The 106,190-nt window shown below is 32.4% G+C and overlaps 4 protein-coding genes across 4 annotated transcripts; all 4 read left to right on the forward strand.

Moving 5' to 3' along the window:
• The first annotated feature begins 13,834 nt into the window (after nucleotides 1-13,834).
• Nucleotides 13,835-29,054, forward strand: LOC113514156 (O-acyltransferase like protein-like). The gene is made up of 13 exons (XM_052900133.1): nucleotides 13,835-14,100; nucleotides 17,034-17,379; nucleotides 18,714-18,896; nucleotides 19,681-19,760; nucleotides 20,382-20,584; nucleotides 21,352-21,466; nucleotides 22,435-22,649; nucleotides 23,287-23,480; nucleotides 24,414-24,552; nucleotides 25,807-25,993; nucleotides 26,648-26,790; nucleotides 27,625-27,739; nucleotides 28,934-29,054. The coding sequence occupies exons 1-13, from the start codon at nucleotides 13,914-13,916 to the stop codon at nucleotides 29,047-29,049; spliced, it is 2,223 nt and encodes a 740-aa protein (XP_052756093.1). The 5' UTR covers nucleotides 13,835-13,913; the 3' UTR covers nucleotides 29,050-29,054.
• Nucleotides 29,055-33,076: 4,022 nt separating this feature from the next.
• LOC113518613 (O-acyltransferase like protein-like) lies at nucleotides 33,077-47,679 on the forward strand. The gene is made up of 13 exons (XM_052900134.1): nucleotides 33,077-33,338; nucleotides 35,005-35,326; nucleotides 36,400-36,585; nucleotides 37,035-37,114; nucleotides 37,672-37,874; nucleotides 39,153-39,267; nucleotides 39,995-40,209; nucleotides 41,520-41,713; nucleotides 42,572-42,710; nucleotides 44,273-44,459; nucleotides 45,415-45,557; nucleotides 46,411-46,525; nucleotides 47,549-47,679. Exons 1-13 carry the CDS (start codon nucleotides 33,158-33,160, stop codon nucleotides 47,665-47,667), a joined length of 2,199 nt encoding a protein of 732 aa, XP_052756094.1. The 5' UTR covers nucleotides 33,077-33,157; the 3' UTR covers nucleotides 47,668-47,679.
• A 12,921-nt stretch (nucleotides 47,680-60,600) lies between these two features.
• Nucleotides 60,601-79,710, forward strand: LOC113522368 (O-acyltransferase like protein-like). Its single transcript, XM_052900217.1, has 14 exons — nucleotides 60,601-60,759; nucleotides 61,300-61,438; nucleotides 64,580-64,907; nucleotides 66,315-66,500; nucleotides 68,849-68,928; nucleotides 70,199-70,401; nucleotides 70,854-70,968; nucleotides 72,335-72,549; nucleotides 74,287-74,480; nucleotides 75,400-75,538; nucleotides 77,044-77,230; nucleotides 77,802-77,944; nucleotides 79,040-79,160; nucleotides 79,580-79,710. Exons 1-14 carry the CDS (start codon nucleotides 60,712-60,714, stop codon nucleotides 79,699-79,701), a joined length of 2,220 nt encoding a protein of 739 aa, XP_052756177.1. The 5' UTR covers nucleotides 60,601-60,711; the 3' UTR covers nucleotides 79,702-79,710.
• A 4,052-nt stretch (nucleotides 79,711-83,762) lies between these two features.
• Nucleotides 83,763-101,699, forward strand: LOC113512765 (O-acyltransferase like protein-like). Its single transcript, XM_052900191.1, has 13 exons — nucleotides 83,763-84,029; nucleotides 86,486-86,819; nucleotides 87,277-87,462; nucleotides 87,875-87,954; nucleotides 94,086-94,288; nucleotides 95,039-95,153; nucleotides 96,283-96,497; nucleotides 97,480-97,673; nucleotides 97,755-97,890; nucleotides 98,481-98,667; nucleotides 100,203-100,345; nucleotides 100,793-100,898; nucleotides 101,396-101,699. The coding sequence occupies exons 1-13, from the start codon at nucleotides 83,843-83,845 to the stop codon at nucleotides 101,491-101,493; spliced, it is 2,184 nt and encodes a 727-aa protein (XP_052756151.1). The 5' UTR covers nucleotides 83,763-83,842; the 3' UTR covers nucleotides 101,494-101,699.
• Nucleotides 101,700-106,190: the final 4,491 nt, after the last annotated feature.

A 106,190-nucleotide genomic window follows, 5' to 3' on the forward strand; every position in this document is an offset into this window, starting at 1 on the left:
ATAAATTCAGTACAAAAAAAAAAGAAACATTCATAATTAGAGAGTTAAATTAAACAATTTAAAATTAAAATAGAGAAACCCAATTAGAGAATTTATAAAAGAAAAAAAATTAAAAAAAAAATTGTAACGTCAAACTAAGCTGTAGGTGCATATTAGTTCCCTTTGCCTAACGATAGGCGATTTCTATTAAAACAAAAAATGTAAAGATTTAAAAATAAATATTGAAAAACTCGAAGAAAGGATAGATCGGATTAAAAGTAGTACTATCTCGTATTTAGGACCTACGTTCTGTTTTTTTTGAAACATTGATTAGACTCGTATTAGACAGAACTTCAACGAGCATGCAACAGTGGTGCCTCCTAACATAGGATTTAATTTTACCAATGTAAATATTTTTTTATTTATATTTTTGTTCCTCGCTCAAATTGAATTATTCCTTTAATAGCCTGTTTCGCATTTGATATTAGATAATATCTCATATCAAATATGTATGACGAAACAATTTTTCAGTAACGGTCATTAGGTTTTTTATACATTTCTTATACTTTTTTCTTATGTATTACTTATATGCTACATAAATGAAATAACTTTTTTTTGGTTATAATACTGTATATGATTGTTTCGGCTACCATTTTTGTTTGTTGTATTTTTTTATGATACTTATAGAATGACAAATAAGCTGACGAGCCATCTGATAAAAGTGGTGACCATTGCCTATAAAGATAATTAGTACCATGGATTTTTTTTTCTTAATCATCCTTTTATGCAAATTTTTTTTTATACAACTAAGAATGGCAAACAAGCTAACGGCCCACCTGATGGAATGTGGTAATCGTCGCCTATAAACATGAACAGTACCATGGATATAACAGAATATACTGTTTCGCCCATGATATCCCCCATGCGTTGCCATTCTTAAGGCCTCAGGTATTAGTCCTCTGTACCCTGTAAATTCATTGCCATATCCCGCCCTTCTAATTGAAACACAGCCATGCAAATACAAGTGCTTCACGGTAGAACACGAATGGGACAGAGGTACCCAAGCAATTAAATTTTGTACAAAGTCTTCATCTGGTAAATTTAATACAACTGCATGTATATATAGTCAGAATTTATATTGCGTTGATTATTAACACCTGCTTATTTAATTAAGCTGTTATTTTTTCCAGTATACACATGATTCATACGGGCTAAGCTGCGGGAATAGATAATTTTGAAACAAAGAATGAAAATTTGTGATTCCGTACAAGTCTTAATGGAATTAGTGTTATTTTCAATACATCTAAGTATCTGATAATAATGTCCTTTATTGTACAACAAATTCTTATAATTATGTATTAATTTCTGTTAAATATTTTCCTTTTACAATATATAATCATATCATCATATCACCCTTTATCTGTCTACTACTTAACATAAGCCTCCCCCATAAACTGTCAAAAGGAACGGTTATAGTCACCTGCATCGACTGACTCCATAACTCTCTGTCTTTATCTCTGTCACTCCATCTAGTGAGACGGGTTATCCTATACTGCGTTTGCCCGAACGGGATATCCCCATCGGTTGTCGGTCCTTCGAGTTGTGTGACCAATCCATTGACACTTCAACTAGCTTATCCTTCGGGCTATGTCGCTTTAGTTTTTCTGCACATATCCTCGTTTAACTTTTACTTCAAGCGTTTCCTATGTGTCAAACAACACAGTCTCTGTTCTAAAACTATAAGTAGGTCCCGATTTGTAAACGTGACTTACTATGGGAGAGTTTAGCCGAAAACATGCTATGTTGAAAAAATATTACTTTTTGAATTCAGTCAGTTCATTTCAGTTCCATTCAGTATTTAGTAATACATACAGTAACTATAATACATATAATACATATAGTAAACATATATAACTGTATGTAGGCGTGTTACTATATATTTCATATTTATATCCAAATATAGTATATTTATGTAAAAACAATACTTGTTTGGTTGGAACGTTAAAATTGTAAGGGAAAGATTATTAATTTCATTAATTAATTAACAGTCATTATAATTAAATCATTTATTTTATCTCCTTTTCAAACAGATATGATAATAATATCTAATATTATTATCTAAATTAACAATCTTGGTGAAAAACAATTATGTACGTAATTTGTTTTTCGTTACTCGCCACGCCTACGTGATAACTTACTTTCTTAACTACCCATAACCATAACAATTAACGTCCCACTGTTAGGCATAGGTCTCCCCCATGGAAAGAGAATGGAGCCTCATAAACCTATGCTTTTATTCTGATTTCCCCATTAAGAATTACGAATTTACTGCTTTCCACAAAGACTAACAAAACATGTTTTATATCATAAGTTCGCTTTTTATTTTCAAGTATTCTCGTCGATGTCACAAATTTTTTGAGAAGCAATTAGGTTGTGTACAACAAAGTTTTAAGAAATACTCGTAAATGAAAAATGACAAAAACAATATTCGCTCTAGGAAAGGTTTAGGTCGAATTCTTGCGTGTTGCAGCCCAAAATTAATTTAGGATGCAATTTTCGAAAGTATCCCCTAGGGTGAGGCAATGGCAGCAGGTATTTAAGCAATACCATGATGACTACTGTTACCAAACGAACTTGAAGGCCACTGAGCGGAGCTATATAGAGCTGGCATTTAAAATCATAAATAATGAAGATTATCTTAAAAAAAAAATGGATTTCAATTTTAGTAAAATCAGTTATTTTTATTCAAAAACTAAACTACTGAACTGATTTAGATAAACTTTCTATGAAACTAATCTGTAAGTAAAAATATATAAGGTAAAAAATATAACTTAACTGAGAACGTAGACGTGCGAGGCGAGACGCTGTGACGCAAAGCGCTAAACGCCCCCTGATAAAAAACTTCCGGATGAAGTCGAATCATTTGATGGAAATGACAAAAACAGAGTGAGCTCATTAATTTTCCGTATGTATATAGATATAGAATAAACATAAGTTTTAAAAATAATATCGAGTTGAGAACTTCCTCCTTTTTAAAGTTGGTTGAATAAATAATAAAAAATAGAATAAAATAATAAAATACACAAACAAATGCATATTCATATTTATATTATTAGTAATGATATAGGTTACTGTTACTATAATTAAATAGTCATGTAACAATACTATCATCATTATGAATACCTTAAAAGATAATAATTATAAAGTAGCTAATGATAAAATTTTTATGTACAACAAAATATCAAAATTTAAGAATTCATCAGAAAAACGTTACAAAATGTTAATCGAATGAAAAAAAAAGATGTTATGAATATAACATACTTTCATATTTTAGCAATAATTTGAAACTGAATTAGAATACTTATTATCACGAATTACTAGTGAAAGAAAACGCTGATTTGTATTGAAAAGTATACTGACAATTTAATATAAAAGGAAAATAAACTATGAAAAATTACGAAGATAAATATAAAAATACAAACTATAAAACAATTTTGAATACTTACGTTTATCTTAAAATGGTTTTGAATATATAAATATATAATATTTTCTTCGATATATTCTGTAGTGATGGACCATAATAACTACTACTCTATACAAACAATCTCTGTGGCAAATGCAATCAGAATGAAAACGAAGAATTTCATATGCAAATTACGCTGAATTGTGAATTAACAGTGTTTACGAAATCCAATTGTGAAAAAGGTAGTGATTTGGCTGTTTGTTAATGTGTTTCGATCGGCTAAACTGTTTTATAGTCTGATTCTAAGAAATTGTTTAGATATTTGATGTTTATTGTATCCAGATGGAGACTTTGTACAAAAGTCGTTTGTTTGGGCACCTCTGTCCCATTTGTGTTTCAACCGTAAAACAGTTGTGTTTTTATGACTGTGTTTCGGTTTGAAGGTTGGGATATGGCGTGAATTTACAGGGTACAGAGTAATAACAGCTGAGTCCTCAATAATGGCAACGTATGGGGGTATCATGGGCGAAACAGCATACTCTGTTATGCACATGGTGCCCATACTGCTTATGTTTATAGGCGACGGTTACCACTTTCCATCAGGTGGATCATTAGCTTGTTTGTCATTTTAAGTTGTATAAAAAAAAAGATGTATGTCTCAAAGTTCTCTGATTATCTAACATAAAAAACTCTATCAGTTTTATCAGATTCGTATGACTCATATTGTATAATGGAATTGTATGAACTGCATTCATATTGAGGAAATATTCCGTAAAAACTTCGACCACTTGTAAGTACGTGATCTATGCACAAAAACAATTATAATTACGAAATACAAGATATAAATGTAAATTCCGTTATTTTTTTGATAACATTTACATTTATCGTGATCGTTATCTTAACACGTTATGTACATATATCAATTGAATGATTGTCACAGAAATTGTCATAGAATATGCAAATATAATCATAATTTTATAAAAGAATGCTGGCTTTCACCAGCGCCTTCGTCTCGTGTAACTGGAATATGATCATTGATTGGCATAAAAAGTAGCCTATATCCTTCTCCATGTAGTATGTATCAGACATTTTTTTTTGTAATGTGGTCAATAAAGCATAAATAAATAAAATAAAGAAATAAATATGTGTATTCCAAATTTCATAGTTATTGGTTAAATCGTTAAGGCGGTACCAGCTAACGAACAAACTCACTTTCACATTTTTATATTAGTAAGGCTTCATTAAGTAGCAACGTTTTTAATATTATTTTAAGTATTATAATAGTGAAGAAAGAAAGAAATATTTTTTTATTTATTTAAGTAAACTTGATTTAAAGCATTTTTGATTAGTAATTTTTTCATTACAGCTCATTCGAAACACAATTTCAGGGCAAGAAACATAGCTTTTTTTTTAAGTTAAACTATGTAAATAATGAATTTGTGTGAATATTTGTGTAACTACTAAGCAGCATCAGATTATAAAATTTAAAATATATGGTATATAATTAAAACAAACCAAAGCTGACCAGTCCTTACAAGCAGCACCCGTTCACGAGTATGACGTGTGAACCAGCCATCATTGCGCTCAACCGTAATTTAGAGAACTATGATTAATTAATAATAATATTGCCACATAATCTTACTTAAAAACTTACTTACTTACTTTACTACAACTTTACGGGTACTTTTCGTCCTGGTCAATGAACATATCTCGGTCATGCAGATGAACGGAGTGAAAATTAGTAATTCTTTAAAATGTAAATGGACAGCAATGAAAATTATCAGTGGAGCAATATATGTTAAAAATAAAATAGCATGTGGCGAAGTAAAATTGAAACTTAATTATTGGTATATTTTGCCATGTGGTTCAGCATAGAATAAATGATCTTTTCTTTTCCCATGGATGTCGATTAATGAAATTTAATGGTCGAGGGACGGGCAGCATTATCCTTTTTAAAACATCACCAAAAACCAAACTGCGGTACCCAATCTGCCTGCCAAGCATGGCAACTACTGGTAAAATTCTGCCAATTGTAAATGTCTATAAGGAATGGCCCCCTTCCTTTTGACAGTCTATGGGGGAGGCTTATGTTCAATAATGGATAAATAACAACTGATATGATGATGATTGGTATATATCAATATATAAATTCCTCTGTCACGATGTTCATTCACGCTAATCTTCAATCCGCTCAACTTATTATAATAATGCATATTGTTGCCTACGATTAGAGAGATAAGATTGTTTATATCCCGATAAAAAAAAATTCATTCGGTAACTGGTTGCTGTGGCCGTAGTTTAAGAGCTCATGTGACAAAATTCATTTTGCTTCTCTACGCATACAAAATGAGAAAATATTAAAATGTTGAATTTTTTTTATAATTACAAAAGTTATCATCAAAATTGGTTCAGAATTTTGGCCAAAATATTGAATTACGTACGCAAATAAAAAAATTGAGACGAATCTATACTATCCTTGTTTGGAAAGTCGCTTAAAAAAATCAGTGTCAACATTCTTGATCTCGTACTGGAATGAGGATCATTCCATACCGTATAACGACATATAAATAAAGGTTGTTACCATAGGAAATAGTCGTGAAATAACCAATGATATGTATGTCTCTGGGCTTTATACTTTCGCGATCTTATTTCTAACGAAGCCCAATCACCTGCCTTCCAAATAGAGACATCATTAATCAGCCTAGTTGTTAACTAACGAATGTATAATAATAATTACATTTAGAAAGCATCTATAGATTTTTTTATTTATTTTTCATTTTCAAGTAACAAAGACTCAGTTAGTAAGATAATTAACTATATGACTGTGTTAATATCACTAATTAAGATATGTATGTATGATATGTTTCAGCAATGATTCACGTAGATATGTATTGATTCAAAGATTACAAATAAGCCTTTTGTAAATACACATGGGAGGTATCATGGGCGAAATAGTGTACTCTGTTATGTCTATACTGTTCATGTCTATAGGCGACGGTTACTAATTTCCATCAGGTGGGCCGTCAGCTTGTTTGCCATTTTAAGTTGCATAAAAATATTAAAAGGTATATAAAAACATAAATCGCTTTTTATCCCTAGGACACATTACTAAACTAGTAAGAGGTGACTAGTAAGAACGAAATGCAATACTTTACTTTAGAACAGATAGAAAAAAAAAAACTAAAATAAAACATTATGCCAATCCGGTCGGCCAGAATGCTAATAGTAATCCTATTATCCTTTTGTTATGAGAAGAAATAGTTGTTTATAAAAAGAAATAACGTTAACGAGTAGTTATGATGATTATGTGGTGTATATTAATTGATCGATTATCGATCGATCACATCAGCTGTCTACTGTCCACTGCTGAACATAGGCCTCCCCAAAAGGGGTACTTTGCCAATAGTTACTACACTTAGCAGGAGGATTGGCAACCGCAGTTGTTTTAAGAGGGACGCTGCTGCCCATCCATCGATTATTAAATTCCCTTAGTGGCCTCTTACGATAACCGAGGGAAAGATCATGTGGCCCATTCTATTACACCAGGACCACACGGCATCTATATCTTTGTCAAATCTGAACCGTCATTGATTCATTTTACTCGCTCACATTAATTTTGTAACGATAGGAAATTTACTTTATTTTTTTTTTGTAAAACTAAACCTTAGACTATAAGTTTTTTAATACATGGTTTCTACGTTATTTAATTATACAGACAAATTATCTTAATATGTTAGTGCATTGACAATAATAAATCATGATTATTGTCCAATGAACTCTGCATCGGCATTAACAACATTACTTGCAACAAAATTGATATTTTTATTTTGATAACAATGTGTGATAATAAAAAAGAAATTACTTTATCTTGACCTGACCACATTTGAGATTACGGTCATATCTTTTTTAATATAAAATAAACTAATAATTACAATATTAGTATTAAAATAATCCAAAACGGGCATTTAATTAAGATGGACACTAAGTGTATAAGAAGCGATTTAACTGCCAAATTTAAATTAAATTAAGTTTTAAATTTATAATTTAAAAAACTCGGACAAAGTCATGGGTAAAGAATAGTCTTTTTTATTGTTAGAGAGGTAAACGAGCAGACGGTCTGCCTAATGGAAAGTGGCTACCATCGTTCATGAACACCTAAAACACGATAGAAATTTTACGTTGCCGACCTTTTAAATCTTTATATAGTATTTATTCAGATTCAGATATTGTATTATAACTTACTCCAACTATTCGTTGCTAGAAAACAAAACAATTTGTGAAATATTCATTTAAATTACTTGACGAATATATGTTTCCAAAGCTAGAGCAAGCAATTACCTGATTATTCAATGAGCAATTACAGAAATTTATCTGCAACGTTCAAACACGATACACGGTACCTTATTAGTATCTGATGTCGCATCCATGCTCGGTCAGGCAAATTAGTGGCCAGATGGAAATGATGTCTTGTTATTGTTTCAACCTATTTATTTGTATTTATTTAACCCTGATCTAAACGGTGAATGAATAAAGATGTGCAGTAACAAGCTATTTAGAGCCTTTGTTATTCTGAATAAATTCTTTATAATTCTATATCTTAGATGAATGATCTAATTTTAAGCTATTTTTCGGTTAAGTATCTAATATTTATGAATTTTGTTTTGATCATTTTCAAACTAGATTGTATGTAAAAATAAGTAACAGCACTTGTGGCTATTTTTGACAGAGCTTAGATTTTAAGCGACTTCTATAATTTAATACTTCAAGTTAAACTAGAATTGAAGGGGTGGCCTATTCTATGCCGGAACCACACGCCAAGCCTAAGCAAGTATTTAATTTTAATATATTTCATTATTCAATGGTTTTGAGTATGTACATAAATAAAGTCACTTTTTCCCAAAGCAAAATATATTTATTATATATTATTATATGTACTTATTTACATTTTACCGGCATCTAGAAAGCGAATTACAGGCTTAAATGTTGACCACGTATAGATAAACGACAGAGAACATACCATAGAGTATCTGAGTATCATATTGGCTCTATAGATACGATATTTACTAGAAATTCACAACAGCAGTTAGTAATTGCGAATAAAATCTTCATAAGTACATCTATTCACATACCGACCAGAGGGAGACTTTGTACAAAAGTCGATTGCTTGGGTACCTCTGTCCCATTCGTGTTTCTACCGTAAAGCAGTTGTGTTTGCATGACTGTGTTTCGGTTTGAAGAGTGGGATATGGCGTGAATTTACAGGGTACAGAGGAATAACACCTAAGTCCTCAGGAATGGCAACGCATGGGTGGTATCAAGGGCGAAACAGTATACTCTGTTATGTTCATGGTACTGCTCAGGTCTATAGGCGACGGTTGCCACTTTCCATCAGGTGGGCCGACAGCTAGTTTGCCATTCTAAGTTGTATAAAAAAAACGACCTTATTTTTATTGGTAGCGTGGAAACTAAATGCAACATTATCCATGAAATGATAAAGATGAAAATCAACTGAAATTTCTTGTAATACTAAAATTTAAACTTAGTAATATAATAGATTTATAATTATTATAATAAAAATATATGCTTATCATAAATTACTAAAAGTATAAAAACTATATCAAAATAAACAATTTTAATAATTTGTTTCACAATTGGAAGGTAAAAAATAAAATATTTCTGTATTAGTCTCATAATGTATTTTTTTATACAACTTAGAATGGCAAACAAGCTGACAGCCCACCTGATGGAAAGTGGTAAGCGTCGCCTATAAAATACCATGGACATCAGAGTATACTGTTTTGCCCATTCTGCGTTGCCATTCCTGAGGACTCAGATGTTATTCCTCTGTACCCTGTAAATTCACGCCATATACCCTTCAAACCGAAGCACAGCCATGCAAACATAACGAATAGACAGAGCAATAACTTCCGAATTCCTATGTAATAAATCCGGATAGAGTAATCCATCTAAATTCGGGATATACCAAAAGCATTAGACTATTCGTATATCGTTAAGATTAAAGTAGATTTGAAAAAAGATCTCACAATGTTTATGTAGTTATTTAATTGTTACTAGCAACCCACCCCGGCTTCGTACGGATTCTTTACAAAAAATATAAAATAGCCTATGGTACTTCGAGGAGATACATTATTATTATTGTAGTACATTATTTTATCTATCTTGTAGCATTCAGCCAGCGTTTGCAATGTAATCGCAAAAATATGCGTTAATTTACGACATCACATTAGAAACCTCCAAAATTATCAGTGTTTCTCTACTACATTATGCATGTATTATACATATAAACCGTCCTCTTGGATCACTCTATCTATTGAAAACACCGCATCAAAATCAGTTGCCTGATTTTAAAGATATAAGCAAACATAAGGTCTGACAGCAGGAAGCGAGTTTGTTTTATAATATGTAGTGATGATAACACGATAACTACTTATCATGGGCAATTATAAAAAAAACGGATATACGAAAATAAAATTTATTTATATCCCCATTTAATAAACAGAGTACTTGTGCCCCAAATTATTAAAATTACATAGTCATGATTATTGCTATTAGAATCTAAATCAGATACAATGTATTTGGCCATACAATTATTTTATTGAGTAATCCAATTTCAATTCTTATATCTAGATATTAAATTGAATATGGCTTCCTTTGCTATTTATTTTACTAGTAATAATATGTATATAAAAATAAAATTAAACGCTAAAGGTGTTGCTAAGTGCAAAACTCGAGTATGGCTGAAACAATAGAATTATTTTTTTATTTATAATATTCGTTGAAATCTGAAAAAGGTTTTTATATAGATAAAAATCTGTTTAGCCCCCGTAGTCGGTAGTAGGGATCAAAACGACTTTTACTGGGTCAGATACTCATAAATAAAAATATATTGCTATTTTTTATTTTTTAAATAGTATTAACTGAGTATTAGTGTACATATATAATTATTTATAATTTATGTAAATATTTATTTAAATTTCTGTCTTGCACTACTGCCCACTCAATTTGCGTTAGGTTGACTGGAAGAAATCTCTTTTAGAGATAAGTTCGCCTTTGCTTACTGTATGTTTTAGTGTAAAGAATATATAATAATAATAATAATATATAATAATATATAATAATTGATTTGCAGTATGACGAGAAAGTTTTTTTTAAAAAAAACAGGTATAAAAATGGAATAAAAATATTGAAGGTAATTTTGCCTGCATATCTACATAATTTTACCATTAAGGTCAGTGATATATGAACTGTTTCTAATATTAGGATTATGAAAATATGATTACAATATTTAAACAATATTATTTATAATATTTTTTGATTCAACAGTTGACATGATTATGAATCATAAAGTATTATATTATTTTATGATAAAATACTTAACCTTAATAACCCCAAAACATTATGATGGGTAAACAAAAATATTTACAAAAAAGTCGCACGATTAAAAATTATCCACCGAATAGTGGCCCTTATAACTCCGGAGCTCGCTACCTCTCTCAAAGATAAGGCAGACAGTCCCAAAGAGATCCGCCTCAGATATATCTTGGCTAACAATTAACAATGAGACATTATACTGAGGAGTAATGCTGCCGATAATTACCTACAAAGTCGATTTGTTTGGTGAGCTTAAATTATAGCGTCTCGCTGTATTACATGTTTTAATTGTGTATCCGTTCGAACATTGTTCTGTATTATTATTAAATGAATTTTGCAAGCCAGTAAAGGTAAAGTTTGGTATCTTTTGTCCTTTTGTATGAGTTTATCGTTCTACATGAAAGAGCATCTCGAGACAACTGCAGTGCTTATGGAAATTATTTTAGTATGAATATAATTAGGTGATCTATTGATCACGATGTATCATTAACAGACTTCGTTTTGACTCTTACACAAACTAGAAATAGAAACTATCTAGAAAGAATTGTTACTTTAAAAGAGTATTTAAAATTCATTAAATTCGGCAAATAATAGGAAAAGTAATTAAATTCTAAAATCATGTACATCGAATGTCTTGTAACTTATGATAAATGTATTCTATTATTAACCCATGGTGTTCCACTGCTGGGCATAGGTCTTCGTCATCTCCTTTTAAAAGTTCCTGTTCTGCGCCACTTCAAACCAGTCCCTTTTGAATGTTTCTAGGTCATCATAGGACACCATCGCTTCCTGAGTTGACCTCTGCGACGCTGTCTATCAGTAGGTACCCACTGGGTGTAGATCTTTGCCCCTGTAGGGGAGCAAAGCTGAGCATATTATACAAGAAAAAATACTATGTGTAAACTTAAAATTTTGCATAAAATTTCCATTATTATGAAATAAAAAAAATGTTGTTTTAAAATAAAATTGTGAAACCATTTTTAAAATATATAATAAAGAACTATATAGCGTAGCTAATATAAACATATGAATTGATTGTATGGAAAATTTCGAATGTCTCTGGATTGTTTATATTTAAAATAAATTACGGATAATGATCTTGGAATGAGCTATCATTTACATGTGTTTCCTATTTGTTATCAATATATCCTATTTAGATAACGAAAGAACAATTTAATACACATTGAGTAATAATAAAATTGCTATAATCAAAGAACAAAGATTCCCCAATAAGTTTTTATTTAGCCCCCCGTAACAGATTATTCCCGGATATTAATTTCTAGGTTTTTTTAGCTAATTTAATTCCCTTCTAAGTTCTACCATGTTCCCTTCATTACCCATTTTTCATTCCACTTTTTCCCATTTGTCGTAACGATCTTATTGGTTTATTTCAAATTTCCGTAAATTTTTGTCCTCAGTTTAAATCAGTTTTGGTTTGTCGAAGAACCACAGTCCCTCTGCATAGTGTTATTTTTATTGTACAGTACCGTCCACATCCTCGCATATGAATCAGTTTTATGTTCTATTATTCTCAGGTACAATATCGTTCTGTTCTTTTATTTATTTTTGTGTATTGTCTTAATTTTCCAGTTCTTAATTATATATTATTACATACTATTACAATGTTCTATATTATATTTTATATACTTATTTATAATATTTTCAATAAGTTTTTGAAAAATTCTTTTTTTTTTTTAATTTTTTACATGTATCAGATGAAAAATGATGAATTGATTTTAAATTTAAATTGACAAGGGTTAAAACTAGTTGCTTTAAATAACTATTGTGGTAGTTTTAATGTAACTCATATGAATGGATCATTATTAAGACTCTATAGATTTAAAAATATAAAAAAGAGATTTGGAAGTAAAAACATATGTTTGCGAGAAAAATAAGGAGCATAATAATAATAAAAGTGGCACATCTTAATAAGCTAATACGCTTTGGATTATACATTACCCAAAGCTAAAGTTCATATTTTCAATTTTTTATGTCTATATATATATATTATAACAGGAAATTGATAAACTTACTGTGTTTTTGTCGTTTGTAACAATTATTTCGATTTCATGTGAAAGTTAAATTTTTTTCATATTTTTAATAATTATTTTAACGATGTTGATGGTGAGCCGCATGTTTGTTTACCCCCAGTTACAAAATGTTATTAAAAATATACGATTTTTTTTACTTAATAATAGGTGACTCTTTATATTTAACAAAAAAAAATTAGTTCAAGTATTGGTTATTTAATACAAATTTATCTTAGTTTTTTCAAGAGAATTAATATAACTATGTCTAATATATGATGTTGTAAGTAAAGAAATATTGGTCTAAATTAGAAATAAAATGAAAAATATAAAAATAATATAAAATATACAAAAACAAAATCTAGAATAAACGTATTTATTTAACAAAAAAAAAATAATCTATGATGTTACTGTCAAATAATATTAAAAATAAGTAAGTAGGTAGGTTTTATTAATAAATCTAAGTACTGGGTAGTGTTCGTACACGTAGTCAGAAAAATAGTTAATGGTTCAAAAAAGAGGGTTAACGTAGTCAGAAAAATTGTTTATGGTTCATTGGGATAAAATGAGTTCAGTAAAAGCACCAAAAATAAACTTTTATTTTTATAAAATCCATACGTGTACCACACTCATGTTGATAAAACTTAAGATTTATTAATATGTAGGTTTTTACACAAATAAATTTATTCTTTTAAAGCTGAAGTCTTTGTTTTTCCATGGAGGCTTACCTGTTATCATTAACAGTCTAGAATTAAATCCATGTCTTTGTTTTTATTACTTTTTCATTAATCTCAGGTCATTAAAGTTTGTAAAAATGAGACTACCTGATACTAATTACATATTATTATCAATAAATCAACTAATTTAAATGGCAACGTCATTTATAAATCAATTAATGATTAGATTAAAAAAGAATTCTATACCTATCAAAATATATTAAGATTGTGATTGCAATACTTGGATTTTGTTTATATTAGTAATTAATAAGTGAACGTTAGTACGTATTTTGGTGTTCAGTTTTAGCGTCAAATGTTTTACATTTATGTTTCAATATGAAATTTAAATTAGTTTTCATATTTATCTCAGTTTTTATTATTAATGTTAACGGTTATATTGATTTAGTATACAATCGTACAAATGTTTTTGATCCTAAAATATACGAGGACATATTAGATCGTGAAGAATGTTTTAAACAAATAAGATATATTGCTACAAGGAATGCCTTCCTAGGGGTCCAATGTAAGTATGAAATTATAATTGCCATTTTTCATTAATTCAAATCTGTCCAAATACTGTTTGTGTTTGTTTGAGGTATTTAATAATAATAATAATCTTTATTAGAAAAACTTTTTGTTATAATAATAATGTAGGGTAAGATTCCAGCCGCATTACTTAAAACGTATAATGTATGTATATTTTTTTACGTATACGGCCTTCTCCCGTGTTGGCCTAATTTTATTTTATTCTCGACACTATTTTATTTTCTTGGGAAATTCAGATTATAATAAGAGTAAATGTATTTGTAGATATAGAAATATAAATTTTGAATGGAAATGTTTTTAATTTAATATTCCTATGAAAAGTTTCATTGCATTAATCAATATTTCTTATTTATTTTAAAATAAGTATGGTTAATCGAGGGCGAGGGATGGGCAGCATCGTCCCTCTTAAAACATCTCTAAAGCCTAACAGCGGTTGCCAATCCGCCTGCCAAGCGTGACAACTACTGGCAAACCCCCCTAGGGAGAGGCTTATGTTTAGCAGTGGACAGTTAAAAGCTGATATGATGATAATCCTTTACGGACTAGATAACACTGATTTCTGACTTGTTTACATTTATTACAGTCTCTCTTTTTCCTTTCTCAGAAAATAGTTAATTTAATCTATAATTATGCAGATTGTCCTAAAAATAATCCATATTATTGAAAACATATATAAAATTCATTCGTTTTGTCCAAAAATGGTAGAACTGAATATAAACAAATATGTAAAGATATTGTTCCTTAAAAAAAAACGAAATTTTAATTATAATATATGTTAATTTTGGTACTCAAAAAAGCTAGTTTATTTGTGAATACACACATAGGTCCAAGTCAGTCGTTAACTGTCCACAGCTGAATATAGGCCTCCCCATAAGGGAGGTATTGAACGTACATAGATATCGACGATTTTAAGAAATAATTTACTACAAACATTAAGTACTCGTACTTAATTATCATAGAAATTTATTACAGAAAATTTATCTTATTTAGAATTTTGAAAAAAAAAATCTTTAAAAGCAGAGCTATATGTATAAAGTATGTATATAGATTATTATCGCCATTTTTTTCTCCTAGCGAAAAAACTGTAGCTTCAATGAATAATGAACAATAATTATAAGACCTACATGGGAATAAATTGTAAATGATTTTTAAAAGAATTATAAAATTTACGAATTAATTATGCTTAAAAATGTGTGAACCACATGAAAGTAAACCCTATTCAATTATAAAGCTAATCATATAGTTTGTATATGTAAATAATACAGATGAATTGAGGATCTTTGTCTTTTTAAAAGAAAATGAATTGAAAACTATTTGGAAGTAAGTATTAGCAGCTGGTATCAGATAGCATTTTATCTAAAAAATGCTATTATCTTATAAAGTATCATATCTGAAACATATAAAGCTGAGATTGATTAAGTTAGATAAACAATGATAAAACTTTCAAATAGTCTTCCACGTTCTTCACTATTCTAATAAATACCAGTAGAATCAAAATTAAAAACGAACATAAAATTTCTAAAAATTTTGGCAAAAGATTCTATTAAATCTTAAAATTTATTCTTTTCTATTGATCATACAAAGACCCCTCATATTAATTTTTCTTCAATATCTTCCATGTACAAACATCGTCTTGTTACAATTTTATTATATTAATGAGATTTTCCTTCGAAATTGTTCATTATTCTCCTAAGTATAAGTTCCTGAAGCGAAAAATTTGAAATAATTGTAGTTTATTAAAGTACATGTAAATATTACAAAGTTTTTTTTTTTTTTATACAACTTATAATGGCATACAAGCTGATGGCCCACCTGATGGAAAGTGGTAACCGTCACCTATAGACATGAGCAGTACTATGGACATAACAGAGTGTACTGTTTTGCCCATGCGTTGCCATTCCTAAGGACTCAGATGTTATTCCTCTGTACCCAGTAAATTCATGCCATATCCCACCCTTCAAACCGAAACACAGCTATGCAAACACAACTGCTTCACGGTTGAAACACGAATGCGACAGAGGTACCCAAGCTATAGACTTTTATACAAAGTCTCCCTCTGAAGATGAAAGTACCCGTAACTGGTAAACGTATATGAAAAGATTGATGAATGTAGAAGAAGCGAAAGAGGTTTGTTTAAATCGAAGCATTTGGCGTTCCATTGTTTCTGCCTACCTTAATGGGAGACAGGCGTGACAGATATTTATGTATGTATGTAAATATTACAAAAATAAAATAAGATAATGTTTCTAAATAGCATTCTTTGAGAAATTACCAAAAAACTTCTAAAAACAAACTTATGACTAAGTTTGTATTTGCAGATTTTGAGAGTATCATGGGTGAAACAGTATACTCTATTATATCCATGGTACTGCTCATGTCTATAGGCGACGGTTACCATTTTCCATCAGGTGACCCGTCAGCTTGTTTGGCATTCTAAGTTGCATAAAAAAACAATAATGTACTTTAACTTGTTATAGTTTTTAATTTACATAAATAATTATTTAACTTAACATAAACTTTTACAATTAAATTAACTGCAATGCTTTCCTATAGAAACCCCCTCCTATACCAAAGTAAACAATAATAAACCTATTCACTCGTATTTTGTATAAGAAATGCAATAAATGTATATTTTATCTTCTACTAGTGATCCGCCCTAGGTTTGCACAGTTAGATATAGCAGATAGATTAATATATATATATATATAGCCTTTATTGCTTGCTGACGGTGCAGCTTTCTATAGAAGAAATAATTTTTAGAATCTCTTAAGTGGTTTTTAAATTAATTCCCTCTTTATAATATTTGTGTACATTTGTGTACGGAACCCTTAATCATCATGTGAGTTCAATTCGCACCTGATCGGTTTTATTTTCATTTTGAATTAATACAGAGCTTGTATTTCTTTCCAGTTTTAGATGCAGGCTTTAGAATTCCACGAAGCATACAAAAAGGGAACTTATTCGATTTAGGAAGTTATTATGAATGTTTAGGCATACACAACGATGTTCAAAATACAAGCATGAGTATAGAAGGAAAATTTTGTATGACAAAAATACCATTACAGCAAGATACTGATGTAAATGCAACCAGTCTCCGAGTACGGCCGGAATTTTCAGAATTATCATGGCTGGTATCATGGTTCAATTCACAATTATTAAACGTAGACAGTACTACTTACGAAGATCTGATATCGCATATAAGAGTAAAGAGCCAAATTCAAAAATTAGTGGGAATAACACCAGATAATATGCAAAGGTAAGTGTCAATTATTAGAATAAATTATTAGACAAAATGTTTCAGTTACTAATAATTATTTTATCTCAAGAAAGATTTAAGAAGAAGAATACATAAAAAATTATTCAATTTTTAAAATGACTAGTATGAAATCTAATATACGAATACTTTTATAATTAAAAGGTAACGATAACGATAAACAATCAAAAGTCGTTTGCATGGGTGCCTCTGTTCCCTTTGTGTTTTTACTGTGAATCAGTTGTGTTGCATGGCTGTGTTTCGGTTTGAAGGGTGGGATATGGCAGTGAATTTACAAGGTACAGAGAAATAACACCTGATTCCTCAGAAATGGCAACGCATCATCATGGTATTATGGGCGAAACAGTACTGTGTTATATTCATGTCTATAGGCGACGGTTACCACTTTCCATCAGGTGGGCCGTGAGCTTGTTTGCTATTCTAAGTTGAAAAAAAAAGATGTTATAAATTTTAAAATAAATAAATTAACATAGAAATATGTGTTTAGTAATATATAATATGAGATGGCTAATCTTTCAAGTAATAAATAAATGATCAGATATTGTATAGTTAATTTTAATCGATAATTAAAATAATTGATGGGCTGCATCATCTCACTTAAAATATCACCAAAGTCTAACTGCGGTTGCGAACCCGCCAGGCGCAGCAACTAGTTTCTCTGATATGGGGCAGCAGCCATATCAGTAGAAGGCCGAAGAATATACTTTTGGAAGGGCTTTTAGTTAGAGATCAGAAGGAGACACATCTGTCTTTATACAGTGGTGCAGAAAGCAAGATGGGGAACTACTTCAATATAATTTCATAAATAGCAAATAGCATATTATTAGGATTGAAAGACAAGATTTTTCAGGCAGAAGAATCTGTGACACTGCGACCTTTCGATGAACTCTTATGCTCGCTCTTTTTTTAAGTTCGTTGCTAATTTCTATCAATGAAAGGAATTTTAAAATGTTTTTTGTAGCGTCAGTTTTTTATCTCTTTAGGATATAAAGTGTGTTTTCCAAAGGAGATATATCTTTTATGTATAAATGGGCTACAGCCGTACATGAAGTGCTGCGGTGTTTCTTCCCCACTGTGACAAAATCTGCCAACACTTAGGTATAAGCCTAGTTAGGACATATGCTTGTTTAGTTTGCACTGTCTAATGAGAGCCCTTGTTAATACACATATTGTATATAATTTTTACTCAAAAGAATTAATTTCTTAGAGTAATTTTCGGAAAATCCCTTAATCAGGGCTTTTGAATCGTTTAGTCTTGGCAACAGAAGCACAAATAGCATAACAATGAGTAAATTTATGTTAATATTATATTTCAGAAATGATCAGACTGCAATCACTGAACTAAGTATTCAGATGGCAGTGTGCATTCCAAAGCCGTGCTCTTTACAGAATGCACTAGACGCTATACTGGATCTCCGACCAACTGATTTGCAAATTGAGGAAGCGTATTGTAGGATTCCTAACGACAGACCGTGGATTGCTGCAGATTATGTTGCTTTGTAAGTAAATAAGTTATTATTATTAAATTTTACATTTTAATTTTAACAAAATTTAAATTCAAAGTATACTTGTAATTATAATACCAAGTAAATATAATATTATTATATTGCTAGTTTTTACCCACGACTTCTTGTATATAACCGGGATAAAAAGTAGGGTATGAACTTCTCCTTCAAACGTATACGTGTGTGTATACCAAATTTTATAGTAAATTATTTGTTTTTTTGTGACGGGTGAAATTGGAATGGTAACCCCGCCTGCGCTAACGGGATACGCTGGCGGAGCACCAGTGAATGAATGAAATGAGGCCAGTTAGCCCATCATGATAAATTCATCAGGAATTAACTATGATAGTTTCCAGGGAGAACCGCGAGGGGATCGACCTGATTAGTTATATTGCTAGCAATGGGATTCTTAGTCTCCATTATTAACAATCCTTTTCCCCCCTATAGTGATTGGTTAAGCCGTTAAAGCGCTGTGTAAGGTAACAAACAAACTTACTTTTGCATTTATAATATTAGTGAGAATTAAGAATATTAATAAAAACATTTCTTCGGCTCGTAAATATATATTTAAGGATTTACCACATGATAATTAATATTTACAATAAATTTTATAGATAAACTAGTTGTTACCCGTGGCTTTACACACGTAGTGACGCCTTTAAGTTGAAAGTTACAAATGTCATCTCTTAGTTATAAAATAAACCTGTGCTCCAAACAGCTTTCTTTACTTAGTAGTTTTAGTTGTGACCGATTTTATAACTATAGTTACTTGTTTCAGAGGCATATTCACATTCCTTGGTATACTTATGGTACTGAGTACTGCTTACGATATACGACATCAAATATTTTTAAAAAAAGGTAAGAAATTAATCTTTGCTTCCTTAAATGATCTTGTTAAATATATTTTAATGAAAATTATGAATGAAATATATTACGTAAGAAATAGAGATGATGAAACTTGTATATTAAATATTTCACCGGTTTGTTTGAAGTACACTCCAATATCATATTATTATATTACTAAGGAAACATGTCCTTATTATGCTTTATCTATAAATTCCAATTTATGACATAACTAGCCTTTACTCGCGATTTTGTCCGCATAACTGTTTACTGATCGGGTTAAAAGTAGCCTATATCCTTGTCCACCATATATAGTACGTATACGTGTATACCAAATTTCATAGTGAATGGTTAAGCCATTAAGGCACTATAAGATTACAAACTAACAAACTCACTTTCACATTTATAATGTTAAAAAGAATTGTTATAGATACGTAAGTAAGTAAAGAAGGGTACATCATAAAATCTTTATAAATTCAACACTTGTATCAGGTAAAAAATAAGCAAAATAGTTAGTGATTAATTTCATATATTTATTTTCTGTTAATAAATTATCAATCAAATATTTAAAATAGTTTATTTTGTTAAAGTTGTGTAGAAGTCTCGAACTAACAGTGAAACCTATTTTGTTTTCAGACCCAAAAACCGCGAATAAGATATATCAATCCTTCTCCGTTTACACCAACACTCTACGATTGGTGACCTACAAACCAGTCGCTGGAGCCTTGGAATGCTTAGACGGTATCAGGGCATTTGCCATGATATGGGTCATAATTGGGCATACATATGTGAACCAATTAACAGCAGCTACGTTGCACAATCCTCTAGATATTAAAACAGTAAGTAAATTAGCAGATATTTTTAAAGGGGAATTATGGAAATTTCAGTTTCACTTCATTTTCTGTAAGAGTATTAAACTTGTAAATTACGAGTAAAATTTTAAATTGTGTACTGCAAAAAATAGACTTCAATTATGACAAAACCATTTCAATTTAAAAACTTAACTATATAATCAATTTTGATAAAATTTCTATGAGACTGCTCTCTATGTATACTCTTTTATACAAAAAAAGAATTTTCCAAATTGGTTTTTAATTGACGGAGTTATGAGGTAACAAACATAAAAAATACAACTAAACTGAAACCCTTTTCTTTTTTATTGTGCCCTCAATTTTATTTGTGTGATTAAAAATAACACATGTCCTTCTCCATGCAAAAAAAATTGTGTAAACTGAATTTAATATCAATTAGTTAAGCAAATAAAGTTGAAGGAGACATTGAAAATTATTTTGTTTATACAATCATTGTTTCTTTATATTTCTTTAACCTCCTATTTAAACATATATTTACGGAAAATTATATATTTTTCCAAATGAACTTATTAATATCTATTAATAATAATAATATGTATTTAATAACAATTAAGTGAGAAAATTATATCAAAATTGTTGGAAACATTGAAAATATTTTTTTTTGTATTCTTTAATTGTTTCTGTACATTTCATTAACTTAAACCTTGACGATTTCTACACAAAAAAAAATCATAATGAACTTATATATATCTAGAAAAAATATAAAAAAATGGTTTATTTTCTTTTATTTACAGTTCATAGAATCGTTTTGGTCATTATGGATAACGGCTGGCCCTATTACGGTGGACACGTTCTTCGCTCTTAGCGGTCTTCTGCTAATTTATAGTACAGCAGGCAAAATGACTGGGTGTAAGTTGATTTTACCAACAATTATATCTTATATCCGTCTGATCCCGACATAGAATAGGCCACCCCTTCTATTCCCGTGGGTATCCTAAGAGGCAACTAAAGGAGGGCGAGGAATGGGTAGCAGTGTCCTTCTTAAAACATCTCCAAAGCCCAACTGCGGTTGCCAATCCACCTACCAAGCGTGGTAACTACTCTCAAAACTCTCCAAGGGGAAGACTTATGTTTAGCAGTGGATAGTTAAAGGCTGGCATGATAATGATGATATCTTATGTACTAAATTCTTTTTAATTATATACTAGATAGATATTTCACGTTTGATTTGTGTGAGAGCCAGCGTATACTTTTTAACAGAGTGAGACTGTACAAAAGTCATCTATTTGGATACCTTTGTTTCATTCGTGTTTCTGCTGTGAAACAGTTGTGTTTGTACGGCTGTGTTTCGGTTTGAAGGGTGAAAAATGGCGTGAATTTACAGGGTACAGAGGAATAACACCTGAATTCTCAGGAATGGCAACCCATGGGGGGTATCATGGGCAAAACAGTATACTCTGTTATGTCCATGGTACTGCTCATGTCTATAGGCGATGGTTACCACTTTACATCAGGTGGGCCGTCAGCTTGTTTGCCATTCTAAGTTGTATATAAAAAAAGCCTTTATAATGAAAAGACTATGTACTATCGAATCCATATAAATGGCAAAAATTATAATTAGATATCCCATATGTCTTTATATTGACGTATTGGTTTATTATATATTACCGATATACTATTGTAACTTTCAAGAAAAGTACATTTCTTTTTTAAAAAGCCAGCGACACACCTGCAATTCTTTCGAAGCTGCGGATACTTATGGGCGGCGGTAGTCACTTACTATCAGATGAGCCGCATGCTCGTTTGCCCTCTGTGTTATAAAAAACAAATTGTCCTAAAAGTTTAAATGAACGTGAAAAAAAAAAAATTTTTTTCAGTGAAACTCGTGAAGAACTTGCACCTGTTCTACTTGAATCGATATCTACGTCTATTCCCCGTGCTAGCGGCTTGTGTACTCCTTCAAGCATCGCTGTTCCATCGAGCATCAGACGGACCCGTCTGGGACGAAGTTGGGCGACAAACGCACCATTGTAGAAAGTATTGGTGGTCTACGTTATTGTTCATGCAGAATTATTATAACCCCGGCTATATGGTAAGTGGTAAATAGTAGTATATATTTTCGACCGACTTAAAAAATACGAAGATTTGCAATTCGGTGGTACATTTTTATGTTTGTAACCTTACAACTCTGTCAGATTTAAACCAATTTGAAAAATTCATCTTCTATCTAAAAGATATCATTTTACTTACATATTAGACTTATAGAAATTTTATCGAAATTGTTTCAGTAATTCAGTTTTTAAATCAATAGAACTGGTTTTGTTACAACTGAAGTCGGTTTTCTTATTGGTCACAATCTTAAATTGTTTTATAATGCTTCAATGGCAAATAAACTAACAATAACTAATAGAAAGTAGTAATTGTTGCCAATAGATTATGGATATCAAATAATATACTATAATGCCCACGATATTCCCCATGCGTAGCTATTCCTGAGAATTGTGAAATAATATGCCTCCGTACTTATAATTTCACTACTGTATCCCTGCAAACCGAAACACAGTCACGTACAGCTGTTTCATAGTAGAAATACAGGATAAAGGGGGCATCATACAGACAAGTTTTGCAACAATTTTCCTCTGGTAATAAATAATTTATTTTATCTATGGTATACTAACTAACTAACTAATATAACTAACAATTAAAATAATATATTTTTATTATTCCAGTGTCTTCCACATTCCTGGTATCTGGCAATAGATTTCCAACTCTTCTTGATATCTCCTCTTATTCTCTTCTGGGTGGTTAGCGGCAAAAAGAAAACAGCTTGGATTACAATAATTTCTGCTTTATTAGCTTCTCTAGTGGGAACTACCATCTATAACTTTATAATGGGATTCAAAGGCGGGCCTGTCACTCTTAGGTAATTATTTAAAAAATTACTTTATTGATATTATTACAAAAACCATTTCCAATATAGCCGTGTATGCCCCAGCATAGAATGAGCCACCCCTACCTTTCTCGTGGGTTTCTTAAGACGCGACTAAGGGAGGACGAGGGATGGGCAGCAGCGTCCCTCATATAATGTAAATAAAACAACAATAAAGAGTTTACATTCATTTATTCATAAAAATTTAATTAATTCAGAGATCCACCAAATAACAACAATGCTGAAGTTACTTTATACTAATAAGAGAAACGAATATGATCAAAAGAAAGTACGTATTAATGTTGAGATTAGGACAAATACATTACTGATTAGAAGTTTGTCGTCATTGTTTTGGCATGTATTTAATATGTATGTATATATATAATTATATAAATACGTATACATATATACATATATGCCGCCTATTTACTCGCTATACTGCTGTGCTAAGTTGACTGGAAGAGATCTATTTTAGAGATAAGTTCACCTTTTACTCACATTGATTCTAATTGTTTTTATTACTGTAAATGTTTTAGTACAATAAATATTATTATAATTGTTATAAATTTGTATAATATTAGAGTTGAATCATGCGTTTCCGTTTGGTGGAATTTCTAATTTTATGTTCATTATAAAATCTCACTACTGTACTAGTATTATTCCATAAATATTTTTTTAAATAATACCTGATTAGTATTCTCTGTATAACATTCGCATAATAAACGTTCTCGTCTATAAATAAATGTATTGATTTACAATAATTTTGTTTCTCAAAATTTCTTCGGCCTTTATTATAGAAATGCATTTTTTATAATAGGAGTCAAAGAAATTTTTCAATTGTAGCTATTGTGGTAAACGTGTTAACATGAGGACATTTCGTCTATTTTTTTTACACTATTTAACAATAGATGGCGTTTTCTGTTTCAGTCCTGTAAAAGAAGGCCAGCCAGATTATTTCAGTTATTATTATGTGAACACGCTGCCAAGATCACCACCCTTCTTCGTGGGAATGATATTTGGATATATTCTTCACCTTTGCCGTGGAAAGAAAGTTGTTATGTCAAAAGTAAGAAATATACATATTTTTTTTATTTTCAATACTTTTATAGTTATTGCTAGTATTTCACTATATAATCGCTACGAAATTGCGATTAATGTGTCGTAACCTAATGGCGGCCATATAGGTCAGTCAAAGTCTACCTGCGTTCAAATAATGCTTATATATAAGGCCGTATTAATTTTTATAAACAGATATCAGTGTTGAACATAGGTTTTCAGGGGGAAAGGGATTGTTAGCAATGGAGTTTGACAGCCTCATTGCTAGCAAAATGCTCTATTAGGTCGACCTCCACGTGGTTCCCCCTGGAAACCGTCGTGAACAATTCTTGTTGAATTCATCACGATGGGCTAACTGACCTGCTTCATCCTCGCCTATCATCTTTCACTGGTGCCCCGCCGGTGTATATCGATAGCACGGGTAGGGTTATCATTCCATTGTCACCCATTAAAAAAAAAACGTAGGTTTTCATCATATTTTGCCACAAAGTACAACCCAGCATCAACTGCAACTAACAACTTACTGCAGTACTTTTAAGATCATCACGCCATCTCGTGTCCCATATTATGCTTGCCGACAAAGATTCATTGGGGGGACAGGGATTGTTAGTAGTGAAATCCAACAGACCTAATATTGGCAATATACCTAACAAATAGAATTCAACATGGTTCCCCCTGCAAACCATTGTGGTTGATTATTGATGAATTCGTCACGACGGACCAACTGACCTGCTTCATTCTCACCTATCATCCCTAACTGATGTTCCGCCACCATATCCCAATAGCGCAGGCAGGATGACCATTCCATTTTCATTCATTAAAAATAAAAACAGATTCACCACTTGAGTACCTTTCTTCCGCGAGGGTTATCGCCAATTGCTATTCCTACTTACAAATTATTTTTGGACTATGGCGGTTACTTCAATTATTCCGTAAATATCCACATTCTAATATGCTCATATAATAGAAAGTAATAATCGTCTATGGACATCATATTGTATTCTGTAATTCCCACGACACCCTTCATGTGCTGTCATTCTAGAGGTCTAAAACACAGTAATGCGGTTCAATTCTTCCAGGAAACCGTCGTGGTTAATTCTTATAGAACTCGTCACGATGGGCTAACTAACCTGCTTTCATTCTCATCTATCATCTCTCACTGAAACCTTACCAGGACTATCGCTATCGCTGAATTATTATTCCATTCTTACTCATTAAAAAAAAAAAACCCTATTTACATATACATATTTTTCTTTTATTACAGGTACAAGTTATTCTGCTATGGTTCATAGCCATAATATTATCATCCGCAGCACTTTGTACTAATTATCTTGTTTTACAAGAAGACTGGGACAATCAGACAGTCGACGATCTAATCAATTCTTACATGAGACCCATTTGGGCTTTAAGTATTTGTTGGATAATCTTTGCCTGCACGCATGGATATGGAGGTTTGATTCTGTTTATCTATAAATTTCATATACATTACATATACAAACGTACATACATATGCTGTATGTTTCTGGTAAAAAAACGGCCACCCCTGCCTTTCCTATAGGCGTCATAAGAGGCACGGACAGTAACTTTCCTTTTAAAATATCATCCAAGTCTAACTACAATTGCCAAGCCGCCTGCTTAGCGTGATAATTACTGGGAAAATACTACTTATAAGTATCCCCTATAGGGGAGCCCTAAGTTCAGCAGTGGCGACGATGCTAGCATTACGATGATGACTTACATATCTATCACACCTGTTTCACATAGAGGTAGAAGAATCAATGGGATCCTAATTTGTCGCCCGTGTACCTTGTCCTTTTCTTTACACCCTAATAATTCACTCTTGCGCCACCTACGCGCTTCTATATGTTCTCCTTTAACCAAATATTGTCTGTCTGTAAGAGATTGTCCTAGCGATAAGACCGCCTTTTGTACTCGTACCTTTATATGTATATTTTAACCTGTACCTTATGCTATTGTATTTCAGTTGAATTATTTATATGTCATTGTTTATATTTATGTTTTTGGCGCAATAAAATGTTAAGTAAATAAGTAAATACAAATATACAATATAGCTTATCCAAACAAAAACATCTCTCTATTTTCAGGACCTATCAACTGGATTTTATCTCATCCTATGTGGAAGATATTGGGAAGATTATCTTACGCCATGTATCTTTTCCACTATCCAATTATTATCCTCATTAATGCTTCATCGATATCTCCTATGTATTTCTCTAATGAATTCTCTGTAAGTACCTATTAAAATGTAATACTCTTGCCACAAAAAATTAAACTTGGATTATTAGGTCTTAAACATATTTATCGTTTGTTTATACATAAGCAAGCTTTGAATTTTAATAAATGTGAACCAAAAATGTATTTTATAATAAGACTCTTTACACATGTATATATATTATATATATATATATATATATATATATATATATATATATATATATATATATATATATATATATATATATATATCACAAGTTTAGCTTTTTATGTTAATACAGCTATATTTATATACTAAATGAAATCCTGACTAAATGATTCATCGTTATTCAGAGCTAAAACTATTGAAAACAATGTAGATTGTATGAGACAAGTAATAAATAAGAACTTTCGAAAATGCATGCAGTAGAAATAATATAAAGAAAAAATAATATTAAGGGGTCTTAATTAGGCCAATAGAACTCAGAGCAATAATTATTAAACTTTTTTTTCTATCTGTCTATGTTTGTTTTAGATTTACTCAAAAACTACAACACAAAATTAGATACAGTTTCCATAATTGCATTCCTAAAAGCCTAACTTAAAAATTCATGTATATTAATTAATCCTTGGTACAGCATCTAGAAGTGTACGAAGTGGCGGGCAAAAAGCTACGCATTTATATGAAAGTTTCTGGTATAAAACCAAGAAACACATGATTAAAAAACCCTTTTTTTTAATAAATGCTGAATTAATAATAATTTATTATATATTTGCATAGAATAGGCCACTTCTAGTTAACGACTGATAAAGTGATTATTTCATATTACCTATTTCAGCTTTATTATTTTTGTATTACATATTTCAGATACGAAGATTTATGACTGACTTCACAATATCTGTTTTGGCGGCATATTTTGTCACGTTGTTTGTAGATGCACCCAGCTCTGTGTTGATCAAGCACTTCATTGGAGGAGGCGGAGGTACAATCTATATACTTTATTTATATATAATAAAAGTGTAACTGGACTATGTCCGTAGATATAAAATATTTAAAATAGTATTAGGAGTAAATTGTTAATAAGAGTTATAGAAAACAAAACAATATTTTTTTAGATTTTTTCTGTCTGTTTGTGTGTATCACCATTAAGCAAAGTTACAGCTTCAAATTGTATGCGCTTTCAAATATGATTAAAATAAAAATAAAAAAACACTAAAGACAAATATATAAATGCTTATGGGAATTGCTATATGGTACTTTATAAATAAAATTAGCGCCTTCATTTTGTAAGCATATTGTTCAATTGTTATCATTTAAAATAGATTTTTATTTATTATCGTAAAATAGTTTTAAGATCGAGAATATATCTCTATTTGACAGTTTAAATTATTTAGTGTAATAGTAGTTTTTTAGTAGGTGATAATGGAGTGGTAACCTCGTCTGTACTAGCGGGATACGTTGGTAGGGCGCTAGGGAGGGATAGGACGAGGATGAAAGCAGGTCAGTTAGCCTATTGTGACGAATTCAATGAAAATCAATCACGATGTTTTGCAGGGGATACCGCAAGGATTTTGACCTCATAGGGAGTATTGCTAGCAATAGAGCTATTAGATACCATTGATAATAATCCCTTTTCTGCTTTTATAATATTGGTAACCGTCGCCAATAAACATAAATGGCACTGCAGATATCACAAATTTATAAAATATACTGCACTGCCCATGCGTTACCAGTCCTGAGAACTAAGATGTTACGCTTCTGTATCTTGTAATTTTACTGCCACGCCATTCAAACAAAAATACAGCTATACAAGTACAATTGCCAAATAGCAAAGATATGGGGGGAAAGGGATTGTTAGTAATGGAGTGTAACTTACCCAATACTAGCAATACACCCTAACAGGTCGACCTCCACGTGGATCCTCCTGGAAACCATAGTGTTTAATTGTAGTGGAATTCATCACGATGGGCTAACTGACCTGCTTTCATCGTCACCTATCATCCTTCACCGGTACCCCGCCAGTATATACCGATAGCACAGGCGGGGTTTCCATTTCATTATCACCCATTTAAAAAAATAGCAGATAACTGCTACAAATTAACATCTAAATTACAATTATAATAACTTCATTAATTTGCATGTATAACTAAATATCTCTTACGTAATTGAATTGCAGGTAAAAGAAGACCAGAACCTGTAAAACCATTGAACAGCACCAATGGACCGACATCGTCAAGTAAAGGCAACGTGGAAGCACCAGAAGAAGAAGTAGTTAATAAAACTAGTTTATAAACTTATGTGTTCGTAGTTCATTTCTTATTGCCATTTATTTTCATATATTCTAACAAAATTGCCGTGTGGTCCCGTCATAGAATAGGCCACCCCTTCCTTTCCCATGGGTGTCGTAAGAGGCGACTAAGTGTGGACGAAGGATGGGCTGCAGCGTCCCTCTTAAAACATCTCCAAAGCCTAACTGAGATCTCCAATCCGCCTGCCAAGCATGGTAACTACTGGAAAAACTCCCCAAGGGGAAGGCTTATGTTTTACAATGGATAGTTAAATGCTGATATGATAATAGTGTTAATTCTAATAAAATCCTGTTAAAAAAATAAATATTTCTTAACAGAATTTTGCTGTGAAAAGTACACTGACAATAGTAACACTCGAGAACTGGTGATATAATTACAAATAAGTGGAAAACTACACTAAGTATAGAACTACACTACACTAAGAAGCTTTTTCATATGATATTCCACGTGGGTAATAGATTAATTTTGAAATTTTCAGTATCCCTTTAAGCCCCCTGATAAAAATAATAAAAATATTTTTTAACCTATTTTCATTTTAACATGTTTTTTTTTATTCTTTATTCTTTATTGTACACAAAACATACTGTTAATTACAATTCATTATAAACATAATGTACAAAGGCGAGCTTATCTCTAATAAGAGATTTCTTCCAGCAAAACCTTTCCATGTTAATTGTGTTATTTTAAAAATATAATGTTTGAAACAATAATATGTATATAAAACTATTACAAATTACAAGTCGATAGCATTAGTATTTAATGAGATATAACAAACGGACAGATGGACAAATTAGTATCATAAGGGGTTTATTGTATTTTTTTTTGGTATGGAGTCATAAAAATATAGGCGATTTGTAAATTGTGTACTTCAGTAAATCTCTGAAAAAAATTATATGATATTTTTTTGTTTATTACAAAATCATAATAATAATATAATAATAATAATATAATTTTTAACATTAACATTTAATCAAAACTAATGGTGTTTAAATCTAACAAATACACTTTTCTAAGTATTATTATTTGATCCGATGTTTTTTTTTTTTTTTTTTTTATTATAAGAGGCAATATTTATGCGTTATTTACTAAAATCTCTTACAATTTTATTTTAACTATTACACACTATAAAGGTTTACTTGAGTGATAAACAAGCAAGATGTTAGTAGATCATACACGGGATTTTAAACGACCATGTTAATTTAAAAAGTACATTTAAATATACATAAATATTGTTAATTTGGATTTAAAAGAGTAACTGTCGAGTTTCTTGCGGATTCTTCTCAGCAGATCTGGATGAGTAGCGGTCCACTACCGTACGTTTTTAAGGCACTTTCTTCCATACACAACCACGCTTTGGAATCAACTTCCAGCAGCAGTATTTCCGAAACGATATGATATCATAACCTTCAAGAAAAGAGCGTGTTCCTTTTTAAAAGACTGGCAGCATACCTGCAATGTCTCTGGTGTCGTGGGTGATCATGAGCGGCGGTAGTCAGTTACTATCAGATGAATCGCATGCTTGTTCGCCTTCTGTTTTATAAAAAAAAGGTAACATTCCGTAACCAGTAGTAAAATCGTAAAAGACGATGATTTAAAAGATTACTTAGTAAACAAATCTAATTGAATAAAGATGAGTCAAATATGACTTTGTTAATGTTTTATTGCTTTCATTGAAACGGAAAACTTAGTTCAAAATAAAAAAAAAAATCAAAACTACAATAGTTATAATTAAATTATTTTAGTTCCGGAAAAACCTATTATTTATATTGAAAAACCAAACTAGTAAACCAATTTTGATAGGATTCCTATTAAACCAATCTGTAAATATATATTTTGTATATAAAAAAGAATTTTCCAAATCGGTTTATAACGGAATGAGTTACGAGGTAATTGACATTAACTAGACATAAAATATACAACCGAATTGGGAACCCCCTTCTTTTTAAAGTCGGTGAAAATAGGTATATGAGACATTTTAAGTTTTTAAAAAGAAAGTAATCAGAGACCATATTTTTAAGGTTCATTATATTTTAATTAAAAAAAAAAAAACTACAACATAGATTCATTTATTTATTTATTTCTCTCACAAAATGACAACATAATAAAATTTACAGCTATATAGGTTACAATTTTAAAACAATCATTGTGAGAGACTGGTGTCGGTACTAGGATTACCCATCTTACAGATCGCCAGGCTCTTAAACTCAAAGACATCTATATTACTTGATCTATAAGGTAAGAGTACACAAGTTAATAAATAAAATTAGGAAAATTTTATAATCTACGTATATGTATGGGTGAATATGGTTCAGGTATGTACTAGTATAGAGATAACTGAATACCGACTTTATTATATCCATCCATCGATTAATACATCCGTAGATCTATTTATAGAACCCATGTCACACATCATCACATCAGCTTTTAACTGTCCACTGCTGAACATAAACCTCCCCCGTAGGGATTTTGCCAGCAGTTACCACACTTGGTAAGCAAATTGGCAGCCACAATTAGGCTTTAGAGATGTTTTAAGAGGGACGCTACTGCCCATCCCTCGCCCTCCCTTAGTCGCTTCTTACGATATCAACGGGGAAGGAAAGGGTGGCCTTTTCTATGCCAAAACCACACACCCAGTGATAAAATTTGTATTGTTCGTGTCACACATATTGTCTGAAATTTGACTTTTCACGTAATCTTATCTTACTAATATTATTAAGATATTAAAATTGCAACTAGACTGTATATCTGTACATGAAAGATAATAACATTAATATGGGTGGTCTTTAAAACCAATATATGCCAAAATATTATTGTTTAGATAATTTGCTTGTCTGTTTTTCTGTCAGTACGTTTATTTTGGCATCATTAAAAATTTTGGCATCACTCACCAAAGGGAGACAAAAGTCGATTCTTTGGGTACCTCTGTCCCATTCGTGTTTCTACCGTGAAGCAGTTGTGTTTGCATAGCTGTGTTTCGGTTTGAAGGGTGGGATATGGCGTGAATTTACTGGGTACAGAGGAATAACACCTGAGTTCTCAGGAATGGCAACGCATGGTGGGTATCATGGGCGAAACAGTATACTCTGTTATGTCCATGGTACTGCTCATGTCTATAGGCGACGGTTACCACTTTCCATCAGGTGGGCCGTCAGCTTGTTTGCCATTCTAAGTTACATAAAAAAATGTAATAAACCAAATTAAATGCAATTATTGCAATGCAAGTAGAAGGGCGCAGTAATAAAACATTAATGTATTTGCGATATAAAATAATGAGTTTAATGAAAAAACACAAGACACGTTTTATAAAAATCTGACACAAAACAAACTTAAAAATAGATAGATACTCTTTATTGTTTCCTCCAAATAATTAATAGTAAACTTATTCTAGATATAAAAAATCACAACGAGGAAACAATGGGCGACCTTTCCGCTCAAAGCGATCTCTTCTAGGCAAACTTTGGATGGAGAGGAGTTAAAGGAGTATAAACAGTTTGATTGGAGGTACGATGAAGATCCTATTATTTCTAAATATGGAGATGTAATACATGTAACAATGTATTACATCTCCATATTTATCCCTACTCACTTTTAATCTATACATACATTGTATATAAAATAATACATTGTTCTGAATAACCTCAGGGTCAACAGCCAGTATTAAAACTCTAACAGTTATTACAGTTATATTCCCGAAGGTTTAACTTAAAATGTAATGTATGTTTTCCTTTGATGTCTCATCTAGAATCTCTGGTTGTCTACTTTTAAAATACACAAGTGCAAAGTAGCTTACTTCTGTAATTCGCACGTACGAAGTAACGGGCGAAAGACTAGTATACAAATAAAAATACAAATTAGGTAGATAATATATACTATAGATTAATATAATTACTTATATAACAATAAAAACTTTATCAATATAATTTAAATGTCGTTATCATATAAATCAGTTAATGATTAGATTAACCAACAAAAAGTTTGTGTGGTTTTTAATACTTAGATTTTATTTATTATTAATATAAAATAAGGAATAGTTAATACGTATTGTGTAAAGTTTAAGTCTGAATTTTTAATGTTTTCATGTATTTTTCAATATGGAATTTAATTTATTTTTTATAATTAATTTACTGTTTGTTTTTACGGTTAATGCTTACATTGAAGTCGATTACGATCGCACGAATGTTTTTGATCCTAAAATATACGAAGATGTGTTGAATAAAGAACAATGTGACCAACAAATTAAGTATATTGTGACAAATGCCATCTTGCTTCGATGTAAGTTTGAACCTATAATTACTACAATATTAAATAAATTTCATAAAATAGAACATTTACTAGTTTAAATTGTAGCAATACATTATTTAAAATAATCACAATGAAGAAACGATACTATTTTTCTCTTTTTTTTTTTAGATATGTTTAAATGTATCTCTAACAAAAACTTCTGTTTATGATCGACTGGCAAAAATCGCCATTAGGTGTTATATTAGCCATGTGTATTTTTGTTACGTACAAAGTTAAATAAATAAGTAATCGGTTTTAATCTTTAAACCTGTTCCCATATTTTAGTTCACTATTTGGAGATAGCAACATTTTCCATTTAAGAACTCATCAACATCTCACTGGTTTCTTCCCATAATAATATCTAGTGCACTGTTACCACGTTTGCAGACAGTTTGTTATAGGGTCCCTTTTTTTTTAATCTACGTTTAATTTGGGATTTTTGTTTTTTAACATGTCAATCCTATAAAATCTAAACAAGTTATCTGCGATTATAATTATGACTAAACAATGCAAAACCAAAATTGCTTTGTGCTTAAGTGAATTAGTTACTTACTAATTCACTTAAGCACAAAGCAATTTTGGTAGTAGGAGCATGCATTAAGCTCTGAACAATCCCCACATCAAATTTATTAATATTAAATGTTTTTAAAAATGTTTCCCTTTCCCTTCGGCTCCTATCACATTCCATCAATAGGTGCTGTACATCTTCAACTTTTCCACAGACAAATCCTTCCCTTCCTAATGCAGATATTCTTACACCGATTATCAATCGGTTTCACATTATACAGAGAAGGTGCATATGGCAATTAATCAGTATCAAATAACGATGTGAACATTATCATCAATGATTAGAAGATTCCAGTGATAAATTTCAGTGATATCCGTTAATTTTTTTTAAGTATGAATGAGCAATAAATGATTATAAAGATTAGCTGCAAGAAGACTACCAAATGAATGTCACGTGAACCAAATCCCGGATTAATGTATAATATACTTTTAATTCCGACTCTCACATGCAAACCATCATGTTATCACTAGTATTTATTAACATTATAATAGGGAGTCATGAATATCCTTTTGGTGGATTTGTTACGCAATTTGGCATACGCGTTGTATTTTTTTTTTTTTTCACGTAAATAGAAATCGTATACAAACTGATCGCTAACTTTATAGAAAGAGGTAACTACAGCTACTATTTAGCTAAAAATAAAAGAATTCAGATACTATTTTTGAACTCATATAATCAACATCTAGGTTACGAGTAAAAAGTATAGTCAACTGGCTATAAGTTAAAAATGAAACGTATAACAAATCTGTGGAGAGGTCAATTCTGTACATGAAATATATTTCCAAAATAATTATCAGGGGGTGATTAGTGATCGATACTGATGCCAAAAATGCAATCAGTAAAATTTTTGTCTGTCTGTCTGTATGTTCGTTATAGAAACAAAAACTACTAGACGGATTTTAACGAAACTTGGTACAATTATTCTCTATACTCCTGGGCAGGTTATAGTATACTTTTCATCACGCTACGATCAATAGGAGCAGAGCAGTGAAGGGAAATGTTAAAAATGTCCACCGGTGCGACGCCGGGACGGGCCGCTAGTATAAAAATAAAAGTTATATACTCATATATAGTTTGTATTTGTTTCAGTTTTGGATGCCAGTTTGAGAATACCAAGAAGTTTACAAAAAGGAAATTTAGTGGATTTAGGCAGTTACTATGAATGTTTAGGAATAAAGAAGAACGAAGGGGATATGAATATAGAAGGAAAATTCTGTATGATGAAAATACCACTAGGTCAAAATATTAGTTTGGACAGACACTCAACAAGATTCCCAGAAATACCATGGCCAGAAATAAATCCAAATATACTAAATATTGATGATAAAACTCACAAAGATCTGTTATCGCAAAGAGAATTAAAGAGAAAACTTCAAATATTGGGTGGAATCACACCAGAATCTATAAAGAGGTAAATGTGTCTAAATTATTTAAAATTTGTAAATATCATTGAAAGTTACTATAATATCAAATATTTTATTTCGATATTATCTATATAACTAAATATAAATAATTAAGTTTTTGCTTCACAAAGCAGAGTAATTTAATCAAAATAAAATTAACACAAACCATCTTGTTTTTGTGTTAATTTTCTTTTTGTTTTATTAATAATTTTAATTTTATTTCATGGCAACAAATGCTATAAGATTTTTACGAATTGTTAAAATTTATCTAGAATAGGGTATCTCGTAATTCTTCTATATTAATATAAGAGGGCAGGTTAAAGAGTTTATAATGGATAAACTGAAGAACTATTGGACCGGTATTAAAAATTCTCCCAACTATAAAAAGCTACATTATCAGCGAATAAACATAACCTATATACTATTTTCCAAAATTAAAATGTAATATATTTTTTTATACAACTTAGAATGACAAACAAGCTGATGGCCCACCTGGTGGAAAGTGGTAACCGTCGCCTATAGACATGAGCAGTATCATGGATATAACAGAGTATACTGTTTCGCCTATGATACCTCCCATACGTTGCCATTCCTGAGGACTCAGGTATTATTCCTCTGTATCCTGTAAATTCACACCATATCCCACCTTTCAAACCGAAACACAGCCATGCAAACATAACTGCTTCACGGTAGAAACACGAATGGGGACAGAGGTACCCAAGCAATCGACTTTTGTACAAAGTCTCCCTCTGGTAATATATTACATACCAATATTATTACGTTACAACCCCCAAGTGGTATACCCATGTTCAGCAATGGAAAGTCAACAGTCGGTATGATGGTAACACCAAAGTCCAACTGCGATTGCCAACAAGCCTACCAAGCGTAGTAATTACTGGCAATATCCCCCAAAAGGGAGAGGCCTATGCTCAGCAGTGGATAGTAAACGGCTTATAAGACATATTACAGATTAGTTATAAGACGAATAATTTTGAGGCGGCCCGGATTTCTGTGTAAAGAGAAATAATAAGATGACATCTTATGTAACCAATCAAGTAAATAACCGTATTTTAATTTTCAGAGATGATGATGAGAATCCACTGTCTGATATCAGCATAGAATTAGCAGTGTGCATACCAAAGACCTGTTCTTTACAGAATGCACTTAACACTGTACTAGATCTCCAACCAACTGATTTGCAAATTGAAGAAGCATATTGTAGACTTCCTAATGATAAACCGTGGGTTGCTGCAGATTACGTTGCTTTGTAAGTGAATTACGAGTACTATATTAGGTTGGTGATTTAAAATTACATGCAGTATCTTTATATTAGTCACTCTAATTCTAACAGTTTCTAGATAAAAAATATCTATGCCGGAATTATCAACGTGACTTAACACAATTATACTTTTAAGGCTAAATTATACAATATAATAAAAATGTTTAATTGTATAATAAAAAAGAAATATTTATAGATCGATATAATTTTGTATGGTACTGCACAACTCTTATTGATTTTTTTTTGCATGTTAATGGTTTTCTATACATTATTATATGCAAAATCGATTAAAAAAAGGAACTTGAAATTTTTTCAAGCAGTTAATTTAGCATTAAAAGATCTTGATCATACACATACACCTGACGATAAAATATATTTGAAACTTAAAAAGAAAGATGTTAGTTTGTATCCTAAATTGATAATTACTTTTATTTCAGAGGTATATTTATATGCCTTGGTGTTCTTATTGCACTAAGCACGGCTTATGATCTCCGACATCAAATATTCTTAAAGAAAGGTGAGAATTTATACTCGTATTATTATGTCATTCTATAATTTAATTTAATATGCGTGGAAGAAGCGAAAGTGGTTGTTTGGCGTTCCATTGTTTCTGCCTACCCTAATGGGAGACAGGCGTGACAGATATGTATATAAAACAAAACCGCTCCACGTTATCTGTACACTTATGTATTTTAAACTACGCAACGAATTTTAATGCAGTTTTCACCAACAGATAGAGTGATTCAAGAATATATATATATATATATATATATATATATATATATATATATATATTCTATATATATATATATATATTCTATACTCTATATATATATATATAGATATATATATATATATATATATATATATATATATATATATATATATATATTCTTGAATCACTCTATATATATATATATATATATATATATATATATATATATATATATATATATATATATTCGTATATTGCTATACTTAGCAAGCGGATTAACAACCGCAGTTAGGCTTTGGTGTTCTTCCTTGTTCTTGTACTTCCTTTTGCATTGAATTTATTAGTAATATTCTTTTTAGATCCGAAAACGGCCAATAAGCTTGCTCTGTCCTTTTCCGTCTATACCAACACTCTACGATTGGTGACCTACAAACCAGTACCAGGAGCTCTGGAATGCTTGGATGGTATCAGAGCGTTCGCAATGATATGGGTCATCATTGGGCACACGTTTGTAAATCAATTGTCAACGGCTACATTGCATAATCCTTTAGATGCTAAAAATGTAAGTATAATGTATTTATTTACAATATTTACCTACTAAGGTAAATTTTATATTAATTTTTTTTTTTATTTGGTAATTTGACAGTTTCCCAATTAGCACCCTTAGGAATCACAATCTTTATTTAAACTTCAATGCACATTACCTAAGTAAATGTACATATGGCAAACTTAACACCTAAAGACGTTGGCAGTTAACCATGAGATAAGCTGCAAATTAAGTAAGCTGTGAAATATCTGAAACAAAATACAATTATTGAACACTTTCTAAATATTTTAAAATGATAATATTCTCAAAGAAATAGCAGGATCAAAATGGGAATAACCATAAATACATAAATATCAAAATAGTAATTGTTTATATCAACTTTACATTTTAAATACGGGCATACCCGACTTGTTTACGAGTAGCTATAAGCAGTTTAGTTTTTAAAAGATGATTAAAAAGAACTATTCAATAAAAAATAATAAATGGTGATATAACATTATGTCCATTTGTAGTAATCTAGATTTTCTATTTATCATAATGTATCTGTTAGTAATTTATGATTTTGTCTCACAAAAAGAATGCAGACTTTAATTGTGATAAAAGTTTTGTTTTTGTTTAAAAACTAAATCACTGAATAGCTTTTGAAAAAATTTCTATGGGACTAATCTTTCAAACCAAAAAAGTAATTTTTACGAACAGTGTATAGAATGGGCCATCCCATCCTTCCCCGTGTGTATCGTAAGAGCAGCGGCGACCCTTTTAAGACAACACCAAAAGCCTAACTGTGGTTGCCGGAGGTAGGGAGGGAAGGGATTGTTAGTAATGTAAACTACCCGTTCTATTGATATCAGTATACATTGTCAGGTCGACCTCCACGTGATCCTCCCTGGAAACTGTCGTGCTGAGTTCCAGGTGCATTCAACCTACTTTTTCATGCTCACCTATCATCACCCTCACTGATGCCCCGTCAGTGTATACCGTTAGCGCAAGCGGAGTTACCATTCCATTATCATGCACTAAAAAAACTGCGGTTGCCAACCCGACTGCCACGCGTGGCAAATACTGGCAAAATCCTCCCAATGCTAATCTGCCATAAGTAATGGCCCATTCCTTATAACAGTCTATGGGAGAGACCTATGTTCAATAGTGGATAAGTAACAACTAATATGACGATAATAATATTTATTTATTTACTTATTACCACTCTACTGTGACTCTGTGACGATATGTAATACGTATATTCAGCCTATCAACAAATAGATGATTTATTTTTAATATTTTTTTTTATTGCAGTTCGCACTGTCATTTTGGTCACTATGGATAACAGCTGCTCCTATCACAGTCGACACATTCTTTGCGCTTAGTGGTCTTTTATTGGTTTATACTACAGCAGGCAAAATGACAGGATGTAAGTATATTTAAAGCTTAAAATATGCATCAAGCCTATTAGTCTACAGACGTTTTTACCATCTGGCATGATATCTCTTTAAAAATTCTTTGCTTAGGTTACCTCTGTCCCATTCGTGTTTAACCCGTAAAGCATTTGTTTGCAAAGCTGTGTTTCGGTTTGAAGGGTGAACATTGAATTTACATGCCATAGAGGCATAACACCTTGGTTCTCAGGAATGGCAACACATAGGGGTTGGCATTATGGACAAAACAGTATACTATGTAACTGTTTATGTGCACAGGCGACGATTACCACTTTCTATAAGGTGGCCCTTTACTTATTTGCCATTTCACATTGCATAAAAAGCTGCTAAATATGTAAATCATAATAATAATATTTGCACTAATATACTATTTTATTTCTGACTCTGAATCCAAAAAACAAAATCATTATGTTACTCCTTAAATGCCAAATTTAATTCAATATTTTTAGCCGTATAAACGACATTGAGTAATAAAATATCCATACATGTATATTTTAACAGCTTCCACAGGAAATATACAGTAATTAAATCAGTCAATGTTATTTTAGCAACACAAAGACTGTTATGAAACACGTTAGCAAAATATTATCAATCAAAATTATATGTAATAAGAATATGCTATTTCCGTCAGTGTGTTATTTATTACTATCAGTTAAATACTCACATAAATGTTTAAAATTAAATTCTAATTTTATATTCCAGTAAAACTCGTGAAGAACTTGCACCTGTTCTACTTAAACCGATATCTGCGTTTATTCCCCGTGCTGGCCGCTTGCATACTTCTTCAGGCGTCACTGTTCCATCGAGTGTCAGATGGACCCGCGTGGGAGGCAGTTGCTGGACAAACAGACCGATGTAGACAATATTGGTGGACTACGTTATTGTACATACAGAACTATTACAACCCCAATTACATGGTTAGTATAATTACTTACCTGCTATAATTAAATTCGGTAATACCTAAATTATGTTTTAGCTTGTTTAAACTTATTACTTATTTAAACGTCTGAATATTATTTCAATGTTTTCCCTTGAGACTACAGTAGGGTTCCTTAAAAAGGGCATATTAAAGTTCTTTCAGGGTCGGTAACGCTCACAGGATATCCTAGGTGTAGCAGGAGGCTTTAGACTACAGTGACCAGTTTGCAGAGGTATCAATGCAAATGACCTTTGTAAAAATTCTCCCTCTGGTACTGCAAAAAAATCAAACATAATGCACTGACCTAACTTTAAAGATTGTGTCCCACAAAATACGACAGACGCCGTTTGTCGTATCTCCTCATTTTCAGTGTACTTAATAAGTCGAGTCTAGGGGCCCTTTGGCGTTGATATATTTTGCGACGTCCAATTTGCGGTCATTTAGAGGAAAAGGCTATGTTGGCTTCCAAAAAATTAGGAGTTTTCAATAGAGTGAGACGGTATTTCACGCCGGAACACCGATTGAATTTGTATAATGCTCAAGTCAGGTCACATATGGAATACTGTTCTAACTTATGGACAGAAGCGCTACAGTACCAGCTCCTTCCGATAGACCGCATTCAGAGTCGGGCGGCTCGAATCATTGATGATCGGCGCCTTACTGTCCGACTTGATCCATTAAAACTGCGTAGAGATGTTGCATCTCTGTGCATCTTCAACCGGATTTATCATGGGGAGTGCTCTGAGGAATTTTTTACTGACTGCTGCTGCTGACTTTCGTTCAACCCGTCATACTCTAAAGTTTCATCCCAAGTATCTGGACGTGTGGCGGTCTTCCGCCGTGCGTTTTAAAGGCACTTTCTTCCAGGCACAACCACTATTTGGAATCAACTTCCAGCAGCAGTATTTCCGAACCGATACAACACTATTGCCTTCGAGAAAAGAGCATTCCTTTTTAAAAGACCGTCAGTACACCTGCAATCCTGTTGGTGTTGTGGGTGATCATGGGCGGCGATAGTCACGTACTATCAAGTGAGCCGCATGCTCGTTTGTACCCTGTGTTATAAAAGAAACTGACCTCAATTATGACAAAACCAGTTATTGTGATTTAAAAACTAAACTATTAACTTCGATAAAATTCAATGGGATCAATCTGTAAGTATATTCCTTGAGACAAAAAATCTAATTTGGTTTACCGACAGAGTTATACTGACAGAGTTATAAGGTAATAAACATAAAAAAGTACAACCGAAACGAGAACCTCCTTCTTTTTGAAATCGATTACAAATATTATTTCTTATCGTTCCAGTGTGTTCCACATAGCTGGTATCTGGCAATAGACTTCCAACTCTTCTTGATATCTCCTCTTATCCTCTTCTGGGTGGTTAATGGCACAAGAAAATCAGCTTGGACTACATTGGTTACCGCTCTTCTGGCCTCTCTCACAGGAGCTAGCATATATAATTTTACGATTGGATTCAAAGCCGGACCTGTTACTTTTGGGTAGGTATTGAAATTTAAAAAGTATTTACATGAATTACAAGCACACTAATATATTAGTTTAAGTAAAAATGCCGATATATATTCTAGCTTGAACAACAGAAAATTTGTGTAATTCTACAGTACTTATTATTACATTTCCTTATTTGGTGTGATAACCATGACACCGTGAACCGCGTGCATAAAAAAGAACTCCAATGAAATCCGAAACTAGTCGACCCATGATGAAGTTAATATTTTAAAATAATAAAAATTTATTAATAATTTATTTATTGATACGTAATTAGTTTTGTAATTTAATTTCAAGAGTTATACTTTTGTGAAAGACAAATAATTATTATTATTATATTATATAATTGTCCCGGCATAAAATGAGATACACTCTCCTTTCCCGTGGATGTCGTAAGCGGTGACTAAGAGAAATTATGGTCGAGGCATGGGCAGCAGCGTCCCTCTTGTTGTTGTTTGTTGTCTCTAAAGCCTAACTGCGGTTGCCAACCCGCCGGCCAAGCACGGTAACTAATGGCAAATATAATATAATAAAATACTAATTAAGTTAATAAATAAACAAGCGTTCTGCAATAAAAAAAATCAACTTCAGTCGCGGCAAAATTAGTTACTTCGATTACAAATTTAAACTACGGAACCGATTTTGATAAAATCTTTATGAGGTCGATCTGTAAGTCTGTCCTTTCTCAGATAAAAAAAAAAACCTAAATCATTTTAGAACAGACAAAATTATCAGGTAACAAACATAAGAGAAATATACATCCGATTGAGAACCTTTTTTTAAAATTCAGTCGATAATATTTAAAAACAATTATCGGCTTTTTTCACCTTGAATAAAATTTTCTATTTCAGTCCCGAAAGAGAAGGTCAGCCAAATTATTTGATGTATTATTACGTGAACACTCTTACTAGAGCACCACCCTTCTTCGTTGGAATGATATTTGGATACATTCTACATATTAATCGCGGGAAGAAGTTAGTTATACCGAAAGTAAGTTTTCTATACAACAAAAAATTGCGAAAATGCTAACGATTCAAATAATATTTAATTATGATAAAACAGAAAATCATATAATCTTCAATCACATAAAAGTAAAGTAATGTAAACAAAAGCACATTTTATTTATATATTTAAAACACACACACACATGCGCTTTTGCACGCACATATACTCACACATACGTATATACGCGCACGCATGCTCGTACGCACATTATCATTCGAATTTATCTGAAAGTTCATAACTAAATTTATAGAGGATTATATCTTCTACATATAATTAAGCTATTTAAATTAAATTAAATTCAAAATGAAAAATCTAGATTCACCTTTTTGGAAGGATATAAATTCTATGTCTATATACAGGGATTCCCTAGCACAGACGTTACGATCCACCACATCTTATAACCGAACTAATAAATAAATTTGGGGGAAAGGGATTGTTGGTTATAGACTGAGAATTCTATTGCTAGCAATATACCCAACCAGGTCGACCTCCTCGCGGTTCTCCCTGGAAACTATTATGGTTAATGCTGATAAATTTATCATGATGGGCTAACTGGCCTGTTTTCATTCTCATCTATCACCCTTCACTGGTGCTCCGCCAGCGTATCCCGTTAACGCAGGCGGGGATACCATACCATTTTCACTCATAAAAAAAAATATTACTATTAATAACAGATACCGGTACCGGTATTGACTGTTTACATCATAATGGATAATCATAATATAGTGTATAATACCCATGATACCCCTCATACTTTTATCTCAAGATTATGTTATTATACATCTGTGCCTGTAATTTTATTTCGTGTGGTCCTTGTGAAGAATAGGCCACAACCTCCGTTCATGTAAGTGTCGTAAGAGATGACTAAGGGAACTTAATGTTCAAGGGATGGGCAGCAACGACCTTCTTAAAACATCACCATAGCATAACTGTGGTTGGCAATTTATCTGCTAAGCGAGGCAACTATTGGCAAAGGCCTTCTAGGGAATGCCTAGTTCAGCAGTGGACATTTAACAACTGATATCATCATTATCATCACTAATAGTTCATTGCTATATCATAAAAATAAATCTGTGGCCTAATTTTTATTTTTATGCCATTATCCCACACTTCAAACTGAAATATTGCTATAAAAATCAGACGAGTTTAATTTATTTTAGATAAGAACATTCTATACTTTTCTTTTAGCTATTCAAAGGTTGACTGTAAAAAATCCCTCTATGGGATAAGTTCGTCATTGTGTATTAAATTTTTTAATGTGGCCTATGTAAATTGTGTACAATAAATATTTTATAGTACAATATAGTACAAGAGTACAAGTTATTTGATTTAAAATTTTTTGGTATTATCATATCAGCCATTACTGGATGCCTCTCTCATAGACTGCCATAAGGAACGGGCTTGAGTCACCTGCATCCACTGACGCTCTGCAATGCATTTGAGGTTGTCACTCTAGTGTGTTTGGGGGGGGGGGGTTTAAGTTGTTACTATTTGATTGAAAAATTAATTAAATATTTTGTTTATAATTGCATATTGTAATATTCCAGGTACAAGTTGCTCTATTCTGGTTTCTGGCTATAATTTTGTCATCTGCAGTAATATGTAGCAATTATCCTATTTTACAAGAAGACTGGGACTATCATACTGTTGATGATATACTGAATTCTTACATGAGATCAGTTTGGGCTTTGAGTGTTTGTTGGATGATCTTGGCCTGTGCACACGGATATGGAGGTTTGATTTTGTTTTTCAATTTACTTAAAAAAGAACGAGGTTTTGTTTTTTTTATATATATATTTGTTACCTCGTACTTCTGCCAGTTGTAAATCTAATTAGAAATTTCTTTTTTTTTATCTAAAAGGATATTCTTAGAGATTGAGCTGATATAAATTTTATCGAGATCTTAGTTTAATTTTTAAATCAAAATAATTGGATTTGCCACAATCGAAGATTGTTATTTTTGGATCTTAATTTAATGATAAATTAAATACTAGTAAATAAATAGTGACAAATATGCACTTTATTGTAATTGTAACTATTGATGTATTTCGTATTATATAAAAAACTTGCTTTTATTCGCGACTTAGTCTGTGTGAGCGAGACAAAAAGAAGAATATGTCCTTATCCATCCCATATAGTACGTTTACCTGTACCAAATTTCATAGCGATTGGTTAAGACGTCAAGACGTTAAGAAGTAACGAACCAACAAACTAATTTTCACGTGTATAATATTAATAGTAAAAATATAGAATGTATGAAATAAATTTAATTAATATCCTTTTAATAGAATGTTTCGCTGTTTTCACCTTTCGCCGGCTTATATAATTCCAAAGTAGAAATAACCGCGTCTACTGCATTTAATTTGTTTACATAATTTGCCATTATTAAATATCTTGATGTCAAATTCGAACTCACAATCTTTAAGGTTTGTAAGTTTATATGACAGCATCATAACCTAGTATTCCTAATTTCTTGACATCAAAATAAATAGTTTTATGCAACTATCATATAAAATTTTCGACAATCGAAAATTCCTTTAAATGAATTTAAAATATCGACTCTTGATTTTCTAACAAATTATAGAGAAAGATGCTTTTCAAAATTTACTGATACCATTTTAATAACTGTTTTAGCTTCGATTGGAGTAGATTTTTTATAGTTTAAAAGTCTTAAATTATTTTGTTTCAGGTCCTATTAATTGGATCCTCTCACATCCCATGTGGAAGATATTGGGAAGACTGTCTTATGCCATGTATCTTTTCCACTATCCACTTATAATCGTTGTTAATGGAAACTCAGTTGTACCTGTCTATTTTTCTACTGAAGTATCTGTAAGTGTATATTTAAATATTTATCATCAGCCGTAAACTGTCCACTGCTGAAATAACCTTTATTTAAATAAGTTTGTTTACAAACTATAGGGTTCGGGATGTTGTAATCTCCTAAGAAGAACCTATAACAAAATAATTAAATACAAAATAATTTTACATTTGCATAAGTACTGTGATTATAATTAGAATTGAGTTTTATTTGTATTTATTATTAAACTGAAAATAAACAAGCAAACATGAGCAGATGTATGAACAGAACGAATGAGCCGGCTATCATTACGCGCAACTATATTTTAGGGAACTCAACGACCCGGCTCATCCCACTACCACTAGTCATAGTTTTGCGGAGTAAAATTCTGTTTATTATAGAGAATGTTGTTCTCTGAATGAGTATCCGAACAAGTTTAAAAAAAGAATACAGTTGAAATAAAAAGTAATTGAAATTGTTGTAAACTCTGTTTTATTTCTTTATATATATATATATATATATATATATATATATATATATATATATATATATATATATATATATATATATATATATATATATATATATATATATATATATTTCTTTTCATTTATCAAATTGCTTCTGCTTTGTTTTAGCCATTCTATACTCATTACAATTATATCTTCTTTTATCCACTATTTAATCATAAACTATCACGTACACATCATATAATCTACTTTATCGACAATAGAATTAAATTGTATTTTGTTTTATACAACTTAGAATGGCAAACAAGCTGACGGCCCACCTGATGGAAAGTGGTAACCGTCGCCTATAGACATGAGTAGTACCATAGACATAACAGAGTAATGTATACTGATTTTTATACATTTTTCTTTTCAGATTCAAAAGTTTATGGCTGACTTTGTAATAGCAATTTTGGCTGCATATCTAATTACGATGTTTGTTGACGCACCATCCTCTGTCTTGATTAAGCATTTCATGGGAGGAGCAGGAGGTATATTTTTTATTTGTTTTTATTAATTTATTTATAAAATAATAATAAAAGAAAACAAAAGATAATCTCACCTTACATCCACAATACTCTAATTTCTCAAATATTTTTTAAACTACAAGGTACAAGAATACTAGTATTTTATTAATATCTGAATTAAAATTTAAAATAAAACTTACAACTTAATATTTTTAGATGTGTTTACTTAAATTGCTATAAATATACTTTTACCTTAAACCTTAGGGACTTAATCTACATTGGATTATAATATACTGAGCGAAATATGGACATGTCGAATATTATGTTCACCATAACGGCAATAAGCGACAAATATCTCTGAATACCTCATTGGGGATTGCAATCGTGGTCATATTCGTATTATGATTATTTTTAGTTACCTAATAACCTTTTACTGTATGTAAATACTATCTCTGATAGATGACAGCCAAATTAGTTTAACCGTTTTCAAGTGATACGAGTATCAATAAACTATATCCATTTTCTATTAACTCAGTGTCTGTACATTTAGTGACTAATACTTAAGCGGTATTTATGTTTTTATTTGGCTTTAACTTTTTGCTCTCTATTACTTATGTGTGGATTTCATAATTAGAAAAACCAATGAAATTGTCCACTTTTACATAGAGTAACAAGATAGTTTATATACTAATTTTTAAGTTAGACCTTCAGAAATACAACTGTGGAAATGAAACAGTATTTAACTTAATGCAATGGTTTTTGCATGATGCCGAAGCAAACATACAGACAAGCATAGTTTTCAAAAATTATTATTTTGACTTCTATTGGTCTTGTTAAGACACCTCATGTATTTTTTTGTTTAATATTTCCTATATACAGTTATCCTGTAGTTACAATTTTATTAAAATAGTAAAAAGTAAGATATGCCTGCAAAATAATAGTAAGCGCCAACATTATTTATTACAAAAATTAAAAAAGAGTTCATAATAAACGCTGTTGATTTATAAGAAGCTTTTTCGTATTTATATTAAATGATATATTTCTCAGGTAAGAAGAGGCAAGAACCGGTAAAACCATTGAACGGCATTAACTCAGCAGCGGAGAACAAAATTAACGGCAACCTGGAGGCACCAAACCACCAAATCGTTAATAAAACTAATAAATAATTTATTAGATTATTGTTTTTGTATCATTTCTTTTACTACTAATACTCATAGCCGTTTATGACAATTTTTTTTATACAACTTAGAATGGCAAACAAGCTGACAGCCCACCTGTTGGAAAGTGGTAACCGTTGCCTATAGACATGAGCAGTAACATGGAGATAACAGAGTATACTGTTTCGCCTATGATACCCCCATGCATTGTCATTCCTGAGGACTCAGGTGTTATTCCTCTGTACCCTGTAAATTCACGCCGTATCCTACCCTTCAAACCGAAACACAGCCATGCACACACAACTGCTTCACGGTAGAAACACGAATGGGATAGAGGTACCCAAGCAATCGACTTTTGTACAAAGTCTCCCTCTGGTGAATTACTGATATGCAATAATTAAAGAAGATTAAATGCTCACGTTGATTACATACATATATTTTATCTAATGGAAAATACATAAAATATTAAGAACTTTATGATGTGGAAAAGAGAAAGATGGATTTAAATATGAAACACTACACTGTTTGGCGTAATAGTTATTCTTATACAGGGATACTGGAGTATCCCATATTAAATTAGTTGTAATTTGTTATATAAAATCCTTTCATTTAATTAGGTAATAATATGCAATAGAAAAATATCAGTCACATATAATCTAAATAAAAAAATTTGTTGTACCATTTTTAAAGACTTTCATCTGATGCTTTAAATAAATGTAAAATTCTTTTTTACATCTATGGGATATTATTTTGCTTTTTTAATACCAATTTATAGAAAAAACACAAATCCCTATCTACAAAAACATTTACTGTGTATAGATTTTCTTGCAAATTCTGCAACTGATTATTTTACATCCATGCGTTACCATTCCTGAGGAATGAATAAAGTGTTATGCCTCTATACCCTGTAATTTCATTGTCATACTCCAAACTTCAACCCGAAACTCAGTACCTAAGTAAAAAACTATAACATTGAATAACATTCCGATGCTTTCAGAGCGGGCAGTTTGGCTTCTTGAAAATTCCTATAGGATGTTTTTAGTACTCCCGTGTTACAGAATCCCGGGAGCTCCGTCAATAACCTACAAGCATTAGTATATTAAACGCGAAGACCGTTGTTCCTTGCATATAACAAATTCATAAATTTAATGTATAAAAAGCTTGGCAGAAAGCTTTAAATAATATATTTTTTACATTACTGCTGCAATGTGCAACTCTGCGGGCTAGTATATTGCATCGAATAGATAACGCCCTTCGTTCCATCTCGATATCGTAGTCATCGATTAGACACTCAGCCACAATGTGTCAGAGATATTTGAACCCAACACTTTATTTAATATTATAGATGTAGACAGAAGGCATACTCCTATGGACCTTTTTACCCCATTTTAAAACATCATGACCTCGCTCTATTTAAAATGATTTCGTAAACCATGGGACACAGGATATTCCTCACAGATTCCTAGTAATCGTCGAAGTCACACAAGATGCTGTTAACTGTTATGAAGAGGATGTAATAATACAATTATATAACCCTCCAACTACATGGGACGCTAAGCACCCAAAGATGGTTTATTTTTTATTATAAATAAATTTGAATCTATTTTTGTATATTTATACAAAAATACCTTTTTTCTTATATATATTTTATCTTATATATTATATTGTCTCGGCGTAGAATAGAACAACTTTTCCTTTTCCATGGGTGTCGTAAGAGGCGACTAAGAGAACTTAATGGTTAAAGGGAAATTAAGGGAATGGTCGAGGGATGGGCAGCAGTGTTCCTCTTAAAACATTACCAAAGCCTTATTGCACTTACAAACCCACCTGCCAAAAATAGCAACACCTTTTAGGAATTTATACAGCAATGAACAGTTAACGGCTGATATGATGATGATGATTGTTAACTAAAATAGTAACTAAATTGATATTATAAAAAAAAAATTACACGTGGGCGCGGAACTAATGATAAAGAATATCATTGAGGTACCGATACTGTTACTCGATACAGGATTGAACGTATAATATCGATACTTAGTATCGATTTAAAAATTATCGATGCATATACATATCGATTGATTTGTTTATAGAATTTAGAATAAATAACAAAAGTATCAATTATTAATACTGTTTATTATCAATAAAATTAATTACCAAGTCTTCAAATATAAGAAGTCCTATAAAAAGGGACAACCACTCATAGGTTCTTCAAAGAGAGTATATTAAGGCAACGCGCACGTAGTGTGCAACACTAGGGATGTTGCATACTAGGAGTCCGTATGCTTCGGTAACCATTTACTATCTGACGGCCTGTATGCTTGTTTGCCACCTTTATGGTGGCTTTATGGTCCTTTTTAAAAGGCCGGCAGCACACCTGCAATGCCGTAGGTGTTGTGGGTGACCTTGGGCGGCGGTAGTCACTTACCATCAGGTGAGCCGCATGCACGTTTGCCCCCTGTGTTTTAAAAAAAAAACTCTCTTTTCTCTCTCTCTCTCTCTCTCTCTGTACAAACTCTAGATAGAACGTAGTATCTGCGGTAGACAAACATAGACAAACTAACAAATTTTGCAATATTAAAAATAGGACGCATTCTAAAATTGTAAACAATTCTTTTTCCAAAAATAATATTCTTATTAAGATGTAGTCTAAATAAAGAGGTACTTGTACATTTTATATTTATTCGTTTTTTCACAATTTATTTATATTGCTTTTTCTATTGCTTTATTATATTGCTATATAGTAATGCATACTTGTTACTCGCATTCAAAGTATCGATAAAAAATACTCATTATCAGATAAAAAATCGAATAAATACTCGTATTAGCTATTATCACTGCTATTATCATTTAATCACTACGTACAGTAGTATGTTGCTTGCATTCTAATAGGAAAATTGTGTTTCAAGAATCAATTTCATAAAATCTATATCTTTAACGTCACTGAACAAGTTTAAATATTTGATAAGTACACAGATAGGCAACAACATGCCTTAAAACATAATACCTACTCTTCATCCTAACATTTTTTACATAATTTTAGACAGAACCGCTACTGAAGATGTATTTTCACAAACACAAACAGAGCAACACATTTTTATATGGTCACGCACATTAAAGTAAAAAGTTAGTGGGACGTGCCATGTTAGACTATATAGAATAACCCTTATAATGCGATATTATCGAGTTAATATTAGACTTTTAGAGATAAGTTCAACTTTGCTTATATTTTTTTTTAATAATAATAATACCATTATTAGTATATATTTTAGTATAATAAATAATATTATTATATCATTGTCTGACTGTCCATCTGTCACAATACTATGTGTTAGCAACATGTATATTGTAGTGGATATAATTAAAAAAATATTTTATCTTTTAAGGGGTCCGAAAAGCCGTTCACAATTTCAAAACGATTTAATTAAATATTCTTTATTGCACTAAAACATACAGTATTCATAAAAATTTGAAACAATGTAAGCAAAGGTGAACTTATCTCTAAAAGAGGTCTCTTCCTGTCGACCTATGTATTATCTCTCTTCAGTCGTACACTCTTGACAGAGTGGTCGTGGTTTTCACAATGACAGTGGATCGTCGATGAGGCTCTCCTTCGGGATTGAGGTCCTCGCAATATGTCTCCATCTACTTTTGTTCGCCGCCGAGCTATGTATTATATGATCCTACAAATAAAAAGAGGATATCGTATGAAACGGTTTTATTTGTACATTTCAAAAGTTATTTTCTACCAAAGGAATAGGTTCTCAATTCCCTTGTAGTCATTATTTATTTTTTAGTCAAGATCCCAGTTATTCAAACGAAATTTAGTTAGTATTTTATAATCGATGCAGTAGATGATGAATGAACGAGATTATGACATTAGATAAATACATAGCCATAATAATTGTTAGATTTACTACAGAGCTACAAAAAATAATTTATTAAAGGTACTTATCTTGAGTATTTTATTTTATTTTGTAATATGTATAAAATCATATTACGCCGACCCCAAATGATTGGGATTAGGGTAGGAAGATGATGGTGATATCTTGAGTATAAATCTACGTTTTAATAATGCACGTTTACAATTGATACGAACTTGTTAATGTCTGCTTCTTTGTAGCCGTAAGCGATTAAATGTTTGCATCGAATGTGAGTCCTCTATAGCTTGCACAGATGTCTAGCATTTTGTCTTGTTAAATTTAGCAATAGATTTTGTTATACAAACTAAAACCCACTGCGATCGTATCAAAGCCAAATCGGTTTATAAATGACGGAGTTATGAGGTGACAAATTTAACATATTTTTTTTTTATTCCACGTATTTTTTTTAATTATGACCGAAAATGTGAAAAAACCAAATACCGTAATTAGCGTACCGTATTACGTAATTACCGTATATACATAATATTAAAAGAAAAATAAAACGACATTTCCAACTAGGACTGATTTTTTTTTTAGAAATTATACTAAAAACTTAACAAATATAGTCATATGGTCCAATTGTTAACCATAGCTGTGGCCTAAAATAAAAAAAATATGAATTGCACATATATATGTATATTAATACAGTATGTAACCCATATAATAAGATTTTTTCAAATCCAGCTGGTAGTATATTAGCAGCTTAGAACAAACAAATAAATTTTTGTTTTTAGAATAGAATAGAATAGAAAATATTTATTGTCAGAAAAACACAATTACAACAGAAAATAAAAAAAAATATTACATATATAAAAAGTCTCATATTACGCAAAAGGAACCAGCTCAGCTCATTGCACTGGGGCACTCACAGCTGCTGTGAGTGTCCCAGTGCAATATGTACAGCTGTACAGCGCTGGTTTTCAGCCAGGCCCTCTCTTAACATATTTGTTCTATATCATATTAATATAGATTAGAACCTACATCAAGTTATTAATTATTATCATAATGTTATGTACTTTGAATATTAATAAAGTAATGACGTAGACATATATCAAAATGGCAACTGACAGATAAGAGTGTTGATAAAGTAATAGAATCCTTACTAATGTATAAATGAGTTATAAGTGAGTTTTTTTGTTTCCTTTTAGAAATTTAAATGGTTGAACCAATCACTATTAAATTTGGTATACTGTATTATATCTTACGCACCATAGCAGTACGCTTAGGTACCTCTGTCCCATTCGTGTTTCAACTGTGAAGCAGCTGTGTATTCATGGCTGTGCTTCGGTTTGAAGGGTGGGATATAGCGTGAATTTACTGGGTACAAAGGAATAACACCTGAGTCCTCAGGAATGGCAACGCATGTGGGGTATCATGGGCGAAACAGTATACTCTGTTATGTCCATGGTACTGCTCATGTTTATAGGCGACGGTTACCACTTTCCATCAGGTGGGCCATCAGCTTGTTTGCCATTCTAAGTTGTATAAAAAAAAAATAGTATAATATAATGTAATCTTCAATAACTTACCTATATATGTATATTAATTAACAATTACTTAATTCACGAAGTCGGTTAATACATAAAACATATAATGTAATAAATAATAAAATTAAATAAAATAATAATAAAAGTGCTAAAATATAAATAATTTCATATCTCTTTATATCGTAAAAATAGACTGGTATATATATATATATATATATATATATATATTTTTTACAACACAGGGGGCAAACGAGCATGCGGCTCACCTGATGGTAAGTGACTACCGCCGCCCATGATCACCCACAACACCAGCGGCATTGCAGGTGTGCTGCCGGCCTTTTAAAAAGGAATATACTCTTTTCTTGAAGGTTATGTTGTCGTATCGGTTCGGAAATACTGCTGCTGGAAGTTGATTCCAAAGAATGGTTGTGCGTGGAAGAAAGTGCCTTGATAAACGCACGGTGGAAGACCGCCACTCGTCCAGATGATTGGGATGAAACTTTAGTTTGTGGCGGGTTGTACGGTGGTGAAAATCAGCAGCAGGTATCAATCCGAACAATTCCTCAGAACACTCCCCATGATAAATTCGGTAGAAGATGCACAGAGATGCAACATCTCTGCGCAGTTTCAGTGGATCAAGCCGGACAGTAAGGCGTTGACTATCGATAATTCGAGCCGCCCGACTCTGAATGCGGTCTAACGGAAGGAGTTGGTACTGTGGCGCTCCTGCCCACAGGTGAGAACAGTATTCCATATGCGGCCTGACTTGGGCTTTATATAATTTCAGGCGGTGTTCTGGCATGAAATATCGTCTCACCCTATTGAGCACTCCTAACTTTTTGGAAGCTATCTTAGCCTTCTCCTCCAGATGACCGCAAAACTGGACGTCGCAAGATATATCAACGCCCAGAATTCCTAGACTCGACTTTTTATCAAGGGAAGTGCCCTGAAAGTGAGGAGATACGACAAACGGCGTCTTTTTTGCGGTAAACGCGCAGACTTGTGTCTTTTTGGGGTTAAATTGGACAAGATTTTGTTCACCCCAGATCGAAACTTGATGGAGTGAAGTTTCGATTTCAGACACAAGTCTATTCCGGCACTCATCGGTATGTGCCCGCGAGATCTTTGCATGACCGGTATATAATGTATCTCCTGTACTGTCGTCTGCATAGCAATGAATATTACTTATCTGTAACATATCATTGATATGCAGAAGAAACAGAGTCGGAGATAGTACACAGCCTTGCGGGACACCAGCATTCAAAGGTTTTAAATCAGAGCATGCTCCGTCGACTACGACCTTAATGCTACGTTCCTTGAGAAAACTGGCGACCCAAATGCACAGTCTCGCAGGCAACCCAAATGAAGGTAGCTTTGAAAGCAGCGCTCTATGCCACACCCGATCAAAGGCCTTCGCGATATCCAGACTAACTGCTAAGGCCTCTCCCTTACTCTCGATTGCCACTGCCCATCGGTGTGTTAAGTAAGCTAAAAGATCACCAGCCGAACGTCCCTGTCGAAAGCCGTACTGGCGATCACAGATCAGCTGGTGCTCTTCTAGGTACCGGAGCAGTTGACGGTTAATGATGGATTCCATAACCTTCGAGAATAAGGAAGTGATAGCTATGGGCCTATAGTTAGCTGGATCTGAGCGATCTCCCTTTTTAGGGATCGGATGCACCAGAGCAGTCTTCCAAAACTTTGGGACTATGCCCGATGAGTAGCTAAGCCGGAAAAGACGCGTAAGAACCGGAGCCAACTCTGGTGCGCACGTCCTAAGCACAATTGGAGGAATACCATCGGGCCCACTCGACTTATGGATTTCGAGGGAGAAAAGTGCTCTACGCACTGAGCTATGCGTGAATTTAATGTCAGGCATAGAGCTCCTACAACACGTGATGGTCGGTGGTGATTTCTCCCCGTCATCCAATGTCGAGTTTGACGCAAAGATGGATCCAAGAAGATCGGCCTTTTCCTTAGCGTTCTGGGCCAACGAGTCATCCTCCCTGCGCAATGGTGGAAAAGATGACTTACAGAAATTCCCTTGTGCAGCTTTGGCAAGAGACCAGAAAGCTCGAGTTCCAGAGGGCAAACTAGCCAATCTCTTGCCAATTCTACTAATATGCTCTGACTTCGCTGTGGCTATAACTCTTTTGAAAGACCTAGAGGCAGAGTTATACTTCTTTTTAAGAGCACTGGTGTTAGGATCTCGCGACGCCACACCTTTAGCCCAGGTTAGGAAGCACTCCTGTTTCAGACGAGATGCTCTTCTACAAGAGGCTCCATACCAGGGCTGGGATTTCCCGCCGACGGGCACCACAGAGTTAGGAATAAATAATTCCATTCCCTGAAGCACCACATCAGCAATGGAATCGGCAATGGCGTCGGGATCATCCAGTGTGAAGCAAACCTGCCTCCATGGGTAAGATGCGAAAAAAATCCGCATCTCATCCCAGTCTGCTGACCTGTAGTGCCAAACACGACGTCTACCCGTGGAACGTGGTGGAATCGGACTCATGAGAGGCACCTCGCTCCGCACCAGACTGTGATCCGACGATCCAAGCGGAGCTTCGACGGAAATCACATAGTTGTCTGGGTGGGTGGTCAGCAGAAGGTCCAACAGTGAAGGTGAATGGTCCAACACATCAGGTATTCGCGTAGGCGAGGAAACAAGCTGCGTCAGACCATAAGCCAAAGCAAAGTCATGAACAGATCTTCCCGCATAGTCGGTTGTACGTGAACCAAGCCATTCGGTATGGTGGGCATTAAAATCGCCAAGAATCACGACTTCAGCGGAAGGAATCTGTTCGAGCAGGGAATCTGTAGCCATTTGGACGTGCTCAATGAGTTGGTCGGTTTCGATGTTACCGCTGTGGGACCTGTATAGGCATGCATAGACGCGAGGATGGTCGTTGCAGTCTACGCGCAGCCATAAAATAGACAGGTCCGTACCTTCAAGAGTTCCAAGGCGGCGACAGCAGATATCCTCTCTGACATACGCGCATACACCGGCACGCGAAACAAAACAATGTTCAAGTTTATAGCCCGGGTACGTCAGGTATGAAGTTTCGTTTGGAGAGGATATCTGTGTCTCCGTTAGAAAGAGCAATGCCGGCCGCGCCGTTTCTAGGTGGTGGTGGACAGCGTTTAGGTTAGAATGTAATCCCCTGATATTGCAGAAGCTCACATTGAGCGAAGGGGATGCCGTAGAAATCTTGCTCCGTTTGCCCTTGGTTCCAAAGAGCGGAATTTTGCCCCCCCCCAGAATACGCAGGGCAGCCCGAGCGTGGTTGCTCGAGAGAGGATTCTCCAGCAACATGGTTACTGGTACCTCCCTGGGGTATGTTATTTTTTTTTAATTCCACTGCCATGGTTGCGTGTTGTAAGATAGGGGGACGGGGTTGGGGAAAGGATTTTAGGAATAGGAAAGGGATGGGTATGGGATGGGTATGGGATGGGCCTCCGGACTCCCTCACTCACCATACGGAATGTGATCGCACTGAAAGTGCAACCACTTAGCGTCGGTATTCTGTGAGGGTGTGGTACTTCCCCGGTCGAGCCGGCCCATTCATGCTGCAATATCATATGGTATTACAGCGTGGCTCTACCACCTGATATATATATATATATATATATATATATATATATATATATATATATATATATATATATATATATATATATTATGCTTGTAAGAACACATGTATATGTCATTTTTTATTTCCACGGAAAAGAAAGGTGCTTACCTATTATTCTATGACGAGACCACGCGGCGAATACTGAATTAACTGTAATAGAGGAAAGAAAACAATCTATGACTCGGAGTAACCAGCAAGGATAAGTTTAAAGAGAAAGTGGGAAAAGAAGTCTTCTTTAAATACAAAATAATAATTCGACCTTTTTTAAGAAGTAGGAGTGCAATTTATTTATAACAAATTTCATTTTTTTTTTATAGTAAGACCCTGAGTATTTATACATATATACCTACTATTTGCTAGGTATATTGATTTATTGATTGATTTTGTCGTCTGCTCTATGACATGCAATTTATAATCAATAACATGATATACATAGATATAAAAGATATAAACACAATCACGTCTTGGCCTAATGGTTTAATCCTTTTATAGACTCCAAAGTGCATAGAATATTATGTGCCAATTTAATTTTCTGACCACCGTTTTTGGTAACCAAATTGTTAGGAAAGGAACGTTAAATACGGAGATTAGTGCTGCATAGCCAACAATATACCCTTCAAAACATGAAGCTCTTTTAAATATTTCTTTTCTATTTAAATTTTATACTTTTCTCTTAAATCTATCACTCGCTTTCTATTATTTTTATGTGTCTTACTTTCCATAATATATTGCCGCTGTCCACTGCTTGACTTTTTATTTTCATTTCATTTTATTTCCATTAATTCCATTTTAACCCTCGCAAAAATAACGCGGTCCCATCTGAAAATCAGTAGGATTTTTTTTATACCACTGAATGTGGCAAACAAGCATACGGTCCACCTGATGGTAAGCGGTTACCGTAGCCTATGAACGCCTGCAATACCAGAGGTATTATTAATTATATTAATTAATTCCTGATGATTATATAATATTTAATAATTACAACATTAATAAAGTTTTTACTTTATTATTTTTATTTTACGAAATGAAGAATAATAATCACGATGATTTTGAGGAGTAGCATGACGGTCAATCTAATACGATATATTACTAGGGCTAATGGGGCCGTTACATCAGATTTCAAGCAATCCCTTTCCTCCCCTTATATCAATATTTGGTATATACATATTACATATTTGTGACGGAAAAGGACATAGATTATTTATCCTAATCAATCATCATATATATATATATATATATATATATATATATATATATATATATATATATATATATTATCTACCTGTATGGAACCGGGCTATATCGCTAGTTTTTTTTTTCTTTTTTTTTCATATTATATTATATCGCTAGTTTTATATAAAAACAAACCTCTGTACCCTGTAATTTCACTGCCATATCTCACTCTTCAAACCGAAACACAGCCATGCAAACACAACTGCTTTACTATTACTTTATTTACTGTAGAAACATGGAAGGAACAGAAGTGCCCAAGCAAACGACTTTTGTACAAAGTCTCCCTCTGGTATATTCACAGCTATAACACGACCATTACGACTAATTGTAATATAAGTACCTAATCTCATATTTCCATGCCGAATTCATAGGTATATTTCCTCTAAAATAACAACAGAATTATAGCTTATCGGCCTTATGAACTACCTATTACAATTAGATTGTACTATTTATTTCCCGCTGCTTTGCTCGCATGAATCAGTATATAAAGTATTCTAAGTTTTATAAACCTACCAAAATTCATTCAAATCTGATCAGCCGTTTAAGTGTCTTACATTCAAGTGTTACATTCAAATAAAAATAAATGAAATTGATTTATTAATATAAGGCACTGCTTACTTGGAAATACTAGATAATATGGTTTGGTAAATATATAAACTTTTTACCATCAAGTGACATGTATGCTCGTTTGCCTGATGTGTTATAAAAAAACCGGGATAGAGAATCACTTATATCCTCCTCTATCCCAAAAACTACGTATTCTAAACTTCCTAATCCCACTTCTTTATCATTAATAATCGTTTGTGTTTTCTTTTTTCATTATATTTATATTATTTTTGTGTCTCTCATTCAGTTTCAGGATGTAGCTGAGAAGATACTACAAAAAATTCAGCAGTTACTCCATAAAATATTTAAAAGGTTTTAAAATCAACTTAAAATAATAGTAATAATAGTGTCTATAGAATAGGATATCGCACAATTAATAGAAAAATTAATATATTATTATGTTACAACATAATAATAAATTACATTATAGCATGGAATTTCACATAAGCTTAAATTATATAGATAGAATATTTTCATACAAATGCTTCTACGAAAACAGGTCAACTGAGTATCCCTGTGCGTAAATAGGGTTGCCATAATGTACATTTATTACTCAGTATATGGGGGAAATTACACTATAAGGTTAAATTGAAATATATGAACGATACAAAATTATTAATAAAATATCTGAAAGAATATAGTAAACAGTGCATAAATTTTTGTAATGATAGTCATATTTACCCGATTAATTCGATTTATTTGTAATTATAGATGTAAAATATGTTTTTTTTTTAAATTATTAAAATTAACTACCATTTTAATATCATGCATGTATATTAATTTGTAAGCAATACATTATTATTATTTTTTAAATTGTATCAAAAACAAAATAGTTTTCAATTCAAATTTGAGAAATGACCTAATCTGGGTAATTGTTAAGCAAATTACTGGCAATACCTAAAAAATGGCGCGTTTTATTTTATTTATTGTCATTATGCCGTATAGTGAAGAGCCCTGCTTATCTTAAAGTACAGGATTTACCTATTTAGGGAGCAGAGTTTTAGCTATATTTAAAATGTAACATTTATTTTGAAATAAATTATTATTATTAATTATTGAAAAAAAAAATACGAGTCGAATTCAGACAGCCAATGTCAATTTAGTTGATAAAATATTGACACGTTTTTGTCACTGTATACTCTATCTATAGAATTTATGCACATATCGCTACGATGGACCTAACGCTTCGATGGATCATAAAAGACTGCTCCTTTACAAACCGTCGGTATAAGAGTGACACTGAAACTCCAACAGAAAACATTAATATGTTGAATACCCACAGTTTTATGCTACTCAACTATAATCAACACAATAAGTCCGCTTGTGTACCTTGTTAGGTTTTTATAACAATTATATTTGTGTGAAATGTGAAACCTATCTATTTTTATACCATATCCCCGAAAAAATCAATTTTATTATTATTATAAATTTTTAATACGAAAATTTGTAAGGATGGATGTCTGTCTGAACTGCAGCAACATAGATTTTATTTAATTTATATATTAATGACCCTGACTTCAGGAACACCCATTGTTATAGTTTCTTTTATACATACGCTTATATTACTTGCATATGCAAGTACCCACTCTAACCTGCATACCTTGTTTTAGAATTATAATTTTCGTTTATATAAATAAAATCCGTTATTGACTGTATTTATAAGAAAGTTAGCATGAAAATTATTTTTAAGAGCTGTGGATTTTTGTATTATTAAATAAATAAATTGTTATTCTTTCACGCAAAAACTACAAAACGGATGTGACTGAAATTAGTTACATGGGTAGATCATATCCTAACACAATATATAGGAGACCCAGGAGATACCTGAGTCACGTTAGAAAAGCTACAGCAAGACAACTAATGTGTAATAAAGTTTATACAAACAAATAAATAAATATCCCTATCATTAAATTTAGACTAATTCATAATAAACAAAAAAATATTAAATTTATTGCAATATTTCAGATAATATTTTTTTTTACAACACAGGGGGCAATCGAGCATGCGGCTCACCTGATGGTAAGTAACTACCGCCGCCTATGATCACCCACAATACCAGCGGCATTGCAGGTGTGCTGCCGGCCTTTTAAAAAGGAATATACTCTTTTCTTGAAGGTTATGTTGTCGTATCGGTTCGGAAATACTGCTGCTGGAAGTTGATTCCAAAGAATGGTTGTGCGTGGGAGAAAGTGCCTTGAAAAACGCATGGTGGAAGATGTAGTTACTTATAATTTACTGTATTAACATTAAAATAATAAAATAATAATAAACAAATCATTTGTACAATATTTTTATTTAATCACAATATATACACAATGTTATAATAGGCGAATGTCTTGACAATAGTCATTTAGATTATTAATTTATTATAAATAAATAACATTTTATAAATAAGGTCATGTATTGACTCCATTGTAAAAACACATCTACTGTTACCTCCGCTACAGTGGAATTCACTAACAAACGTACAAACCTTATAAATTTTTACAATTACAGTATCCGTAAGATAAATATAAAATGTTAATCGACTTCATTTAAATCTCTTAACGATTAGATTAAACTATATAAAGATTGTACGCAATATTTTGTTATACTCAGATTCCCTTTAGATTTATTTTGAATAAGTAATTTTTTTTGCTACCAATTCTGAGTAGTTTAATTTTAAACTAATTTGTTTTTTTTTTATATTTGCACATAGCGTTATTCGATATGGAATTTAAATTATTTTTTATAATTAATTTAGTTTTTATTATTAAGGTAAATGCTTACATTGAAGCAGACTACGATCGCACGAATGTTTTTGACCCTAAAATATACGAAGATGTGTTGAATAAAGAAGAATGCGTCAAACAAATTAAATATATTGTGGAAAACAACGTTTTGTTGTTGGGTCGATGTAAGTTTGAATATTATTATTATTATACTATTTTTATACATTTTTTTTTATTATATTTAAAATATCGAATAAGCTGAGAGCCCAACAGATAGATCTTCGCTTATAGAAATGAACAGCACCATGGATCTTACAGAACACACTATTATACTCATGATATTTCTCATCATCATCATCTCAGCCATTATTTGTCCACTGCTGAACTGGAACTGGTCATTTCTCCACACCAGAGACACTTATAAAAAAAAAGGCAAACGAGATTAATGCATTCTCCCTCTAGTATTAAATAATTTATTTTAGCAGTAAGATTCTTATAAAGTAGGCAGAATGTGCCACCCCTTTTCTTTCCCGTGGATGTAGTAAGGGGCGACTAAGGGAACTTAATGGTAGAGGGTTTTTTTTAATAGGTGATAATGGAATGGTAACCCCACTCGCGTATACACCGGCGACGCATCAGTGTAGAACGATTTAAATCGTCAAGAATTTAAAAAGAATTGTTTACGATGGTTTGCAGGGGAAACCACTTGGAGGTCGGTCTAACGGGGCATATTGCTAGCAATGGGGCTTTCAAACCATTGCTAACAATCCCTTTCCCCCATGGTAGAGGGATTGGCAGCAGTATCCCTCTTAAAACATCACAAAAAGTCATACTTTCAATCTACTTGCTAAGCGTGGCAACTACTGGTAAAATCCCTCAATAGTAAACTGCCATAAGGAATGGTCGTAAAATATTCTAAAATAACTGTAATTTGTCATATAAAAACTAATTCAGAAGCTATTTTTTTATTATTAAATCGTATAAAATAGAGATAATGTCTCAGTCGTAAAATCATAATTATAATATTAATTTTAGCATTTTCAAATATTATAATCTGATATTCTAAAAAAAAATATGTACCCGTATTATTTACTTAGTATATTAATATAAAGTACCAGAGGGAGACTTTGTACAAAAGTCGATTGCTTGGGTACCTCTGTCCCATTCGTGTTTCAACCGTGAAGCAGTTGTGTTTGCATGGCTATGTTTCGGTTTGAAGGGTGGGATATAGCGTGAATTTACTGGGTACAGAGGAATAATACCTGAGTCCTCAGGAATGGCAACGCATGAAGGGGGTTTCATGGGCGAAACAGTATACTCTGTTATGTCCATGGTACTGCTCATGTCTATAGGCGACGGTTACCCCTTTCCATCAGGTGGGCCGTCAGCTTGTTTCCCATTCTAAGCTGTATAAAAAAAAATTCTGTATTTATTTATTAGACAGGAGCCAGAAAGTTCCTGTATGCGACTTACACTAGATACAGATTTTTGACAATTACAACAAGAAAATCTTTTACCTTATAAAAATCGATATTTGTACCTAAAAATCTTACACGTCCATGTTTTTATTATCATATATGATATGTGAAAATCTTTTATAAGATCGTTTTATTCTTCATCCAAATTAACTGCTTATATTCAAATTCAAATAATCTTTTTTCAAATAGACTTGTTTACAAGCACTTTTAAATCTTTTTTTTTTTTTTTAATCTACTGCAGGGTTCGAAAAGTTGTTATCTGTTGAGTAGAGTCCGCAAAAAACTCAATAGTTACTCTTTTAAATCTCTACTAACATTATGTGTATTTATTTAAATGTACTATGTATAAAATTACACGGTCATTAAAAAAAAAGCCCGTGCATGATCGACTAACACTATGCACGCTTGTCTTTTAAGTAATTGTTTAAAGTGTAATAGGCTTTAGTCAATAATACTTTAATAATATATCATTTGATATAAATAGTATAAACATATGAATACTTTTAGATTCCTCGTCCTCTTCATATGATAGGTTTATAATCTAAAAGAGAACGTCGATTCTCGTTTAGATTACAAATAGTGATTAATGCAGGGGAGTTATCTCCTGCGTTAATCATTATTTGTGCCAACTATTGTAATTTATTAAATATAAAAATTACCGGTTATATATCATAATTCTAAAGGACTTCACTTCCTTGTCAATAGATTAGCGACAGACAGATAATAAAATGAGAATTACGTGTACAAATAAACAAAAACAATTTAATAATACTGCATTATAATATTTATAACAACTTCATTAATAAAAAATAATATTGAGTGAATAGTTTTATGTCCGTGTGGTCCTGGCATAGATTAAGTCATTACCTTCCTATTCCTTGGGTGTCGTAAGAGTCGACTAAGGGATGGCAAGGAATGGACAGCAGCGTCCCTCTTAAAACATTTCTAAAGTCTGACTGCGGTTGCCCATCCGCCAAGCGTAACAACTACGGAAAAAACCCAAGGGGGAGGCTTACTCGTATATTAAGCAGTAAAAGTCTGATAATAAAGAACGGAAGTACACAATGGGGTACCTACCAACAAGGCCGGCCTCAGTGTACAAAGGTCAACGCCGTTTACACCAAAGTCCTTCATTAATCCTAACCATACCTATAAGAAACAAAGAACAAAAACAATTCGATAATAGTTTATTATAATATTTGTCATAATTTTATTAATGAAAATTAATAGTTTGTAAATAATTTCGTAAGAAATTCAATAATACATAAAATAAATAAAAAAAAAACTACGGTTCATAAAGAACGGAAATATTTACGCAATTCTTGCAATGGGGTACCTATACCATAGTGTATAAAGGTCAACGATGTCCACTCCAAAGTCGAAAGAATTTGATGCGATCCCTTATTAGTTATATTTATTGACATAAATAGATACTAGCTTTTTTTTGACTTCGTCCGCGTGATCGAAATATGTCAATTGAACGGGCTAAATAATAGCTTTATTCCTTTATTCCATATATTACATGTATTTTTTATTTATTTTACACTTTATCATACCAAGTAAAATGTATAATGTATATATATATATATATATATATATATATATATATATATATATATATATATATATATATATATATATATATATATATATACATTATTTATTTTAAAAATAAATTTATTTATTTATTTAATATTATAACAACATTATACATTCCCTTAAAAATATATAATATAATGTTACGAAACACTAATATCGAAACGGTATTACACAGCATGATTGATTTATTTTATTAGTATAAATATATTTTTATATTAGTATATTATATGTAGTTTATATTTATTTCAGTTTTGGATGCGAGTTTGAGGATACCGCGAAGTATACAAAAAGGGAATCTTCTCGATATAGGCAGTTACTATGAATGTTTAGAAATAAAGGAGAATGAAGAAGATATGAATATAGAAGGAAAATATTGTATGATGAAGATACCATTAGGTCAAAATATTAGTATGGACAGTCTTTCAACAAAGCTTGACCTTCCACAAATGATGTGGTCCGAGTTTAATCCAAAAATATTTGAAATCAATAATAGTACTTACAATGATCTGATATCACAAATAGCTTTAAAAAGACAATTACAATTATTGGTTGGTATAACACCAAAAAACATCCAAAGGTAAGTGTAAATTATAAGAATACTAGCTTTCACCTGCGAATTCGTCTGACTGGGATAAATTGACTGATCCCATTAAAAAGTAGCCTATGTCCTTTTTTATTACATACCATGTACACACAAAATTTCATTACGCAATAATTGCTTACTGTTATTATTAATTGGTTGGTCACTAAACAAAACTGGACACGAAATACTAGATGGCGCTAAAATCTAAACTTGTGGTTTTTATTGAATAATTTGTAAAGATGATCTGAGACAAAATTTCTAAATTGGCGGGTGAACTTTAAGACGTAACAAAACAAACACACTTTTATATAACTCATTTCATGTATGATTTCCACTGAAAACTTTAAGGCTTTGTAAATTGCTGAGATAAGTCTCGTATTTTGATCATACCAAAAAGGAAAAGAGATATATATACTGCATAAATAGTCTTTAAATATTTTTTTCTTATCTTTGTTCTTTTTTTTATATGTTACAGACACAGTGATTAAATAGCTATTATACATAATAAATGATAAATTATCACTTTGTCTAAATTGAATAGAAATTATATGTAATGATTGGACAGCACATATAATATCCAGATTTATTATTTTCACTATGACATATATATATATATATATATATATATATATATATATATATATATATATATATATATATATATATATATATATATTATTAGTTAGTAATAAGTTTTAAATCTTATCTGTATTGTGTGTCTCTATGTATGTTCAAAAAATAAATGCCTATATAGATAAATATGTAGATAAATTGATAGCTATTTATCTGTCTGTCATATTTATAATATTAGTAAGTACTTACCATAAGGTTATTTTCAGCAAAAAACAAAATTAAATTACGATATCAATTCGATTAGTTTGCAAAACGATTATCAAAATTTCATCAGAAATAGCGAAAATATCGTATAATATATACTATATGTATAGTATATGTAACGTAATAATATACAAGTGACTTAGGAAATCTAAAAGAAAAGTATAATAGTATTTTCAGTGGGAAATTCACCGTGTAGTCCTGGCATAGAATGAACCACTCCTTCCGTTTCCATGGGTGTAAGAAACGACAAACGGAACGTAAAGGTCGAACGTATAGGCAGCAGAATTCATTTTATTTAGTCTTATATAAAAATAATCAATCGATGAATATATGTAAAAACATCACTTTAGAAAAGCTGTACCATAATTCTTTTTTGTTGTATTTGTAATTATTAGAACAAGGTTTATATGAAAAAAAAATGTTTGAATGTCTTACGGAATAGTAAAAAAATTTACAACAAAGGAAAGATTTGACCGCACCCATATGAAACCAGGTCAGATTGAGCAATCAGTTTATAATATTAATAAAGATTAAAAATGCTTATATTAATATCAATATTTTCAGAGATGATGATGAGAATCCACTGTCTGATATCAGTATAGAATTAGCAGTGTGCATACCAAAGACCTGTTCTTTACAGAATGCACTAAACACTATACTAGATCTCCAACCAACTGATTTGCAAATTGAAGAAGCATATTGTAGACTTCCTAATGATAAACCGTGGGTTGCTGCAGATTACGTTGCTTTGTAAGTATTTGTATTTACTATAATTTATAGTTATAAAGTCGTTTGTCCTGACTGTCAATACACAGTCACAAAACTACTAAGACTAGAAAGCTGAAATTTGGAATGTAAGTTGATTTTATAACGTAAACATTCGCTGAGAAAGGATTTTTAAAAATTACAACTTAAAGTGGAAACACGACACTACGTACGCAGAACCGCGAAAAACAGCTAGTAAGTAAATAATTCTTTTATGTATACTCATATTATCATCAATCATAATCAGTGAATTTCTAATAGTTTTAAGGGATTTAATAATTTTAAGTTATCTAATAGTTTTAAGATATAGTTTGTTGTTGTTGTTTGCTGCTACTAATGTCTTGAATAGGTTACGTAATTTCCTTATTGATAACACCAAAATTGGCTCGCACACACCTTACTCTTGCCCAATCTCGATTATGCCAGCTTCTGTTATTTAGACCCCACCGAAAAGCAATTAAACAAGTTTGAGCGTCTTCAAAATTTATGTATCCGCTTCATATTTGGTCTTTGCAAATATGATCACATTTCTCAAATTTGTACTCAACTCAATGGCTCCCTAACCGATTTCGTCGTAATCTGCATATCCTGTCTCTTCTTTATACAATCCTTTTTAATCTTGTTGTGCTTGATTACCTAAAAGACCGATTCGTGAGACTAATGATCATACTTTATAATAACCTCCACCTCAAATTTCCCAATCATTCTTTTTTCTTTTATTCTAAATCCTTTACTATCCCAGCAGTTCGCCATTGAAACCTACTACCTATCTCTATTCGGTGCGCTCTAACTCTCGCTAGCTTCAAAACCTCTGTTAAATCCTATTATCTCTCCATTTAGTACCATTTTCCTGTATTCTTTCTTCGTTTTCCTTGGTCATTCTCTTCTGTTGTATGTATGCTATTAAATATATGTATGTTTCTATATATATGTATGTTTGTATACGATAATATCTATATAATAGTGCGCCGCCTACTTTTTGTCTTTTTTTCGATGTCCCCTACCCAAAAGGTTGTCTGGAAGAGATTGCTTAGCGATAAGGCCGTCTTTTGTATCGCTTCTCATTAATATTTACTGTATTTATTATTTTTTTACTTGGTACAATAATGTGTATATAAATAAATATAGTTTTAAAATAAAAAAAATATATATTGCCGATATTATTATCTATCTGACTTAATGTACTATTAATATAAAATTGTAACGAAGGTAATTAAAATATTTTTCAGGTATACTAATACTGTTTTTATTTTTAAAACTTATGTACCATATATCTAAATATTGATACGCTAGTAGTTGTAATTATCAAATCTTGATATATTTGGATAACCAAAGTCCATTTATATCTATACTAATATTAGAAAGGGAAAAGGTTTGTTTGTAACATAGGCTATATATTATTTTCGTCTAGTCTATCTATGTAATGTAATGGAAGGGAATACATAAAATCATAAATTAATTTACTATATGAAATTATATTTATATTTTTAATTTTATTTTAATGGATAAAAATGGAATGGTAATCCCAATTGCGCTATCAGTACACTCTGGGACAAATACGGAGCACAAGTAAGAGATAATCTACGAGGATCATTGGCCTATCGTGACGAATGTGACAAGAATTATCCACTACGGTTTCTACGGGGAACCGCGTGCATGTCGACCTGATATTGTTAATTAAACTCGATTACTAATAATCTCTTTTTTCCTATAGTCTATATTGGCAACGTCATATTTTAAAAATCTACCTGATGCTTTACTATATTTTAGTTTCATGTATTTACCACGAAGCAGTTGTCTTTACATGGCTGTATTTCGGTTTAAGAGATGGAATCTTAGGATGGAGCATGGCAATAAAGTTACAGGATACATAGACATGACACCTTACTCCTAAGAAATGGCAACGAATGAAAGATGTCGTAGGGGAATCATGTAACTGTTCATGTCCATTGGCGTCGATTACCACTTTCCATCAGGGGGCCGTTAGCTTGTTTGTTTCAGAGTTGCATATTATAAATATGATTTTTTTTAACTTTTAAACCTATACCTATTTATTATAACGATTTTATTGTTTTTTTTTGTATGTATATGTGTATATATATATATACATATTGATTATTCTATAATATAATGTCGAAATAAGGAACCAGATCGAATTGGATATAGATATCCCATTAGTGCGGGTACTGATATAGGTATGGCACCGGTATTATCCATTTCATCATACATTGTAGATATCTGATGTTAGAATTTGTGAAATTGACGTGTTTACAATTGGTATCAAAAAGTTCAACTGCTTTTTTTTTAAATAAAAATTGTATTATTTGTTTCAGAGTTATATTTACATTACTTGGTATTGTTATTGTATTAAGTACTGCTTATGATCTTCGACTTCAAATATTTCTAAAGAAAGGTGATTATTTACTATATTTTATTCTTCTATTTTTATTTCTAAAAATATATATGTATGAAATAATAATAAAATAATTTATTCCTTAAAATTTATATGGTAAGATTATTACAAATCCTCTACCGATTTTTATAAAATCATTTATTGCCAACCCACGTGCTAAGTGTGCCAAAACTCCCCTTATGAGGAAGGCTATTTTCAGCAGTGGACAGTTAACGTAACTATTTAGTCTTCTTTTTCTTTAAATTTTAGAGTTTCCTCTTGTCGAGATAAAACATACATCAGATTTTAAATTAGACTTTCAAGAACACTACTGTGAAAACTGTATTTAAATTTTTACAGTAGTATAATATTTGCATGACGCTAGAACAAACAGACAGATAGGCAAACAAAATTTCTAATCATTGTTATTTTTACTTCTAATGTCCTCATTCTCTCTCTCATCTCATTTAAGAATTTCCTCTTGTCGGACAACTAATTCATGCATTTTTTTCCGGCCAGCTCTTTTCCAGGCCGTATCTCTTCCCTATACGACACGACACCTAGTTTTTCTTATATCTGTCCATGTAGTTATTTCTCGGTCTTTCCTTTCTTCTTTTACCTTCTATTTTGCCTTCTAGTATGCTCTTTAAAAATCGTCGTGTTGTATAAGATGGCCCAGCATTTTGCCTCATCTATTCTTAATTGTTTTTATTAATGTTTCTTTCTCATTCGCCCTTTTCAAGACTTCCTCTTTCATTACTTTTTATGTCCAGCTTATCTTTTCCATTCTCCTCTATGTTGTGGACATCGAATGTCTCAAGCATCTTTCTTTCTTTTTGCGTCATTGTCCATGCCTTCAGTAATACCCCTCAAATCGAATCCCGAATCTCAAATATGGTTCCGGCTTACAATGGTCTAACCCTTTCTGTCCCGTGGGTATCGAAAATGACGATTAATTGACTTTAATGAACGAGGGATAGGCAGCAGCGTCCCTCCTAAAACATCTCAATAACAACTGTGGTTGCCAACTCGCCTGCCAAGCAAGGAAACTACTAGCAAACCCCCTTATGGAGGAGACCTATGTCCAACAGTAGACATTCAAAGGCTGATATAATAATATTTGTATATAATATTTAAATATAATAATATTTATATATTATATATAATATATTTTTGTAAAAATTTAAATAATAATAAAAATACATACATTGTTTAGTTACAATTTCAATATGTTACGTATGTAGCGTGAGTAAAATTATCGTCTCAATATTATCGTGACATATTTTTTTAGATCCAAAAACGACCAACAAGCTTCTTTTGTCTTATTCTGTCTACACCAACACTATACGACTGGTGACATACAAACCATCTCCCGGAGCTCTGGAATGCGTGGATGGTATCAGGGCATTTGCAATGATGTGGGTCATCATTGGACATACGTTTGTAAATCTCATGTCAGTAAATATGTTACATAATCCTTCAGATGTTAAAAAAGTAAGTAAAATTACAATATTAGTAAAAAAAAATAGATTCAAAAAATAGGTTCAAAGTAAAAAAAAAATAGATTCAAAAAATAGGTTCAAAGACATATATATATTATTATATATATATATCTAGAATTAACATTTTTATGTATAAAAATATACATTTAGGTAGGTATGTAGTATCCACCGACTTACTGAGATTAGATAACGCCGTGTAATATTTTTAGTAGTATTTATTAATTATCTATAAAGTAAATTAATGAAGAGTTTGGTTGTTTGTATAAATTCGTTAACCTCTGGAACTACTAGTCTGATTTGAAACATTCTTTTTACATTTGATACCTCATTTCTTGAGTAAAGAGATGAAGTATCTTGACTGTTCAACATCACGATACGTTTACGATCGAAACCGGAAGATATAGTTACTATAATATAAACATTAAATATTATTATCATTTACAGTTCGTAATATCATTTTGGTCACTATGGATTTCGTCTGCTCCTATCACAGTGGACACATTCTTTGCACTAAGCGGCCTTTTACTGGTTTATTCTACAGCAGGCAAAGTGACAGGATGTAAGTAAATTTCATTCGAATAATATTGTTGCTAACAACTTGGTCAAAACTTACACGTCTTGATCAATCGTAGATTCACAAAATGATATAGAAACATAGCGTCAAATAATAAATATAAAAATATAAAACATAAAAAAAGGTCGGTTGATCAAGTTACCAGCAACATCCCAACCTGAAGCGAAGCCACATTATGATCTATTGACAGTTTATTGATAACTTGGCGTGCTTCGTGAATGGCCGATACAGTAGCTCCCTGAAATGATTAATTCCACTACTTGTAAAATTCGAATGCGATCTGAAACTATAGCAACTATTCGACATAGAAACCAATTCAAGGCAGCGAAGGTTCTGCGACGAGAACCATACTTTCCACGATAATTGAGCTCGATTTTGAGTAGGGAATCTTCTTAGAATCAGGTTAAGCAAATTTTTTTTGAACTAACAACTTTAAAACATGTCAGCATGGCATTAACTCTTTTGCCAGTTACTCCATTTAAGAAATTCCCTATCATCAGAATTAACCAGGAGTAGATAATAAGAAGAGAACGGGTAAAGTGGGATCCAGGAAAACATTCGTAGGATCCTGTCATTCACTAGAGCTTCTGTCTAGTAAAGCTGTATGAAGTTCTTCTTTTGGTGCACGTTTTTGCAAAATAAATTGCATCAATAGACAAAGATTCTAACACTCCTTAAGTACAAATATTCAGCTTTCCGATCTAATGGAGCGCTTGCTTGTCTAATGCCCAGAGCAGCACAATAGAGTCACTGTTAATGGTCTAGATCTTTCAATATAAAAAACGGAAAATATTTATTTCAACTCGCGTTGGCTATATAGGTTTGGCTTTGGTATTTGTACTGTTGGCTTACTATAACATATATACAGATATTAATAGCTAATACAGAAGGTTGAGGACCTGGTAGTAATAGTGGTGATCAAAAAAATAATACTTATTAAATAACCAGTGAGTAATAAATATCCATTCAAATAGAACTCATAGTAAACTATAGTTTCAGCGGTCTAAGCATTTACTACGTGTATATTACTAGATAATATTACTAAATACTAAAAGATTGTAGACGAATATTATATTGAAAAATTTCGCTTGTCTTATTCATAAAGACTAATAATATAAAGAGGAAAAATTTACTGTCTGTTTTTTTGTGTGTAAAAACAAAAAAAAAATTAGTAAAATTGATTTTAAAATTTCTTTTATCTATCTTTTAGCTACATTATAAGCGAGTAACGTAGGTTATATTTTATTTCGTAAAAAAAATCGAAAATTCTATCTATACATGCGAAGCCGGCCCGAAGTGCTGGTATTTTATAAAGATATTAGGTAAAAATAAATATATTTTTATATTCCAGTGAAGCTCATTAAGAACTTGCACTTGTTCTATTTGAATCGATATCTTCGTCTATTCCCATTGCTGGCGGCTTGTATACTCCTTCAAGCATCACTGTTTCATCGGGTATCAGACGGACCCATGTGGGAAGAAGTTGCAATACAAACAGAGAGGTGCAGAAAATATTGGTGGTCCACATTACTGTACATCCAAAACTACTATAACCCCACCAGTATGGTTAGTATAATACACTTACTATAAACAAATCTGGTAACGTCCTCATTATTTATTTATTGTTTTATATATATATATATATATATATATATATTACATTTGCTGATATATAAACAATTATTTAGGAATATTAACATCTATGCTGGCATGTTATTTCTATTCCTCCTATTTTCAATCTTATTCAATATTTTACATAATGTTACACGTAATGCCATCTAGTGATCTACTCAAGAAATTTTACTTATGGTTCATCAACTTGGCATGCCATAACCCTGGCACTCCATCGCTTAAAGGACTTCAACATTAACGAATGTAATATATCACGTTGTCAAGTTAGACCAAAATGCGTGGTCTTAGCTAAGCCTTAGGCAGTGGGGGATAGGAATTGTAAGTAATGAGGACTATTAGTCCCAATGCTAGCAATAGTCCCAGGTCGACCTCCTTGTATTTCTCTGGAAACCGTGCTGATACTCAGGTGTATTCATCACGATGAGCTAACTAACCTGCCTTTTCATTCTCACCTATTACCCTCAGCGGTGCCCCGCCAGCGTTAGTGCAACGCATTAACAAAAAATCCTTAGACAGTGCAGGTAACTGACTCGGAGAATAGTCAAGACTCAGTATACCAGCTTCTGCCCTTGGAAACAAACACTATACCTTCAGGAGGTTTGCACAAATACCAACTTTAAGATCTTCAATTTTCATATACCTTTCCATATCAAGTTTGCCGTCTTAATATATATGTAATATAATGTAACTTACTCGTAGTTAATGCCAGGTTGAAAGGGAATAAAACCAAAGTTTGGACTTAAATGTCTGCATAATTTCACTGAAAGATGATGAAAAATAAAACTCCACATTCATTTTGACAGCGCCCTTACCGATCCAACATCTCGATATTGGGATCCATTGAATTTTGACGGTAAAAGAAATATGCGCTCAATTTTTAGAGTTTGGTTTACCAAAGTAAAAAGTTGTCTGTTTGAGTCTCTCTCTGATTCATGTTTCTCCCATCAATCAATATATTTATATTATTTAATTTTGTTTTGAATGGTGGAATATCGCAATAAACTTACAGTATCATGTCAGAACTATCTTCGTCGTCATCATATCAACCGTTATATGCCCACCGCTAAACAATATTCCTCCCTCATAGACTGTCATAAGAAATGGTCCTAAGCCACCTGTATCCACTAACTTATTACATACCAGAGAGAGACTTTGTACAAAAGTCGTTTGCTTGGGTACCTCTCTCCCATTCGTGTTTCTACCGTGAAGCAGTTGTGTTTGCATGGCTGTGTTTTGGTTTGAAGGGTGGGATATGGCGTGAATTTACAGAGTACAGAGGAATAACACCTGAGTCCTCAGGAATGGCAACGCATGGGGGGTATCATAGGCGAAACAGTATACTCTATTATGTCCATGGTACTGCTCATGTCTATAGGCGACGGTTACCACTTTCCATCAGATGGGCCGTCAGCTTGTTTGCCATTCTAAATTGTATATAAAAAAAAAATAACTCCCTGCAATGCATTTGATGTTGTCACTCTGTCTAGAGGGGGGTTGTCTACATTGCGTTTTTCTATACGGACTTATCCTTCGGAATTTTAAATATTCTGTGATATCTACGATGTTATTCCGTAAACATTATAGATCTATATACATAAATTTTAATTTTAAGCTTACTATTATAATTATATGAGTTACTAGTCAAAAACATGAGATTTATTATTATTCCAGTGTCTTCCACATACCTGGTATCTGGCAATAGACTGGCAACTCTTCTTGATATCTCCTATTATTCTCTTCTGGGTGGTTAGCAGCAAAAAGACTACAGCTTGGATTGCATTGATTGCTGGCCTCCTGGTTTCTCTCACAGGAGCTAGCATATATAATTTTACAGTTGGATTCAAAAGCTCACTCGGTGCGCTTGGGTAAGTAATTGGATAAAACATGTTAAAAAGTACTTATCTCTTAATTAGATCTAGTATCTAAATATCTACTTCATCAGAATTTGTTGTACCTTCCGAAGTACAGATACATCATTAGGATTTTCGATAGCCCAGATTCTTAATTTGGACTTCTTGGTTTAAACCTTCATAAAACGGCTACACGGGCACACAGACAATCCATTGTAGAATGCTCTCGTTTGAACATGAACAGATATTACAGCGACTTCAATCGTGAAGGAATGCCTCATCTACAGTCCATCATAGTCATGAAAACCGCAACCACTCTTTCACGAGTGTATATTTGAAGACAGATCTTAACATCAAAACATTTTTACAAATTTTTAATTTGTTTGTATGCAGTGACTTAAATATCTTATCTAGTAAATATCTTAAAAACATTTTTTTTTTACTTTTTTTATTAAATGAGTGTATATTTTATGAATATTAAGAGTGTCTATACTACTCAACAATTATATGTTGGTCTTAAGAAAAAATACAAATTATGTATAAAATTATCAACTCTTGCGTCACATAACTTTACGTAAAAATCTTGTTATCAATTTTTAGATAGATTAAATTTCTCTGTCTCAACCACAATATATAGCATATCCTTACTTAAAGAACAAGAAATGTGTGTATTTTTATACCTAATATATAAATATACTAATATAATAAAGCTGACAAAATATTTAATTTTTAGTTTGTTCATTTAAATACGTTTATCTCCAAAATCCGACTTCTAGAGTCGGATTTGAAAAAAAAATGCATTTCATAGCTTGTTTCTTAAGAAAAATTAGACTATTTAATATTATGATATAACCACTGGAGAAGCCACGGTTTACAGCTAGTCATTACTAACATAATTACAGTTTTCTCCCATATATATATTTTTTTATTTCAGACCACAAAGAGAAAACCAACCAGATTATTTAAGTTATTACTATGTGAACACGCTAACTAGAGCACCGCCCTTCTTCGTGGGGATGATATTTGGATACATTTTGCACCTTCAACGCGGAAAGAAATTAGTTATGTCCAAAGTAAGTGTATTAAAATAAAAAAAGACAAAAATTATGCTCATATTTGAGTTTACTTTTTTAAATGGCAGAAGAAGCATGAAAGTAAGATAAATGCTATAGAGATGAGAACTCTGAAAAGTATGTATGTATTACATTAAAAAATAGAGTAAGAAACAGTGTGATTAGTGAGAAATATAGATTGAAAGACGATGTAGTGACAAAAATCGAAAAGGCAATGTTGCGTTGGTTTGGCCATTTGGGGAGGATGGATGAAAGAATAATTACGAAAGAGATTTATCGAGCAAGAATGATTGGAGATGTTGGTAGAGGCCGCCCTAGACGGACGTATGTCGACCAAATAGATAACGTGCTGTAGAAAAGCCAAATTAAAAGTACTCGTAACCGGCGAGCGTGTATGAAAAGATTGATGAATGTGGAAGAAACGAAAGAGGTTTGTTTGAATTGAAGCATTTGGCGTTCCATTCTTTCTATCTACCCTAATGAGATACGGGCATAATAGTATATCTATGTTTTATATAATATGTGTATCTATGTTTTTTATAAATTTATTTTAATGTATTCAATAGTAATATTTGCCATCTGGACCTGGAATAGAATAGGCCAGCTCTTCCTTTTGTGTGAGTTTCATATGAGGCAACTAAGGGAACTTAATAGTCGAGGAAGGAGCAGCAGCGTCCCTTCTAGAACATCACCGAAACCTTACTAATCTGCCTGCCAAGCGTGGCATCTACTGGCAAAACCCCCCTTATGTTCAACAGTGGGCAGTAGATGGCTGATATGATGGTAAATGATTGTCGACAATGAGTCCAAAAAGATGTATATAAATATTCATGTATCCTAATATATCTAATGGAAGGACTAAATTTATAAAACCTGCGGGATATGTTGGATCAACCGTTAACTATCCACTGCTGAACATAGTCTCCTTCATAAGGGGGTTTTGCCAGTAATTGCCAAGCTTGGCAAAAGAGTTGCTGTTTGGTTTTTGGTGACGTTTTAAGACAGACAATACTGCCCATCTCTCCATCATAAGCTCCCCTAATCGCCTCTTACGAAACTTCTATGCCTACACGGCTATAGCTAGTAAAATTGTGTTTCATTTTAAATCGATTTTTAATCATACTATACTCAAGCTTCAAATTGATATATACTGTTTGATTTAAAAAATAAATTATTGATTTTATACTTTTTGGAAAATGATTGTGTCATTATCATCACATCAGCCGTTAACTGTCCAATGCTAAAAACGGGCCATCCTCTTGAGGGGTTATTGCTTGGCAGGCGGGTTAGGAACCGCAGTTTGGCTTTGGTGATGTTTTAATGCGCTGGTGTTCATCCCTTAGGGGATGCTTTAATGCTTAGGCATTAAAGTACTTTAGTCACATCTTACAATACCCACGAGAAAGAAAATGGTAACCCATTGTATGCCAGGACCATACGGCTATTTAGAATATCATTGTATGCCAAAGTCATTTTAATGACACCTCTATATTGTCTTATTTCAGGCACTAGTTACCCTGTTATGGTTGCTGGCTATAATTTTGTCATCTGCAGTAATTTATAGTCATTACATTGTTATTCAAGAGGACTGGGAAAATCACATTGTCGATGATATACTCAATTCTTACATGAGATCAGTTTGGGCTTTGAGTGTTTGTTGGATGATCTTTGCCTGTGTACACGGATATGGAGGTTTGATTTTAGAAATTTTCTTGATACTTTAAATTTATCATCATCAGCCGTTAATTGACCACTGCTAAACATAGGTCTCTTATGAGTTTTATCAATAACTGCCACGCTTGGCAGGCGAGTTGGCAATCGAAGTTAGGTTTTTGGTAATACTTTAGAAGGAATGCTACTGCCTATCTCTCAACCGTTAAGTTTCCTCAATCGCCTCTTACTACAATCACGGAAAAGGAAAGGGTGCTCCATTCCTAATAGGAGCCATACGTTACTTTATATTAATTTTACTACTATTATTTAAAGTTAATTTAAACGTCACTAACAAACCCTTTCAACTTTCGAGAAGGTGTAAGGGCCAAGCTGCTACGTTAAGTTGAAAGATGTCTTCGAAAAGTATATCCAACTTATTTGTACGTATAACTTTATTGAAGTAGATATATAAATACTATTAAAATAGGAAAATGATATTCTAATAATTATTAACTGATTAAAAAATATAGTATACTGAATAGAAATGTTGAAATACCTGGATAATTTTGTGGGTTTTTTTTTTTTGTTTACATTATTTATTCTGTTTCAGGTCCTATTAACTGGATTCTTTCACATCCTATGTGGAAAATACTTGGAAGATTGTCTTATGCCATGTATCTTTTCCACTATCCACTCATATTCGTTGTTAATGGAACCTCAGTAGTATCTCTTTATTTCTCCACTGAAGTATCAGTGAGTACTAATTTTTTTTTTTTGTGTTATTTTTATTATTCGTATATATAGGTAATTCTATTTTATTATTCCACGATTACACAGGAAAGATTAAAAAAAATATAAGATAAAATTACGGGTAAAAGATAGTAATAATATAAATAGAAATATACTACTAGACACATTTCTTATCGCTGAATTACTAAAAAAAAAAAATTTAGGAGTGATTTTTAAAAATTCTTCATATATTCCCATTTATAATAATTTATCAGTATAATAAATAATAAATAAATAAACAGTAATATGTTGTCGGGAGGTATTTTAAAAAATGAGGGTCTTAAAACCAATAGATGCGGAAACAATATTTTTTAGAAATTTGGTCTGTCAGTTACATATATATGTATATTATGTCGTATATATAGGTCGCCCATTGTTTGCTCATTGTGATTATTTCTTGTAATTGTTTATATCTATAATAAGTTTACTATTGTAATCTTTTGGAGAAAACAATAAAAAGTATCTATCTATCTATTTATCTATCTATCTATCTATATGTCATCACACAAAAATTGACGCATCAAATTGGATGCAATTTTCACAGTTGTATTTCTAAAGGTCTAACTTAAAAATTTATACATGTTTTATCTTGTACGCCTTCTAGAAATAGTTTATTTCGAACAAAAAGCTAGTTGTTAATATAATATTGCCATTCTTAATATATGTGATTATTTTTAAATAATATATCTTACTTATTTATATACTGGAGACTGTCTCCAGTCTCACTATTATGATTCTGCCCTAGTAGACTCAGCATTTGCCTCTATTAGCTTTGATATGATATAGGTCGCAGATACAAAGCAAACTCTAGTTTGTTAAGTTTAATATTATGTAAAAATATAACATATAATTTAAAAATTTATAAAAGTATGTCAAATTTAACAAATAATATTAATATTTCTTTATTAAACAATGTAACAGTTTTCGTCTCATGAAGACAAGCCAATTTTTACATTATGATTTTTAAAATTTGCAAAATAATGACAATGATAAATAACAACATTTGAAATATAAAATAAAAAAAAACATTCTAAATTAATTCCATATTTTAATTTTAAGGTACAAAGGTTCCTAGCAGACTTCGTGATAGCCGTCTTGGCTGCATATTTAATTACATTGTTCGTGGATGCGCCCTCGTCTGTGCTGATCAAGCATTTCCTCGGTGGAGGTGGAGGAGGAGGTACGCTTATTTATTTATTTTTTAATTAAAAAAAGGTAATCATTGTCTACAGCAGCAAAAACTTTCCTATATATACGAGTAGTTGCCAATTCAAATAAATTTACCAATAAAAAATCACTGAAAACGCCTGATAAATATGTCACTGCAAAATTTAAAACCTTAAATTTATTACTTGAATATAATCCTTACTCATATGTGAAAGTGAGTTAATTTCATTTGTGTGTAACCCCTTTATTGTTTTGTTACCTTTACAATATACAGTTTTATTATCTCCTTACTTTAGTTTTACTCTAGTACAATCTGCAATAGAGTCACGTAATAAACACTAACTGAATTTGCTCCAAGCATTTAGAGAGAGTTCTTAATAATACTGTCAAATTATATATAGACTTTTATTGAATAATATGTTTACATTTTAGGTGAGAGGAGGCCAGAGCCGGTAAAACCATGGAACGGCACTGATAACCAAACAGTGGCGAATAAAAGTAACAGCAACCTGGAAGCACCAGATCACGAAATTATCAATAAAGTTGATTTATAATTTATTAAATTCTTTACATTCTCTTATCCCATTTACCTATGTAGTCTCGGCATAGAATGAGCCATTCTCCCCTTTTCCCCTGGGTGCCGTGAAAGGCGACTAAACTAACTTAATCGCCGAGGGATAGGCAGCAGTATCCATCTTAAAACATCACCAAAAACATAACTGCGACAACCAACCTGTCTATTAAACGTGGCAACTACTAAGTTACCGGCAAAACCTCACCTATGGGAGAGAACTACGTTCAGCAATGGACTGTTAAATAGAAGCACAGCCTCTTTCTACCATCGTACGGCTCGCCATCGACACGGAGTTCATCCTCATGTTCTACAGCCTCAGTGGTCGCGTACTGCGCGGTTTCAGAGATGTTTCCTCCCACGAACACTCAGGTTGTGGAATGAGCTCCCTGTCGAGGTTTTCCCAAGTGCCTACAGCATGGGGTTCTTCAAAAGGGGTGTAAAGATGTATCTTCAGGGTCAGCAACGCACGCGTAATACCTCTGGTATTGCAGGTGTTCATAGGCTACGGTAACCACTTACTATAGGTGGGCCATATGCTTGTTTGCCACCTGTGGTATAAAATAATAATAAAATAAAGTTATATATAGTTGCAAGATGTTTTATACTAGCTTTATCCCTCGCCCTAGTAAATCAGTTTATAAAGTATCCTATATGCTAATTTGGACTTCAACATACCCATATAACAAATTCAATTCAAATCCCTTCAGTAGTTTCAAAGTCTATCATCATTACAAACTTTCACATTTATTGTAAATATATTTAGAATATGTATGGCTTTTTTTTATTAAAATTATATTAATAGCTGTTTATACTTTATTAAGTGATAATTTTTATGAGGAAAGTGATTAGTAAATAAGATAATTGACGACATAAAACAATTTTAGTATTTTGTCAAGAACTAAATGGTTTAAAGTATACACACATTGATTAATATTAAGTGTTTATTATATTTAGTAAAATAACTCAATGAAACTGATAGTTTTATTTGTTTAAGTAATTTTATACTTAAATGATGATATGGGACAAAAGGCATTCTTAATGCTACATGTTCATACATTATTGATAGTAAAAGAAATACCACGGAGTTATTCTCCATTGACTACATTTTACAGAAATTTATGGTACAAAAGGTGGCTTTAATAGTATATAGCATTATCTTTCACTATTTTTTTTTTGGAAAAATAGAAATGTGATAATAATAATAATAACCATTATATTAATCATTACTGTCTAATGCTAAACATAGGCCTTCTCCATAAGGGAGGCTTTGCCAGTAGATGCCTCACTTGGGATATGGTTTGAATTTACAGGGTACAGAGAAATAACACCTGAGTCCTCAGGAGTGGCAATGCATGGGGGTATCAAGCGCGAAATAGTATACTCTGTTATGTCCATGGTACTGCTCATATCTATAGGCGACGGTTACCACTTTCCATCAGGTGGGCCGTCAGCTTGTTAGTCATTCTAAGTTGTATAAAAAAAAACGTTACTCCATACTCCAATTACGCATTCACATATTTCCACACTCGCTTGACGTGAACATTTTACACATTGATTTCGCTTATTACTTATCACCTGCACTTTGCACCTGAAGTTATTATTGTACAAAATGTAAACGTACCATCATGCAATAAAATTTGTGTTCTGTTTTAACAGGCACAATGTATTTATATAGGGGGGAAGGTGTTTGTTAGCAATGGAATTTGACAGCTCCATTGTTAGCAATTTGCCCTATTAGGTCGACCTCCACGTGGTTCCCCCTGGAAACCATCGTGAACAATTCTTGTTGAATTCGTCAGTATGGGCTAACTGACCTCCTTCATCCTCACCTATCATCCCTCACTGGTGCCCCGCCGGTGTATACCGACGCGGGTGGGGTTACCATTCCATTATCATCCATTAAAAAAAAAATGTATTTATATATAATTTGATTCTCATTTGCGCAGACCTTGATTTATAATAGGGTCCTGTCCTGAACTCATATGGTATATTCATCAGCATCATAGCAATCTTTAACTGTCCTCTGCCGAACATAAGTTTCCCCCTTGGAGAGTTTTGTCAGTGGTTACCATGCTTAGCAGGTGGGTTGACAGTTTGGTTTTAGTGATGTTTTAAGAGGGATGCTGCTGCCTCAGTTACCTTTTACGACAAATAAATAAATCCCTTTCCCCCGAGAAGAAGGAGCAACATAGTTTTGATGTTACCTATTATTGTGCAATACGGCTGTCTTTACCTACTTTTAATTTTGTCTGTACCTGAGATCGTAGTTCGATAAGAAAACAGGAAAAAAAATAATGATTTATCAATATAAAACTAATTCAAATCTAATGATGACTATTACTAATGAAGTCATTAGTCATAGTCATCATTACATTGACAAAAATATATCTGATAACTATCTAATTAAATTTATAATAGTGACATGCGACCTAATAGGTGCCGAAGTGCGACAATTTAATTCCATACACGACATTCCGTATGATTTTTCAAATATTAGTTACTTGCATATAAACATCATTATATCGGCCCTTAACTAGTGTCCACTGTTGAACAAAACTCTCCCCTTTGGGGGGTTTTAGTTTAGGGTTACCAGTATTTGCCACGCTTGGCAGGGGCAGGAAGATTGGCATTCGTAGTTACGGCAAGGCTTTTGAGATGTTTTAAGAGGGACATTGCTGCCCACCCCTTGCCTTCCCTTAGTCGCCTCTTACCTACAGGAAAGGAAGGGGTGGTCTATTTGTTGCCAAGATCATACGGCTAAACATATTTGCATACAAACAGTGTTCGAACAATTATATATACAACAAAAAAGAATTAGCCAAATAATGCAGCTGTTTTCAAATGATGCGCTTACATATTTATTTATTTATTCATTAGTGCATATATGTGTACAAGGCAGACTTAATGCTAAAAGCATTCTCTCCTTGTCAATCATAAGGAACTGTCAGAATACTCGAATGCGCGTACTAGTCTTATATAAAATAATAATAAAAATAAAAATGTTTATTTGGGATCCTTGGCTTAATTTGCATCGGATCGATAATAACTGCTTTAGTCACAAAGAGACTGTGTCACAGCTATTAATAAATATATGTATATACAAATAAATAAATATAAATATATATCTAATATATAAAATTCTCGTGTCACGGTGTTTGTTACCAAACTCCTTCGAAACGGCTTTACCGATTTTTATGAAATTTTGTGTGCATATTGGGTAGGTCTGAGAATCGGCCAACATCTATTTTTCATACCCCTCAATGATAAGGGTGACCCTCCCCAAAAAAATTTTTTTATTTTTTTAACATTTTTATTTTATTATGATTTAGCATTGAAAAATTTTAACTACTTTTAATTTTCATCGTTTTATGATCAACCCCTGTCTTTTAATCGCGATTTTTATATTTCGCAATAAGTGGTAAAATGAAATCACTCAGGGTTTGCTGGAAGAGAACTCTTACAGAGTTAAGCTCGCCTGTTGTACATCTTTGTTCAATATAAATTACATGTTTGTATTTTTTGTATACAATAAAGTATAAATAAATAAATTAATGAGAATAATATATAGTACGAATAAAGTATAAAAGTGAGCATAAAGTTTTTTTTAAAGATGACATTATTTATTATTATACGAGTAGATAGATAGATAGATACTCTTTATTGTTTCCTTCAAAAAATTTACAATAGTAAACTTATTATAAATATAAATAATTACAAGAAATAATCACAATGAGAAAACAATGGGCGACCTTATCGCTAAGAGCGATCTCTTCCAGGCAACCTTTGGATGGAGAGGAGTAATTATAAACAATTTGGTAGGAGGCACGATAAAAAATATATCATATACGAGTCATATCATAGATATACCGAGTTTGTTTAATAAAAGTGCTAATTTTTAAAAAAAAAAAATCATCAATAAATCAAACTTATTGAAACAGCAGTGTCATTGTAGATCAGTTAATGATTAGATTATAAAATTTCATAATCGTATCAAAATCATAAAAGATTGTATTCAGTTGGATATTGTCTATTAATATTAATTAAGTGAACGTTACACCATAAGTGCATTGAAGAGTTTAATTTCTTTTGCCTCATATATATTTTTTTTTTTATTATTCAATATGGAATATAAATTATTTTTTTTAATTAACTCCGTATTTATTATAACAGTAAATGCTCAAATGGATATGATATACGATAGAGACAATGTTTTTGATTCTAAGCTGTACGAAGAAGTGTTGGATCGTGAAGAGTGTTTGAAACAAATTAGATATATTGTGACAAATGATCCTTTGTTATGGGCTCGATGTAAGTTTGAACTCAAAATTACTAGTAAAGTAGTATTACAAAGACATCTGCACGAGTATTATGTCCCAACCGTAAAGTTTGTATCTGTGTATTTGTTTGAAGTGTGGGATATGTCAGTGAAATTGCAGGATATGGAGGCCTAACACCATATTTCTCGGGAATGGCAGCGCATGAAAGTTACCATGGGTATTACAATACATTATATTGTTCATGGTCCTGTTCATATTTATAGAGGACTATAGTTTTTTTAATGGATGATAATGGAATGGCAACACTGATTTTGCTAACGGTATACGTTGGCGGGGCACCAGTGAGAAGTCATAGGTGAGGCTGAAAAGGCAGGTCAAGTGACTACTTGATCTGCCTTTTCAGCCTCGTCTATCACTATTGACTAATCATGATAAATTCACTTGGAACTGGGCACGATGGTTTGGCACGAGAACCGTGATGAGGTCGTTCTAACAGGGTGTATCGCTAGCAATGGGGTTATTAATTCTCATTACTAACAATCCCTTCTCCCCCCAGAACTGTGCACTTTCCATTAGATGGGACGTTAATTTTATGCCATTGTAAGTGGTACTAACATCCAACTTCTGGACAGGGTTCTCTTCTATAGAAGATATATAAAAAATATTTATGCATCCATTTTATAATTTAAATTTTTGTATATCATCATAATGATATACTCGTAAATCAAATAATATTAACTACAATAATATGATAGTAAGCTGCTGTGTAGTTTTCTGCATAGAATAAGCCAACCTTTCCTCTCCCGTGGATGTGGTAGGCGATAAGAGACGACTAAGATAGCCTGTGGTAAAGGGAAGAAGCGTTCCTCTTAAAACATCACCAAAAGTCAAACTGCAGTCGCTAACCCGCCTGCCAAGTGTCGCAACTACTGGCAAAACCCCCCTCATGGGGGAGACTATGTTCAGCAGTGGACAGTTAACAACTGGTACAATAATATGATAGTAACGTGACCCTCATACACAAGGTTTTCTCAGATTCAAGATTAATTCAATCACGAGTAACATAATTGATGTTATCATTAATAAATTACGGTGTAATTGTATTCCGCAATAATGACAGATAACCTATAAACTAGTTATCTTATCATGTAATTATAATAAAGGATTCTCCATAAATATGATTTTCTTAAGTTTTTTTTTTTTTTTTTATACAACTTAGAGTGGCAAACAAGCTGATCTGATGGAATGTGATGGAATGTGATGACTGACCTGATGGAATGTGGTAACCGTCGCCTATAGATATGAGCAGTACCATGGACATAACAGAGTATACTGTTTCGCCCATGATACCCCCATGTGTTGCCATTCCTGAGGACTCAGGTGTTATTCTTCTGTACCCTGTAAATTCACGCCATATCCCACCCTTCAAACTGTAACACAGCCATGCAAACACAACTGTTTCATGGTAGAAACACGAATGGGACAGAGGTACCCAAGCAATCGACTTTTGTACAAAGTCTCCCTCTGTTAGTTAATAAAGGTAATTTTATCAACATTTGCTGAACCTGCCAACCCGCCGGCCAATCTGTTAGTTAATAATGTTAATAATGATGATAAAATAGACGAGGACATTATTTTGTTTAATCTAGTTTTAAATATGTGTATTTCATCAGTGGTTATTATACTGCGAAATTAAGTATCAATTCCGTGTTACAATGTGCATTCAAAATCATTTCCGAAACCGCTCAACAGATTTATATAAAGTTTTGTAAATTATTTTTTATCCATCGTGATAAAAACTATTGTAGAAAAAATTTACTCAGTAGCTACTGGTAAACGGTAAAACAATAAATAAAGTAAGTGGAGTTGAGGCCACAGTTAAAGTTTTTTATATTTTTATTTAACAAATTCGAAATTGACATGCATCTTTTAATTGTGTCTTTTAAGTTCCTTTCGCCAATATACATATATTTCCAATTTCCATTCCTGGTTTCCTTTGAAACCCATAGGCAGTATTAATTGTTTTGATCTTCCACGGCATAGCATGGGAATAATAAGGTCTATATTACTAATATAATAAAATTGTAACTAGTATTACTCAAAAACTATTACACCAGATAAGATATTGTTTTCACAGTTATACTTCTATAGATTTAACTAAAAATTTGATTTAGAAGTGTTCTTTTTAATTGGTTTTCCTACTTCTGAATTTCACCAAATAGCGCCAAAATTAATAACAAAATTACAATAATTAAACTACATACATTTCTTTTCACTTTCTTTCAGTTCGATTGCTGTGAATTTCACTTTAATTTTTACTCGATTAAATTATGTAAATCTATACAAAAATAATTATGGCTAAAATTTTATTTAACATAATATCTAACACGTGTAAAGTAGGTAATTAACCGTTATCGTTCGTAAAATTATCTTAGATTTGTTATTCATTAAAACCAAGACATTAAAATTGAAATTGTACGTTTTCAGTTTTGGATGCGGGCTTAAGAATGCCACGAAGTTTACAAAAAGGAAATCTAAACGATTTAGGAAGTTACTACGAATGTTTGGGTATAAATAAAAATGTACAAGATATGAATATAGAAGGCAAATATTGTATGGCGAAGATACCGGTGAATCAACTTCTTAATTTATCCAGTTTGCCAATACGGTCGGAATTTCTAGAAGTACCATTGCCAGAGTTTAATCCTGTGATATTTAATATTGATAATAGTACCTACAATGATCTGATAAAGCAAATGAGTATAAAGAAACAACTTCAAAAATTAGTGGGGACAACATTAGAGAACAATGACATATCACGGTAAGTACAACTGTAAATAAACAAATAAAAGAATTATATTTAATAAAAAAAAAAAAATCTAAGCATATACAACGCAAATTGTAGGAAGGTTGAAATGTGACTGTATGATATTACATACAAATGATTTTCAAAATAAAGGGAATAATAAAATTTGATGCCTTGATAATGCATCAAGGCATCAAATTTTACGAATGATACGAATATATTACGAGTCATGTTATTTAATGTAGCAACGGTGGTGAAAAAGAAAATACATTGAAATAAGAATTAGATAGAGTCAAAATATAATAAAATACATGATGATTTGAATAAAAATTGAGATATGCTAGTAGATGCAATATGACGTGATGGTACATGTCTTGTTCCTAAAAGTAAACTTTATGAAAATGTTAGTTTTGTTAGTTGAATGCTTTGCATTGGCAATTTTCATAATATTAAAGTTGGTATTAAATTTCAGAGACAAAGCACCAAGCTTAGGTGTTGAATTCAGTATACAATTGGCAGTGTGCCTACCAAAGCCATGTTCTTTGCAGAACGCATTAAATACTATATTAGATCTTCAACCAAGTGATTTGATGATTGAAGAAGAATATTGCAGAATTCCAAATGACAAACAATGGGTTGCTGCAGATTATGTTGCTTTGTAAGTAAACTACTATATTATTCACTGATTCAAAAATTTGGTAAAAAAATAATTACAATAAAAATGAAACATTTTAAGCTTTTAGATAGATAAACTGCCCTGCAGAGAAAAAGTTATAATCATGTCCAAATACATAAACAACGCCAGGGATATGACTAAATACACTATAACGCATATAATATGAGATTATTACAGTTCTTACTAATATTATAAATGTGAAAGTGAGTTTGTTTGTTATATTACAGCGCTTTAACAGCTTAATCACTACACAATTTAATACGTACCTACTACATGGGATAAAGAAGGAAGGTTACTTTTTATACTAGTCAATGAATATATCCCGGTCACGCGAATAAAGTCGCGAGTAGAAGCAAATAATACATATTTATCCAAAAGACATTAATTGTTTCAGAGTTATATTCATTTTACTTAGTATTCTGGTGATACTAAGCACTGTTTATGATATTCGACATCAAATATTATTAAAAAAAGGTAAGAAATGTTTTTAAACTTTTATATCTTTTTTTTTTAATAAAATATATTCACTAAAAAAAAAAAAAAGTTTTTGAAGCATTTATCGGTATATTATAATAGTTCATTTCAATATTATTTAATTTGTACCGTTATTGAATGCTAGCAGTCTATCTTAATTAATCGAATGTTTCGATTTGTTAAAGCATTAACAATATGCAAATAATATTATTCACTCCTGCGTATAATGAAGCGGTTTCAGCGGTAAAACCAATGGACGACTGCTAAGCTATTAATAGATAATTACACACAACATCAACCAGTAACAAGAGCCGCTCATCACGGCATCGCGAGAACGCCAATCATAGCGCAGGAGAAATTTACATGACCTTTCAGGTTTTCAAAATTGTAACGGACTCGCAAAACAAAACTTCAACGCATAACATCAAATTTATATTACATCAACGCTTCAAATTATTATCTATTTTATTTACCCTAGTTAAATCACTGCAAATACTAGGTGTATTTATTCATCATCATCATCATCATCATCATCATCATCATCTGTTCATCATTAAACGCAAGCGCACATCATTAACATAATTTTTGGACCTTCGTTCCGGGATCTTCAGAAACCAGAGCATATTTTGGACCTTCGTTCCGGGATCTTCAGAAACCAGAGCATATTTGGACCTTTGTTCCGGGATCTTCAGAAGCCAGAGCATACGGTGGACCCCAGTTCCTGGACCTTCAGAAACCAGAGCTTACGTGGACCCCCGTTCCTGGACCTTCAGAAACCAGAACATACCTTAGACTTCGTTCCTGGATCTTCAGAAACCAGAGCAACGACCAGTGGAGGAATATTGTTGGATAGAAGACGCAAGCTGGACACGAACATCAATAAAGCGCAGTTCGGTAGACGTACCAGCCAAGATATCCCACAACCTTCCCCTTCGTTTGTGTTAATACCGTGTTTTCTATACTTCTAGTGCCGTGTATTAACATTCATAGCATCACGCTGACCGCATTCGGTAACGGTCAGAATAAACAACGCATCGGATTCGCAAATCGTAAGTACCCACATTCTTTTCACAAACCACAGTTATGGATCAGGCTAACCTATCTATTCCCATTAAGTCCCCTACTAGCTCCCCCAGTAAGACTAGTAGTGAAATAAATGTTTATATACGCAAAAGGGGCGTGATAAAAGGTAGACTTTCTAAATTACAAAAATATGTAGAATCAGTATGTTCCCAACAGGCATTATTTAAAAAGGCTGAACTAAAATTACGCATACAAGGTGCTTCTTCTCTTTTACCCGACTTTAACGAAGTTCAGTCTAAAATTGAGGAACATTCTGATGATATCGATGAACAATTAGAGTGTAGAGAGGAATTCGAAACCACTTATTATAGTGTGATTGCTAGGGCTGACAGTGTGCTATCTGACGATAAAATCTCTGAACAATCTCATCAGGGACCTCTTAATATGGTCAAACTACCGACCATCTCCCTACCCAGTTACGATGGATCCTATGAGAATTGGTTAGAATTCAGAGACATTTACATATCATTAATACATAACTCTAAAGAAATAACCCCTATTCAAAAATTTCATTATTTAAAATCGTCATTGAAGGGTAGTGCTGAATTAGTTATAGATTCACTAGAATTTTCAGCATCTAATTATTCCGTTGCATGGGAGTTACTTATTAATAGATATGATAATAGCAGATTATTAATTCACAATCATGTCAAGGCACTATTTTCAATTCAGCCACTAACAAAAGAATCACCAGTATTATTAAGAAAGCTCGTTGATACCGTCCTAAAAAATATCCGCGCATTAAAAATTCTCGGCGAACCAACAGAACACTGGGACACACTAATTATTTTTATAGTGGTCTCCAAGTTCGATTCGAATACTGAACGTGAATGGGAGCAACACAAAACACTCCTATTCTCACTTAACACCAGTGCATCTGAAGGTCAGTTGAAAGTTGATAGTCTACTTGATTTTATTTCGCGTCGAGCAGACATGTTAGAAACGTTATTAAGTACAAATCATAATTTAACGCACAATATTAATAAAAAACCAACTCATAACTCATCGCAGAGGGTACACTGTAACGTTTCTTCCATGTCCACGAATAAATATCAACAATATACACCTGTACACCGTAAACCTTGCCCCATGTGTCATTCTAAACATTCATTATATTCGTGTCAATTATTTTTAGATTTATCAATTGCCGATAAATATAAATTAATTACACAAAAGAAACTATGCGAGAACTGCTTACGCTCCGGACATTCCGTCAATGACTGCCGGAGTGGTTGTTGTAAACATTGCTCGAAAAAACATAATTCTATTTTACACGAACAAAAGAGCGCTTTAGCACTATTCACATTAGATGGCAAATCGCATGTGCCCTTATCGACATCGAATAGTGACTCAGTCTTATTGTCCACTGCTATGATTGAAGTTTGTGACGAACGTAATAACTATCACAGCGCACGGGCGCTACTGGATAACGGTAGTCAGCGATGTTTTATAACACAATCGTTTTGCGAGAAAATAGGCACGCCATTAATACAGTCCACTCATACCATAAAGGGTGTAGGCAGCGCGGTAACACAGTGCACGCAGATTTGTAACATCATCATCAAATCCCTGTGTAGCCCCTACACCACAAATATACAATGTTTAGTTCTTCAGAATATTACATCAGATTTACCATCAACATCAATTAATATAAATAATATTCGCATTCCGACTAACGTACAGTTAGCCGACCCATCATATCATGAGTCACAACCGATTGACATTTTAATAGGTGCGGACTATTTCTGGGATCTCCTTGACGAAGGAAAGATTCGTTTAAAGAATGGTCCATTTTTACAAAATACCAAATTGGGATGGATCATATCGGGGCCCATATATAACAACACACACAAACATTCTCAGGTTCTTTGTAATTTTACCCACTCACTAGACACACAGGTGAGAAAGTTCTGGGAACTTGAGGAATTTCCTAGGGCTACTGATATACATAGTAATGAGGAAAAGGCTTGTGAGGAACACTTTATTAAAACTACAACTCGCACAACAGATGGTAGATTTTGTGTAAGCATCCCCTTTAAGATTGACCCTCTCTTATTGGGTGAGTCATATTTACAAGCAAAAAATCGTTTTTACGCACTTGAAAGACGATTACAACACACACCGGAATATAAGGAATTATATGTTTCATTCATGAGGGAATATATTAGTTTAGGCCATATGTCACAAGTACATACATACAATACTCCACACTACATATTGCCGCATCATGGAGTATTTCGCGCACATAGTACTACAACAAAACTACGAGTTGTATTTGACGCGAGCGCGACGACCACCTCAGGTAAATCGCTTAATGACTTACAACTCGTAGGTGCTGCTATACAGGGTGACTTAATTGCCATTTTATTACGTTTTAGGCAACATCGGTGGGTAGCGTGTGCCGATATCGAAAAGATGTATCGGCAGGTATTAGTGAATCATAATCAACGCGACTTACAATTAATATTATGGCGCGAAAACCCCACAGATGAGTTAGGTATATATCAACTCAACACAGTGACATACGGTACAGCATCGGCACCTTTCCTCACCCCTATAAAACCTACCAGTATTCCGCGGTTGGAGCTGTGCGGTGCTCTGTTAGGTGCTAGACTTTTCGAAAAAATACAACAATCACTACGTTGTCAATTTAGTAAGGCAGTTTTTTGGACCAACTCGACTATTGTTCTCGCTTGGTTACGAATGAACCCTAATTTGCTGAAATCTTTTGTTCAAAATAGGACCGCTGAAATACAAGAATTGACAAGTGACCATACATGGCACCACGTATCAGGCAACCAAAATCCAGCAGACATAGTGTCCCGTGAATCCTATTTAGATACATTACATAGCTGTAAATTATGGTGGGAGGGCCCCCTCTTTTTATTCGACATTACTTATGACGCATCAAAGGACAACTGTACTGAATCTAAGACTAACACGGACTGGTCAGTGTTAGACTTGCCTGAAATCAAGTCAAAATCAGTACATTGCAATCACATTACACATCAAAACAATTGGTTTCCATTCCATAGATTCTCTCAACTCAATCGCATGACACGAGCCTGCGCCTACATGTTACGCTTCATACATAACACAAAAAATAAAATTAATAAACGGACAGGTGTGTTGAGTGTTAATGAGTTGAACGAATCACAACAGAAATTAGTATATTTTACGCAACTAGAGTCCTATTCCGACACCTACGATATATTAAATAAACACGGTCAATTAAATAATTCGCACAATTTATCAAATTTAAATCCTTTTATCGATAAAAACAATTTAATTAGAGTAGGCGGTCGACTTAATAATTCTACTTCATTTTCTTACAATAAAAAACATCCCATATTGATACCAGCTAAACATCACTTCACAGTACTACTGTTTCGTGCAGAACACAAGCGGCTACTACATGCAGCGCCACAGGCTCTCTTGTATGCGATAAGGGAAACGTGGTGGCCTGTTAGTGGACGGAATGTTGCTAAACAAACTGTTTATAATTGTGCCAAATGCGCCCGATTTCGAGCCAAACCCCTCACACCGCTCATGGGTAATCTACCCATACAACGCGTAAGCCCAGGATTTGCCTTCATGTATACAGGGGTTGATTATATGGGTCCAGTTTATATTTTAAACCGCAAAGGTCGAGGTGCACGCATTGTAAAGGCATATGTTGCAATTTTTATTTGTTTCACTACTCGTGCAGTTACTTTAGAGTTGGTAGGGGATTTGTCAACAGATGCGTACTTGTTGGCTATCAATCGGTTTATTTCTCGTCGTGGTAAACCGTCTGATATATTTTCTGATAACGGCAGAAACTTTGTCGGCCTTATGAACGAATTTCATAAGTTCCTCTCTAATTGTTCACAAGATATTTTAAATTACGCTACTAGTCACAGCATAAATTTTCATTTTATACCTCCTTATTCTCCTCATTTCGGTGGTTTGTGGGAAGCAGGGGTTCGGTTATGTAAGCATTCTTTGCGAAGGGTAGTCGGGAATTTACATTTAACGTACGAAGAGTTCAACACGGTATTAACTCAAGTAGAAGCTGTCATGAACTCTCGTCCCCTTAGTCCTATGTCCACGGATCCTCATGATTATCTTCCATTAAGCCCTGCTCATTTCTTGGTTGGTCGTCCGCTGACCGCACCACCGTGCAACGATCTTCAAGACGCCGCGCCAACGAGTTTGACACGATATCAGCGCGTGGAACAAATTCGCCAACATTTTTGGACAAGATGGTCCAAAGAATATATATCCGAGATGCAGACAAGGAATAAATGGAAAACACGTCAAGCAGACTTAAAACCAAATACATTAGTACTCATCAAAGATGACCACTTACCTCCATTAAAGTGGCATTTGGGTCGTATCGTGTCCACTGTTCCAGGCAGCGACGACGTATCAAGAGTTGCTGATATAAGGACCGAGTCAGGCATCATTAGGCGGGCAAAAAATATGTCCTCTCTGGGAGGAAGACTTGAAAGTAGAATCTTTCAAGGCCGGGGGCATGTTAAAGCATTAACAATATGCAAATAATATTATTCACTCCTGCGTATAATGAAGCGGTTTCAGCGGTAAAACCAATGGACGACTGCTAAGCTATTAATAGATAATTACACACAACATCAACCAGTAACAAGAGCCGCTCATCACGGCATCGCGAGAACGCCAATCATAGCGCAGGAGAAATTTACATGACCTTTCAGGTTTTCAAAATTGTAACGGACTCGCAAAACAAAACTTCAACGCATAACATCAAATTTATATTACATCAACGCTTCAAATTATTATCTATTTTATTTACCCTAGTTAAATCACTGCAAATACTAGGTGTATTTATTCATCATCATCATCATCATTATCATCATCATCTGTTCATCATTAAACGCAAGCGCACATCATTAACACGATTTGTTATTTAATTAATTTAATTTAATAAAAAAATGTTTTTGTGGGATCTAATTTAAACAAAACTTTCCATTAAGTTCTAATGAAGCAAAATATAGAACTTTTTAAGTGGTAACATTTTTTTTTTTAAGATCCAAAATCGGTTAATAAGCTGTATCAGTCCTTTTCCGTCTACACCAACACTCTACGACTGGTGACCTACAAACCAGTACCAGGAGCTCTGGAATGCTTGGATGGTATCAGGGCATTTGCAATGATGTGGGTTATCATCGGGCATACATTTGTAAATTATCTAGTATCAGCCCCGTTGTATAATCCATTAGATGCTGTAGATGTAAGTAAAACATAAAACTCTCACTAATTTCAAAACTTCTGTTAAGTCCTACTATCTCTCCTTTTAGTACTACTTTCCTATCTTCTTTCTTCATCTTCTACCTTCATTCTCTCCTGTCATACGTGTGTTATTAAATGTGTGTATGTTTACTTATATATTTATGTATATCTAATATATAAAATACTCGTGTCGCGGTGTTTGTTACCAAACTCTTCCGAAACGGCTTTACCGATTTTTATGAAATTTTGTGTGCATATCAGGTAGGACTGAAAATTGACAATTTTTTTAATTTTTTGTTTATTCTGATTTAGCATTGAAAAATACACACAAATTCAAATTTTCAACCCCTGTTTTTTTATCGCGATTTTTATATTCCCCAATAGGATTAAAAGATGGCAATCGAATATAATGTACGAGAAAATTTCATGTATAATTCTCGAAATAATGTATATTTTAATTGATTTTTACCTCATAACTCTGTCAATGTTATGTAAAACCAATTATTGAAATTTCTTTTATCTAAAAAAATTTACTTACGGATCTGTCCCATTGAAATTTTAACAAAATCAGTAAAAGTAGTTTCATTTTTAGATCAAAATATCTGTTTTTTTTTTTTATCACAATTGAAGTCGGTTTTTTCTTAATGGGACACAGTCTTTAATTATATGGTGAGCCATTTTAGCATCAAGTAATAACTTTATCAAACAAAGAGCCTCACTCGCATTTATAGTTTATTGTTTTATTTTACAGTTTATACAGTCCTTTTGGTCATTGTGGATAATGTCTGCCCCCATCACGGTAGACACTTTCTTCATGCTTAGCGGCTTATTACTGGTATACAGTACAGCAGGCAAAATGACTGGATGTAAGTAGGCTTTTTTTATGAATAACAATAGAATTTCGCTTGCGCTATCGATATACTCTGTCTGGCGGGGTATTAATCCTGTAACTTGCTTGTTAATGTATTTGAGGTCGTCACTCCATCTAGTGGGGGGTCCTTCTACACTGCATTTGCTCGTACGGGATCGCCACTCAAGAATCTTTCTCCTTCATAGGTTGTTGATTCTTTAAGCTATATGATCACTCCATTTCCACTCCAACTTTCTTATCTTTCACCAGTAGACCTATCGTGAGTAATTCATTAAGAATTGACGCTGGTGGTTCCCAGGGTCAATAGGTAGCAGGTTAATTTAACATACTTTATTGTCAGCAATGAGGACGGTAATCCCCATTACTAATAATCCCATCCAAGGTATTTTGGCACTCCATTTTCATTGTCTCAAATCAAATAAATTTTAATGAAAGTTAGTATAACAACTATCCGGAATGATTATTATTTTAAAATAGCAATATCATTCTCATAAAATAAATAAATAAATAAAAAAAACATGTGACCTAATCTCTAATATAGTATGCGTTCTAATTAGTATAGTTACGCCATCTGTTGTAAAAATGACAAAATGAAGAAATAATTTAAAGCGCGCCATCTATAATACGAGTATAAATGGAACATCAGTTTAAAGAGATGCTTCTGTACTACTATACTACTGGTACCACTAGTCAACCCACAGACATACTAAAATTGAAATTAATATTAAATATACACAATAGATGGCGGGTTTTGACACAAAAATATTGCGATAATGTTTGAAATGAGAATATTCGTCCATTTCATATCGTAAATTATAATTTTGGTAATGCCATAAACAATCACCTATAATAATAATGAGCCAAAACTTAATCTCCAAAATAATAGATTCGTAATACGTAGTTTGCGTAATCTACGACTTTTAACACCAAATTGTAATGTACTACATGTAAAGTTTTAGTTGATTTACTATAGACTATGTATCGAACATACTAAATACTTTCTTTCTCAAATTTTCAGTTTGTATAATGCACATACACTTATAATTTCTACATCTTAATTCTATATTATATCTAAAATTTAAAAGAAAATAATATTTATTAACAATTTATTTTTATTTTTTCAGTAAAACTCATGCAGAACTTGCATCTGTTCTACTTGAATCGATATCTTCGTCTATTTCCGGTGCTGGCCGCTTGTATATTACTTCAAGCATCACTGTTCCATAGGGTATCAGATGGACCTGCGTGGGAGACGGTTGCAGCTCAAACAGACCAATGCAGAAAGTATTGGTGGTCAACTTTATTGTACATACAAAACTATTACAAGTCCTCCAACATGGTTAGTATTTTTGTCTAATGGAGGAACCAGAGGGAGTCTACCAGAGGGAGACTGTACAAAAGTCGTTTGCTTAGGTACCTCTGTCTCATTCGATTTGAAGGGTGAGATATGGCAGTGAATTTACAGAGTACAAAGGAATATCATAGGTGAAACAGTAAATTCTGTTATGTCCATGGTACTTACTGCCCATGTCTATAGGCGACGATAACTACTTTCCATTAGGTGGGCCGTCAGCTTGTTTGTCATTCTAAGTTGTATAAAAAAATTGATTATAAATCGAGCGGTGCACCAGTGAAGAATGATAGGTGAGGATGAAAGCAGGCCAGTTAGCCTATTGTGATGAATTTATCAAAAATAAACCATGACTGCTTCCAGGGGAACCGTGTGGAGGTTTATTGAACCTGATAGATTTTTTATACTATAAAGGTGGCAATCGAGCATATAGCTCGTTTGATGATCAACTGTTAATATAATCTATAGACGCCTGTAACACTAGAGATTTCACGTGCATGTTGCTGACCCTGAAGAAACCTTAATACAACTTTTTTGAAGAACCCCATACTATAGTCTCTAGGCAAAACCTCGGCAAGGAGCTCATTACATAGCCTGTGCGTTCACGGGACTCCTCTGAAATTGCACTGTACATGACCATATAGATTCTAGTAATTATATTGCTAGCAATGGGACCGCTAAAATCTCCATTAACAATCCGTTTTTCAGTCACTAAAATGGTATTATCAATGTATGATATATCTTTATATATACCGAATGCGGTTGGCAATCCGCCTACCAAGCATGGCAACTACTTGCAAAACCCCCCAAAAGGGGAATTATATTCAGCAGTGGACAGTTAAAGGCTGATATTAATAATGTTGATATATCGACATCCACGAATACATTACAATAGGCTAACTGACCTGATTTCATTCTCATGTGGTATGGTGTAATCTAGTTAATAAAGTTTTTTTTTTTTTTGTTGCAGTGTCTTCCACACACTTGGTATCTGGCAATAGACTTCCAACTCTTCTTGATATCTCCTCTTATCCTCTTTTGGGTGGTTAGCGGCAAAAAGCAAACAGCTTGGATCACATTAACCACTGCCCTACTGGTCTCTCTCGTAGGTTCTAGCATCTATAACTTTATAATTGGTTTTGGAACTGGTAATTTTACTCTCAAGTAAGTAACAGAAGTAATAATCCTTAGTAATGGCAACGCTTTGAATTGAAGTGTGTTTTTAATAAATATTTGCTATTTCAGCCAACGAGAGGACCAGCCGGATTATTTTACTTATTACTACGTAAACACGTTGACAAGGGCATCTCCCTTCTTCGTGGGGATGATATTTGGGTATATTCTACATATTTATCGTGGGAAGGTGATAATTATCTCAAAAGTAAGTATTTTCCATTAATTTTAATCTTTCGTCTTGATGAGGGTTCAGCTCAATCAGACAATGATCTCACTCCGGAGATCCCATGATTGAATACTAGTCTAACGCTTTGAATTTTTCTAATCCGTCTTTGGATTATTTGAAAAATTGTTACTTTCTTTGTGCTTTGGAAGACAAGTAAAGCTGTCGTCCGACAAGTCACGTTAAGTGGCCTTCATGTTCGTGGAGACGGTCTAAACTCTGAAAATGCAAGGCTGCTATCCTCACGACTTCTACCACTGAACAAAACATCCAATCAGGGAAATTATCATCTCATGTATTGTATGTACTTCAGTGAAATATATGTAGCATCAAATGGAAAATATTATAAAAAGGGATAAAATAAAATTTGATGATTAAATTTAAAATATATTAGGGATAGGCAATATTTTGACATAGTAGTATAGGCAACATCGTGTATACTGTTATACGCTCATTTACTTGTATTGTTCATGTCTATAAACGAAGGTTATCGTTTACCATTAGTTAAGACTTAACATTTTTGCCATTTCAAATGACATAAAAAAAAATTACATAGGATTCTTTAATTTCAGGTACAAATTGCTGTCTTATGGTTATTGGCTATAATTTTATCATCTGGAGTAATTTATAGTTATTATCCTGTTGTACAACAAGAATGGGACAATCAAACAGTTGATAATGTACTCAATTCTTACATGAGACCAATTTGGGCGTTGAGTGTTTGTTGGATGATCTTCGCCTGTGCACATGGATATGGAGGTTTGACGTTCAATTCTCGCTGTTTATTAAAAATTAGTTCCAAATTTATAAAAGATTGTGTTCTACAAAAATCTACTTTAATTTTTTCTAAACCAGATATCATCAGCATCATATCACCCTTAACTGTCCACTGCTGAACATAAGCCTTCCCCTTGGGGGGTTTTGTCAGTAATTACCACGCTTATTAGGGGGATTAACAACTGCAGTAAGGCTTTAGAGATGTTTTAAGAGGGACGCTGCTACTCATCCCTTGCCGTCCCTTAGTCGTCTTTTACAACACCCACGCTTATTTTGATGAAATTTTTTTAGGACCAATCTATAAATATAACTTTTCAGATAAAAAATAATTTTCCAAGTCGGTTTAAAACTGATGTAGTTATGAGGTAAACAAACAAAAAAATACAATCGAAACGAGAACCTCCTACTTGTGTGGCCTATTCTATACCGGCACAATACGACACTTGTCATTATTAAAGTGCTCTGTTTTTTCAATGTGACCTTTTCTAGTAATTTATTGCGTTTTTATTACATTTACGACTGTAATCTCTTGAAAGTAAGGAGTATCTATCTCTCTATCCATCAACTTTGATATTATTAGTTAAACACCTGATCCTTTACGCTGTTAAAAGTTCAAGGCTACTGTTATTATTTAAAAATACTTATGTATTTACCTTTTGTTTTCTTCCGCGTAATCGATTGTTTGATCTTCTGGAAGGAAGAGTTTGTATAAAAGATATTTGTCTTACATAAGTTTATCTGTATTTCTGCTATGTGTGCATGACTGTATTTCATTACAGTACAACAAGAAACAAAGGCATAACATTACAGTCCTCAGGAGTAACAATACATAGGGCATTCTATGGACATCACAGAGTATTTCATCATATCCATGGTATTGTTCATGTTTATAGCTGATTTTTATCTCTTTTAATCAAATGGATTATTCACTTATTATTTGATATTCTAAGTATCGTAAAAAAATATTATTTAAGGAAAAGTAGATATGTTTTTCGACCAACTTCGAAAAAGATGGAGGTTCTCGATACAGTTGTATGTTTTTTATATGGTAACTGATAACTACTTTATTTATAAACCGATTTGGGGATTTCTTTTTTATTTAAAGGGACATATTTTCAGATTAATCTCACAGATATTTTAACAGATCAGTTCAATAGTTTAGTTTTTAAATCAAAATACTGGTTTTGCTATCATTGACATCTTTTTTTTAACAATATTTTAAATTATGTGATAATATGAATATGTGTCGTAGCAAGTGTCCTCTTCTGACCTTAATAGTTCTTATAATAGGAGGGAAAGAGGGAGACTATGGCATAGTTATATCAGGCAGATCAAGGAAAAAGTTGGTGTCGTGTCATTTCAAGAGGTGAAGAGACTCGCAGAAAATCGTAGTGAGTGGCAAGTGCTCCACCGACAAGAGCACAGCTCTTAAATAGGACAGATAGACAGATGAATATGTATTCAAAATACTACTAATAATAAAAAAATATTAACATAGTAGAACTATTTTATTTCAGGTCCTATTAACTGGCTCTTATCTCATCCCATGTGGAAAATATTGGGAAGATTGTCTTACGCCATGTATATTTTTCACTTTCCTCTTATGATAATTGTTAATGGAACTTCAATAGCTCCTCTTTATTTTACCACTGAATTTGCGGTAAGTATTTTTAATATATGTCATATATATACTATATATTTATACTGACACAATATTATATGTACCTATATTACTATTAAACTTTAGTTAAGTTTAATATGTAGTTTAAGTAGTTTAGTTTCAATGAGCATTTATTTTATGCCAACTCTTATATACTTATATATTTATACAATTAACTTCATAATTTAATCACAATTTCCATTATTTGTATTATATTATTATTCATATTGTTAATATCTTTATTCATTTAATTATTTCATTTCATTTTAATGTTTATCAAACACAAAGCATGCTGTTGTTATCTATAAATGTAAGAACAGTTACATCTAATATATTAGTGTATTGTATTGAAATGTTTCGCTGTATCTTATGTTAGTGATCCTATAAATAAATAAATAAAAAGATTCACAGTTCGACCATTTATTGATTTTTTTACTCTTTTTTCAGATACAAAAGTTTATGACCGATTTCGTGATAGCAGTTCTGGCTGCATATTTAATCACTCTGTATGTGGACGCGCCCTGCTCTGTGTTAATTAAACATTTCTTGGGAGGTCAGTATTTTCAAAATCGTTAAACTCTATTGATGTACCAGAGAGAGACTTTGCAAAAATTTACAATTTACAAAAATCGTTTGCTTGTCACTTCACTTGCACTGTCCCATTCGTGTTTCAACCGTAAAGCAATTGTGTTTTCTTGGCTGTGTTTCAGTTTGAAGGGTGGAATATGGCGTGAATTTACTGGGTACAGAGGAATAACACCTGAGTCCTCAGGAATGGCAATGCATGGGGGGTATCATGGGCGAAACAGTACACTCTGTTATGTCCATAGTACTGCTCATGTCTATAGGTGACGGTTACCACTTTCCATCAGGTGGGCCGTCAGCTTGTTTGCCATTCTTAGATTGAATATGATCTAAAAAATCCATTCTTAATTAACATGGTTAATAATAAAAAAAAAAAAGGATTTTTTTATATTATAGCAAATAAATATGAAATATGAATAAACATAATTTGATGCATTTTATTAATTTAATAAATGTATTTCTTAGGTAACAAGAGGCCAGCACCGATAAAACCTTTGGACGACATTGCTAATTCATCGGCGAAAAATATCAATGATAACGTTGAATCACCAAAAGATTTCTAATAGAAAGAATAAAATGAATAGGCATATTATATAGTGTTATCAAGTGTTAATACTACGCAGCACCTGCACTATGCTTAGTAGACAACTGATAGACTTGAATACCTATATTTCTTGTAAATAAATATATTGATAATATATAGATGCTGAGATAGCACATACTTAATTACTCATTAATAAGTCATAATAAATAAATTATATATTCTTTTTATTCGTAGTTTTATTTAAGATAGATCTAACGTCTTTTTTTTTTCAAAAAGAATATTTAGGAATATATTTGTGGTTATTTTTTTACCTATAAATCCTAAATTCTTCTTAATATTCTCTTTTTAACTTTATCCAGAGTACTAGCTTTATGCTTTATTAAGTAGTGACTTAATTCACGTGGATTTCGGAAGTAGAAAAACCGATGAAATATGGTATATATCAAAAAATCTTATTGTTAAGTTTACTTAAATAAAAATTATTTTTATTATTTATTTATTATTAATATAATACCTCTAGATGACATATCCAAATATAACGTATAGCAGATTTAAAGCTACACTATCAGGAGTATATAAAACTACCTATATATGACTATAAAAATTGCATCTAATTTGGTGTTTGCGTGATACTAGAAAAAATATAAAAACAACGAGAGACACAAAATTTATAAAAAAAATATTGTTTTGCCATCTATTACTCTTATTAAGACCCTTGATATCGATTTTTATTAAATATGTCAGATGTCTGATGTACAGATATCGTCTAGTCACAATTTAATTACATATATTGGTAAGATGAAAGTAACTACTGGATTAAGTTCCACTCTGACAACCTCTTAGAAATTATAATTGTAAGTATAAACCTTTTTTCTCTCTTTACATTTTTTGGGAACTTTAATTTTATTCGGATATGTCTGTCTAACTTAACTATATTATTTATTATACTATTTTACTAATATTGCAATTTCTAATTTGGCAATAAAATATCCTGAGCTAATAAAACAAGTTTATTCATTGCATATCTGGCCAGGCCTTCATCATTTTGGTTTAATCTCAAGTTCTCCATCAATAACTCCCCCTTATACCTATATCAAAAATGATCTGACCTGAATACTTAGAATGAATTAGAATATTTAGAAAAAAAAAATACTTTAAAAGACTCATTAGCGAGTTCTTACTACAGATATACGGGGGGAGAAGGGATTATTAGTAATGGGGATTAGTAGCCTCATTGCTAGCAATATACCCTATCAGGTCGACCTCCTCGTGGTTCCCCCTGGAAACCATCGTGATTGATTTATTGTTAGATTCGTCACGGTGGGCTAACTGACCAGCTTCATCCTCACCTATCACTCCTTACTGGTGTCCCGTCAGCGTATACCGATAGCGCAGGCGGGGCTACCATTCCATTATCAACCATTAAAAAAAACTACAGATATACGGGGGAAAAGGGATTGTTAGTAATACGGGCTATCAGTCCCATTGCTAGCAATATACCCTATCAGGTCGACTTCCACGTGGTCCTTCTGGAAACCATCGTGCTGAAATCCAGGTGTATTCATCATGATGGGCTAACTGGCCTGCCTTTTCATTCTCACCTATCATCCCTCAATGGTGCTCCGCCAGCGTAATTCGATAGCACAGGCGGGGTTACCATTCCATTATCATCCAAAAAAAAAAAACTTCGTTTTTACGTTACGTTAAAACTAATTAACAAAAATATTTGTACATATATTAATTGTTAACATTTTTTTTCCATTTTATATCTTTTCAAAAAGAAGGAGAATCTAAATTCAGTTAGTTAATTTTTTTTTTTATATTTGTTACCTCATAGATCCATCAGTTTTAAACCGATCTGAAAAATTCGTTTTTTATCTAAACGGATTTCCTTATAGAAAGATCTCACAAAAAAATCATCAAAATAGGTTCAATTATTTAATTTTTAGATAAAAACAACAGATTTTTGCAAATTGTGATACTGTGTGTAATTGTACTTGATTTTTTTTTTTGAGGGACTGTCATTTATTATCATATACCAAAAGACTTAAAGCTAGAAAAAATATAACTATAATTATGCGAATGCGTAAACTTTGAATTAACTACCGAAATACACTACTATTTAGGTACCTTTTTACTTTATCATTTTATCTATGTCTGCGATGCCAATTTGATAACAAAATAGGATGTAATTTAATACTTTATCAGTCTGTTACGTATTTAGATGATCATGCTAATGAAATAATTAGGACTAATCATAATAATAGTGACAAAGGTACTGGTTTGATAACTGTATTATATACTATCATATTATATACTAAAAGTATCATACAATTTCATCAGCGCGGTAAACAAATTAAGAGTCAAATAATTGAGACGTCAAACTGTACCTTGTTATTCTCTTGACTAATTCTGATTACACCTAACTAACACCGCAGAGGGGGAAGGGATTATTAGTAATGGGGAGGTTAGCCCCATTGCTATCAATATACCCTATCAGGTCGACCTCCACACGGTCCCTCCTGGAAACTATCGTGATTAATTTATCGTTGAATTCGTCACGTCGTCCTTTTCATCCTCACTTATCACCTGTCACAGGTACCCCGCCAGTATATACCGATGCCTTATGCCATTTTTCACTCATAGAAAAAAGAAAAAATATAATAAAAAAAAAAAACTAACACCGACATTTAAAAAACATGCATTCGTCCAAAATTATATGGGAGAAAAACCTCATTTTACATGACATAATATATAATTCAACTACAGAATATATTTTTTTATGCAACTTAGAATGGCCAACAAGCTGACGGCCCACCTTATGGAAAGTGGTAATCGTCGCCAACAAACACAAGCAGTACCATGGACATAACAGAGTAAACTGTTTCGCCCATTATGCCCCCATACGTTGCCATTTCTGAGGACTCAATTGTTATTCTTCTGTACCCTGTAAATTCACTGCCATATCTCACCCTTCAAATCGAAACAGCCGTGCAAACACAACTACTTCACGGTAGAAACACGAATGGATTAGAGGTGCCTAAGCAAACGACTTTAGAACAAAGTCTCTCTCTGGTGATATCTAGATTACTTTTTAAATTCTATGTATTATTTTATATTGTAAAAACAATGTTTTAAGAACCATATCATTATAATGCAATTTGAAAAAGTTTCCACTTAATACTTTTATATTTTCCGACAAACGATTACAAAGTAAGATACACGTATTAAATTTATTTTTCTTTTACATATCATTGTGGCATTGAGGCTGGTTTTAGATATTAGCATTATCATACCCTATGCACGCCTATAACACGCAAATTACTGATCCTTAAGAAAATTTAATACGCTTTTTTTAAAGAACTCCGTGCTGTATTCTCTAGAGATAACCTCTATAGGAAAATCATTGCACAACCTGAGTTTTGATGGGAGGAAGCTCCTCTGAAACCGCATTGTTCTAAGATGTAACTACTTTGCTTCTAGGGTGTGAGGATGGATTATGTATCATGACAAAACATGAGCAACATTTAATACTCATTGTATTAAATGTTGTAATAAGATACCGAAGAATATTTTGGATCTAACTTTTAATAAACTTTAAACTGTTGTAAAAAACACTTATTGAACAAAAACGATTACTTAAACGACAAGCGTGCATGGTGTTTGTCGATCAGACACGAGCTATTTAATGACATGTAATTTTAGACATAGTACATTTAAATAAATACACATAATGTTAACAGAGATATAAAAGAGTAACTGTTGCGTTTCTTGCAGACTCTTCTCAACAGATAACAACATTCCGAATCCTGCAGTAGATTTTAAAAAAAATAATAATTTAAAAGTGCTTGTAAATAAGTATATTTGAATAAAGAAGATTTGAATTTGAAGAATTGTTCGGAACACAATCCGTTATACAGGCGATAGAAGATACAAATAGAAACAAAGTCTCGCTTTGAATTCAAGGGCTTGATACCAAATTTTAACTTTTTAAGCTAAGTAGTAAATCTAGATAGTGTTAATAATCTGTAAGTACAAATAATTTTATATAGTATACCTATTTTATTATAATATCCGTTTAGTGCCTCGTAATGACATATTAAAACAAACAGACATACATTAATTTTGTAAGTACCTAACTAATTTGGGTGGTGGGAGAAGATATTAATAGAAATAGAGATTAGAAATCCCATTGCTAACAATATTCTTGTGACTCTATTAAGTCGATCGCCACGCGGTTTCTCCTGGAAACCATCGTGATTGATTTAATGTTGAATTCGACACGATGAGCCAACTAACCTGCTTTATCCTCGTCTATCATCCGTTACTGGTACCCCGCCAATATATACCGATAGCGCAGGTGTGTAACCATTCCATTATCATGTATAAAAAAAAATTGAGTATCTTTAGTTCATTTTGTTTTTTCTAGTAAGTGTGCACGAAGTAAAACAGTGATTTGATTACAGTAGTAAAGATTAGCTATCATTTACGTATACATACAATAACTATTATGGATTAAAGAAGTAAATACCTATAGATACTTATAATCGTATTTGAATTAGTTCTAATCTATACTAATATTATAAAGAGGAAAGATTGATAGTTTGTTTGTAATTCATAAACTCTAAAACTATTCATACCAATTTTGAAAATTCTTTCTTCTATAGAAATCTATATTTTTAGCGAGTGCATATATATTTTTTTGAAAAAAAAAAT

This window comes from Galleria mellonella, unplaced genomic scaffold (genome assembly GCF_026898425.1).
Source record: "Galleria mellonella isolate WM207_F2 unplaced genomic scaffold, CSIRO_AGI_GalMel_v1 utg64, whole genome shotgun sequence".
NCBI lineage: Eukaryota > Metazoa > Arthropoda > Insecta > Lepidoptera > Pyralidae > Galleria > Galleria mellonella.

Coding starts and splice junctions, on each gene's coding strand:
- LOC113514156 (XM_052900133.1), top strand. CDS start 13,914: ATGAAATTTAAATTAGTTTTCATATTTATCTCAGTTTTTATTATTAAT. Junction 14,101..17,033: donor TGCCTTCCTAGGGGTCCAAT/GTAAGTATGAAA, acceptor ATTTCTTTCCAG/TTTTAGATGCAGGCTTTAGA. Junction 27,740..28,933: donor CTTCATTGGAGGAGGCGGAG/GTACAATCTATA, acceptor ATTGAATTGCAG/GTAAAAGAAGACCAGAACCT.
- LOC113518613 (XM_052900134.1), top strand. CDS start 33,158: ATGGAATTTAATTTATTTTTTATAATTAATTTACTGTTTGTTTTTACG. Junction 35,327..36,399: donor ACACCAGAATCTATAAAGAG/GTAAATGTGTCT, acceptor TTTAATTTTCAG/AGATGATGATGAGAATCCAC. Junction 46,526..47,548: donor TTTCATGGGAGGAGCAGGAG/GTATATTTTTTA, acceptor TATATTTCTCAG/GTAAGAAGAGGCAAGAACCG.
- LOC113522368 (XM_052900217.1), top strand. CDS start 60,712: ATGGTTGTGCGTGGGAGAAAGTGCCTTGAAAAACGCATGGTGGAAGAT. Junction 60,760..61,299: donor AAAAACGCATGGTGGAAGAT/GTAGTTACTTAT, acceptor TTTATTATTAAG/GTAAATGCTTACATTGAAGC. Junction 77,231..77,801: donor CTGTGTACACGGATATGGAG/GTTTGATTTTAG, acceptor ATTCTGTTTCAG/GTCCTATTAACTGGATTCTT.
- LOC113512765 (XM_052900191.1), top strand. CDS start 83,843: ATGGAATATAAATTATTTTTTTTAATTAACTCCGTATTTATTATAACA. Junction 84,030..86,485: donor TCCTTTGTTATGGGCTCGAT/GTAAGTTTGAAC, acceptor GTACGTTTTCAG/TTTTGGATGCGGGCTTAAGA. Junction 86,820..87,276: donor GAGAACAATGACATATCACG/GTAAGTACAACT, acceptor ATTAAATTTCAG/AGACAAAGCACCAAGCTTAG.